Source organism: Clinocottus analis, unplaced genomic scaffold (assembly GCF_023055335.1).
Source record: "Clinocottus analis isolate CAN_PGR_092001 unplaced genomic scaffold, fCliAna1.0.p SCAF_5, whole genome shotgun sequence".
NCBI lineage: Eukaryota > Metazoa > Chordata > Actinopteri > Perciformes > Cottidae > Clinocottus > Clinocottus analis.
In genome coordinates, this window is record NW_027176207.1 from 14,032,751 (window position 1) to 14,142,750 (window position 110,000).

The following is a 110,000-nucleotide window of genomic DNA, read 5'->3' on the forward strand; positions in this document are numbered from 1 at the left end:
ATGCGGTCACGTGTGGTTTGAGATGATAGAACTTGAGTATGTTTTTACTCTTTGAAAGAAAGTTGCTTTTAAGTTTTACTTGTTGCTGTCCCTGTATACATAAGCACTAGGGGGCATGCTACACAAGTAGATGTCTGTCTGCCTATGCCTTGTGTTGTTATTGTTTTGTTAACAATCCTCCCCTGTGTCACTGGAGCTGAGTGTTTTGTGCTGTTTGATTGTAGTTTCACAGCATCAGCAATAACACATGAACTACTGCCATATTCACATGTGGGCAGAGCAGTGGTCGAACAGAGGGCAGCCCTGAAAGTACAGCCGGACAGACAGCATTGTGCTGCTTACTGTGTCTAAAACAAACAGATTCATTCGTATTTCACCTATACTTATAACTTTTGGAGGGCTTGTTCTTTTGAAGGAGTCCTTTGTGGCACAGCCATAAGTGTGTATGTAAGTACAATTCAAAAGAACTTACCCTTTTTCATTGAGATTTCTGTGTTTGTGTTCTGGTGAACAGTACAGATAGTTCAGAGTATTTTTAAATCCCAGAGCAGGTTGAATGATAAAGTATTGTTTTATCACACTTGGCAAACAAAATAACATGAATTTGTAAAATGCCTAAAAGTGATCTTAAATTCTCAAGAAGCTGCAGCTGTTGACTGAGCTGAGTAAGCTGATAGTCCTGACCTACAGACCTCAGACTGCCATCATTCAGCGATACTTTGTTATTGTGATTTGGACAGCGCACGACCGACTCCTCCCCCGTGGTTCAAATGCTGTATAAATGCAGCATCAGCCTGTCAACAACAGTGTCTGAAAGCTTATTGGTACCCAAACATGAAGGGACTGAGCTTGGTTCTCCTTGTGCTTCTCCTGATGCTCGCAGTCGGGGAGGGTAAGCAATGTGGATATACTCATTTTCCTACTGTGTGAGAGCAAATCAAGCAACTCATGATGTGGCAAATGCGCAGACTACACTGGGGTTGTTGTTTTTGCATAGCTATGAGGAGAAGAAAAATGTTATTATGACATCACAACTTAAGAGTTTTCCTACCCATTTTGTCATTTAAATGGTAGTAACTTTGAGATTAATGGAGTTGTTGTGATCACAGTTCATGAAAAGTTAAATTATTGAACATGTTTTTGATTCTTTCATAATTATTTACAGGCAATGATCCAGAAATGCAGTACTGGACCTGTGGGTATAGAGGACTCTGCAGACGGTTCTGCTATGCTCAGGAGTACATCGTTGGTCATCACGGTTGCCCTCGAAGATACCGGTAACACTGCTAAGATCAGAGCCGTGCATAAGATTGGATTATTTGTACTTTTAGCGCGCATACAAAAATATTGAAATTATTACTGAGCGTAAGTTAAGTTGTACTGCGCTCACTTTCAGGTGCTGTGCTGTGCGGTCTTAGCACCTGCACCAACATGGGGCCTGACATCTTCAGCAGAAAATGGAAATGCTGGTAGACGACAGCATTCTTCTGGATAAACGGCGTTGACAACTTTACTCTGAATGACCCCCTCTTGGACGTCAAACATGCAGTGGAATGAGTGCTTCTGAAGTGGACTTTATTTAGTTGGATCTAGTTAGATTAGGTCTGCAGCTGCAATCTGGCAGCACATAGACCCGTCATTGTTGCCTACAACTGAGTGCGTCTGATCCTGTATCTCACGTTTATTAACATCAAAGCTGTTCTACTCTCTGAAATGCAGTGTTGCCAATAAATGCATGAAAATAAATTGACTGATGTTTTGGTTTGTTGCTGTTAAGTTAGGAAATTAATCACCATCAGCTTGAAATATACCATACCAATTACAATTTAAAGTAATTATTTCAATTTACATGTAAAAATAAACAGAAAAAAACAAAAATATAGTGTTAACATTAACTCTGCAGCCCTTTACCCTCTTGACTTGACCTCAGGTGAAAGGAAAGCATGATTTTGCTCCGTGCTGCACAGACACAGTAACGGTCAAGTGACTGACCCAAAAAGCTGTGATAGAATAGAGATGTTGTAAATTAAGTGCTATGGTTCTTGTCTGGGTTAATGTCATCTCTCTGGGCAACACGTCTGGAACAGACAGACGTCACTATCCACCAATCAACAATTCACGATTGAAAAGCAAATTTATTGTCGTATTGCCCGATATCTCCGATTGGAAGGTCAAATGTCTTTGTTGGTGACCTTTGGCTTTGTTTTTATTTAATTTTATTAGGAAGTGACATGCCAGCTGAAAACAAATACATACACCTTGGTTTGAGGAAGTACATGAAATACAAACATTTAGCAACCAACTAACTATATCTTTCAAATATGTTATCATCAGTCAACAAAGCCCGGATCTGAAGATGGTTGATGGCTGGCCCGGACCAGTAGGTGTTAAAGGCATGGATGCTATTTGTAAACACGAGCCGCTGAATTGTGCCCTGCATTGTCATCCGAGTGGAATCTTTGTGCTATTCAGACAGCGCAGCGTGACCCAACTACAAAAGGTGGTAACCCGCCACGAACCTGTTTACATGAGGCTGTCTGTCTTCACAAAGCCGACGGCTTAAATGAGAAAGTTATGACGGGATGGATGTATTTTTAAACTGCATCAGTGCAGAACGGCATTGCTTCAGAGAAACAAGGGTTTAAAGATGCTGTGGGTGCTTTTGAAGTCAGGGAGAAATCACACAGACATATTCTACTGCAGTAAGTCCTGCTGAGGGGTGCAGGTCCTCAAGTCCTTTCAAAATTAAATGGTAATTTTAAGGAGAAATCACAGATCTGACACTTGACCATAACAATTGTATTTTGACTGCAACAGTTGACATACCTGATCTAATGTGGGTTAACTAATAGTATTATTGTTTTGTTGTATTGCCATTGTGATATTGTTCTGCGGTTATGTGAAGCACTTAGGGCCGCATCTCTGGCAGCAATGTGCGGTACAAATTAAGTCAATATTGTTTTTGGCAAACTGAATGTTATTCTCATATACGATAACACCATAGATGGATGTAATCAGAAATCATGCAACACATGCCATCATCAAAAAATGTGTAAAAGCATCAATGATGATCTTTTTCTTATACATATATACATTTTAGTATTCAGTATACGAATACCAATTATTTATATCGATCTATCATTGTATAAGTGTATCTTCTGCTTTGGCGACGAGTCAGAGATAAAAAAAAAAAAAAGTCTATATAAGTCAACTAAATAAAAGGATTCCACCTCACCAGCCTGACCAGACAGTTATTCAATTATTTAAGACAAAAATCTCACAAATCCAGACGTGTCCTGAAGCCACTCTGCTGTGTGATTCTGGTCACTGTTTAGATAAATGGTGATTCTTTGCCCAAGTCAGTGCACTCCAGAGAATAGTTTCTAAAAGGACCTTTGACCTTTGAGTTGCATTTGAAAACCAGAGAATGATTTCCTCATGCTCTAGGATCCAGTAAGTGCCCTTATACAAGCTCGGGGTAGGACTTCTTGAACTTTGACAACCATAAAGGCCTGATTCATGGACAGTTGTCATAACAAGTTCACTTGTAAAAGATCTCTGAAGCTCTGTTAGAGTTCAACTGCATGTCTTCTGTCACCTCAACTTATAGCAAATGTTACTCCACCGTTCCTCAAGTCTGTTTCTCACTGCAATTGTCTGAGTTTGTTTGTTTCCCTTCGACTTCATTTGTTGAGTTTTTTGCTCTGAAATTTGTAGGAAATGGATTAATTCGTAGCATCACAGTATAGGATGGGAATTCATGACCACATGTTATGTCTGTAAATGGATAACAACTGTGTCCGGAGGCTCTCGGGACAATAATACATTTTAAATTGAGTTCTCACAACCACAGGAAATAAATGAAGACAAATGAATGCTTACTGATGACATTGTACCACACAACAGAATAACCCGTTTAGTACTTTGCAATCTACAACAATAGCCCTGCAACAAACACATACATTGAGATGTGGTTGTAATATAAAGTATAGACTTTGTTATTTGCATTCTAATCAAACTTTGGACTGTAGGTCTTTGTTTGATCATCATATAGATGTATTTATACGGAAACGTTAACTGCATGATATATCAATTCCCTTTAGCCAGAACACACAGTAACGGACGCAAAATCTGTTTCTAACCTTTTTATAGATGTTGTGATGGCCGCCTCAATAAAACCACAGCCACTGTTCACTACTTGTTGCTCATCAATGCAGCTTTTGAAGACCAAACATGCGAAAGGTCCCAAAATGCTGCATCCCAGAACATAGTAGATCTGTATCCATACATTTAAATAGCAGCTCATGACTCACAAGCTGTGTCTATTTCCACTTAACAATTACATTTCAGTTAAGTAACCTAATGAGCTGCTCTATAATCAAATACTGAACCACCAGATTTGGAACCACTTTTAATCATTAAAATGCAAAAACAGAGAAATAGTCAGATATAGCTGGTTGTTCAGCGGCATGACAGTTAAAAGCTCCCCTGGCAAAGTGGGGCTGGGGATCCTTATTTCAACAGTGTTTTTTCTCCAGAAAACGGATTCTAGGAAAGTTAGGGTACATGCAAAACATTAACTGCAAAAAAGTAGTAATGTAGTTTAATTTCCTCGAGTGATAGTGTAAATTCAACGGGAAGAGGTAAATTTCAGCACCAATAGAATTCATATACCCCTTCAGTTTAAGCATTTTCGCAGCTAAAGACATCCAGCTTTACTTTTTCACTTCAGTTGTAGAACCATTTGACATACTTTCAGTATAGAAAACTTCTTATAAATGACAAGCAGGTACGCAAATGTAAGTACGAATTCTGTTCTGTCACACCTTTATTGTGTTTGTGACAAAATATTTAATCAGTATTTTATTTATGATGCTGCTCAAATCATATAATCCGGTTGTATCAACATGTTTTAAAGATGAGATATCACGGAAAATGTCTGCTGTTAAAACATAAATCTGTGAATTTAGTGATTATTAGGATCAGTTCATCTTTAGTTTAAAAAAGAAAAGAAAAAAAGAAACATACACTTTTATTAATCCCCTTGGGAAAATTCTTCTCTGCATTTGACCCATCCTTGAGTAAGGAGCAGTGGGCTGCCCTGTGAAGCGCCCGGGGAGCAACGAGGGGTTAAGTGTCGTGCTTAGAGACAGTTCGACGTGTGAACTGTGGGGGGACTGGGGATCGAACCAGCGACCTTGTGGTAACGGGATGACCTCTCATCCCCCTGAGCTAATAAAAGCTGAAGCTGAGTTTATAGTCTCCCGAAATCCACAGGTCTGTAGCCCAAAGCAGGATTACTAAATGATCTGCATATGATTGTTTAATATAATCCAGAAAAGAGATTTCTCAGCAAAAAAAAACAGATAACCTTTCTTGGAATGGGTCGCCAGTCCTCAAGTTGCAAATACAAAACATGTAAACACATAACGAAAAAAAAATACAAAAGAATGTGCTTTCAATGTAATTTATATCTTATGTACTTTTGGTTTTCTTTGCAACATGAAAACTGGGACCCAAAGTTTTCGGATTCAAAACAGCTTACCTTAATTTTAATCCTGCACTATTAAATAGATTCTACTGATATGGAATTGCTTTTTACTGGCTTTAAGGGCGAAGATACTAAAAGAGCAAATATTGCACAAAATTGTGTTGTGCACTGTAACAACTTTGGAATAGTAATATTTATCACATGCATGTCAAAATAAGGGTTTTATATTTGAATGTCTTTAACAATCAGGGATGGGATTTGGTGCTGTGTGTCTGATGTGCAGTCTGAGGTTAAAGCCAATTCGCTTTCCCAAGATGTGACCCGACGCTTCATTTTAAAGGTTAAAGTGTTCCACAATTTAAGAAAGAAAAAGTTTGATGGAAACAGTAAAACAATCTTTTCTATTCTGATAATGTTTAAAACCTCTACAAGATGTCAAGCAAAGTGAAATAAGAGTGCATTGACAACAACACTCCTTTCAAACTGTTTATAAAAAAATAAAGAGCCAATCTAACAATCCATGTGCCTGTCAGGACAGAACAAAGCAAACATATCAGAACTTTGCAATGTACATTTCCATTTGTTGTTACAGAGCTGGATTAGCGGTCCGTTTTAAAACAAAAACTCAGACTCACTCACAAATTGGCAGCGAACATAAAAAAAAAATCCACTGGAAAATAACAAAAGCAGTTATGAACGTAATATTGACAACAGTAAAACAAATCTTTGCAAACATATTTACATTGATCACGTACTAAAATAGAAACATATCATCCATCTTTTCCATCATCTCTGACACTCGTATGCCAAACACTGTAATGGAACCAGTCACAATAAAAAGGAAGATTTTCAGTTCCGGCTACTTGAATGAGAAGATGAGCAGTGCTCAGTGCACACCAGTAAAGACACAATCACTGGAACTCATAACTGTCCTCAATAGGCCAAAGACTAAAATGGCATATTTTGTCAAATTCAGGAACTAGAAAGTGATTCTGATGCTGTTTGAATGTCTGTCCGGTAGCGATGACCTCGTGATTTACACAGCATTAAAGACGCTGGAGCAGTTCCTTAATGACAGTCTTCTGCTTATGTAATTATGCTCCCAGTTATTGTTGACATTGTGAATGACATATGAAGGTAGGGCTATGGCTTTCTTGTCATTACAAAAATAAAATCACTGCATGCTACAGATTTACCTTGCAAAAGAGTATGTGGTCTCTGTGCTGAATTATCTTGAGCTGAGCCGACAGCTGGGTGTAGGCACAGCTCATATATGCCCCCTATCATTAGGATGGAGCATCGAAAAGGCTTCAAGAACCCAGGAAGTGATTTGTTGCTTTCTAAACAGTCCAACCTCTCAAGTTTACACTCAAAACAGCCAAAACCTTTATGCAAAACATAGAAATGTGATTTTGAAGTTGCACTTAACATTTAGCTGATATCAGGTTTCAGATACAAAACAAAGTATATTTCCCAGTGTTAGTAGGCCTGCTAAAACTATATTTTACCATGTTATTATAACCATACCATGTTATAATAAGATAATTTACTATTTGATGACTCATCATGGGATTGAACTGTTCCTAAACAAACAAGACAAACAAACCTCGGCTGCACATTTAGATAAGAATTCACTATTTCACAAGATATTTGTTGTTTTGGCTGTTTTAAGTGCACTCTCTTATAATGCATCATCGTCTTCATCACTTAGATGAGACGCCGTTCACTCCATAGTGTCTTAATTTTGTGCAATTTAGGATTTTTTTCATATTGTCCTTTTCACAGCTCTGAGACTGCTTTCAGTTAATTCAGCTCTCAGGCCTATTTTGCAGAAATAATGACAAAACAAACTATTTATCAGGGTTGGAAGATGGGACAAATACTTCAACTACTAGCAACAGACTGAATCTTTGCCCAATTGAATTTGTTTGACTGTTTAAAATTTACAAGAATGTGTGCAATTATATGCTGTTGCAACGAAATTTAAGGCTTCAAACCCAATACAGATACTTAACCACTAAGAGTACATTTATATGGTTTCTACAGTCATTGTGATGGAGTCTGCAGAGTGTCCTACTTTGCATGAAAAACATAACCCACACTCTAGTGTGTTTTTTTCAAGAGACATCATGTCAGTCTGTTTAATGGCTTTGTAATTCAGTTGTATACTGCAGTTTGTCAAAGGCAACACACAGTTGGAGCTAACATAGTGAATACATCATCAATCACCAGATAAAGTGGTGATGGTGGACAATTGGAAACCGTCTGCCCTATCGCCCAACCCTAATATGTTTAATATATGGTGATGTGGTGGCACAGAACAAAGTTATGAAAGTAATGATATATGGCCAAGGATTTGCAAACGCATGTAATGGCCGTGCATCAAAATGGAGCATCATTAGCACTAAGCTAGTCCAAAGAAATGATTGGATGAGCACCTCTTCCAGTCAAGCCAAGCAATAATGTTTGGCTCCAGGTTACACTTTGTGGAGTCCTCTCTGAGTTCCCTCCATACGGTTTAAGAATTTGAAGTCACAGTCGATTCTGATACGTGCCTCTTCTCGGCAGACCTCATCTTTACAAAATTAGTTCCACTTTTGGTCCCATTCTCCTATCTGAATTTCATCAGCAGTGTCTGAAAAGCTGGAGCTACTGTGAAGGACCCAGATGACTCCTTGCAGTCCAGGGCAGCTGGCTGGCTTGTATGTATGTTTGTGGCTTCGGCTACTCACATTCAATGATCTTCAAGGCAGGAGCGGTCATTTGTGAAACAAGTAGATCGGCCTCTGAAAACCTGTTGTGATGGGGGGATAAAAGAAGTTAAAAATGACATCAAGCTAATGTGATGAATGACATGTAATGCATACATTTGCTCTAAAATGAGTGAATTACCTCTAATTGAACACTTGGGGGCCCCAAGGTACTCAAAGCTGGTGAAGCCCACCTCTGTTGTAAGGTACGATGAAAACTGGTCAGGTTTGAGGCGGATGCTGTGAAAATTCCTGCTAATATCATCCTGTTGAATGAGGGAAAACAAATATGTCTTATCTTTTAACCAATCAAACCAGGCTTTATAATCACTAATATACCTGGTAAATATCAAGTATATTTGCTTTGTTACAAAAGTCATGGTTTGCATCATCAGCCGTGTCATGTTAGTTTCTTACAGTAAGCTTCTTCCTCCTCACATAGGAGTCCCAGGGCTGTGGCTCCAGGATGAACATGCCTCCAGGACGGAGATGTCTGTAGACTCTCTTGAAGAGGCGCTTGAGGCCACTGTCTCCCCAATTCAGGTGAACCCATTTGGTAACGCTCAGGCACATGATCACGTCGTACTCTGGCCGCTGAGTCACAAGAAGATTATCGTTCTCTAGGACATAATTGGCCTAAAACGGAGAAAAAGTGGTGTGGTGAGGAAAACACTGATTTGAATGGACAAACAGTTTTATACTCAGTATTATGACTGTAATAAAGTAAATACCTTTTCTGAAACATAAACCCATTAGTGGTACGGGCTGCAAATCTGTTATATAAAAAGGGCACTTTATTTTATTAGTAATTTATGTAAATGTCTTATAATTAGCACATTCATTCTCAAGTCATAAAACATGTTTGTGAGATCAGAGTGATCTTGACCTTTGACCAACAAAACCTGAATCTGTTTGAAAATAGTTTCTACCGAGAGACATTTCAGGCTAGCAGTTAGCGTGGCTGGTTGGGCAACATCCTCCGTTGGTCAGCATGGCTTTCTGCTACTCTATCTCACAACTCCGCCGACTACATCCCGCAACTACTCCTGGACTCAACATCCCCATTATCAACGAGCTTGGTCTTCTACGCCACCCTCGTTACATTCACAGAGGTTCCGGTCGTATATTAATATTCCACAACCAGCTGGGCTGCTCTGCTAAAAACATCCCGTCTCTATGGTCGAGATCCCGGCGCACTGGGTTGGACAAAAATCATGGAGGGGATTCCAGTCTACGTGGAGCGGATTTTAGTGTTCTGCGACCTATACAGAGACTCATCCCACATTCATTGGTCAAAATCGAACTATTCAATGCTCAATCTATTAGCAATAAATCCACCCTGATTGAAGAACACATCAGGGAAAAAGGACTGGACTTAATGTGCGTTACTGACACCCGGCATCAGCCAGAGGTTACAGTTACCTGGAGGCAGCACAAAGCACTGGCCGTGGTGGTGGCCTAGCAGTCATCCACTGACAGGAACTGGAGCTGTCCCCATCCCGCTGCTCACAACAACATCTTGCGAGTGCCTTGCATTAAAATGTAAGCCCCCCTTTCCCATGACTGTTCTCCTCATCTACCGTCCCCTAAACCGAACTCCACTTTTATCCCGGAATTGTCTGATCTCCTCACAACGCTGTGCACTACATCTGCAAATACCATAGTCCTGGGAGATCTAAACATTCATGTCGACACCCCTTCATGTCACTCCGCTGCCGAGCTCCTTCAGCTACTAGACTCCCTCAACCTACAACAACATGTTAATGTCCTCACACACTCAAAGGGACACACACTTGACCTGGTCATCACAAACTCTGCCCCCATCACAAACCTACAGGTTTATGATCTTGGTGTGTCTGACCACAAAATAATATCACTGCAATTGCCTTTTCCTTCTCCTCACACCAAACCCACGCGGCAGATCCATTTCAGAAATCTGAAAAACATGAACATGGATGCCCTGGCTCTGGACCTTCAACTTCTCTCCTCTGGCTCTACCGACTTGGCGCTGACTTTGTGGATTTCTACAACCAGTCCCTGAGCAGTCTTCTGGACATTCATGCCCCCATAAAATCAAGGTCAGTCTCCTTCTCACGCTCAGCACCCTGGTACACCCGCGAGCTGCATAAGATGACGACTGCTGGGCGTGTCATTGAGCGGCGGCTCAAGGCTTCTGGACTGACTGTTCACAAACAGGTTATATAGAGAACACAGGAAGGCCTATGCAGAAGCTCTGAGAGATGCACAGTCCAAGTTTTGTTCCACCATTATCAACAACAGCCCAGTAACTCTACACAACTTTTCTGTACTGTAAATCATCTTCTCAAACCGAGTTCACTTGTCCATCCTGAGGCCACTGAGGATAGGTGCAATATGCACATCACTTTTTTCCGTCAAAAAGTTGAAAACATCCGCTTACACCTCTTCGCCACTGCTGTCCTGCCTCTCACAAGCACCGACCCACCATCTGAGTTTGTCCAGCCTCTTTGCTTCTTTTCCAATGTCACACAGGAAGAAGTGGAGGATATCATCAAAAACACAAAGCCGACCACCTGTGCTCTGGACCCTTTCCCACCAGCTCTGCTCAAGACAAACACCTCTGCTATCTCTCCACTAATCACCAAGATTATAAACCACTTCCTCCTGGCCGGCCATATTCCATCTGCGTTAAAAACTGCTGTCATCAGACCATTACTAAAAGAAAACACCTTGGATCCATAAGTTTTTTCCAACTACAGGCCCATTTCAAATCTCCCATTTCTTTCCAAAATTCTGGAAGACAGTTGCAGCACAACTTCACAATCACCTTAAAGACAATTACCTTTTTGAGAAGTTTCAGCCTGGTTTCCGCCCTGGCCACAGCACTGAAACAGCCTTGGTCAGGGTCACCAATGACTTCCTGATGGCAGCAGATACCGGTTCCCCATCTCTACTCATCCTCCTGGACATAACAGCTGCTTTTGATACAGTTTACCACAACATCCTTCTTCACCGGTTGAAATACACTCTCGGATTCTCTGATAAAATACATAACTGGTTCACCGCATATCTGTCCGACAGAACAGAATACGTTACCCTGGGCAAAGCAACATCATACACCCACAACGTCACCTGCGGTGTCCCTCAGGGCTCAGTGCTGCACCCCACTCTCTTCACCCTCTATCTGCTTCCCCTGGGAAATATAATCAGCAGGCATGGGGTACCCTATCACTGCTATGCTGATGACACACAGCTCTATATGAGGACAACCCCCACTTCTTCTGCTTCCCACTCTATATCCACACTCACCACCTGCCTGGAGGACATAGAGACGTGGATGAAACTCAACCTTCTTCAACTAAACAGTTCAAAAACAGAAGCCATCCTAGTTGGCACACCACATCAGTTCCGCTCTTCCACCGTCACCTGTATCACCTTCTCTGGTCAAAACGTCCCTCTCTCCTCATTTGTCACCAACCTTGGTGTTAAAATGGACCCCAAACTTACTTTTGACACCCACATTAAACACCTCCGCAAAACAGCTTTCTATCACCTCAGGAACATCGCCAAACTCCGTCCAACACTCACCCTGACAGATGCAGAGAAAGTTGTACACGCCTTTGTCTCGTCCAGACTGGATTACTGCAATGCTCTCCTTGTCGGAAACTCTACCTGGAACATCCAGAGACTGTAACGTATCCAAAACAGCGCTGCCAGGATACTGTTAAGAGTCCGCAAATACAATCACATCACCCCTGTTCTGAAATCATTACACTGGCTCCACATCACGCATAGAATTCAGTATAAGCTCCCCCTCCTCACTCAGTGCATTCACGGACATGCCCCCCAATACCTAAAAGAACTGCTCAACCTCCAGACCTCCTCATTCACCCTCCGTTCTGCAACCAAAAACACCCTCCAAGTCCCCAGAACCAAGCGCCGCAATATGGGCGATTGGGCCTTTTCCTCTGCAGCTCCGAGGCTGTGGAATACCCTCCCTGACCATCTGAGGGCCCCACAGACTGCAGAGGCTTTTAAGCGTGACCTGAAAACTCACCTTTTTAAGAAAGCGTACTGCTAAAATATCTTTTATAGGCTCTGCTTTAAAATATATCTTAAAATTGTTCTTGTTTTATTCTGCTCTGTAGCACTTTGAGATTGTATTGCACTTTATATTTTAACAAATAAAATGTATTATTATTATTAAATAAGAGAAGCTCCACTCAGATGCTAACTCAGAATCAATTTTCTTTCTCTGCATCGACGGTGATTGTTAATTAGCCAGAGAGCAATTAGTCCTGATCGGCAAGTCCATACATTCAAGGTTACATTTACGCATATCATTGTGATCGGGCCTAATTCAAATATTCTTAACCACTCGGCCATGTCCTCAAAGGGCCATTTAGATGACCGCAGAGGTGCTGCCAAAAGGTTAGCTTGATACCAGGGTAGATTTGTCAAAGAAATATTAGGCAGCATGACATTCCTCCCTTAAATCCATTATATTGTGCAGGGTGAGATGGTCACAGGCAGTCGTCGTAGGCTTTTCACTCATTTAAAGATAAGCTCCATGCTGCACTTCCATTATCTCTCAAGCTGGTAGAAGGGAGGAGGCAGTTATCGATTTCATTCCGAAACATCACGTTGTCTGCATCTCACCAATTCATGTAGCTGCCTACACAAAGCCTCTTAGGCACAAGACTAGTGGAGTGAACAAACTGAAATTGAAATTCGAACAATAAAAACCTATTTTTGAGAAACCCATTTATTTTTAAGAGAAAAGCTGTCATAACATTTGTCAAATATTCAGCCATGGGTGATACTGACAAGCTGATGGCATTATAAATGCTTCCAGCCACATTGGAACATTAACCTGGTGAAAAGGACAGCTTCCTCTTTACTGCTTCTATCTTTCAGTTATTAAATTACTGGCAGGTTAAGGGAATAGTTAGCGTCTGGTTAGAAACACACACTACAATAGATACAAAAACATAAAAATGGACAAACTAATGGGGATTCCCTCCACACTTACAGCTTCAGCAGGTGAAGATAAACTCAGTCGATTCAGAGAATGAAACTGATAAATTATTGCTTTATCCATTTGTATTAACTTATAAAAGGGGAGAGACCCGTGTCCCTTTGAATGGGTGCAGAGCATCTTTCGGTTGACAAGAAAACAATTGTATTTTATTGTAATGAATATTTTCAAGTTCATATTGATTACAAATTAAAAACAAGGAGCTACTGAACATGTTTTATCTATTCACCTTTGTAAACTAACATTTTAAAATGGACTAAAACGACATGTAGAATGCTAACTTGCATGCAATTCAAAAATGGTAATCTAATAACATGTTTCTTCCAGATAAGCTACACAGTGCAACCTGTATGCTATATTTGAACGGACCGTACTGTGACAATAATAATCTATGCTATAGTATACGATAGCTAATCTAGAGGCAAGACGATTATCACCATAATACAATATTTCATCTATGTCAAATCCTCTTGGGAAGTCAGTCAGACCTCAGAGTGTTTCCCCAAGCATACTGCTTCGCTCTGTGCCTTTGGGTACATTTTATGTTTCCCAATGAAGCTGGTTTCTTCAGACCATGCTGCTGCTACCTTAGGCACATACTGCATTATGTCTGCATCATATACATATTCATAGAGACTAACTGTGAACTAATGTTTTTCGCATTTTTACCTTAATCCAGGCCCCCACTTAGATGTATAAACACAGGAACCTCATTCATGTCACCACCAAACATTCACACAGAGAATATCATCTTACCTTGATGAAGGACACATTTGAGGGGAACTCTCCAGGCCGTGTGGTCGATGTTTCCGTTAGTGGAGGTGCAGCGATGGGACCCCTGGAGATCCGTAGGGACACGGGAAAAGAGCAGCTCACAGAGTGATCAGCGGGAGGTGAATCATAGTCTTCCTGCTCTATTTCCTCTGTTTTGCCAACCTGCCCCTGGGTCCCTACCTCATCTGTGTGGCAGGAGCCATTGTCATTTCCAGCTTCTGCAGGACCACTTTCTCTCACTGGTTTCTTGTTTTCCTCCCTGCTCTTGATTTCATTGTGCTTCTCGTCTGTGTGACTCTCACCTCCATTCCTCTCCACCTGCTTGGTACTCTTTTTCACCTGCAATGCATGTCTGGCCTCCTGGGTCTGTAGTTCGGACAGATAGTGTCTGATGTTCTTACGAGCTGCATGTACCAGACCACTGTCAATATCCAAGCCCAATATGCGGGCAGGTCTTAGCATTTTGGCAATATAGAGTGTTAGGTGGCCCGAATTGCACCCCAAATCCAGAACATCTTTACCTTTAAACCATTCTGGACGAAACACACGAACCCGTGCGTCTTCACTGGCGCCTGGGTTGCGGTAGCCATAATACTTGTTGTAGTTTCCGTACTGAAACTTCTTCTTATGTTTCTCCTTCGCTTGGTTGTGGGGCTGCTGGCGACCTCCTGGGACGGTTTTGTGACCACTCCTTGGCGTGTGGAAGGACTGAGGATATCTTGATCCCCCTGTCCCAAAACTCCTTTCTCCGCATGCTGACTTTCCAATGGGCGTAGAATGGGTCGCAGGAGTCTCCATTTTACCAGAGTTGCGCCTTCGCTTACGTCTACCAGTGTGTTGGTTTCCTGCCCCTGATATGGAAGAAGTGGAATCCTCTACAGATACAGATGTCATCTCTTCCTTGCAGCTGGCTGAGATGTCAGCTGAGTGCTCATGGGAATCCTCTGTAACACTGGAGAAACTGTTGGACTCTTTGGAGACATCTAGTGCAGAACACGAGGCTAAAATACCTGGAAGCGGTGTGGAGGTGCTGGCTTTAACCTCACTTTTTCCTGATTCCGAGAGGTTTACTTGTACAGTTGAGATCCCACTTCCACCAGCACTCCCTCCTCCTCCATGATGTCTGTTACGGTGTCTCTTCCTACCACCACTCTTGAAGGGGGACACCATGAAGCTACCGTCTGCTAGCCCGCTGTTCAGGTTTAGTGGATCTGTGATGTCTCTGGGGATGAGGATCTCCACAGGGTCTCGACTCTTTGCTGGCAGTGGGGAGGATTTGGGCGTCTCTGCATTAAGTGCCCTGTTGACCTCCTCATCCAGCAGGCTGTTGAGATTCAGTGGGTCGAAAATGTTCCCCCCAAGGAGAAAGTTAGTAGGTAGAACGGAGTCACTTTCAGAGTTGGCCCTTCGTCTTCTCTTGCCAGACATCGGATGCTTGAAACTAGGGTTTGCTGTGTTGCGGCGCTTTGTCAGCTTTGTTTGATGTGGTTGTTTGGAATGATGAAAGCTGTTCTTGGGATTGATGTTATTCTCGTTCCCTCTGGCTCCCTGTCCAGCATCATCCGAGTTGGTAAGAACGCCAGTCGTGCTGGTGTGTTTTGGCGAGGCTTCGGTGCCCAAGACTGGACAAGCGGCTGCAAAATCTGGGGTGGCCGCCGTGCCCTCCACCATCATAGATATATTACTGTAACCTCCAGTGCATTCTGAGAGCTGCAGGGATGAAGTGGAGCTGGCGTGTGGACTGCCAGTTTTTACAGTATCTTCATCAACAGACATCGCTTTTGGTTTTCAGGGTTGATGCAGACATGGAATGAATTTTCTTTTTTCTGGATCTGAAAGTCGCAGAAAAAGATCAGTCAAACGAAGAAAAAAGGAGTACAGATCCTTAAGTATAGTTTACAATGTTGATGTGCAGCAATCACAGTCAGGACTGCAATACCAAATGACATATACCAACAACAATTACTTGAATAGTTTTTTGAGGTTCCCAAATTTAAATCCAGAGATCCTGCACTTTAAAAGACTAGAGGGTCAGCAGCAGTGCACGTCGTGGTCAATTCCTTCGTATTGCATGAAAGGAGGCACCAGATAACCCACTACATTCTACTGTCACTTCCCCCCGAAAAACTACAAGAAGAATAACAAAAGTATCAGACAGAGTCTGTCGAACTAACGTCAACGTCACGCCATTATAAATTTGTTTAATTCAGACATCTAAGGCGTATCTACTCACTTCCTCGGGTATTCACGTAACTGACCTGAAAAGTTTAGTCCTCCCTCTCCTCCCCCCTTGCGTTGGACAGTTATCTAGCTAGCTCCTAGCTCCTAGCTCCTCTCTCGCGGGCCAGCACACTCAACGTCGCCTCAACGTTCGGCTCAGCTCCGGACAAAAACAGCCGTTAACAGACCAACCTTCAAGTACCCACCTCGCTACGCTGCTGCCAGACTCCCCCTTTAAAAGAGAGAAATACGCGAGTGACATCCACGAAAGTAATACTATCTACCAGATGGCCACCTATACGCAGTCAACAGTGTAGTCACCATCAAAGTAACAGTCTCACCTCTCGGTTCTCCCCGCCTCCGGCCGGACTGTCACTACCGCGCGCGCGCGTACACACTCACTCACTCCCTCTTTCGCTCTGAAGCTAACGTTAGCTTAGCACTCGAGTGGCTCTACATCAACACAACGGTCGGCGAGCGCGCGAGTGGTGACACGGCACGGTCCCGTCCGCGGTAAATCGGCTCCTCGGTCTCCCGAGCTATCTTGTCGAGACTTTCTTCGGCGAAACTCCTAGTTAGGCGCCCAGAGTCAGGCTGGTTGGTGAATACATTATTCCATTCGCTGATAGAGTCGGCATGGCGGCGCATCCGGGCTCCGAGCTGTAAGTCCAAGATGACTGGGGCGGAGATCTCTGACTGGGAGGAGAGCTCAGTCGATATTATAATGAGACTCGCTGATCCTCGTGCGTGGAAACGTTAAGGCTGCAGAGACCGAGTCTTCCCCCTATCGATTAATAAGTCAACTATTGTTCACATATGTTGTGGGAAACAGAGCAAAGCAGCACATTTCTGTGGAACTGGGAATGTTTTACATTTTCCTTAATAAATTACTTACATTATTGTCCCGGTCCTAACGGCACATTACATTGTGGTAATTGTTTAATGTACATTCAACACAAAATGCAACCACTCTGCACATCTATGAGTACGCCCTATAAACATATAGATTTCAGGGTAACATTACTGACAAGCAGGGACAAGTTATTTCTGAATATTCAAATTATTATTTGATTAGATTAAAAACTGTATTAGGGAAATTGTTGTGCAGCATTTGCAGTACAAATGAAGACATAGTGCAAACATAAAATAGCAATAAAGATGCATGTATACATATAGAAACAACTTTCCTGAGATATTCCACACCAACTGTCATATATAGGGTGTATTAATAAATATATTGTTCAGAAATGACTAAAGACTAGACTTTAATGTGTGAGGGTGACTTCTGACAGCCACAACAATGTAGAAAGATTGCAGCATCTTGCAGCAGTGAGATGGAATTGCCATCTTTTTTTACACTTTTGTCTGCTGTTGGAGTGGAGTTGGAGTGATGTGATGTACATAGATGTGTACAATGCTCATGATGCAGTTGCACATAAAATCATTGCCACATTTTGGATGTTGCTATATGCTATAGTTCTAAACTGAGAGACAACTCAGTCTGTTTACCACAGCGTCACAGCCATGGCAAAAAAAACAGGTTCAGGTGCTTGCGTTTTGATGACGCCTCACTTTTTTTTATGTCTTCTATATAACTTTACTTGCTACTGTGACAAACTAATTTCCCTTTGGGGATGAATAAAGTATAAATCTAGTTATCGATTGATCTAGACTGCAGGCCTCAATCTACAAACTCACCCTACTGCTACCCTGTCCAGTGTATAGCATAAGCCTAAAATTAGAGCTCTTGGTGTGAACTCAGAGGTCATTTTGCAGAGGTTGCAGGGTGGCTTCTTGTCCGTGACCTAATTTTGGTCGTTCACCACAACATTGCAGCAGTTGACAGGAGTTGCCAATGTTGAAGATCCAGATTGGTCCTGGTTGTCCACTGCTGCTGAAGCCAAACTGATTCTCTCGTCTACATAAGAGCTTTTATTTGACCAATCTGTCATCTGAATATTAACCACCTAGTGGAGAGAAACCTAGGTTTTACACTTTAGTGTTATAGATAATATAATTTGCGTTATGCAAAGTGACCACTTATTCCTCTATTTGTGTTCTTGTAAAATACCATTTGTTGTAATATAAAATTAGAGATAACAATAGATGGCTATTATTCAGCCATAAAGTACGACCGTGATTAATGCAAAAATAGTTTGGGGATTAAGGCATATTTACGATGGTAAGGAGTGGTGTGACAGTTTAAGTTTGATGAACTATGTCAGCAGTACACCTTTCCCTTAAATTCCTGACCTCTGAATTAACTGGAGATGCTAGCTGTCCTCCGAGCCACCACTGGGTGGAGACAAAATATGATCTTAAATATGCTGTACACCTTCAGAAATGTATCGTAGTAGCATTTCAATACTCTCTTTCACTCTAATTTAGTATGTTTTAAATCATTATACTGCACAGTTATAATTATTTCATAATTGCATTGCTGCAAATTAAAATGTTGTTAAAATGTATTTATTTTCGGAGTAATTTAGTGGCCATGAGGAATTCTCACATTGTGGTTAGTATGACAAATGAGTCAAAACAACTGAGCGGGCTCATTCCACCCAGAGAGAGTCTCCAGTGCTAACGTCTGCAGCTGCAGCAACAGGAGTGTTTATGTTTTTAGGTAAAATATGTCTCCAGTGGAAAGAAAAGAAAACACTACCAGCCAGTTTCTCTATTGATACTACAGGCTGGAACTTTTGGCTCACCAGCTTTCTCCATATCATCAAAGGTTTCATAATGTACTGAGAAATTTAAAAAAAAGAAGCTTAACCAGGACCAGAAGTTATCTGATAGCCGATTCAAATAATAATTGCTAAGTATTGTATAATACTCTCGCGTTAAAACCTTTTGGAAACTGCCCTATTTGTAGGCCCTTTCCTCGAAAATTGAATACCCAAACTAAAAAGAGTGCACCTCTGCAACCACCATTTGAATAATTTGGTTTTTATTATAACACCCAAATTATTCAAATAGCCTGAGTGGTTGCACTTGTTTTATATATATATATATATATAAAAAAAACTGCTGCGGTTTGGTACAAAGATTGCACATTTTGGAGTCCTTGCTGTAAGGTATAACTCTAACCCAAATCATAGCTATCATATGTGAACCTTCTCCCTGCAAAGGTTGACTTTGATAAAGTAAAGCAGAACAAAGTTAGAGAGGGTTTAGTACAGAGAAAAATCACGCGAGGACTCTAAACCGCAGCAGTTTTGGGGCTTTTTTTTCATAAAACAAGTTATGATTTACAGTTTTATATAGCAATCCCTTAGTCTTCCCACCCTAGGGACGGGGGATTGGATTTTAAAAGGTTATTAAATATATATCTATACATACACACAGAGAACATTCCAGCACTATTGCTTTACCCATAGCTTAAAGTTACCATAGCCAGCTGAAGCAACAGTCTCAACTAAAATCAGAGATTTGTGCAGATTTGTATTGATTCAACCACCTGCTGGCATTTAAACTTAAGGGTATAAATGAATTGAAAAAAAGACATCTTTTGATTTACTCACAAAATAATGACAGTCAACCAGATTATCACTTGTGTAGCCACACGCATAACACAATGTTTATAGTAGAAATCTCAAATATATTCTTTTCAACCACTGTTGTATTAAAAAGATAGCTTTGATTCACTTCAGTTTGGAAACTAATGCACATGCAAAATTAAATATGTGATTTTAAAAAAACTGTAAACAAATTTTTCAAAATTTGTTATTATCTGCTGTTGAGTTGACAGCTTGCGCCTAATTGGGTTCCACATCAGCACCACAGACTTGGTTAAATGTGTCACCCCCTCTCTAATCTCTATAAAAGATGGGGAAATAGGGAAAGGGTACCTGTTTCCCTCCCGCCTCTGTCCCTCTCTTTTCTCATGTTAATGGGGGTGCGGCACTCGATCCCGGGCACCATCTGCCCTTCCTCGGGGTCTGGGCCCCAAGCACTCCAGACGTGTCCTATTGTTTGCGTGTGTCCAAGCAGAAAGTGGTGAGTACACATGGTTCTTGTGGCCCAAAAGGCTCCTCCATCAAGAGCACGAGCCTGCTGTTCATTAGCCTACATGTGACGGATGGAGGGGGGTCTGCTCGCGTGCCTCGTGTGGAACATCAGCAGGATCCACCGTTTGTTCTACTTGCGTGTGATGTCATTGAAAGTAACCGTTGGATTGACCGGCCAACATGCTCTATAAAGTAGCACATTATATCAGAGCTAATGTGCTGTGAACATGAAGCATGATTCATTCAAATTGTGTAATGATGCAAACCTCCCAACACAACAATCTGCACACAATAAATACTTTTACATTGTACACTTAACTTGAATTTAAACACTCCATAAATGTAAAAGGTTTCCGTTGTCGAGTAAAAATGAAGTGTTGATACCCATTTAATGTGTTTTGGATTCACAGATCCAACAGTAAATCCTTCATATTGTGAACTGAAGGCAGGGCATATACCGTGCCCTCATTGAGCTAATGAATATAGCTTTGTTGACATGCATCATCCCCACTGAGCTCAGGCAAAATGAGTGTCTGACAGATGGATTAATGAACTTAAGTATAGAGACCAAACCATGGCTGCCCTTTCCCAATTTTATTACTATGGGGGAGACGATATAGACTGACAGATCAAAATGTCATTTGCAATCTTGGGAAGATTAATTGCAAACGTGCTGCGATAACCTTTTGATGTAACTTACTTGATTACAAACCAAAATATTCTGAGGAGACCCAATGCTAAATTAAATCAATGTGGTAAATATTCAAAGTTAAATCAAGCACAATAGGTTACTAATGTAATTACTGAGACCATTGGCAAGCTTTTGGATGGATACATTTTGACATCTAAAAAGAAAACGTATCTTTGGTGAAAAGGCTTTGTTAAAAAAAGAAAGAAGAAAAAAGGACACGAATACTCAAAAAAGAAAAACCTACAGCCTCATAGCAAAACAAATTTGAACTCATCAGTTTTTCCTTATTCGATTTGTGCAGCCAAGGTGTGTGCTCCCTCTCTGATCTGAATCCTCATGTGAACTGACAAGATAACCTCCCGGTTACCCGACACGCACACACGCACATGCACACACAAAACTTTCCATCGGGCCTGCCCTCCTCATTTTCAAAACTACATGCTGCTGGCAGCATTTAGATTAGTTATTGAACTGTCCAAGCAAAGGGAAACAAGGCCGCTTGAGAGGCACAGCACACAATAAACCAGCTGTCAATGGGAGGGGCTTGTTCAGACCACTGTTGTCATGGATCGGACTTTTGTGTTGCGTTGCTCTCTGAGACCAGATAGGTGCTCCTGTCATGTACCAATTCATATTGACACAAGGCTTGATTGAGGACAGAGTTTAAGCAGGGTGTTTGTGGATGGACTGTAAGTATGCGTGTATAAGTGTATGTGCATGATTGTTTGAGACATAAATACTGTGTGCCTATCATTTGTATAATACTTTTAATAAGTGATCTTTGATAGCTCTTGCTCTGACACCCAACGGCCGCTCATTTGACTGTTTTACATTCAAAGCTGTATCTCTGAGCCTCTTCTTAGTCACATCAGAGCTGCTGCTACACTGAATGATACACTGAAATAATATATAACACAGCTGTTTAGGTCTATAGTCTTAGAAAGTTTTTTTGGATACATCAGCAGTTCCTGGCCTGTCTGACAGTGTGCAACAGGAATAGATACATCATTTTGTAAGACATCTGATTGTGGCCTCCAGGCTCCGCACCTTTTCATGCTTTATTTTGTTATTAGTTTAATATTTTTTTCCGCCTCCCTAATCGTTAAACTCAGCTACGTGTTACACAGCATTTTAAATAAGGTAAGAGATACATATTTAACACTTGACCAGTTTGCTCATATTCATTTTTAATGAATATTGTCAACATACATCAACTTTGTCGCACAACATTATAACATTAATCAGCTTGAATATAAAGCCCAAGATAATTCAAGTGTAAGATGGATTTGAACATTTTAGATTTCACTGTCACTCGAATGTCGTAATAAAAATCCTTTAATCCATTTTAAGAATGGATTTACCAGATTGTGTTACCATCCAGATGTTGAACGGGAAAAGTTTATCAGCTGCATGTGAATGAACATCGTGTTAGAAGAATAAAAACTAAGGAGCAGTCTTGGAAACATAGCAGTGCAGCATCCACAGGTTTCATACACATTTCTACATTGTTGCAGTTTCAATTGAATCATTTCCCTGGACAGCTGTGTAGAAATATTTATATGACTGGGAAATGAATGAATTTCCTCCAGGAAGTGATGGTACCCTGAGTGCAAATAAAATACGTTTCATATCATCATATTTTATCAACTGAAATTGATTCTGCATTATAGGCGATCTTGTATTATATTCACAGCAACCATACTCACATTAAACACATCACTCCCAGCCATCAGACACAGCCGACTGCAAAACATGATGATACTATTACAACCACAGATTAACAGTGCGAGGAAGGAATTGTGTTTCATGGCATAAACTAGCAGTCATGATCCAAAACACAAAGCATGAGTTAGAAGAATTGCTCCCATTTGGTCTTGGCAGCTTCTTTGATGGAGTAAGGGAACAAGTTAAAACATATGTAACATAACTTACATTAAATATCTCGGCAAAACAACCAAGGTATGAAGTGCACACCATTAAACTGCGCCGTAATCTGTAATTACTGCAGTCAGCTTTCAGCGCTTACATCACCGTTGAGTATTTTTCACCATGAAAAATGACGAATAGACTTAATGAGCTCTTACAGTTGCGAGTCTATCAATAAGTTGACCATGATCAGCAGGATTGAGGCCTACTGACCTCAATTATATTCCTTTGGGGGTAATCTCTGCTGTGCCAGCGCACACAAAAAGTAGTGTTCCTGTTTGTGGATTTAGCTGTGGCATGGATGAGCGTGACCCATTATCTTTTACATGCCAAGTTACCAGTGGAGGGCTTATAGAAGTTAATCTGATGTGGTAAAATGACGAGCATTTAATACACTGTCCATACCAGCCATCTCTCTTCTGTTTGATCCACCGATAGAAGCACACTTAGAGCAACACGCTAAAATGCTGCATAAATGGTGTCTAAACAAAACACAACATTTTGATGGTGAAATGTAATGTAGATTAAATGTGCTTGATTTTGTGACTCAATAAATGTATGGATATTTGCTTTTTCATAACAAGTATCCATAGTTATTAAGCCATATAACCGCCTCATCATAGTAAACCGCAGGTTGATCAGGTCAAACAAGCGACAAGTGTTGCGTGGTCTTGAATTTAGCCAATGTAACCGCAGTATTTGCAGCAACAAAAATCAACTGAAAACAAACTCCACAGTGCGCTTTCCTAAATTGCACTACCCGATGTCAGCATTGACGAAAAGCAAATTGCACAGTTGTTATTTCAAGATATATTTTCAGACACAGGTAAGATATTTTATTGATCGCCATAGCAGAAAGCAAAGTTTAGTTCAGTGGGATCCACCCACACGCTTCATCTCCTCCTCATATATCATCATTTCCTGCGAGGCTTGCATGTCTCTCTGAAGCTTCCCTTTAGATCTGCTCCCAAGGCACAGTGTGCTATGCCGTAATATGATCATCTAAACCATAATTTGATATGGTTTATACAGTAGCGATTGACTAGTGCTGTGATTATTTCATTCTGGACCAAAGAACCTATCATCTCCAATTTCTTCCTTCCATTTTGCAGAATGATACATTCTTTTTGGTCTGAGTAGGGGGATAATCAGGAACAACAACAACACACACATGGACAGCGAACTGATGTCCTATTTATATTGCAAACAAAAAGTATATGATTATCTCTTCATGGAATTGATAGCTGGCCTTGCTGAGTTGGTAAACCAAAGTTATCTTGCAGAGGAAATAGAGTTAACTGGACTGCCATAAAATGAGAAAATGTGTTGATCACAAGCATACACCCTTTACATTTTATACAAATAACCAAGAGTAGCTGCAAAAATGCATTTCACTGATCAACATTAGTTACTGTGTATAGGCAGTGGTGTTTTTGTTACATGCCAACACCAGCATCGTATTATGTTCACACAACGACAATGCTAATATACTGATAGAACACAGAACCCTGACATTAGAGCATTGAACCCTGAGGTCACAGCATAGAACCCTGAGGTCACAGCATAGAACTCTGAGGTCAGAGCATAGAACCCTGAGGTCACAGCATAGAACCCTGAGGTCACAGCATAGAACCCTGAGGTCACAGCATAGAACCTTGAGGTCAGAGCATAGAACCCTGAGGTCAGAGCATAGAACCCTGAGGTCACAGCATAGAACCCTGAGGTCACAGCATAGAACCCTGAGGTCACAGCATAGAACCCTGAGGTCAGAGCATAGAACCCTGAGGTCACAGCATAGAACCCTGAGGTCACAGCATAGAACCTTGAGGTCAGAGCATAGAACCCTGAGGTCAGAGCATAGAACCTTGAGGTCAGAGCATAGAACCCTGAGGTCAGAGCATCCATATTTCTCCACTTGCTGGCTGATGACAGGCTTGTTCTGGTCCTGTCTGCTGACGGGTGCTCGTCTTTAATTTTGGAACTAGCTGATGCTCAATCTCATCCTCTTCTTCAAAGTCACTGTCAGACTCAGAGTGATCCTCACATTCTGAAACCTCTTCCTCTACATCATCCAATGCTTCTCTATCTTCCAAAAGCAATTGCAAAGCCCTGTTAGCAAAGAATTTTTTGGCCATCTTGATCAGTTGTGATAAAGAACCACACGGACAGAGTCAGAGCTATATTTATTGTGTAAACGCCCCCAATTCGCAGCTGGGACGGAGAATAAAGATTGGTTCTAGCAAGATAGAGGCTAAGATAAGCAACCTTTTGCGGGAACGGCAAAGGCATAAAAATAACTAGCACACACGCACTCATGCACGCACGCACAGTGTAGGGGTAAAAAAATAAAGAATTGAAAAATAAAGAATCGTATAATTTTTCTTTTGATAAAAAAAATGTAAATAGTTCCCACAGACCCGAACACACAAGGGTTAACCTATAGTTGGTCAATTCAGACCAAAGTGGTGGACAGACACCTCGATTAGTATATTTTTGTGATTAGTTCATTAGTCAGGATATATGTATAGTTCATACACATGTAGGTGACAGATATTTCATTTTGACAGCAATTAAGACTCTGCCCCCACAAAACTAAATTCCAGACGGGGCTTATTACAAAATGTCCCCACAGAGATGTGCTTTGCCTCCCAGGATATTTATAGGATGCATTATATAAACCTGATCGCGCAGTAGCCTATGGATTCTAGTAAGTCATGCTCACTGCATCCTCACTGCAGCTGCAGGTTGTTCTGTCATCTCCTGATCTGAGCTTTCAGCGCCAAGCTTTATGAAATTAAGTTTGTGAGTCACATTTAGCAGAATGGAGAATGGAGAAAAAATGCATCCATGTTTATGCAGCTGATGCTATATACAATACGTAATATGTTGAAACTATGAAGATTTACGAGGCCGCAGTTAGGGGTTCTCAAGAGGACAAGACAACACATGGCTGTGAAAGGACTACAATAAAGTCTGTGACCTTTTCTAGTCATTGTTGCATCTCAGGTTGTTTTTTTCAGAATACAAAACACCTGTTCATCTCCTGGAGCGGACGCCGCACGTTAACCCAGGTGAAACACATAATCCTTTGCTCACGTCACCTGTTGAATCTACTTGAATTTGATAAATGAACGCAGAATGAAAGGGCAGAAAGGGACTTCAGCATCATTTGGGTGACTTGCATTCAAGGAGGTGGTTGCATGTGTGCGTGTGTAGCGCTGACCCTGTTGATTGGCTGAGGGAGGCTGACGTGAAGTTCGCACAGCAACAGATTAGTTACAATTCATGAAATAACAGCCCTTTATAAGATACCTTGAAATTTACTAGGTAGTTGATGGCATGAACACAGTTCGCAAACAAAACACTTGGATATTTGAGAACACAAAAGACATAAATTGATCACTGACCCTTCTTCCTCTTCTTACTGTATTCTGCATGTTTCATCCAACGACCTGTGAATTACATTGATAGTGACCCTGAAATGGTCATATGTTTGGGGGTGTTTGTGTGTTGAACCTGTCCACGGTATTTGCCTGCTGGGTTAGCCACCGTGTCTCTGACTAATCATAATTAAAGTCTGTACAGAAGTCATAAGCATGCAAAAATTAATGAATTAGTTGCTGCTCTCTTAAACTCATAAGAGGATTTGATTGGAAAATAAAAGAGAGCTGTATAGAATTGAGCTGAAGGGCCAACATCTTAATAGTTTTGTCACACATGACTTTGTCATAGTTGTGTTGTCTCAGATTTAGGGGCATTTTGGACACTTTTTGTATCATCGGTGCCTCACTGCCTCTATGTAAGTGCATGGTGGATCCTTGTGTCTGCTGTCAGGAGTCAGAGCAAAACCTCTCTGCGTTGAACTGAAGACACATTTGCATCTCTCGTGTGTTTCTATGCTGGAAGGGTCCAATCAGGTCTCGATACTGCAGCACCTGTGTGCCTGCAAAGCTGGAGTACACTTGTACTGGCACAAAGTAGATTTTCCTTTAGAGTTTAGAAAGTCTCATGATTGTTACCAAACAATACTGCATGTTTTTATAGTATTCTGCAATCTCAATAATTTCAGAGCTCCATTTTTTCTTCTGTTTTTTTTTTTTTTTTTTTAGAAAATATCACCTGATTTTGAACATTGCCTTCTCGTTAGATTCAGGTTCTCCATTTGAGCCAACACCGTCACCGAACAGCCATATTACTCTCTGACAAGGAGTCGACATTACAGGGGTTGTCAGGACAACCAGCCATGATTCACAGAGCCTCAGATAGGCCTCCACCTTGGGCTTGAAGCACTTTCCATGAGACTGAGCAGATGCTGTGCCCGTCAGCCAATCACAGGTGAGACAGAGGAAAAAGATGACATCATAGGCAAATTAGGGCAAATGCAGCGAGGATTTCGTTTGTCGTCTCCGCCTGCTTATGAACCCGGTCACTTTTATACTCTGAATAAAGAAATCCATAGAGGCAATTAGGGGGGAAATCGTGTTAAAATCTTCATCATTTCCAAGTGTCCAAACCGGCCTTGAAAAAAATAATAATAATAATAATAAATACTGCCGGTAGCTAAAGAGTGGATACGAAACTGTCAGTAAAGCATTTTAACAGACACAACAAATATGTAGTGATATAGTACAAGTGAAAATCATTACAGTTAATTAACAACATCACATCAACATGATTCTGCCAGAAATGCCCACTGCTGTACAGATGAACTAACATGATGTGTCATGGATAACCTTTTATCAACAGTTGATCTTCTTTGTATAACATTTCAGTGATGAATATGTTTACAGGAAACGATGTTATGTCATAAACTACCGTCAGTCGTTTGTGAAACATCGCACGGAGTAGATGGCTCTACAGGGAGTTACCAGCAGCATCTACCTGTAAAAAAGAAAACTACACTTTTTTGGTTGGCTAGAATTAACTGTTTATCATCTCCATTTATTAAAATGAAAGAATCCCCCTTCCGACACAACATAAAAGTGTTTGTACCATACCATTTACTGCGGATATACTGTACATTTAATGTTGGGAGGTGCGATACAATTCAGAAAAATAAAAAAAAGCTGTTGTGCACTGCTTATTGAACTGAGCACTTTTTTTCTTCTTCTTTTTTTTTTTTTTTTTTAGCAAAATATAACATTTTATTGTATATAAAACATAAATAAAAAAGTATTCTTTCAGGTATTATATGTATACTTTGTGAACTATGACTAAGTGGAACCAGTGCATCTAAAACAGCCTTCAGTTACAATTGCGCATATAAAAAACACCTTTTGCAAAGCCTGTTCTTGTTAATTTTGCAGTTGATGCATCACGTTTTACCAGCCTCTCTGTAGTATTTAATAACACAGACCACTGTCTTACAAAAATGAATATATAATCCCTCCCTCCTGGTCTTCTCACTGAGCAAATTTGTCGGTGAAACAGAGAACCAACTCGGTCTGCCCGTCGGCTGCCTCCTCCCACAGAACCGCTTCCTGCATTAATATTCGGCCTCGCAGCCAATGAGCGGAGCAGGGCGGATGACATCATGGGCTAGGGAACAGCGAGCAGCCAGTGAAGCATCCAGCCTGCCGAACAAGCTTGCTTTTTTAGGGTCAGGAACTGGTCTGACAAGAGAATGGCAATCCTGCCTTTAAACTGTCATTAGGACTGCACGGTTGACGATGAATCTACCAGAGCTCCGGGCTCAACGGCGAAACACTGAGCAAGAGAATGTGAAGACATATTTCAGGTAATTCCCTCTCTGTGTATGGCAATAGGAGATGTGGAAGGGGGGAGAAAGAGGAGGGAGGAGAGGAGAGGAGGAGGAGGGGGAGGCTGTGTATGTCGGGGTGCTTTGTAGCCCTTTCTTTTTCTCCCCTCCGTCCACTCTTCATTCTGCAATGCTAAGAAGGCAGCTGTTTCATCCGTGAGAGGGGCGAGATGGAAATGGTTGCATGCATCAGATGGGCTGGAGACGTTTTTGTGTGATCATATACCCCTCCTCTGCATCACCTCATCTCTGTATGCACTCCCCTGTGCCTCGCAAATAGCATCTCTATTGATGGGGAGGTGTTAGAATCAATGGTGGTGCTTGTGCGGGCCTTGTGGTGCGTGCGTGCGCGTGCGTGCATGTGTGTGCGTGTGTCAGTCCTGGAGAAACGCAGCAGCTGCAGTGGCAACACTGGAACAAAAAAGAAACGATGCTATTTTGGGTCTGTAGACCAGAGGCTAACGGATGGATCAGAGATGTTTGTATTGCGCTGTGGAATGAGGGGGGTGATGGTTAACATGCGCATAGGTGCTCTTTTGTTATCTCTGCACTGCCTCACCTATGGCTTTTCTAGGGAGGGTTTCATGAAGACATGTCTTTTATTTCCATTAAATTAATCCAGTGATCTCACACACACAAGTAGAGCTGTGCTGCTGTCTGCTGGCTTTAACATGGACGTGTGTGTGTGTGTGTGTGTGTGTGTGTGTGTGTGTGTGTGTGTGTGTGTGTGTGTGTGTGTGTGTGGCAGTTTCATGGCGGCTGTAGTGACAGGGAGATATACAACATCTGGTCACCTGACTTCATCGGGGAGCGGAGTGGGGGCTGGGGCCGGTCCTATGAAAGCCAAGCTATTCTGCCTCGGATTCTTCCACAGCCATCGGTGGAGGTGGAGGAAGGAAGGGAGGAAGGGTCGGCAACGGTAGTGAACGTGTGTCTCCCCATCGCTTCTGCTCATTTCGATGGGGGGCAGGGGAGGATTAATCTCCAAGGGGGCGCAGTCATCGTCCGGTTTGTGAGAAGCAGGGCCTGATGGGAGACCTGTTGTCAGGCTGTTGTGTGAAGGAGGGATGTAAGAGAGTCATGTCAGTGATCGAGGGAGGCTGAGATGAGAGGGGAATTGGGGGATGGGATGCCGAAGGTGCTACTCTATTTGAACGTTGGCCTGCTGTATTGATATGGATGTGATAGTTGCCCTTGCATTCATCACTAATCTATCCGTCCCGACACCATGACTACACTCATTTCACTGCGTTCCCTCAGGAGTTTGTATTGTGTCCACAGCTCTTTCTCTCTTTTGGGGTGGACATATCAAGCGTCCCTAACCCCACATGATGGTCGTTTTTTTCTTCTTCTTCTTTCAGTTTAATAACATAATTTGAGGATTCAAACTGTTGTTTCTTTGGAGTATAATTGTGAATTTTGTCAGTGCATCAACTATTTTGTGCCAACACAACACTGGGGTTGGCAGTAGACACCCCGGCCCTCAGCAGTAATCTATTGCAGCGCCAGGGACGATCAGACAGGTGCTGCGATACACTATGAGTGTTTTTATACATCCTTCTGTTCAAGTGATCTGTGAAATAGTTGCTGGGTATTTGGCCGCCGCTCTGGGTCTCAGACACTGCGCTACACATGCCCCAAGCATTTTATGTGCATCACACCTTTATTTACACAAGTCTGTAACGGACAAATGGGCTGGTAATAGCTCTGTTTTGTGTACGTGAGTCTGGGTAGAGCTGCCTACCATCAGTTCAAAGTATTCACAGAGGCCTTTGTCTCTGTGTAGGTTACAGGCACCTCATGAAAATTTTATATCTGTGAAGAAAGCACACGGACATAATCTGCATGTGCGCTCTGTAATACTAAAAATGAAAGTGAAGCTGCTCCCTAAAGCAGACGGTTTATAGTGTAAACAGGGATTGTCAAAGCTTATAGGGGCTTCGCTTTTTATGCAAATGTTTTCACAGCTGCCTCTTGTGATCAACTAGCACAATCAAAACTACTTTTTTTGAATTAAAGATACTGATCAGATATAAGACCAATACTGAATCAAACAGATGGATTAGGTATCGATGACAATGGGCCAATCTGGTATTAGACAAAATGATTTTCATACCAATTCACTACATTTATATCTATGTTACATTTACTTTTCCAAAGATAAGAAAAGAACGTGTAAGTCAAGCATGATGTTTCCTCACACAGGATTCCAGTCTCTTCCACACAGTGAGGCAAACAGCTTATTGATAAAAACACTGGTATCGCATCGGCCAATACCCAAAACCCAGGCTTTGAAAAAGTCTATTCGGTGCATCCCTAAATATGACTTTTATAATTATATTTGTGAATCACCTAAAATTAGGCATACCTTACAGGACTGAGAGTATTAACTAAATCCACACATGATCTTTATTTAATGTATTTTGTGTTTGTATTTTTGTATGCCAGTGTAATCAATGATGGTCTGTCTTTTGCACCTCGACAAAAGGAATGTGAGATTTTGCTTGAATAATGGATTCTTCTATTCTATCTTCATTTTGTCAGGCAGGTATTTTGTGCAATGCTACCTTCCAGGACCTCATTACCTTTTTGCCTATTTGGATACATGTACTAGATGTTTAATTCTCTTTCGTTTTTAACATTATCTGCCCAGACCTGTGTGAACACAATTAAATGTCTAATCTGCCACCACATATAAGCATGATAAAAAAAATCCTGCGCCTTATTTATCACGATCATAAACGGCTTATCAGAACTTTATTGGTGAACCATATCTTTTTTCAGTCCGTCTCCCTGCATGTCTCTATGGCTATTAGCGTCGCGCTGTTCTGGGCTTCCCCTAGTTTTCCACTGGCCAGTGTAACCCAACACACACAGCTTCTCTTACCTCCCCTCGGCTAACAAAAGCAGTAGACACAGAACCTCATCTTGGCTCGTAGCCGGCTAACTGGGCTGCCTGTAATACGATAGTCGGACGCACAACACATACAAGTGGGCCTCCATCTGTTGAGGACTTATAGTCTGGATGAGTTATGCTGCTATTGTTTAGTGCCGTTACCAGTTCGGACTCTTGTTGACAGTTTATAAATGTGCAGCGGCCCCGTGCGGGGTGTTTGTGTGTGTTTTAAGGGCATAGCGGTCTCAAGCGGAGCTGTAGTCTTGGGGTAGGTGTGTCAGAGCTGCAGCCTGTGTTGTGGATTAGCATGTAGGATTGGAAGCCATCTGGCCATTTTGTCTTGGAAAGGGGAGGGGGGGAGGGGGGTGTAAGTGAGAGAGATGGATGGAGAGAGACAGGGAGAGAGAGAGAGAGAGAGAGACAGAGGAAACACTCACACACTGACACATTGACACAGCTCCTTTCGTAATCTCCCTACTTGATGTCTGTTGCTACTTTGTGTGTGTGTGTGTGTGTGTGTGTGTGTGTGTGTGTGTGTGTGTGTGTGTGTGTGTGTGTGTGTGTGTGTGTGTGTGTGTGTGTACGTACACTTTGTGACAAAGACAGTCCTGTTTCTGACATATTAAACACAAATTGCAAATGTGGCCTTGAAGAAGTCAGGGCCATGTCTGGAAGGGAGAGGTGTTCAAGCCTTAACAGTAAGATGATGCAATAGGGGGAAGACATTCCAGATGGAAAGAGACTGGAGAGAAGGATGAAATGTTGCAGAGGAGGAAACAGGTTCAGGGGGTTTAAGAGATTAAGAAGTTTCACTGGGTCAAGTTTGCAGAGGGGTCTGAGAGAGGGAATGAAAAGACAGCTGATGACTTAGATGTGATTAGAAAATGGACTATTTCTTTTATTCCATACGACAAATTGCTTTGATTGTATCACTTTGGCCCGCATTCTGTTTTGTATACTCTGTATCTCTTGAGATGAGGCCTTCACACACGCTATAAAATATAGATATAAGATGTCAGGGAGGATTTAACTTCAACCGAAGTATAAATGTGTCCAGTCTGTTGATTATGATTTGTCAATGACATTAAACAGGTTTGCTCACAAAATTAAGCTAAATTACTAAATACAAAAATCCAGGCAGACTTTTGGTGCACAATGATAGCAAAGCAGTTGCCATGACCACAGGATCCAAGATTTGTACCTCCAGGTAGAAGGGAACTACTCATCCGTCTCAAACAAATAACACAATAAGAGCAGCGCTGTCACACTGTTACTTTGCTTACAACAACACTGAGTGGAATTCAGTTTATTTTTTTCTCAGATGCACCGATGTGCAACTACTGTGTGTGTAGAAAGGTGTGTCGGTTGTAGAACATGAAACACACAGAAGGATAATAGATTTACTCTCAAGACAATACGCTTATTGACATTGCACACACTATACATTGCTTGGTTTCCTCCTTCCATGTTTTCTTACAATGTGCTTTACACTTTCAACAGAACTCCGAGCAGCTGCACAGCTGGCCTTGCAGGAGGGAATCCACTCCCTTTTCTGCCTCCAGCTGGCACTCAAACATGTCCACCCAGGTCACACTAACGCAAAAAAACAACAACAACAACACACCTTTGTCCCCTAAAGTGGGAAATACGAGCCATACCTGTGTTTGGTGCCCATATCTTTGTCAGGCATAAACTTAATAAGGCTGACGTTGTCTCTTTTGGGGGAAGAAGCCAAACTAAAGTTTGATTCAAGACGGACTAGTTACAGTAGCAAAGACAAGTTTTTGATCATATGAAACCAATAGTGAGCTTGTCTTGACTGCTTTTTCAAGTTCAAGGAGAGAGTTATGAAATTAAACCTTGGTATATTTGAAATTCATAGACGCCGACAGCGACGGTTGGCCGAGAAAGTGGAAGTTTGAAGGACGATCGAGTCACATACAGGGAACCCTTGTTGTCTCTTACTTGACATCTTGAACACTGATATATTGTGTCGTTCATTACTGTCAGAGTATTCCATTCAATTCAAGTGTTCATGGTTGCAGCCATCAACATGGGGCATCAATATGAAGGTTAGTTGTAAATGGTATGAGCTATTCAAGGCTTAGGCCATTCCCTGAGGCCTTAGGGGTCCAAGACACATGATTTATACCTGCAGTGTCTTCAGTTTGATCATCCTGCTGTCACCTGTAAGTCTCCACCAACTGTCAAATAAAGACAACATGCCATCAAACGATGTTCAAGCTGTTATAAAGCATCCATCTTGTGTCTTTATTGTGGACCAGAATTATAATGTCTGAAGAGTAAAGGTAAAACATGAATGCAAAAATACTTCATTTTCAATCATCAAAAGATATGAAGGGTTCTGTCAAGTGAGGAAGCTTTCGTTCTGTCAGGGAGTATAGAAAAGCCATCATAAGGTACTAATATGATAAATTGGCTCTGCCAGGCAGGAAATGCCTATCAGAATAAACAGTTTTAAATATGCTTTGAATAAAATGTGGCCTTTCTAACAACCAGGAACGTAAATAAGGTATTTTAGTTTTCATTAGCTTTTTGTCTTGACAGAATGAGCCACCATATTGTAAAGCACATTTAGATTTGTATTCAACCTTTATTTAGCTAGGATAATCCTCAGTTCTGGCCAAGATGACTAAAAGACTACTGGCAGTCCATTTTCATAGAGGTTTGCCACCTGACAAAATAAACTGCCTCACTTTGAAGCACTTTTCTTCTATCGCTAACTCATCCAGGCGGCTCCAACTGTCACAACACGATGCACAGCGGTTTTGTCAGCTGCACTGTTCAATTTTATTTCACGCTTTTAATATAACGTTTATATAAAAGGAAGTGTGCACACAGTGAATTAAATTAGCCCAGAAAACCGACTAAAGTGAGTATTTTGAGATGTTGATACAAAAATCTAATGAAAATAAGAAAACCAGCATGACAGGTATCTAACTGGGTGCGTCTATGCACACATGCGCGTGGGGCCCTAAGAGAACAGCACAAGGGCGGTTTCACCCAAACTAAATATTAAATGACAACAAGCTCAAAAGCCTCTCTGGCAGAGGAGTTATGGAGAGGAAGAAGCCTAGAATGAGAGTCATGGTGCTGAAGGCTGTGGTGAATAAATGGATTTCCTGTTTTTTTCTGACTTGTTTAGAATATAAGTAATGTTTAGTAAGTCAGATATTGCGTGGTAATATTTTGAATCAGTGAGAGGAATTTGTATGAGTTTTTTTTATCGTCATAGTTGCTCCATCTTATTACTGTTGCAGTTTATGTAGAATGAAGTGAAACAAGTTCAGACCGACATTAGGCTAGTGGCTAATATCAATGTTTACCGAAAAGAGATGTTCATGCACTGCTAGTTTTATTAAAACTAATCTTGAAAGGGCTATGTGTAGAGTTTTTCAGATCTCCGAGGATGTAATATGGGAGGTCAGCGTGAATAAACACAGATTAACTATCTCATCCATTTAGGTTTACTTTTAATATTGTGTAATCATGCTCTAGCATAATTTGAACGGTATAAGCTTTTTATACCAACATGATTAAAAGATATTCACGTTCAACATTTCCATGGCTTTCTCCCAATGTACATCAGCTACAAATAGAAGTTAGAAGAAAGGTTTGATTTCAACTTTTTTGTTCCGTAATGAAAGACATCACTCTACTTCTGCGACGTAACAGACAAACAACCAAAGAAACAATTCACACTTGATGAAAGGTGACAACTGAATCAATCAGTACCCATGAATATGTAATGAAGCCTTAATCAAGCCTCACTAAATATGTGATTGTGTTTACATTTGTTTCTACCGTGTATAAAAAGATGTTTGCCGCCACTTTAAAGTTGTTGCAAAAATCTTTCCACAATCAAACTTTCCCCAAGACGACAACTGAAAGTGTACCAACCAGAGTCATGCTCAGCTTTCGAAGTGAGAATAAACTCACACACTCCTATCTCACCTGGCACCTGTTTTAAGCAAATGGATGAGATGGCTGTGACGTGTCGCCTTGTTGAACCAAACATTGGCAGCTGTATGCAAAGCAGAGTGTTGCAGGAGGGGGACCAAACCAAAGAGGTGGAGCCTCAGACAAAAGATGTCAAACTATTTCATATCACAGAAACCAAGTCCGTCAGTGTGTTCAACAGTAGACAGCTGTATCTTTATGTTTTCGAGAGATTCTAGCTTCAATGTTTGTTGCGTGTGTTATGCTTTTATGTCACTAATCTACGGAGTCTGACAAACTAGATATGTGTTAATTGGGGAGCTTAAGAGGTGCCGGCAGGCACATTCAGGTAGCTTTAGAGCCAAGCTAGCGGTTCCTGGTCTTTATGCTGAGCTAAAATTAACTGTAAGAGTTGTATCAATCTTCTCATCTAATTATGTGCAAGACAGCAAATAGGTGTTTCTCTAGGATATCAATCAAACTATACAAGCGACTGCTCACAGCAAGGTCTGTGGATTATCTTCAAGTAATTGCGTCATGATGTCTCGAAGGAGACTTTGCTGTTAAGTTTTTCAAATGCTTGTTTTTGGCACTTTGAGCATCACAAGCTGAGTACCATCTAATTCCATTATATTTGAGGAAAGCCAGGCATCTCTTTGGTCGATAGCTCCAAAACTAGGCCGCTCACACCTAAACAATCTAGATTATTAGCACTACAAGTGAGAGAGGAAAAATATATATTTGAGTCGTCCCTTTAACGCCCAAATTCTGTCGCCATACAAGATTATTAACAAAGCTTGGAATACGTTCATCAATTCCAGATCTGTTACTGGATGCAAACTCTGGTACACACTCATGCGAGACTAGACTCAAAATCCTGTAGAAGTAATGAATCTTCAGAAAAAGGGTGTATTTAATGACATCATAGCCATGAGGCTCAGTCACCCAACAGTGTTTTGAAGTAAAAAGCATTTCTTTGCATTTTACGTTTTTTTTCTAGTGTGAGATTAGATTCGATGATTAGATTTGATGATTTCCTCATTTGACCATTTGTGATTTTGATCTTGTAGCTGTAGTTCCGTTCTTTTTTTTGTTTTACAGAATTGAACAGTGACGCTAAAATCCTCCCCCCTCAACCGCTCCTCTAAATTAAAAGGGGGAGTTGGCATCTGCACTGGGACGTTATGCGTTAAATTCTGACCTTGAGAGGCCAACCATGTGAGAGAGGAGCATTTTTGTATGTTGACATCCGTGTGTCGTCGGCCTCTCGTGTCTGTGGGAAAGGTTTGTGTTATATGAAGATTGTCGAGTGAACTGCCCTCGTCATTTTTTGCTCCAACTTTTCAGACCAGAGTACCAAGTACCATCAGCACCAAGATGAAGGAGATAACAATGGTAAACTGCAGCTCTGGTATCCTCTCTGCCTCCTCATCCTTTGAATGTCCTCTAGCTGTCTGTCCCATCCAAGTAATCAGCATCCTTCAAAGAGGCACAGCCAAAGCTAAAGCCAAGTCAAACAGAGAGTGTGTCCTAATCAGAGGCACGAAGAGCTGAGCTTATGGAGCCCTCCCCCACTGCGGGGCCATTACTGGGCAGCCATGGGCTCAAGATTAGAGCCTCTCCCTGTGTTAGCCATTCAAATTCTGCATTAATGTTTGAAAGAGCAGAGAAAATGTCTGCTCTTCATGGATAGATTAATATTTTATGGAAGAGAAATGTGAAAACATTCTCAGCAATATCTTGAGTTGAGCCGGTGTGTCTGGTAGTTCTGTGTGTGTGTTAATTCAGACACTTGCGCATTCGTGCGGTATATTCTGTCTCAAAATGTCACTTCTTACCAAAGCTAGCCAAGCAGCATGAGGCCTGGTTGTAATTTTTGATACATTTGCATATTTTGGATCAGTGTGACAGCTGCATTTACGACAGAGATTGGTCTCTTTGCTTCCTTGTCTGCTGAAATGCTAGTTTGGTCTCAGTTGATTTATAATGTTGGGAGACAAGCCTATGTGTGTCTCAGAAACAAGGAGCTGCTCGTTTCAGGGACAGTGCACTCACTGACTGCTTGCCTGTCAGTCTGAACAGTAAATAGGTCAGTGTTTTATGTGAGGGAAGAATCAAGTCATGTCTGGGCCTCCATGAATCTGCCATCTTTAGCAGAGCTGCTGCAGGTGATTAGCCAAACAGCGACATAGCAGTGATGACCGGAGTGCGTGCAACATAGAAGATCATTTGATTGGCTGTGGTTTCCTGCTGCAGCTGCCTTATCTAGAAGTGGCCACAGTCAGACACTGAAGAGTTTCTTTCACTACATAATTCATCAACGCTGCTCTCCAGTGGCAGTTGTGTCTGAAATGATCATATTGATGAGCATTCGCTTCACCTTCACTTTTTCTTTTTTAATGGAAGTGGATTCTCCAGAAGGATTCCCCCAATAAACCTCAAGCAATTAAATGGTTCAGAACCTCGTCATTATTTGATGCGGCAGCAGCTGTTTGTTTTTTTTTGCTGACCAGATAGTGACCTGCTTGAGTAGATCCTAGTTGCTGTTTTTAGGTTTTGCTATGAGCACGTTATTGAATGCACATCTGTGCATGGCTATATAACACTGTATGACATACTATAGTTAGCAAGAATGTGTTCAAAAGACTGTTAATGGATTAAAACGGGGGCATCAGTGAAAGCTGCATAGTCAGAACAGGCAAACACATTTGTATGCGTCTTTGTAATGAAGCATACTGTAGCAAATAGTCCCTACAGTACTTTTAATTTCATATTTGTCATGTGTCTATCAGACTTCCTCATGTCTTCTTTATTGCCTTAGTAACCTCTTGTAGCTTTTTTTGTTTTGTTCCGATAGCCATGTTGTCAGCAGCTCCCCGTTGCACACCGTCAACATTGAGACATTTCTTTGTAAACAGCAGAGTTTCACTGGGTTTTGTTGTTAGTGACACGCCTAACCTCCAACCTAAGAGAACCTGTTTGCTGCTGTTGTCTGGACTCTCTCCTGGAAGTCACCCAACATGGTAGAAACTGGCAGCAGAGTCACCGCCACTACCGGCATCTCGCACATGACTCTGGAAAAATGCAAATCGAAAAGCACATTAAGATCATAGTGTTTTTATAAGTAGTGTGCCCCCCCCACCAATCCATACCCCACAGCTAGGAGGAATCAACATGTCACTTTAATTAATGTTGTTAACCAATCTGTCGGGAGTGAGTCACCTTCTCATGAACCCATCTTGGGTCATATATACTACTGATGCAATCATTTGTTCAGTGTGTAACATCAGTGTCCACCATTTGTCGAACGACAATTAATCTACAGCATGTGTTGACAGAAAAGTATGGGCTGCTATGTGCCTTGTGATTTACTGCAGAGTTCAAAAGCGTTTGTCCAGTTGAAAATGATCTCAATGCAGTTTCATTGTTAGATTCTCTTGCCAAGTGAAACTAAATTGTTATTCTCATCACGCCACCAGCAGAGTGGAACAAAAAACTCTGTCCAGTTTATTAGAAAGCATAAAGATAGTCGGTAGTCTTTTATGTCAGACCAATGTTTGATTTCCACTTAGGTATTGGCAGATATGTAGTCTAGTCTTTATGAACAAAACAATCAGTTTAATTACACATTAATTGTTAATGTTATGAGGGGAAATAACTGATTGGATGAGAATCTGTTGTGCTCTTGTGGAGATAAAATGTATTTACATAAACTTGTAGTTATGCAGTCGCTAATAAGTAAATGAAGGGATCTAGGTTAAATGTCCGGACATGTTATCAGTTCAACATTCATCAAGTTAGAGGACGTACATTTGATTCCTAACAAATAGTAATATAAATTCTGATTGTCCCGTCCAAACAGGAAGTGACACATTTCTTACGAATGCCTTATGTAATAATGTTGTTACTGTAGACTGAATAATGAATCATGGCTTCTTATAAATCAATATTACATTTTTTCCCACTCATCTCAACGCTTCATTCATGCGTTTGGAAAGTCAGGGTGTAATCATCCAGATGTTGTCCCGTGCAGAAAGATGGTTACATAAAATGGTAAAGGCCACCGTGAAGACACATGTGTAGTTTGTCAAAGGCAGTGAGCCCTGTGTAAGAGCCGGGGAGGGGCCTTTGTTTGGCGTATGTAGGTCTCCACTAAGGGGGGCGGCCGGGATGGCCGGCTTTCTGGAACGGTCGCAGTGCACATCACATGATGGGCTTGGCCTCGGGGTGAGGCAGTGAAGGGAGTTTAAGATGGTAGTAGGCTGGGTAGATGGAAGAGGAGCGGGGTGAGTGATGGGAGCGTTTACTCTTGCCGGTTTCTCTTAGAATCAACTCCTCGTTACTGTTTTCACAGCTGAAGAGACTCACTGGACATCAGACCCTAAAACAGCCTCCATTCAAACAGCAAATGTAAATAAGATTTAAATCTGCTGTAAAGTATCAGTTATGTTGGTAGAGAATCTTTCAGACCTGTAGCCGTGTTACCGTATCAGGATTCCTCATGTTACAATGCTAAGTAGGCCAAAGCTCTAAAAATACAATAAATCGAAACTGTAACTAGGAGTCTTCTAAGCGTTTGATCTGCCTGAAAGCAGCTAACACGTCTTAAAATGGCTTCGTCACATTCACATTACCCCAGTTCTGCTGCTTCAGGAACCAGACACAAAATTCTGCAACTTCTACTGTATTACTTCCCCAACTGGCCCACATTTTAATAGCATATTCAGGTACAAAACAAATTAAATCAAAGTCAGATGTCCGTGACGTAGAAAACTTTTGATTCACATGTAAACAAAAAATAAAACTTGTGTTATTATGCTGGAAGAATTAATTGATGAAACAAAATCCTAACTTTTCAAAAGATGTCAAGAAAATCCACTGGTCTCAGCTTTTCGAATATGAATGTAGCTGCTTTTCTTTCCAGCATTTTAGATTTTGTATACTTTGGTTGATTATGGTTGGTAAGATAGAAAAAAGGAAGTAAACCCAGATGCAGACAGTAAGAGGAGGCAGCAGAAGGATTTCAGTGATGAATTAAGAAAAAGCCTACAGTAAGCAGTCGGTCCAGCAGGCAGGTAACATGAAAATCCCCAAAATTGATACTAGGGGTAATAAAAAGCTGGAAGGCTACACACGGATGTACTTAGACAAACAAAGATCAAAGGAACTGGGTGGTACGTGTAGCTAATGATTGGTGAAGTTGGAGCAGGCGAACAGAATTAATGAGAGACAGGTGAAACTAATCAGGGCGAGGCAGACAATCAATACTGGCGGGAAAACAAGGCAGGAAGTGAAACGAGATGATGGTAACAAAATATAAGCATGAACGATATGAGGAAGTGGAACATAAAAACTGTAGCAGGGCCACATTTTATAGAATATGCATCTAACCAAAGAAATACAATACTGTGTGTTCTCCTTTACCATAAAGTATAAAGACTCAATGACACTCCGAAAAAGTGTTTGTTGAAATGCAGTATGTATCATTAATATATACCAATCGTAATGTTGTGTTAGTGTTGTGTTCATATTCATATGAATATTATGTGTACATTTTTATTTTGATGCTTTGGCAACATGGTTTTTCTGGAACGTTCATGCCAATACAGCCGCATTGAATTATATGAATTGATATTGACAAAAAAAAACATTTAGTCACTCAATATGGTTTTCCTTTAAACTCAAGTAAAAAAAATCAAGGTTTGTCATGACTCATGTTTGGTACATCCAGAGTGATTTCATAATCTTCAAGATTCCCCATCAATGCACAGCTTTTTTAAAATACTGAACTCCTCCATTTCTCTCCTCCTCTCTCCCACAGGACATTGTGAGTGCTGCTAAAGATGTCTGATAGTGTTGATATTGAAGAGAAACCACCAGCCCCCCCCCTGAGAATGAACAGTAGTTCCCGAGACTCTACATTACTGAATCACGCCTCTAAACCACTTCCAATGGCTCCCGACGAGAAAAACAAGAAGGTCCGCCTGCGCTCCATCTTTCCTGGGGGAGACAAGAGTGAGTATCCTCCCCTGCACATTACTCACCACCGCCCCACCCACACCATGCCCCACATTGGTTCATGTAGTTTACCTGTGTCTAGAAATACTAGAAATCCGCCTGTGATAAAATTGTCCGTCTCCTGTAGCAAACAAGAAGAAGGAGAAGGAACGTCCTGAGATATCCCTACCGTCAGATTTTGAACACACCATTCATGTCGGCTTTGATGCGATAACAGGAGAATTCACAGTGAGTATCTACTTCACCTGGTAATCAGGCATATAAACACAGACTGCTGTGCTTCTCAAATCATCCTCCCATCTGAAAGCAGAGTCCCAGGCAAGCGTTCATATAATCACAATTCTCTATGGAGACAGAGTCAACTAAATGATATCTTTTCCTTCACATGATGTTGGTAATACAAGTGACTTGAATAACAATCACGAACCCTCCCCTATCAGGGGAAACCTGCCCTGGAATCCTGCAGTGCTTCTTTTAGCTGCAGTTTCTCTTGGCAGGAGACATTTAATTCTTACACAAGCCAAGACATATAATATCATCCGTATTTTCTCTTTCTTTTCTTTTCTCAGTTTATTGCATTTTACAGTTACAATATTTATATAAAAGGTCTGAAATAGTAACTTTTTTTAGTGATTCCCAAAGTGAGGTGCACAGCTCATTGGGTCCTTGGATGAAAAACAATTGAGAACTTCTACTTTCGAACCAACACCAATAATTGTAGATATATTAATAATATATTTGGAATATTACACTGAGACACTCAATCCATTTATTTGACATGTTCTAGTGATGTTCATTGCAATAGCTCAAAAATAAAGCTATTAAGGTTCAGTTTCTTTATCCATGGAGATGTGTATTCAGCTCACGTGGTCTAGTATTATGTATATTCTCCTATGGTTCCCTAAATTTTGTTCATCCTACAGTCCAGAGGGGAAGTTGTTGTAATGTATTACATTTATATTGTAAAAGTGTTCATGATATTGTTTGTCTTCTTTATGGTAATCATTTATCCTTGAGGTGATCTTCTGTTTTGGGAAAAATATTGACATCCAGCTCTAAATAACACATACCAAAACTGACATTACCGTTAATGTACTCAAGCCTAGTTTATGCTTCTGCGTCACGTCGACGCCGTACCTACGCCGTAGAAGCATAAACTAGGCTTTACTGTTAATTCTTTTAATTTTCCAATTGAAAACATGCATGTTAGCATTATAATGGAACCGTAACATGTAAAACGTGAATCTGAAATGGTTTCACATGTTTTGTTGACAAGAACTATTTTGAGATAATATAACTGATGCGCAATCTACAACTTAAAAGCCCTTTTACTCTCAGGAAGACTGCACGTGTTCCGGTCTGTTTGACTTCCTAATGTCCAGCACTCAGACCATGACATTAGTAACAAGCAGCTCATTGTTCATTGGTTAAGCTGTGAGCTTATGACAGGCACACAGACCCTCATTAAGTTTTAAACCAAATCACTTTGAGTTCCTCTCTGTCATGGTTTTTTGGGAAAGGATTCTGTTAGTTTGGTCCTTGAACAACCTTCCGAGATTAATCTTTTTCTGCTTTCATAGAACAGTAGACTATGTCTTTCAACAGTTGCTTTTAGTGTAAAAATATCCACAAGATATAATGAATGAAACCAATTCCTAACCCAGCATCAGCCCCTGTAAAAGTTGAACTGTTTACCATTAAAAATGCAAAACAAAGGCTAAAAAGTGCCTTTGTTTTACATTTTGGGAAATTATTTAGAGTTAGATGAGAAGCTATGTACTACTCTCAGATACATATGTCCATTAAATATGAAGCTACAGTTAGCAGCCAGTTAGGTTAGCTTACCATTGAAACTAGTAGCAGTGAGAAACAACTAGTTTGGCTCTAACTAGTAAATTTATTATGTAAAAAAAAATCTACCTTCCAGTATCCTTCAAGCTCATTAATTAACATGTTGATTTATCTTGTTTGTTTAACCTGAAATGTGAAAACGGCATGTAATGGTTAGGCTAGCTAGAAGCTAAAGAAGAAAGCGAAGTGGCTTATTTCTGAAAATGTCAAACCATTCCTTTATAGATTGATCTAGCACAGGTTTTCAGAGAGTAACTCCAAGGAAACTGGGAATTATAATAAAAGTTTGAAGAAGTATTAACAACAAACACGCTTTCCTAAAGACAAAACTTGAACATTAGACCTCTCTATTTGTGCAGGGTATCCCGGAGCAATGGGCACGGCTCCTCCAGACCTCGAACATCACCAAGTTGGAGCAGAAGAAGAACCCGCAGGCCGTCTTGGACGTCTTGAAGTTCTACGACTCCAAAGAGACCGTCAACAACCAGAAATACATGAGCTTCACCTCGGGAGGTAAACAGCACCAGAGCATTGATAGAATAAAAAGACATCCACCAATTTAACAAAAACATTGAATATGTTTTCTTATGTATAATACCAAATATTATAAGAATGTTCCCTTCTGTTTCAGACAAGTCGGCACATGGGTACATAGCAGCAAACACTCTGGTGAGTTCTTTTAATATCTAAACATACTTTGGCTCGTGTTGGTTAAACCTTCTTTAATAACATTGAAAGCACCATACAGTTAACACAACCTACTATTTAATGCTGGATTATAAATACATTATGATAATAAAACATTCCTCTTTTTGTTGGAGGTCGCTCCTCTGGCCATTTTATGAAGGGTTTTTATTGCTGCAATGCAGATATTGACCTCACCAGACTGTCTGGTTATTAAAAGAATACAAATCAACCCAATCTCTGGTTTTCAGCTACAATCTATGACACATTTTATTGGAAAATCTCACGCCTCAAATATTTATTTCATCATGATTTATATGCATTTAACAATGTAATAAAATACAAAAATCAGGTAAGTTTGGCTTTATTTCATCGCCTTAAACCTCAGTGCAATTATGCTTCTCCAACTACCCGGTGAATCTTTCTCACTTTACTCTCACAAACTCTATCTGGGAATTTCTGTGATAGACTGTGTTACTCTGCAGCGCGTTCATTTCGCACTCACTTTTGCCTCTAATGGGTGAAACGTGTGCGTGCTCCCCTCTAGAGGGCTACTGTCCTCACTATGCGACCTAATGCCCTGGATTTTTTGTACATGCCAATCAGTCGGCAGCTCCTGCGTGGAAACGCTGACGGCTGTGAGAGCCACTGCTGCTCATTGTTTATTTTTCCAATCTACTCAACCAGATTTTGAAATACCGATAGACAAGCTTCACTGCAGGCTCAACCGCATCTAGAAGGACTCCCGCTGTGGTGACCTCATTCCAGGCTTTGACCAGAGTAATCTATGCTTTGAATGCCTTGGCCTGCACACGCTCAGCCGGGTGAAGAAGTGGAAAACCAAGTCTGTTCAGTGGGACTCGCTGCCCCGGGCAAACAACAAAAGCATCACTTAATGCAGGGCTGTTGCTTGAGAGAGCGCTTTGCCAGTGAAGGGCAAGGGGGTGTGGCAGTGAGACTTAAAGGTTGTGTGAGCCCAGCAAAGGTGTTTGAGAGCATCTCTTGAGTGTCACTGAGGTCCTCGACCTGCAGAGGTGACTCAGCTGTTGGCAAAGGTGCCACAGACTTCCTCCACAGACTTCCTCTTCACTGTCTCAGGCAAGCAGAACTGCAGGAGAGGAGCCAATATTTGATATGTGAAACCGACTTTCTCCTTTTAAGAGAGGAACAGAAACCCAACGCGAGCTGCCTGATGCTCCCTGTCAGATTATTTTGAAGAGCAACAACTTCTACCGACCTGCAATGCAGGTGAATGTTTGAGAGCTGGTGTGTTTTCCTCGAGCAACTTGCTTCTTTTCTTATCCCCTGCTGCAGTCCATGTCTACCCTGCAGTTTTCTAGTCTTGTCATTAGGGATTAAAGAGGACTTCTTTTAGTCAGATGGAAAAAAATATACTCATATTCTTTATTGAGCGTCTGTTTGAACCAGTCGTTGATGTTGTAGGTCGATCAGCCTCACCCTGACTTTAGCTCAGCGTGTATTTATAACGGTGGATGATGCAGCGAGAGGGAGCACTGTGTGGCATTATAATTCAAGCTTTAGGCAGACCAAGTTGTTTGTAAGTTTCAGGTTCTAGGATCTCACTAAGACTTCACTTCCTGTTCCTGACGGGCTGAATACAACATCGACTGGTTCAAATATTGTTGATATAGTCCACCTGCACCAGACAATAGATTCAACCAGGAAATTGTCTTGTCTAAAACAAACCCTTTTATAATGCATAAACCTAAGAGACATTGGCTGTGTTTCAGGATCAATTTGATTACCTCTTTGTTGCCGCTGTCAGTTTAGTCATATATTTCATGTCATATTTGTTTTGCTACAAACCAGGAAGTCTTGAGTGTCAAACCACAGGACTCAGCATTGGCCGTTTGTTTATCAGAGTGTGTTAGCTTCACATTGTACTTGGCATTTCATCTCTTGTGTATTGTCGACATTACTGTTCAACTTCACAAAAACCCTTAGGTTTGTTTTGTTGGTACATGGAGGCCACAATTTTCCTCTTATAATTCCTTCAAGTCCCCTTATAGTTCAGTCGTGTTCACACAATACATGGCATCCTGTCTGTGTAAGCAGCTGGAGAGTAATATTTATCTGTAACAACGTATTAATGGAATTATCAAGTGTTTACTTACTGCAGAGGCTCAGCGTTATTTGTCAGATCAACTGTTGTCAGTTCAGTGAGGTCGAACAGCCGCACGACTTTGTCATTGTTCGTCCTCAGACAGTAATTTTCTTTTATCAGTTTAATTCCCACATAGATAGTTAATCGGAAACTAATGTGCAGAAGTCAATAACAATTGCAGGAACATGATGCAATATTTCTTCATTACATAGTCACAATCATGATGCTCATAAATGTTTCATAGTGTAATAGAAAACAGCATTCGTCCAGTCAGATTATGAGGAGCAGCGTTACAGAGCCAGGTCTCTTTTTATTGACGGTGGAACAATAAACTTCCAGTATTTAAAAGAATTCTGCAGTAAAAAAACTTTTTACTTCTTCACCTTGTTGTCAAAGTGAATACCAGAACACTAGTTTCCATAACAATTATTCACTGCAAGCTCATGCAAGGTGACATTGACAACTGAAAGGTAGTCAAAAAGCTTTAGAATAAAATAAGTGCCGAAAAGTTTTTTAAACAATTAAAGCGGAAAAATGACTTAATCCTGAATTGTAACACCTCTGTCTGTATTTGGGGTGTTCAGGATTTGGTGTGAGATTGAATTTTTAATGTTAGCAGGAATGGGTCAGCATGAACAGAAGTAGAAGAAGAAACATTTTGTACAAGAAACCAGAAAATATGTTTTTGGCTGGAAGCTCAGCTCCTTGGGTGGCATTATTTGTCTCCTCATGCTGGGGACAAGGAGGACAATTTACGGACCTAATGTCCACCCCTCCTGCACTCTTCCACCCCCCACCACCCTCCTCCCCTTGCCCTCTCAAACGTTGTGTGGGTTTGTTTTGAGTAAATCCATTTTCAACCTTCACATTCAGAACCGACTGCTGTCATCTGGGCCTCCTGTCAGCCTTAGAACCTGCAGCGCATTATTTGACAAGGTAACTCCTCCTTATTACTTTCCACATAATGTATCCCTGCATTGGCTTTGAAGCTAAATTTGAACTCCTAATTCTGATTATTCAAACTGCAAAACGCACATCAATATTTGATTTCAGATGCATCATCACTCTCTCTGTGTTGAAATTTCATGGGGATATATATAGACAGATTGATAGCTATATAGATATATCACATTTTGATGTTACTGATGTGTTTGTTATCTTCCACAAGAGCACCCCTTATCTTTTTTCAAATAGACCGTCTCTGAAATGGCAGGGCAGGGACGCATGCCACAGAGGGTTGTGATGGATGTCCAACTGCATGTATGAGCTCACACTCTTTACAATCGGCCATAATATGCCTTCATCACCATTGTAGACATTACCGCATGGCTCTGTGAAAAAATAAACAGAAGAAATAACACACATGGCACTGCTTACAGATAGACAGTCATTGCTGCACTGCAGTCTTGGCCCAGCTCTCCTTGGAGCGGGTCAGAGGCCCGTATGTCTGAATGAAGGACTGGGACTTTCCTTCAGCCAAACCCTTTCCCTTTAATCACCAGAACTAAGCTGCACTGCTTCATTTATGCATGACGAGACTGGAAATGGATGAAATGTTTCCACTCTATAAGAGGAAGATGATCCAAGGCTAGCAGAGTTTTCTTTTGGGATGGTGGGAATAAAGGCTGAGCATTAGGCATAATAAATATGCCTGAGGCTTATTAATCCGACTTGTTAAAAGGTATCAAGAGGATGTCTCCAGTTCATCACCATATTGCACATTACTGCAATGTGGCAGCCTGTTTTCTCCTCGAGCACAGTTAAATACAGCAGTTTGGTGGTTTGATATTCATTCTCATCTTTGCTTATGGAACAACTGACCTGACCTGTTATTAACGTAAAACCTTGAGATAAACTGCACTGGGTGGCACCTCACTCCTTTAATGCTTGTCTCTCACTGGGCTTATAACACTTCCTTCACTATTAACACAATTGCTCCCAACAATTTAACCCCATTCATATTTATTTACACAAGCTGTCAAATGTATCCCAACAGATTAACTGTATTTTGTTTATGTTGTTATTTTCATGCAATTTATGTCACCACTTTTGAATAAATTGTTGATATGCTATGAATCTGTTATATTGGTTGATACAATCAATCATCGAGTCAGCACAGCTTGTTCTTTTGAAACTCAACCAGCCAAAAATCAAACTCTGTCCGTGGTTGGTTTGGGGTTTGCAGGATGTTTACTGTGGTAAACTGTTTCCGTTCGTGTATAATACATAAATAAGAAGATCTGCCCATACTCTTTTCATTCCATGCTCCTTCGTGGAACAGGCATCCAGACTTACCCCCATCTCTACCCTCCAGGGTGCCAAAACATCATCGTCGGAGCCCCCGATCGCTCCACCTGTGTCAGAAGAGGAGGACGAGGAAGAAGAAGAGGAGGAGGAGGAGGAGGAAGAAGAGGACGATGATGACGAGCTGCCCCCGGTTATCGCACCTCGGCCCGAGCACACCAAATCTGTGAGTTTGCAATACTCATGCAAAATGCAAAAAATCCCGCTCTGCATTTCTTTGACCCTCTCTCTCTCCTCGCAGATCTATACGCGCTCTGTCCTGGAGCCAAAGCCTCCCACCCCTGTGAAAGAAGTGTTGACTCCACCGGAGTCGCAGGTCCAGCCGGACAACACGTCCGATACCATGTATCGCCACACTGACCGCCAGAGGAAGAAGTCCAAAATGACAGATGAGGAAATTCTGGAGAGACTCAGTACGTGCCTCAGACAAAAACACTGTTAATTCAGACGTGAAATGTTTTGTCGGTGATGTGTATCTCCGCGAATGATTGTAAAAGCCTTTGTCACACACTCTTTTTTTTCATCTTAATTTGCCTACAAACAATTAAATATAAAGACGTGAAGTTTTAAAATAAGAAAAATAGTAAAATTATTCCTTAATATAAATCTACACGTTTTCAAAAGCAATACAGAGGTCACGACTTTAGTGTCGAATAATTCCCTGTGTAGTGATTCAGAAGACAGGCTGGATATTTGGATTCTTGCTAAAAATATTTCAAGTGAACAAATTTTGTATATGAAGAAATGGGGAAAAAACACTGTAATCAAATTTAGACAAAGAAGTACTTTTTGTCATTGACTATGGTCTACTCTAGACCGCTGCTCTCTCTGTAATATAACTTTTGCCCAAACTCCCAGCATGCACCGTGAAGTAGAGATGTATGTACTGCGCTACAAGGCATGGTATGTCTGAAATAGAAGAGTCGGAAACCTTCTACGCTGATGTTTTCCATGTATTTGTGTGAAAGCCTTCATGAATTTGTGCGCCCACATGAGCTCGACCATTAAATATCTGCTTTCTCTCTGACTCAGGGAGTATTGTGAGCGTGGGGGATCCCAAAAAGAAGTACACACGCTTTGAGAAAATAGGACAAGGGTAAGTTTATCCAAGATCATAGACTAAGTCGGCACGGTTAGTGAAACAGAGCAATTTCAGGAGCAGTCAGTCTCGCCGGGAGAGATGGAGCTGGATTGACCACTTTAGTGAGGCAGAGGCAGTGGGAGGGTTGGGCCGAAGGACTGGGGGAGAAATAAGTAGAGAGGAAATGAGAACTGTATCCTGAAATGGCCAAGGGCCAGATTAGCTCGTCTCACTCTCCCGTTGTCTTTCTGCGCTGTGCACATCTGCAGGCAGTAACGGCGTGGTTGTTATCTGCTCTGACACGCTCACTATTTCCATATTTGATCAAGAAGTTCCTATCTGAAACAGTAGATAGCTGTCTATTTACTCTGTGCCGGGCTATCTTTAACTTTTTAATACCAGGAATTGTGCATTGTTATTCATAAATTAGCGTCTGACAGTGCACAGGTGTAGCTGACGGCAAGAGAAAGTGGAAAGACCAGAAGACTAAACTCACAGTGGAAGGTTATTAGTATTGTGAAGTACACTTCCAAATAAGGGCAGAATGGCTGCGTAGCATTCCTATTGGAAACCATATACTTCTTTTGCGGAGCTTCGTGCTCATCACTGTTACATACAGTTTATTAATGTAGAGCCACTCTGGAATCAAGTGTAGACTGGTTTACACTGTGGTAGTTGATTATTATATTACATCAGTACAACTTAAATTTAGCTAGTGACGTTTTAATATCACAGGAATAAAGCTGTTGCTGTGTCAACATGGTAACTTGTCCTTTCTATTTAACTGAGCAGTTGATTTTTATTGTTCGTAACTGTTAATATGTGAAACCGCTCACATGAAAGTCTCTAGATTATATTGAGTCATGATTTCTGAAGAGAGACATTGCAGTTTAGTTTTTCAGATATTTTCTTTTGCCATTAGCCATAGGCAGACATCTCTACTGCTGATACCTGCAAAACTAGACGGCTTAAACAAAAACAATCTAGTGATAAATAGCACTACTGGTGAGAGTATTTTGGATTTTGTGTTGAACTCTCCTTTTACGTTTCATTAAGTTATAGTGGACCAGCAGTCTGTGGTCTGACCACAGTAACACAGTAACACCTAGAATTGGTCTTTGTTAAAGTAAATGTTAGAAATCTCTTGAGTATTTTCAATAAATCACAAACTTTTCAAAGCTACCTGATGCTGTATTAAATAGACAGTAATCATATGATAACAACATTTCCTTCTGGTTAAAAACAGATTTGTACATTTTGAATCTATTGGACTATAAATATGTTTTCTATGATTGTCATTTATTATCATTTGTTATTCTAATAATTCATTTGTATCTTGTGTTTCATTAGAGCGTCCGGCACTGTGTACACTGCCATTGACATAGCAACTGGCCAAGAGGTAAGTCGGGTTCTGATGTTGATATATATATATATATATATATATATATATATATATATATATATATATATATATTGTTTTACTTGCGAAGCCTTTGAGGTTTTCTCCTGAGCTGAGCCACAAATTCCTCGTCTGTTTTCTCAGGTGGCCATAAAGCAAATGAACCTGCAGCAGCAGCCCAAAAAAGAACTGATCATCAATGAGATCCTGGTGATGAGGGAAAACAAAAACTCCAATATAGTCAACTACCTGGACAGGTGGGCTTTCACACACAAGGTCATATATCACACGGTGGATACATGCCTGAGGTCACGGCCTATTTGGGGTTATTTACTGTTATATAATATATGTGAGAGAACTCCAGCAAATCATACAAACCCATATCAACTTCATAACACTTGAAAAAGACATGAGGAGGTATAATGCAGTGATAGGTTAAAGGTATTTGATGTGCATTTGCCAATAGCAACTGCTCTGGGGTCAGAACTGAAGGTCTGTGCATCTTGTTATCATTGATGACATTGAGGGATCCTCTGAGCCTTCTTCCGAGAGCCCCTTTCTTCTTCTTCCTCATTTTTCTTTTTAATGGTGGTCAGCATTCTCCATTTGGTACATGACTGCCACCTACTGTTTTTAAAAGAACTTGACCAGACAATCACAAATGTTCTATCACATTTTGAGCATCTGCTCCACTGAGCTAAGATTTCATTAGATTGGTCTTTCTGCTGTTGTGAACACCTGGCAGTAACATGCTTGAGCACCTACTGTGTGTTGTAATTGACTCTGCATCATGATTGAAAGTTGTAGAGGTGCTGCTTTATTCTCTTCATGAAGTTTGTTCTCATGTCCTCCTTGTGTGCAAAGTGTCAACCCACTCGCCTAGATTATTGAATTGAACGACTGAATTTCATACCCCGATATGAAATGCATGTCAAGCTAAAACGTTTTTTTTTTCATTCTGGCTTGTTTTAGTTACTTGGTCGGAGATGAGCTGTGGGTGGTGATGGAGTATTTGGCCGGTGGCTCGCTGACAGATGTAGTGACTGAGACCTGCATGGACGAGGGCCAGATCGCTGCAGTCTGCAGAGAGGTAAGCCGCCAAGTTTAGACATCCGCAATACCCCCGAATTCTGCTGTGGGCACGAAGAGCTGACCCTGAGAACACATGCAGACACTTTAACAAAAACACTTCACCCAGCCAAGAAAAAAGACGATCCAAATGTTTGTAGCACATTTTGAGGCTTTTTTCTTTCTCTTTCTATTCAGTGTCTTCAAGCCCTGGACTTCCTCCACTCCAACCAGGTTATCCATAGAGATATAAAAAGTGACAACATCCTCTTGGGCATGGACGGATCCGTCAAGCTCAGTAAGTCTTTAAATTGCTGTTAAAGCATACAGTGTATTTGTCCTTGGCCTTAGTCTGGTCAAAATTAAAATAAAAAGCACAACTTCTGAGGGTTTGAGATGTATGTTTTAAGAGAGATGACACTGTAAGAAATGAAAGACTACTTCGATAAAAAAACCTGTATATTTCATGTGATGAAGCAAAATGCACTCACCACTGCATCTCCCCCCCTCTGCAGCCGACTTCGGCTTCTGTGCCCAGATCACTCCAGAGCAGAACAAGCGTAGCACGATGGTGGGAACACCCTACTGGATGGCACCCGAGGTGGTGACTCGCAAGGCTTATGGCCCAAAAGTGGATATCTGGTCTCTGGGGATCATGGCAATAGAGATGGTGGAGGGAGAACCGCCCTACCTGAATGAGAATCCACTGAGGGTAAGACACATAATTGGCTCCCTCGTGGTCATACAGGATGGAGCTTAAATATTCAAAGGGTTACCCTGATGTGATGATCTGTTTGACCTCTTGCATCTCTCCAGGCACTGTACCTGATCGCTACCAACGGGACTCCAGAGCTGCAGAACCCTGAGAGGCTGTCATCTGTCTTCAGAGACTTCCTCAACCGCTGTCTGGAGATGGATGTGGACCGCAGAGGCTCTGCCAAGGAGCTGCTGCAGGTGAAACCAAGACTCGAACCTCCATGAACGTACAAGCATAAACATACTCGTTCACGTCCTGCAGATGTCAGCAAATTGCACTAAAAGTCTACTAATTTCTGATAAGAAATGTGCATGCGACGCTCTTTAGCGACATTCTGTTTGATCACCTCTTTCCTCTTGCAGCATTCTTTCCTCAAGCTGGCGAAGCCTCTATCCAGCCTGACGCCTCTGATTGTAGCTGCGAAGGAAGCCATAAAGAACAGCAGTCGCTAGGCTGTGCCCTCTGTCCCCACCCGAGGCTGGAGCCCTGCCTGTGATGTGTGCGTTCATGGGGGCAGGGGCTTGGGTGTTTGGCTGGTGGGTGACGTGACAGTGGCAGCACAAGGGTGAGGGTGGTGGGGGGGGGGCGGGGTAGGGGGTTGTGTGACTTACCGTGACAGCACAAGGACAAAAGACCCCCAGGCCTCATACGTAGGATGGACATCTGGCCTTGCAGCCTCTCGGCCCAATGCTGCTGAAAAGACCTTGCCTCCTTGTTTACTTCTCCAGCACTCTGTACATGTAGAGCAGTCCATCACAAGTGTGTTTGTGCGTGTGTGTGTGTGTGTGTGTGTGTGTGTGTGTGTGTGTGTGCGTGCGCGCGTGCGTGAACCAACTGTGCACATCTCTTTGTGTCATACGTCTTTGTTAGGCAGCAGTCGCTCCCTCAAAGCAAGAAAACATTTTCAAGAGGAAACGTCAGTAGAGAAGAGGAGCAACTGTCAAAACTAAAGAGTCTGAGATTCCTTCCCTGCCCTGCTTCAGGCTTGGTTTTCTTTCCTCTGGCTCCTCCGTGGAGCACAACTAGGCCACAGCTGCACCTGCAGTGGCTGATATAAGAGAATGACTCTGGACCCAACCTTTGCCTGCATGACTATGGCTTCTGTGGAGAAACATCGCTACTCCTCTGCAGATTGTCACATCTCAAGGTGGCATATTTATGTGTATGTGTGCGATTGTGTGTAGGGGTGCAGCTACAGGGGAATACGTCAGGAATAATTTCAGCTTTAAACATCCTTCATCAAGCCACCTCACACTGGTGAAGAGAGACAATTCCCGCAATTCATTCGAGCCAACAACTTTCAGACAGTCTCTGTCGTAGAGTCACTGGAGTTCACGTTATCCTCAATTCATTTGCTTATTTTCTCTCTAAAACTGGTTGCATATTATTAGATCATTCAAAAAATATATAAACACTGTTGGTGCACAATTTGTCTCCACAAAGGATTAAATTAACCAGAACATAGGACTCAATTGTAGATTACTCGTGCAAATATTTCATTCTAAATACATAATGCACACACCTTCATATCCATTTCAAGGGGGAAGTGTTGTGGTTGTGGTTAAAGACACTTGATTGCATTAGCATAGAGATGATCTGTCGCACATTTAAATACCACATTGTGTACTAAACACTCTTCTTATTTCATGTGGTAGAAATGATCAGAGGGACTATAAAACTATGTCCGCTTCTTTACAAATGCAAGAAATGTACCTGCAACTTCATCAGATAATTCTGACATGTTTGCACATGTTTGTACATAAACTGTAGCATTAATTGTGTACAAGCATCTCAAATAGGGTTATGCATAGATATTCGGTATGTGTGGCTTTCTATACATGGCTCAAACAACATCTTAACTAATTCTTGTGAATACATCTGACAATTAGATATAAAATCCAAAAGAAGACAAATATAAGGTCAGACACTCAACAGAGAGATACATGTTTTCACTTAGTTGTTTATATTTAATGGTGGATCGTCCTTTTCAAGAGCTTGCACACAGTGGACCAACATCTCAGCCTTTTAAATACTTAGTTTTTCTAATACAGTGGCAAACAGAAGGTCATGTTTATTTACCTGCAGTGACTTCATGGTTTAGTTTCACACAGTCCCCACGCATCCCTGCGACCTTCAACTTGAAGCAGGAAAGATGCTTATTACCAGAAAAAATATACAAAACATGAAATCTGCTCTATATATATATATATATATATATATATATATATATATATATATATATATATATATATATATATATATATATATATATATATATATATATATACAACCCATTTTAGTCAGTCAAAACAACGAACTGCAACAAGATGTGGAGGGAGAAAGATCTTTTCTTCATCTTGTAATGTATTATTTATTTAATCAGTTATTTGTAGTGAAAACAACTTTAAAGTATAAACAGAAATGTAAAAAGCAGATAACAGAAGTAATCTCTTTTCTCCAGAAGCACAAGCCTTGTGGTCTTACCATCTTACATTGCAGAATACATTATGTGACTGTGATTTTACGCGTTTGGATCGAATACCAACAAACAAAAATGCCGGAAACCGACTGTCCCACTTCTCCTTTTGTATTTAAGCTGCTGCTCATTCATGCTTCAGTGTCCTTTTGTCCTTCAATGGTGCTTTATGTGTCTTCTGTCATATGATCTGTACGTTTTGCCGTGAGTCTTTGGAACGAGTGGCAGATTAGAGAGGGGGAATGTTATCCACTGAGTGAAGTAGTGGAGTGGCTGCCATTTTATGATTGTACCTTGTCCTCATGAGCACCGCAGACAGAAAACGGTAGTGGAGGTCATATTGTTTGCTCACATTCCTTTTACACCTGGTTAGCGTTTAAACTGATTCCTGTACAGAGGTTATCGACTTTGTGTTGGTATTTGGTAGCTTCTTCAGGCATTTCCCGTGTAGCGTCCCTCACTGTGTGCAAGTGTGTGTGTGTGTGTGTGTTGGTGTGTGGTAGGGAGGCTACCTCAATCTGCACTAGAAGACGCCACACTCGTGTTGTCCACCTTGACTTTGAGGTGCAGGGTAGCTGCTTAGTCATATTGTACCTCCATTGTACAGCAACTGTACAGAAGATGACGGCGTGATGTTAGACAGGAGGATGCAACAGAATTCATGCATGTAAAACAAACTATACACTGTATCTCATCTTCAAATAGGTTAAGATTGTTAGGCTATGTATGTATGTATGTAAATATGATGGGAACCCCCCTCCTCCCTACCTTTTTTTTTTTTCAGAATTATGTAACTCAAAATGACAATATTCAGGTTGCTCTATGGTATGTATCAATAAATGTTTTGCACCCTGAAAAATCAAAAAAAAGAGAAAATTGAACATGTGCGCGCCGTCTCTGCACTCCTGGATCCGGCTCTCCTGCCTGGACTTAATCGGACACTCCTTCATCTGGACAGAGAGCCGATGAATGCAGCACTCTGTGTGCGGGCCCACACAGTCTGGCCTGAGTGCCACTGCTGAGTGTTAGTACATGTGTGTGTGTGTGTGTGTGTGTGTATGTGTGTGCGTGTGTATGTGTGTGTGTGTGGTAGGTGCGGGTGGCCTGGCGGGGAGCTTTGCCGGCCTCTGGGACGTCGGGCCCCCCATGTACAGGTCTGAACTATGAGCACAAAGGTGGATTTTGGGACAAGAGACACTGCTGACGTGCCCCTTTTCTGTGGTTGCTCCTGTACATTCCTTTCTTCTGAATGTGTAAACCTGTACATGTGGTGTGAAAATTCCTCTATTAATGTGTATCAAGAGAATGGAACAAAGACAAAAAATGTTACTTTTAAATTATTATCATTATTATTATTACTACTCTTATTATTGTCTAGCTTTGTAAAACTGCTGATCCATCTGGCATACCTCAGCAGGCCTTTCCCCATCTTTGAAAAAGGACAAATGAGATAAGGGGAAATGAGGTTTTGGATAAAATATTTTTAATTGTGGTTGAAGCAATAGACTTTTTGAACTTTGAATTGTGCATGGCTGTGTCTTGAGTGTAAAAAACTAAATATTGCAGTTTGGGAACTGGACTGAAATAAAAAGAGGAAGAAAACCACAGCTGTGTTATTTAAATTCATTTTGCCCTTTGGTGCATTTTTATTTATTTTTATTATGAGAATAAAATGTATTGACACAAACTGAGGGAAGAGAAGAGCAGAAGGTGCACTACAGAAATAAAGGACACATTATTATGTCTGGTAAAAGTTATTCTGCATAAAGATGAACAGATGACAAAACAACTAAATGTTAAGACTTGAATTACAAATTAATGTCATAACACTCACAGTATCAATTGTGTAAAATAAAAAAGGAATGATATCTTTACACACAACTTACAAAACTTCAATATGACAATACTGTATAAGTTACACAATGATATGAAAAGTAAACAAATTCAAAAGAATAAACATTTGGATAAAAATGACAGGAATGGACATCCCAAACTGCCCTGCTCACACGTCAACTTTGCAAACAATTCACAAACATTCAAATGATGATGTATAACAAGGCACAAACATGGACGGCAAGCGGTAGAAAGCGAGTTTGAACCACAATTGTTTTTCAGTGTGTCAACCATGGCACAGGCCAAGTAAGTTTCACAAGATGGTTACCACATAGTTCAGCACTGAAGACGATTAAGGCCTCGCTACGGTCAGCGATGACATCACATAGCGGTCAGCTGAGTAGAAGTGATAATCCTCAAACTGATGTTGCCGGGCATCTCGTCAGCCATCTGCCGGCCTCGCTTCCTCAGCTGGAGCCTCTGAGGCTCGTCGGTGTCCTTCACCGACCCGGACAACACCACTTGGCCCATGAACTCGTCCTTCACGCCGTTGCTGTTCCACACCTGACGAAGATCATGTCACGTATTAAATGTACGGTTTACTTCCACATTTCACACAGACAGATCCTCTGCAGGGCTTTGACGGAGTGGTTGGTGACTTTGATTTGATTATGTTGAGCCATAACGTCATCGGGCCAAGATGATGTCCTGTGCTTTCAATTACTGCAAATTATAAGCTGCCATTGTATGTCAGTTGACCACTGTCAGCTTTTCTTGATCAGGGACTCAGTCTGTTTATTTTCTCTTTGTTATTAGTTATTGTGAGCACTGAATAGACATTTGAAAATAAAATAAATGAGGAAAAATGCATTAAAAATGTAACAATAAGAACTGTGAGAAACTGTGGTTTTCTTATTAGTCTAGAATATATTACATTTTAAAAGAATTGCCACACCATTGAAACAATACTATTCAGCTAATAATAGCCACTATAACAATAACACTAGTTTTATTAAAAGAGAGGTTTGTTTGTTTACTTTGCAGTTTATAAATGAACCAGCAAGACCTGCAAAAGCATCCATGCATCTTATTTTGCAATATGAAAACACAACGATCTGATTTTGGTGGTAATATATCGCAAACCTTTACAATTTTGGATTTCTTATATACATTTAAAGATCATGTTTCTCAATAGGTTGAAAAATATTCTCCAACTCTCTGCTTCCAAAACCATTTCAAAACATTAGATCATTGAATAATGCCTGGTCTTTGAGCCAAAAGTCTGAAAGTTGACATTATCGAGATACATTTCCACAGGACCGTGACCCACAATGCCTTTCCACCGCCTTGTCACTGAGATTAATTACAGTCATCAGGATGAGAAGGATGCCATCTTACCTCCACAGTGATGTGCTTTCTGGGCTTCTTCCTGTAGAAAATGCCGCTGGTTTTAAACTCCGGTTGCAGGGTGTCTTTCTTGACGGTGGATCGTACTGATCGGCCCTCACAGGATATAATGACATAGGGGTCTGCACCTGCATGAAAACATTAAAATATCCATCTCAGCAAACCATGTTGGTTGGCTATAGGCTGATCACACTGACTAGTAGATTTGGGTAAAGTCCTCTAACCTCCTGTACTGTCCTGGTTCTGCAGCCCCTCAGCTCCGTGGACGTAGACGTGAGTCACAGCTTGTGGGTATCCAACAAAGGAACTCCAGCATTTTACTTTGGGCTTGTCGTCCGTCAGCTTCCTGCAATAGTAGAAGAGAATTTAGGGACCAGAAAAGGAGGAGAGGGCCGATTTTTCGGTACTCTCACATAGATCTTGCCATCATCAAATTGGACACTTTTTCAGTTTTCGATAGCCATACATGGATTTTCAGCCGATACCAAGTACCATTCAGATGCCAGTGTTTAATTAATACGTTACATGCCTCTCTCTGTTGAAAGGACGAGCATTCATTTATGTGTCAGGCAACGTCAGACTTGACTTAAACACTGCCATGTAAAACAAAATGAATTGGCCTTCAAAATGAACAGAAATTCCCTATCAACAACAAAATAGTTAAAACTAAAACGGGAATTCAAACTCCCGTACCTTATGCAGTATAAAACTGAATTGAACACCAATAACGAATCCAGCTGTTTGAGTCAGTCTCGGCCAAATATCGGCACATCCCTCTAGAGTTAATATGATTTGGTGTTAAAGTCTGCCAACAAGAACATCAGCAAAGACATCTAACAAAACAAAAGGCCAAGAAAAGCAGAACCATAGGAATGTTACTTTATAAGTGATCAAATGTGAACATAATTATATATTCTCCAAAACAATCTTTTTGAGTGCTTTCCTTGGATAAAATCCATCCATTAGTCTCTGAATTGAACTGCTCTGTTCAGACCCGGTCATTGTAAGTGGATGTTACATTTCTGTCTAACAACATAAAACACAACCATGCTGCTGATGTACAACTATACTGCTTCAACGTCATATCTCTACCACAGTTCTACCTGCAGCTCGAGTCCACATCGGTGAAAACTCGGATCATGTAGTCCCCCAGCGTGTAAGGCTCGAAGGTGGTGGGGATGATGACGTAACGGCCCTGCTGGAGCGTGCATCTCATGAACACGGCCCGAGCGTTGATGTAGGTGGACGTCTCCACACACTGCTGGGTCAGGATGTCGTGCATCCGATACTTCCTGTTCAGTTCCACCTGGAAAAGGAAAAACATTTAAAAATCACTGAATGGCTTCCTTTAGTTACTTAAAGTGAGTTAAGGCACTTGAAGCGTTGTATTCAGGTTTTTGAAAATGTTTTGGCACAGATGTTGAGAACTCAAAACACAACTGATGATCAGAAAGTTTGATTTGTTTGAATGATGAATCGTCACCAGCGAGCCTAAATCGGATAAGCGGTTTGGATGTAATCATTGAAACAGTGTTTGAAGGAGTCATACTATAATGCTTGCTGCCTACACATATTCTTCTGCCTCCTGGTGGTAGAAAAAAATATATAACTTGATTTTGACAACAGTGTGTCTTCTCTATAATTATTCCTCTCCCAAGATAAATGGTGTGCCAATTTGGCAAAAATTAAAACGGCTTATTCTGCCGATTCGCTCTTTTTTTTTTTTAGAAACATAGTTTAACATAATACTCAAGAGTCCTCCTCCACACTTTTCTTGAAATGCCCTTAGATGTCCATTAATACTTTGTTTATGTATATTGGTTTATAACTGTCAATCCGATCAAAAATCTTCAGCCATTGACATTTTTCTTAAACAGGAAAACACAAAGTGTTGTGGGTGACAGTATTAAAAAAAAGCAGAGAATGTGGAAACAGTGTCTGGACTCCGTCAGATGAAAGAGGAAGAGGAGGAGGAGGAGGAGGACGAGGAGGAGCAGGAGGAGCAGGAGGACACATCACTGATATGATGACCATAGATGTTGAGGGTCAGATGCGGGTTCAGGCTCAAAACAGTGCAACAGGCCGTATACACACAGCTTGCTTTCTTAGTCACATGCTCCTTGTGGCACCAGCACCAGAACTGCCCCTTTGGCAGCACTTCAGTCAGAGTGATAAGAGTGTGTAGTGTATGTGTGTGTATTTGTGCGTGTGTGTGTGTGTGTGTGTGTGTGTGTATTACGGGAAATGTGATGTCAGTTTCGCTGCATACGGTTACATTACCTCATTTGAATGTGACAATCTTATCCCAGTCGGTTAGGATACAATCTTGGCTCGTTTTACATTTGCATGAGAGGGCAGCATCGACTTTGCAGTTGAACACTCTACTGAAACACATTACTAAGTTTTATTTGTCTCTATAAAGGTTAATGGCATAATTACCTCTAGAATTCTGCATATAAAGTAAAAGTTTTGGTTTCACATATTCACATATATTGTAATGCACTAACCACTAATTATTCCCAGAATGCATGAGGTTTGGGCGACTGAACTCTTTGCAGCTTAGTGGGAGTTCAGAAGAAACTGTCACTAACTGTGTTTGGTTACACTCTGTTTTTCAGATTGAAACAATCAACTAAAATATGTGCATTTGTTGTGTTTAATCATGTGTGATTTAGGATCTTGTTGAAATGGTCTGTTTTGGTTCTGATAACCTATCAAGTCATGTCTGTCTGTCATTAAAACCCCAGAACAACTGTTCACTGTTTGCTCAACAAATGAGTACAAAAGTCAAATGATGCCAAATTCTTTGACCAAAACAAAAGCCAAAATCTGATGAAATTACCCTGTTTTCCCTTTGACTAAAACAGATGCTTCCATCTTGCCCTTGCTGCGGGACCTTCCACACCCAGCGGAGACCTTGATCAACAACGAACCACCCGTCAATGTCGGTATTCAGGGTTAGCCCCTCTCTTAAAGTCTTGATTGTCTCGTGGGGGGATATGATGTTGCTTACCCTATTATCAAATCCGGGACTCCCGTGTGACAGCCGCGTACCCTAACCGCTGCGTAGGTTTGTGTGTTGTGACCCGAAAGCTATCCGTAGTTGGCGGTGGATTTAATTTGGTGTCAGACATCCATGAGACGCACCTCAACAGAATGGCATGGCACGAATATGCATGTTTTATTTCAGAACACTGAATGAATGGCATGTCTTGTGGTGATATCACCACTGCGTTAAGTACCCAGTTTGGGACGATACAGAACTAATACGCATCTTCAATTACGTTGACGAGAAACATATTTTCTCCCTGATTACGTCGGTGTTTGACGTATTAGAAATACGTTGATTATATATCAGCCCTCTGCTGACATGAATGTGACTGTCAAGCTCATTAATGTGAGCTTGACAGTCACATTCATGGCAGTCACATGACACTCACATGAATGTGACTGTCATGTGACTGTCAAGTACCGAGCAACTTCCGGGTCACAACACAAAAACCTACAAGAAATTGAGAAATAAGATTTCCACGCAGTAATTTAATTCTCAATGTTTCTTTTGTTTTTTTTGTTTTCCTATTTCTAAACGGAAATCGGGAAACGAGCTGTTTCCTAATTTTGGTTTTCTCATTTCAAAACGAAAATCCGTTGGCTGCAAAATACACAGACCCTAACGTCTGCACAAACACCCTTTTCTGCGTAATGAACTCATCACGGGTCACAACTCTTATTATTCACTCGTGATTTACAATGAAACCAGCAGTTATAGACCAGTTATCAACTATTCATGAATAGATTAATAAAGTATGGTGGAAGTATTACCTTGAAGACACCGAAGCCAATGCTTATATTTTCGCCCCGACCAAATTTTCTGTGGCTCCTGATGTCTTTCTGTTGCAGAGAAATTAGAACCTCATCAGCCTCCTTTGTAACATCGAACAAGAACTGCAAAAGAAGAAGAGGTTGAAAATCAGTGAACATAAATATATACATGTGCACGACCAGAGGTGATTTGAAAAATCCTTTCGGAGGCTGCAGTACCTGCGGGTTCTGCAGGAACGTCAACTTGTGGTTAGCACAGCCACCGCAGCGGTTTAAAAGCGGCTCTGCGTTTTTGGTCCAGCTCCCAAAGTGCACAACCTCGTGCCATGTCTTATGTAGACTGATCAAAGAGGTGTTGATGAGACGGCAAACGTCTGCCTCTGTAAAGAACTTGCACCAGTCTGTGAATGCCATCCTGTCAAAGTGATCAGAAAATGTGTTATTTCACTTTGAAAGAGGGGATAAACTGATCGACCGGTGTGATTATAGGAACTTAATCGCTCACCAGAACTCCCCATCGTCCTCCACTGTGATGCCGAGATTGGCCCTCTCCATATCACCAACCTTTGACCATTCCTCAGAGCTGCCAAACAGCAAATGAAGATGAGGGTGAATTACTACATGTTTTGGATCCACCTTTTAAGTCATAAAATAGGGCATTTGGTTTTTTACAAAGAATTGGTCCTCAAGTCGGGTTACAAAGTTTACATCAGATTTCCAATACACAACATCTCACGAGAGAAGTGAAGCTCTCCCACTCCTGCAGCATTATTGACTTCTCTGCTGTCCCGCCATACGTGTTATCTGTATGAGCTCGGGAGTAGGAGCGTTTGGTTTGCACAGCTCTCGCTTCCTTCTCTTTCTGGTTAGAACTCCAACAGTGGAGAAGAAATGGAGTCAAAGCACTTCTCACCTGTCACTCCAGGCTCCTTTCCACTCCGTCTTGCCCCAGGGGTTCCTCATGCGGATCAGAGGAATGGTTTCATTCTTGAAGTAGGCCAGCAGTCCATGACCCACACGCACTTTCTTCACTGCAGTTATAGAGTATGCGTGGCCCTTCACCAGCCCGTTTGCCATCCTGGCTTCAATCTCATTAGGCAGTGCCTGATGAAATTGTAAAGACAACTGGTCAGTTTCTCTGAAGCATATAGAGACAAAGAAGCACACATGCAGGAAGAGCACAGACCTTAATTGAGCAGCTTATGATTCCATCACGGTCGTAGACCTTTAGCAGATCCTCGAACAGCTGGTCTTGTTTTTTCTGGTCCTTGTAGTAAGCGCCTGTCTCCAGGTTGATGGATTCAGCCACAGCGCCACTGAAATCCACCACAGCGTCTCCGGTGTTTCCCCCCTCCAAAGACTCGTAGCAGCCAGAGAGCCTGAACATGAAAGGGAACTCAAAGTTTAGTAAGAAGTTTGACGTGTAATAAAACTATGAAAATATATGCAGTTTAACACAGGGTCAGTTGCATAAAATGCATTGAAGACTAATTTTGGACTTAACTGGTCTGAGATTGTCAGGTTAGAAAAGTTTAATTGATGAAATATGACCTTGCTGTTGCATAAATAATGAGACCGACTATATTTGAGAAAGGACAGTAAGCCACCTTTCACCCTCGCTAATACTGAAGTGATATGTGTCGGCCAGTTGGTGTTAGTTAACTATTTGTGGCAGCTGTAGATCCAACGGGTAACGTTAGAGCGGCTTGTCATTTAACAACAAGGTTGCCGGTTCAGTATTTACAGTTATCGACCCCGGCCGGCTCGTACTGTGTCCGTGTCTTAAAGTGTCCTTGAATAGGGCACTGAACCCCAAGTTGTTCCCCAGGGGCGTGACAGCAACGAAATGACGAGGAAGAGTTAAATGCAGAGGACAAATTTCTTGTAACATTAGCTTATGTACCTGTATGTAACATTTTATAACAACAGTTATTACAAAAGGTTCTTTCTAGTGTAAAGTTAGCCATTACTTTTAGCTAACTAATTTAAAGTTAACTGTTTAACAAGTACTTTTAGCTTAATATTAGCTTACCTTTAGTCATAGTTACAGTTAAATATTTTGACTGTTAGCTAACCGATTACTTTTAACTAATTTTTAGCAATCAATTTAAATAATGTATCCCTTACGTTGAGCTAATTTTAGCTAACATTAGATAACTTATGTTAACGTCACTTTTAGAAAACGTTTTGCTGACTACTTCTACTGTCTGTCCAACTTTTTGGGATTATTGTAACAATTGTTTATGAACATCTTCAACAGTTCTAACGACATTCATTTATGCATTTTACGTTTTCTTTCTTTATGTTCATTCGTTCTTTTCGGTCTAATTTGAACCATGATGCACAGCGGTTTGGCTGTCATCATTTGATAGTCTTGGATGTCGTCCATCCAGTCTATCATCTCTGACAATAAGTCATAGGGAAGCTTATGCTCCAGGTCGATGAGTTTATGCAACATGTACATTAAAGTGTGTATACCAGGTCTGACTAAAAGTCTTATTTAAAACTAAGGCTCGGTCTATTGTCATGCAACTGGCCCCCGGCGGGTTTAAATTTACTGACTTGGCGTAGGCCTTCTCCAGCAGAGCACTCCAGAATTCGTTGTTGTCTTTTGAGTGACAGTAGATGAGTTCACCGTTGATTGTCGGCAGCCGATCGTCCACCACCACATCCAGCCACTCTCCAAACACCCAGAACTGGAAGTGGAATATTCCAGCATATTTCTCCGGGTGTTTGTGATCCCACTCCTGCGTCGTGTGGTCCGGAATGACCTGGAAACAAACACAACGCAACACATACCAACGTGACTAATGAGTCACTTCCAATGATTTTTGCAGCTAAGTTAAGTGCCACCTGGTCCCTAATGTAATGTAATCAACATAATAAAATTATTAAAGAGCAAAACTATTTCATTATATCTTTGCACCTTAATCACTACAAACTATTAAGTGTATGTTTAGTAAATAAACTCAATATATGAATCCTAATGTGTTTACCAACATTTAATTCGCTAGCCCTTTTCACATATTCTCAACCAATCAACTCACCTTCTTCCAGAGGTTTGGCTTCAAAGCCAGGCAGGAGCAGGCTGCAACAAACCAACAGTTTCCCACAACTCCCTGGTTTAGGTCATGGGAGCTGATGCCCTTCACAAACAGTTGGGGCTCATTGCCGATTTCCTATAACAGGAAAGTGAATGTGATGGATGTTACACACATTGTCAGTATTCTGTGCAACACTGGATTTGAAAAACCCAGTAATTTAACTGTAAAATATGACAATATTAATTTGTAGCCATAATCCCATTGTCTGATGTGCCACTATCACTAGTGCCACTCACCCCTGGTCGTTTCCATGTCACAATACCAGGAGGGGGTCTCCTGAAGTACAGCGATGTATTGGTGGCTGGGAACTCTGGATCCTCAAATAGTGTCTTGTCGTTGATACAGTTGGTCTTCAGTTCAGAGTAGTGCTGGTTTTTGAACGGGACAGCAGAGGAGAACATGGTCCGGATGCTGAAGCTTCACAGCTGCAGAATGATGACAGACAGCAGCCCATTGTCAGACTTTATACGGAGTTTAGCTGCAAACGTTGACTAATTTAGAGCAAGCTTATGTGCAGCCAATACAAATCGCTCCCACTTCATTATTCTCAGATCAACATAAGGCTGCTCTGTGAACCAGAGTCTCTCCAGAGAGACTAGATGAGCAAACAATGCCTGTTTAAGAAATGACATGTTATTGAAAGCATGTTAGAAACAATCAAATGAAATGTCTATCTTCAATAAAAAAAGAGGAATTAATAGCCCAGATGGAAAGCAATATTTTCAACAGGTATCTCAATAAAGTTCTTTAAACAATTGTAAATGTATTGCAATAGCTTGGTGTAATGCAATTGTGATGGACAAAAGGAAATAAATTGTACTTCCTTTGTCCATCAATACAGGAGAGTAAAAATGAGTTCACGTCCTTCACACAACAACAACAAGCAACAAAGAATGCCACATTATGTGTGATTGGCAACTTGTGCAGGAGTGTAAATAATAACAAGGAATGTGTTTAAGCTTAAGGATTTTGCCTCAAAAAAAATATCTGGAAGCTATTTATGACACACAACACATCTGTGTTCTCTAGAGGATTATGATATTTTAACTTGTGTTTTTTTTGGATCGTCACACTGACCCCTCAGGGCTACATTTGGACAATACGTGCCAATATAATAATTTTAGTCTAAATCTTGATATGTTGTGTTTGCCAAGAATAACAAATAAAAGCATAAAGAATTTAAGTTACTGGAAGCAGCAAGACAATTAGGTTTTGAACCCAAAACAACATGTACATATATTTAGAAGTCAAACAATTACCAGATCTAACAGGCAGAGAGAAATTAAATGTCTGGAACTGAAACAGCACAACATCTAGGTGATAATGCCTTGAAAACAATATGAAGAAATAGCCACTGTACAATTTAATCAGCAGTCTTGATCCTTCCTACTCCACACTAAATAAGTTTCAGAGGCTTTACCTGCCTGTATCGCCCTCCCACGCACAAGCTGCTTGTGCATGACTTGCCCATTGTTAGAGCCACACCTAGACTGTTTGTTCACTTCATTATTGGGTTTTATTACCGGCCGGTGTTATTGTTTAACGTGACATTTGGAGGAAGGAGTGAGATAGATCAAAGCTACTATATAGTTTGACGAAGAAAATATGTTCTGTGGCTCCGGGTGTTGATGTGGACGAGGTTGTGAGTGTGTGTTATCTGTTTGCGAGTTCCTGGTTGATGTGGTCAGGCAGGTTATTTTTGGTTGGTTATTTGCTCTTCTTTAGTGGATTGTAAGTGTAACAAAGGTCTGTGAAATGTTTCCTTCATTACATCGACAACATTCTTTGACAGTATTTGGTCTTGTATTCTGTGTTTGATCATAGTCAAGTGTGGAAAGGTGACAGGTCGCATTCCTTTCGGTGCCACTTTGTGGTGATATTTGAGGTATTGTTTAAAGTCTTTAAGTCTTTGTCAGTGCTGTCACAGCAAGAAAATGAACACATCAGATCAGACAACAGATAAGATCTGGCAGCAGCCACGTTTAAGGATTTCACATTTTAAAGAGGAGTTTGTACTGACTTGTGAGAAAACCATTCATCAACACAACATAAAGGCAACACTCACCTGTGGTGAACTGTCTTTTCCTTGCAGTGATGAGCTCAAACACATTCAACGTGGTCTTGTTAGATGTGTTCTGATCGACCCAGTATTTCTCTTACATAAAACAACCGCCTTTTCTTAGAACCAAATCCAGTTTCTTCAATTTCACCTTCTGGCGACGAGGACTTCCCCAAACATGTTCAGCCGCACACCAACACAGCCGAAAAACTGGTCTGACAAGCACCTCTCTGCAGCAGGAGGTGTTATGCTGATTGGAAGGAGGCAGGGAGGAAAGGGGAGACTGAAACTGAACACCTTCACTCCCACCACTCAACAACTCATAGGTGAAACAAGCTTAAACTTGTCAATTTCAGCATTTGTTCTTCTACTAGCAGATGAAAACTCCCATTGAATGACTCACTGATTGCTTTTGTCCTATCTATCGTTCTGAAATAATTTGTTACTTTGCCTCACCCATACAGCAAAGAAATTTTGCTCTTTGCTGGTGGAGGTCAAACTGAGCAAACACAACTAATAAGCCATAAACTTTGAGTGAACTGTGGTAACAGGATGAACTGCCAGGCTGACTGCGGTTTGGACTTAAAGAGCTGTATTTCACATTCTGCATTTTATTATAGCAGCAAACAACTATTTACTACTGGATAGAACTAGTGGAGTACTCAGGTAATGAATATAAGCCCTCAGTTCTTTCACTGTAACTTGCACAGTTAGCGCCGTTAGCTCGTAATCTGGTATCTTGCACCTTTATCGAGCACAAGAGGCACTTTGACTCCTTCAGGCAGACAAATCTCATCCGGATAATTCCAGCTTTGAAACTCAGATCTGAAGAAGAATGTTAGTGGGGAGCCAACAGTAATAAGGTTGATCCATGCAAGACGTAAGTCGACAGGAAGAAGAAACCGAAGAAAATCATGAGATTAAAGTTAATCATTTGGATTTATTGTGATGTGAGAGCGGACCACTGGGAAGTTTCCGATGTGATCACAACTTCATGAGAAAAGACTTGTGAGAGAGGGAAAGGAAAATAGATACGCAGTTTATGAACCTATTTAAAAAGAAGATGATCAGTAGGGCCTTTTAAAGTGCACATTACACTGGGTACATGACTGGAGTAGAAGTGGGGGCTGATAGGGGCACAAGGTCAAGGGTCAAGAGGTTTCTTTCTTGTGGCACTATATATATTTACTGAAAATGTCACGTCAATGAAAAAAAAGCTAAACCCCTTGTTGGGAAAATTATGTACATTATTGTCATTATTCTAAATATTTTATAACGTCTTTTACTATTTGAATGGTCAATTCAGTATTTTAATTACATCCCTCAAGTCAAGTCAGTTGTATTTACAGCACAATATCACAAACCAAACCACAAATCTGCTTTCCACTTCCATCATATTAATGGAGCACCGCAGATTGTATTTCATAATACCATTATTCCCAGTGACAATTGTAATCTATGTCATTTTTTATTAAATTTGTGGCTGTTGTTAAACTTCTTTGCTTAAGACAGGCAGAGGGCCTGTGACACTGTTAATACTGGAAAAAATACATGTGTATGTTTAATTGTTTCATAATATACCGCTGTAGATATAGTTTTACACAATTGCTTTATGTGGTTATTCATTTCATAATGTTGTATTCATTTATTTGACACTGCACATAGTTGGTCATTAAGACTTCCCACTCAGCGGAGTCTGAGGATGATGATGTCGGTCACTTGGTCTGTTCTGCCAAACTATTTGTTCCAGACAAAAATATTTCATCATCTACTCGCCAAATGTTCATGAAATAAATCAAATGCAATGTTCATGCTCCTTTGAGGATTTGCTTTTTGGACACTCCATGAGCTTTCTTTCAACCAAAAATTAGACTTACAATATGTCATAAACTGATAAGAAAACTAAAATATAACTTTCCATAAATACTTTAACCCCATGTGTTGTCCTCTAGCGCCACCCCGAGGAAAAAACGGTACACTTTAAGCCCACCGCTACAGCTCTGCAAATTGCACAATTATTGTATCCCTATGTCGTACACTCTGTCCAATGCTTAATTACTGTGGGATGTAAGGACCATCACAGCCACTTGGGTCTGTCAGAAGAGATTTACACATTTCATGTTCCCGTTGGAAAAGCAGCAGCTGACAGCTTTCTGCCTGTTCTCCAGCACAGATCTGTCCCGCAGCATAGTTACACTATGCCTTTGTCATCTTTCTAAAAACTCATCATCACCCTAGAGACAAACCTCTGGGATGTATAATGAATAGTGAGAGACAATTGTGAACTTTAACCCTAAATGTCGCTATGATGTGAAATCTGAAACTGATCTAGATAATGTAAGGGCGGGTTGGTCTCTGGCACAAAATAAATAGTCTACAATGTCAACTGAGCTGCTCGGGGTTTTATATCAGTGTCATCAAAGATTAGAGTTTAGTTCACTAAATAATACCTCAGGAAATACAAATATAAATTCTTGCTTTAAGTATTTTTTTTACAAAGTACTGGAAATGTTCCTTATACTGTCGCATTTACCACTCAAAGACCAAATGGCCACATGTTTCATAAAAAACATTTTGGCAGAATGGCTAATAAACTGCATGTTGTATTATATTCATTTTAATTGAAATTAATCAGTTTTCTATGTTTGACACCAGATAATGAAGGAACCAAATGACCGTCTCAAAATTAAGAAGTATGTTTAATCTGAGTTGATAACAACCCAGAAAACAGCCACTGTGACTGTCATGCGGCCTTATTTATGTGGACACTTTAATGTGCAGTAACAGAAAAAATAGTTTTAGCTGCTGATGTTTTTCAGAGTTTACGGCCTCTGAACACCCACTCAGGTGTTTAAATCTGGCTGATTAGCGCTCTTTTCAGGGCTGTGTAGAAGTGTAAAGACTAATTGATTGACGTCTAAGTATCTCGTTAGCTTTCTTTCACCTGTTAGGGCGGGACAAACTGCGCCCAATTAATTCCAAACTAAACTTTAGTCACATTCAACCTGACCCTGTAATCAGCCAATAACTGAAAACACCTGTGTGGGTGTAGCGAGGCATTAAGCTCTGAAGAAACACACGTTTGACCTTGCATGACCTTGAATGGTTGGCAACAAAGACAGACATTCAATTATCAGTGCCTGTGGTGAACATTTACAACCCACATTTTCATTCCTGTTTCTTTATTTTTTGTCAAAAAGCTGATCCATACATTATTTTTCACCTCAATTGAGAGAGAAGTTACAGCATGCACACATGATAGCCAGCAGACGGCAGGACATTCCCTGAGATAAATGACGTCTGCCTCCTACAGTAGGCGTTACGTCTGTCCGTACTTGAGCTCTGCAGCAGAGGCCGCCAGATCCAGTGTTGTGTAACAAACCAGTGAGTAGAAACAAAACACAACCGTCATAAAAAAAAAGGTGCAGTTATGGTTCATAACATGCTCTATAAATCTAAAACAAGGTGTTGCATATGTATTTTATCATCTGGGCTTCAGTTTTGCAGATTAAATGTGTGAAAATGTGATCATTATAGATTATATAATATAGAACATTACTCTTATATTCACATATTGAGATCTTTTATAGGTTATTGGAAGGCTATAAAAGCATTCTGTCATACGTTTGTGTTAATATTTTACATTTGGATATATACTGGAGCAGTCGTTAATATACATTTTTACTGATCCATATTTGATCAATTAATAAAAACTGGATGAAACCCACAAGAATTTGAAAGTAGAGATTTTAATTTGCTAGCTAAATTAGTTTCCTAATTTATAATTTATATGTTGTTCTTTTTAAAACTTAACTGTTTTGCACTTATCACAATTCACTTTGCTAAACAGGAGAGAAATGTAGAAAATGTACTTTCAGTCTTCTGTATGTTTGCACAAATGGAATTAAAGCTGACTGACTTTTCTTTGAAACTTTGCACATATTTCAACCCCCATCATTAAGTATTAGCTTTTGATTATTAATAAATACAGTTTAGCCATTTGTTGTTTGACACGTCTGGCTGCCGTTGGAAATGTGAGAGACATAGTTCCTGTTCCCATGGTGATTAAGATGGTTATGTCATGATCTTCACATGAACACAATACTATTTTTAACTCAATCTTTTATCTATTTTTATGTCTCTCAGAAGCATTGGCTGAACACATTCAATATGCAAACACACACTATATACTGCTTTGATAACATACTGAATTATGGATGTATATCAATATTGTTGCAGTGATTTGAGAAACAATGAACACTAAAATGTGCGTAAATCTGAGCAAAAGTGTCCGGCATTGTAAAAAAAAAAAAAACTCAAGACGAGAGATGTGAAATACAACCGTTTTAATTGCAAAAGGATACCGGTTAATACATTGAATGAACCACGGAAACAAGCCACTGTGACATTGCAAAATACCACTAAAAAGGACATTGTTAATTTGGAAGAAAAACAAAAGTCATTCATCCGATCAGAAAGGCATACATATGAAAGAGAACAGGAAAAGAGCGTATTTACACCATGATAAAGTGTCCTGTAGCTCTACAAAACAAAGTGTGTTGGGAGGCCTCATCATTCACGGCGTTTCAAAATGTTTTACAAACAGCTGTTAACAAAGATCAAGCCTTCGATGTCCAGTTTAATTATTTTTATCAAAAGACAGTAATCCTAAAAAAAAAGGCACCACTATAGGTGATGAATTCACACCAGTCTTACATGGTGGAGGCAGGTTAACACAAGACAACCAACATTTGCTGTTAACGTTTTATATGCTGTAGCACAAATAAGCTGTAGGAAAAAGAAAAAAAAAATCAAGGAAACAAACAAAAAATAGCATGTAAGTTTACTGTGTGACAACAATTAGGGGTTTGTACAAAATGGTGGGAAAAGTGAGGCGTCCCTGCTGGTGGATTAGCAGATATTATTAGCTATTGTGTGGGGTGAAAGCACTTCCTGCAGGAGAAAGATACTTTTCTGCACCGGATCGTTTGGTGAGCATTAAGTGATGGAAACAGCTGTTTAAAACTAATCCAGAGGACAGGCACCAGATCACTCTTCACAACCAATTATCTGAATGGACATTTTAATTTATTTCTCATTACGCTATTGGGTATAAAAAAGGTAATTCCTACCGAAAAGAAAGTTTTAACTATTCTTGAATCCAAATGCATAGATGTTAATTTAAAAAGGATGCTACATGTGCAGCATTTTTTTATTTGAATACAAAATTAATTGTCACGCATTTAAATGCTGGCAAGTAGACCGTAAAGTGTCTGTTGCTGTGATAACTGAGTATCTCCCTGCTTTGTGCTTCAGCATCATCCAATTTAGCAATTCTCAGGCTCGATTCCCTGCAAAAATCTGAGAAAACGCTTCTCAGTGGATTTGTAAGACACACGACGCAAGTCGTGACGACAGAAAAGGAAGTATGGCCATAGAAAGTTGCACACAGAGGCTTGAAAAAAGTACTAGTATTAAGAGCTCGTGTGAGCAACTAGAAAGAAATCCTAGAGTACCTTTAATATAAATTAATACAACTTTATAAAAATGTAAAACCCACACAGATTTAGACAACCATTAAGTTTTTTGTATCGGAGAATTATGCTGAGCCATGCAAAATAGGAGAAACCCAACTACTGTTTAGCGCCCTGATAGAACTCTGATTTCCCCAGATGAGCATGATTTATGATTTAATCTCAACGTTATTTTGATGTGTTAAAAGTAACATGCATAAACCTCCAGGGGTGCTTCCTCCAGCATATTTACTAACTAATAAAATCACATATTTTCCCTTTTCTATAATTATTGGTCTAAAAATCATCATCATACTTAACACATCATACTTTGGCTTTGACACCTTCATTTAATTATCTTTTAATTTGACATATGTACTATAAACGTCTCTACCTGGCCTAAAGGGAATGATTCAGACGGTATACTAAATGTGTGAGCTTTCTTCTATTTGTATTGTGTTTTAAAAAAAGAGCCTAATATTTTTTCCTTTGGTTGTTTTTATGCACCATTAGGTCCTTCAAATCAGCTTAGTCTTGAGTTTCATAATCATTCATCAATATCATGCACTGCAGTTTGTGAAAATCTAAAACACAGATGGCATTCACCATCTATAACCTACTGTCTATGTAGAGGGTCAAAATAGAGGAAACACCAACACAAAGACTTCACTGAGGGCGACGTGGGATGCTTTTTCTTGAGTTATTTCCTTGTCCCTAACTAGACAAGATGAATGCCAATTATTGCTAAAATAAGGCATTTGAGCCCTCTATTGTGATATAAAGGTGTCATTTTAGAGATGGTTTCATAATCCTCTTTATATATATTTTCAGGAACATGAATTGAGGAGGCTTTGTCTTCTGATAATCCTCCCCAGTCGGGAGCTGCATCCCACTCATTCTCACCCTCTGTGGTGGGACTTGGTTTTGTTGGCGCTTCTTTTACTTTGAGCATACCCTGTATTATGTTGAGCAAATGTTAGACGGACATTGAAGTGATGTTATGGAAGCAGAGCAATGGGCAGCGACGTTATGATGGATAGCTTTACACGTTATTTACAGCGGGTAAGAAAGACTTTAATCAGGCTTAGCAGATGTCTTCCGACAAGGAACCATTACCTTTCACACCTTTGACTGTAGGACAGGAGGACACGGAGAAACGTTACGAATACAAGTGATAAAAAAGTTAAGTCAGCTCTGACTCACACCCCTAGAAATGGCCATTTGCTGCTTGGAATTCTGTGACCTAAATATAAAAGTAAGAGTGCATTCTTTAACAAAATATTTGGGAGCAAAGTGACATTTTTCCACCGTGTGATCTGCTGGTCAGTGACTGGTGTGCCCTTTTTTAAGAAATAGCGGCCAACTTGCACATGGAATCATACGTCGAAACATTGGTGAGCCGAGTCTTACGAATGTGGTCGAAACGGATTAAAAAAGAAAAACTGGTTTGTGTTATTCTCAAGCAGCAAATGGTGTCATAGCCCTGGTGGCTAAGGCCTTAAAAAGAGACAGAATGGTTCTCCTAGACAACAGATAGCACTGTGAGTGAAGGTGGAAAGCAGCAGAGGTATAAAAACTTCTGTGTTTCAGGCCGAGAAGGACGTTGGCTGCAGGAGGAGAGTCTACATCGATTCGCCGAGAGAGTCGTCATCATCCAGAGATAAGGGCAAGTAGAGATCCTGAAAAACACATGACGGCAAAAATCACACTTGTAAATTCACTGTTAAGAGTGTGACAACAAAAAAAAGAACATGGATTTGGAGACAAAAGGGGTACAAAGATGACAGGGTGAGGAGAGGGAGAGAAGAGGTACCTTCTGCTTGTTGTTGAGGCCTGGACTGTTGGGGGTGGAGAGCTGGCTGCTGGAGCCCGTCCCGTTGGCTGAGAGAGCCCACAAAGAGGACAGGGAAAGAGGGAGGGATGAGGGAGCGAAAAAAAAAGAAAAGGAGGTAAACAGTAGTGTAGATGAAGAGAGGCCTGAACTTTTTTTTTTCTCTTGGCCCAGGAGGAAAGTGATTCCTGAATCGTGGCCTCATTTGGCTTCAGTGTGCTGCATGCAGGCGGTCCAGGTCTAGGTGGCTGATGAGCTCGGTGTTTGTGAGATGACATTTTATTCACTCACTCTGCGTCGTGCCACGTTGCTAGGAGTCCCTCTGTGTGGAACATTGTGTTTATACATCTATGAGCAGAGCGACGGGACGTAGTTGTGTGTGCTAAGTGCTTTAAAAGAGGCTTTTTTCCTTTTTTTAAGAGGTGAAAAGCATTCTGAAGACTATGAGCCAGATGGCCAGTGTAAATTTGAGCCAATGAGTGTTGAAAACACAACGTTTCATTGTTAACCAACTTGATGCCACTGGCCTCATTTAACCACTCACAGATTTACAATCTTGGACTTTACAAGTAGTTTAAAAACACTTTAAAAAGACAAACCTAAAATTACAAGTCCTATTATCTTGGAATCTTAAAATATGTTTATCTAAACATGGGCAGCTCTCCAACACGGTCCTGAGCAGAGAGTGCAGCTGTTTCATTTAGAAACCAAACATTCAGCTGCAGCAATGGGAGAGTAGCCTTTTCTCTATAAACAGCCAAGCTGCTCACATTGTTAAGGTTTTGGCTCCACATTTCTACATCTAGATTGATTCTTTCTCTGTAGAAAACTCAGTCCAGTGAGGGAATGTTTAATAGAAGATGACTTTGTTTCATTGACAGCTTCCATCACAGGGCCGTGACGCCACCCTGATGTAAGAAGTGTATTTATGTCAGAAGCTGAAGAAAATACAGGTAAGGAGGCCAACTGTTCTGTAAATGAGACATATTTACATTTTAGATATCAAGGCACATGCACATACATTGTTGAGCTGTTCACGAATCACCGACAGGAGAAGCATTCAGAGACGGTTGGAAGCAAACGCTACGCGATAGTTTTTTTAAGAGGTGAAGAGGTGTTCGATTATGATTTCATTGTGCTTTAGCCAGATCCACGCTGCTAGTCTGGATATCAGTATTTCAATAGTAATCCCAATATTAAAAAGGTCTTAAAGAGCTTACAATATATATCGTAAATCATTGGAAAATAAATAAGATCCTAAAAGATTTATTTCAACCTCATGAAGAGCATAAAAAAATATATGACGTGCATACTAAAAAGTAATCCACACGCCATAAAAGAAATCCTCTTTTTTAATGTCTCATGAGTAGTAATCCAGGTTGAAATATGCAAGTCACATAGGTTTCATCCGTCACAATCCCACTCTCGCCCTGCTGACCTCTCAGGTATCACAGAGGTGATTGATGCTCAACAGTTTACTGCCTCCCCAGCATGTTGGCCAACCAGCTGCTGTTTTAGAGGCCGTCAGCCCCGTCAGTAATCAATAAAATATTCAAGAGCGCTGAAGGACCGAGGAGCCCCGCAGTGCTGGAGACGCCAAACCCCCCCCCCCCACCTATCGGGTAAAGTGCTTCCACCTCTGAACAACTCTCTGCATTTATCCTCGCGGGGATGTAATAACTCACCTGTTTGAGAGTCATACTTTCACAGATGTTCAAAATAAAACATGTGGGTGAATCTACGTGGGTGTGTCATCATGGGGTCATGGTCCTCACTAGTGGGATAACTAATGCAATGTTTGAATTATTTATTTTTATCTACCAGATGCATCATTTTAACCGGTTATATGATATGAACCTGGTGTAAACAAAAAGACATATCTTTGAGAGTTTTCTTTTCTTCAGTGTATATAGTTTACGTGAAAGCTGTCGAAGAAAGCTGCTTTTTTTTTTCTCCCCTCATGTTTGAGTTCGATCCGATTTCATGGCGACAACCAGCTAATGGGGCAGCGACATAAACTCATTGTAACAAAGAGGTCAAGCACTTTTTCCAGAGTTAAAAGCTGTTGTTCCCATAAAAGATTCAAGCTCGAGCCGGCACCAGTGTCTCCATTATGTTCTCCTGCCTCCTGGATATTATTAAAAGTTAAAATGGCTGATTGTCGAACAAACAGCTGAAAGCTGTTTACACTGCCTTTGTTTACTTTTCATGTTTAATTCATGTTTTTGTTAAAAATCTGCAAAAGCAACATTATTTTAAATCTAACCGGATTAGCCTCAGTCAATAAAGGATGGGTTTGTACGGTCCCAATGCTCCAGTATGACAGAGTTTTAGGTGGTGTTGGGAGATTTAGGAGTTGATGTTGTTTGCCCCCCAGTAAAAACAGTCAGACTACAGAAAACACAGCAACCACGATTTTAACTCCTTCTCTGCCCACATTTTAAGATTATAGGCGAACAAAATACTAAATAAAATGTAAATAGAAAACAGCATCTTTAGCATCTTTGCAATTTGCTCTTTGGAAGCAAGCTTGAGTGGTATTTGTTCGCAATCTATCGTACACTATCCTAAAGGAGAACACCATGTATGACTGTGTGTTAGTTTTTTGTTTTGTTTTTTTTGCATAGCTTTCAGGATATTGTAAAAATGATATGTGAGTAATATGAAAAGTCCTATATAAATTAAATGCATAATCATTATTATGTCTAAATGTATGAACAGAAAAGATGTAGTTGTATATCCCAATGTTTAAAATGTGTAAAACAGGAGGCATCACAGTGTGGGTAACAACCGGCTCACTTGATTCAGTAGGAGACTTGATGCGCCTGATGGGACCAGGACTCCTCATGGAACCACGTTGGGCTTTGGCTCCGGGGGTCTTCATCACCCTGCATTCTGTGGAAAGAAGCGCAAAGAAAAGTTAGAGAACGTCACATCTCCCCTTATTGAAAGTGTGTACTGCATGTGTTCATGTTTGGTGGTGAATTGAAATTCTGTCAAAAATACGAGTTCAAGCTCTACCGAGATACCAACATGAGCCCAGCACAAGCGTGATAAGAAGGAAATAAGTGCAGAAGCAGAAAACACAACAAACACAAAGGCTTTTAAAATGGTCAATAAGGGGCAACAATAAATTAACGCGCTTTAAAAAAACCCAAAAAATATATCCATGATTAATATGCTGAAGCCAGACAATTAGCAGCAGCCTGGTTGGGCTCTGGACTTTAATCGTTATAAATCAAACCTCAACTGCAACCAAGATGTGTCCATGTTGACCTCGAGCAACAAAAAGTACAGAAAAGTGGTATTTTAGTTTACTTATTCTTTATGTAAGATGTAACATTATTCAAAATCATAACAATAACAAACTGTTTTTTATTAGGTTTTATTTAGATAAAGTCAAAAGTTTGACTGCTTGTGTTTAGACAACATTTAATATTTAACAAATGTTGCTTCCATTGTTAAATGGGACAGGCGCATTATACTTAAATTATTTTGGCATCAGTATGGAAATAATTATATTATTGGAAGTGATATTCCCCAGCCCTTACTCTGAATAGTTTGATTGCCATCTTGTTTGTTTTTTTGCCATCATTCAAGCGCATCACTTATGAATTCATGCACATAACAGTGAGTGCTTATAGAAATGATATAGAAATGTATGCAGTGTATTCTGGGTCACCGTAGAAAATCAGGGAAGACAGACTCCAGACATTGCTACTCCTCCCTCTGCATCCCCCCGTCCTGTTTGTACTGTCAGACTCCCTTTCTTCCCCCCTTCCGGCTCTCTTCCACTTTTGATGCTAATTATACTCTCCGTCCTCCCTCCGTCTCCTGGGATCGCACCACGTCTGTCTCCTCTCCCTTAACCTTCACGCACTGGCGGATACAGACGTACATTTATATGTGCCGTTGTTTGCGAGGTGTGCCACCGAGCCGTTGACAATGCTTCAGACTGGCAGCTTGTCTCGTCTACTCAGCGGCCTCTAAATATCCCAGAGTCTACCTGCGCAGGTTCCCTCTCAGCCTCCACTGATGTTGTCGCTGCATAAACAGAGCTGCAGGTACACACGTCCTCCTCTCCGTCTGCACGTCCATCACAGTCTTGAATTTAACATACCAAGTGTGGAAAAAAAATAACCACAAGGGATTTAAATCTATTTAGGTAATTCTGCCAAACCAATCTTAAAAGCTGTGTCAATAGAAGAAAGGAGAAAATAAATACATTTTACGTTCATGTCGAGCCCAAACAAAAGTATAGAGGGAACATTTCTTGGCATGTGCGTCTTGGGTTTTTGCATAAATTGAATATTATCTCCTTGAAAATGCATTACAAAGGAACCTTATCGTTTATCGTTGTGGGGAGAATCTCCTTCCAAAACATCAGGATTGGACCTTAAATCCTCATCCAGAGTGGTCTGAGTGTCCTAATGTAATGTACCACTGACAGGGCTCGCTCCTCTACTTCACCAAGGACTACTCCGGGATATCTGAATGCTCAACTTCATTATTATTTTTGCCTCAAGGCTATTATAGACTGAATGAAACGATACAGCTTTGGTTTCATTGGGGGAAAAGAAGGGACCTAGATCATTATAACTGTACTGACATCTCCACCCTACCAAGACAAGAAACTTGGGGGAAGAGACAAGAATGAAGGGAGCGTAATGACAAATGAGCTTGATTTCAGCGCTGTTAGGATTGAAGACATTTAGAAGATACTGAACGACTCGAAGAGGGGACATTAGGTGGAAGTGGGTTGTTAAAAATAGGATTTTCAGGTCTGAGGGGAGCAGAGAGACTCAGAGAGAGGATTGGCTTTTACATTTTCTCTCGCGACTTCCTCAGCTGTATCAGCACCTAAAGATCAGCTGGCCTAAACCCGTCACCGGACAGATTAATGTCCCTTCTTCTGCTTCTTCTCTACCTTTTTTCCAAACACTTCTGCTGGCTGCAGATAACAGACTGCTCTCTTTCTCAGCCTCCCTCTCACATAAATAATTTTTCTTCTCACTTTAAAGAAGCAGACATCTTTGTATGTGAAAGGACATCTTTTACAGAACAAAAATCCATTATGATAAGTCAAAAGAGCCCCTGATACATATTGAGCTCTCACTATGTGGACATTTTCATTTCACACCGTGCATGTTCAGGGCTCAAATGCATGATTGGATTTGCCAGTAAATCTTCTCACAGCTATGTTTTCACAGTTTTCCTGTCTTTCAGTTGATATTGTTGCATGATTACTCTAAAGCTCATATGGTTTTTTCAATAAAATTGCACAAAGCTGATTCACCAGCATATCTATGGCGTAAAATACAGACTAATGCCGTCAAGCTCACCGTTCTCGTCCAGAGAGAAGTCGTCCTGGGCGTAGCGGAATTTCTCTGGTCCACAAGCAATGAAGACATCGTCCTCTCCAAAGAAATCTTGGAGGCAGGTGACCTGTAAAGCCAGAAGACAGAACACTTGAGACCCCCAATCATCTGGCATCACCATCATTTAGTGTACTTACAGCAGTGCTTTGAGCTAAGTGCGACGTTGATGCTTAGCAAGTTTAATGTTCACCATATTCACCATCTTAGTTCTGCAAGATAATATTGGCAAATTAGCAATAAACACAAAGTACAGTTGAAGCATAATTTGCTTTAATGATGACAAAATAATGGACAATTACACAATTTTGACCTGAACTGCAGCTGGATGAAAGTTATGGGATCATAAACGTTATGACAATTCATACCAAGGGGAACATGAACGTGTGTCTGCCAAACTTCACGGCAAGCAATCCAATGGATTTTGAGATATTTCAGCGTGGACTAAAGTGGTGAACTGACTGACTGGGAGCTTAACGTTTTCATCCCTCGAGCCGTGCCGCTAGCATGGCTAAAAATATCAGTTTGAAATGCTGATCAATGCCTTTAGGGCACTTTCTGAATGAGTTACATTAGACTTTAGGCAACAGAGAATAGTCTGCTCATATTCATCTGTAGATCTGCCCTACTTGTTAAATACCAATAACCTTCATTCCATCCATCCATCCATCCATCAATCAGTCGAACCGCTTATCCTGTTTAGGGTCGCAGAGCGCTGAAGCCGATCCCAGCTGCCAAGGGGCAAAGGCAGGGTACACCTTGGACAAGTCGCTAGTCCATCACAGGGCAGACAAAGACAGACAACCATTCACGCTCACATTACAAGCAATTTAGAGTCCAATTCACCTAACCTGCATGTCTTTGGACTGTGGGAGGAAGCCGGTCAACCCGGAGAGAACCCACGCTGACACGGGGAGAACATGCAAACTCCACACAGAAGGACCTGCCAGACCAGAATCCAAACCCCGGCCAGACCGGGATCCGAACCCTGACGCCTCTTGCTGTGAGTCAGTGCTGCTCACTACACCACCGTGCAGTCCGCCAATAACATTCAACATTTATTTTGTTTCCATGAACTGAATGTAATTTATTGCCAATAACATTCAATTAATAAAAACAAAAAACACAAAAAAGATGAACTCTGCAAACACACAGGCTTTATGCGGATTAATTCAGCGAGCAAAAGACTTCTGTGTCTGCCAGCCGAAGGGTTTAGTCAGCTAACCCACCGTTGTGTTTACTTGTCATGTTAACATGCCTTTAGCGACAGTAGCTGCATGGAGCAAAACACACACAAAAAAAACAATGGAGAGTATAATGTTACACCTTTGCTGTAATGTTCAAAAGAGTCAACTTCATTCCCCAGGGTCTTTTTCCACTCTAGCAGCTGTTGACACTATATGGCCTGAGAGGACAGATGTCTTTGGGCCACACCTTCTCCTCTCCATTATAACCAGCTCAGGCACGCCTATTAAAGTCATTCAAGCTCAAAAGCTGCGTTTCCCCTTGCCTGTTTTTTTTCCTGTTGCAGATGAGATTTGTTACAAAGCACCTCCATCTCATTTCCAGTTTGCCTGTCAACACCAGTTGCCATTTCTCGCTGTAATTATTGGATCAAGACAAATTAACTAATTTAATTTGACGACATGACTCAGTGTCTATATCGACAGGGAAGATTTTGGGGCTCATTTTCTCTCACTCTCACTGACTTGAGACTCTCTTGCCGGTTTCTCTGATGGGGTCCATGACCAGAGAGACTAAAAAGGACCCCATGTTGGGCCGGTCGGCAGGATAGTCAAGATGCATCATGGTTTCCTTTGTGATACACATGCAAAGTATGAGCTGCAGATAAATTGGGAACACCCCACCCCAGCAGCTGCCATGTTGATTCTCCGTCCTGCTCGACGAGCTAAAAGTGTGTGCTGGTGACTCGCTGGCGAGGCATCCAACAGCTGTACCTCTCTGTGGCCCACAACATTCCCTGGATACAGGCCTGAAAGATCCCTGCTGGAGTACAGAGATGGTGCTTTGACTCCAGGGATCACAATCTAATTGCTTTTCAGGTCTAATTTAAAAAAGCTGCAAATGTGAGTTTTCTTCCGTGCTCATTATCAAGAGATTAGATACACGTTACTTTCATTAGGTTAAACGGTTTTGTGGCACGAGTGGCCCCGACAGTGAATCATAGGCATTAAGGAAGTGCTCTTTCCCCCCCACAAGGCCAGAGGGTGGAGGAGAGGAGATGGAATGGAGTGGGATGGGAGAAGCTTGTCTATGTTTTAATAGCTTTAAGAACAGAGCTGATTAAAGGGATAAAGTGTTTATCCAACAGACTGCTACCTTAATCTCCTTTAACAGAATTTGAAACGAGGACTGTCTGCTCTGGTGGTTTCTGACTGGCAGCACCAGCCGAGGGGCGATTCAATAGAAACACCTGAAAACAAAAACGCTGCAAAATAACTTAAAAAACATTGAGAAGAAAGGTGACCATGGTGCAAACATAGCATGCTCTAAGATAATATGGGTTTAAGCATTAAGACTCCTTATCAAAAACATTGAATCCTTTTAAGCAATCCCACTAATCCTATTCCATACAATGATCACTTAAAATCCAGATTATCTGTACAGTTACCGTCCAGATTGGTGCTCGTTGAATCATGCAGCCCACAAATAATTAATGTACAGTGTGTATCCGATGTCCCTCGGACCAACAATCACTGTCTCCTCTCACATGGGATGCCCATCACGGGGTTAATTGTACTTGCGAATTCTGGCCCGACAGATCAGCCTCCAGTCGATAGAAATGTGGTGGGGAAAACAGCTCTGCTTTGCATGTGATCAGATCAAATGTAAAATGTCAGAGTCCCTTTGAAACATGGCTGCAGTGAGGAAAGGGCAGGCCATCTCGGGAACATTTGGATATAGGTTAAGAAGCATCTGCTCTCAATTTGAAAAGGTCAGTCAAGTGCGTCAGAGACCCACCTGGCAGCTGAACGCAGGAAAAGGACAATGTGAGAAGAAATGCCATCGGACTCTACCATATCATAGTCATATTGCATATGCAATACACACAGAGTTACTGTGTGTATATTGTGTGTTTGTTTATTGGAGTAAGGCGGGTGGGGGTTTCTGTAAAAAAAAAACTAAAAAAAAAACTGGGTCCTTCCAGACTGCAGGTGCCCCTCACCCGCAGTCCCACCAAGCCCATCCCTAATCTGCCTCACCAGCTGTCAAGACCACATGACCCCCGAAAACCACCAACACCACCAGCAGCTACGCAGGGATCCACAAACTACAACAACTGAATTATTCAGAGTTCTTTTGGCCCGATCACCCACACGCCGCAGACATGTCATGAGGTCACGGCCATCGTGATCTGTATTTGTTTTCTAATGGACAGTTTTTCTAATTCAGTATTTGTTCTACAAAACAGAACTCATCTGGGAATTAACTCAGATGTGAGAAGTTTCACCTTAGTTTTTTTATCAAACCACGAGGTTTGACCACAACAGCATCACCAATAAAAGCTAATTTAACATTAACCAAACTATACTAATTGTATTCAGCATCATTAAACATTAATGCACGTTTAAACAATCTCATAATTTGGCCTGAGCAGAGTCAAATATATGGCATGATGTATATTTTCTGTTCAGGCCAGCATTCCACATGCAACTCAAACTAAACCTGAATCAATGCCAGACTGCTAGAGTTTAACAGTTTGGTCTGCACTACAATTAAAATATCAAAAATCAAACAGCACTTTATTGCTTTAACTTGTGTGTGTGTGTGAAGCCGCAGGAAATGTCCTCAAACAAAGCTCATGCACCCTTTGTCTTATACAAGCAGATGCTCGTCTTTGACTTCATTCATTACGGCTCCGACTGTGCTGTTTAAAAGGATGAACTGAACGAAAGATCTTTGCCAGATACTGGACCAGGGGAGTCCTCAGACTCCACACTGTCATGGCAATTTGTCTCTGTGCATAAGAAATGCTATTCTATGTTGCATGATGCCCTTTTGACTCTAATCAGCACATAAAGGCTTACCACCGGCGCCAAGGAGTCAGCAAATGGTCAGTCAGTAAAATCAAACACTGAAAACTGATTATACTAATCTGCTGCGCTGTGACGGACGCCATAGGAGTCATCTTAGATCAGTTGAAGAGGGTTTCCCCTCTGTCTGCATAATACGTCTTGAAATTAGCAGTTAGAGAATATGACGGTGAGGATGGCTTCAGGTTGAGGGTGTGTGCGTAGCTCAAAGCTTAAGGTTGAGGATGTGGCTAAAGACAACAAAAAAAAAGCCAAAAATACAAATCTCACCAGGAGCAAATGAGCCAAGTGTAAAAAAAAAAAAGAAAAGAAAAAGACAAAGGCTGAAAAGAACCAGTAAGACCTTGCTTTGCAGACCCATGGGTAAACTCCCACACCAATTCCTTCACTGTAGGCACACAGACCTGATCAATATCAGCGCCTCTGCACCAAGCAGAATATTCTTTCAAAATAAACCCAGCGCCTCCATTTTGTCCATTTCAGTTGCAGGTTTCACAGGTTGTCTGCTTTTGTAGCAACAGCTTAGTTGATGGATATAATTAAGAGGGCTAGGGGTGGGGGGGATATGAAAGAAAGCCACTATTTGAGCAGCGATTTGTCCCCCTCTAACGATGATCGTTACCGCTGGCTGCCTTTCTGACCCGTCAGTGACCTTGGTGCACTGGCACGGTGTCCGTGTGCTACTGTAGGTGCTCCGGATGCATTTGGAGCACAGATGAGGCAGTTAGGCCGTGGTATCTGCACAGTCACGGGGAGCAGCTGGTGCATGATGTCGTTTTAACCCCCACCACTCCCCAACCCCCGAGGAAGCAGGCTTTCCATTCGGCTGACTGATGTGGCCTCAGCATTATTAAATTGTGCTTCCTTTTCTTCCCCGCAGGTCATGCTCACTTGTTGATGTGGTCCTTGTACAGAACGTGTAGGGGGTGTGAGAGGGGGGGGGGGGCTCAGGCACAGAGGATGCATAGAGGCTACCAAGCCAGCTCGGCACGCTTCATCATGGGGACCACGCCCCTCTGTCAGCCTGATTGTCTGCCTGTGTGCAACACCATGTGAGAGTGTCCACACACACACACACACACACACACACACACACACGCACACACACACACACACGAGTGAGCGATATGTGACTGCAGTGAGCTGTGGTGACGGGTAAGCGAGTAAGACCCGATGTAAAGCGCACACTCAGCGTATTACAGCCATTGTCACAAACTGAATCCATCACGGCAGAGCTTATTGCCATGACAACTGCTTCTGCAGCATGGCAAAGAGCAGGCAGACTGCAGGAGCACTGATAACCGAGGAAAAGAAGGCTTTTCTTCCCCATTACTGGATTTATTTCAGATATTAAGAAGCCCTAAACCCATTCCGGAGTACATATTATATAGTCAGTGAATAATTTCCTACCGTGAGTTCTTAACTTTTAAAAGAAAATTGGAATCTTTTGTTCTCCGACAATAACGCTGTGACCTTGTGCTTGAAGTGAGCCCGAAGCATCCTTTTGTTTTCCTGTGCGGCTCTTTGTTGACAAATTGATCAAAATAAAAAGAAAGACTGAAATAGAAAGCTCATTGCTCAGCCGGATCAGAATAACGAGTCTTCTGCAACAGGGCGCGTTTCACAGAGGACGTTTGGATTTGGCATCTATTAAATGCCAAAGTGCAATTCAGATGAACGATCAGTGAATCTTAAATGCAAATCAGAACTCTTCTCTTACGCGGACCCCTCGATCAAAAAGAAATGAATACAAAATGGCTGCCAGCAATTAAATAAACCCTCTGGTTTAATGTCGCCGGGAAGAAGCAGTGAGGGCAAATCAAGACATGTACTTCTTCTTTTTAGGCACAGGAAATTTGTATTAGCCATCAGTGAAAATAAAATGATCCTAATTTGCTCCGAGCAGGGAAAAAGACTCCTGAATCCAATGGCCCCACCCTTCCTGATTACAGTGAAAAGCAGCAGCTTTTGAGGGGAAAATGGGAGTCATTTTGTTCACAACTCTGACAAAAGAGAGGAGGGCAGACTGTCTGTGGGGTAAGATCAAGAGGGAAACGCAGGCATTTTAAAAGACATTTCATCTCAGCCACAAACCAATTCTTCAAAACTCCTCATGCAAACACGATGAAGTCCATCGTATACCCCCGATGGAACGCATGCAGGTTTGCTTTTATTTTTTATTTTTTCCAAAAGCATGACATGTGAGGCTTGCATTGATAGTAAACTCTCACACCCACTCCAGGATGTGGTATCTGACGGACCAGTCCACACCAGCTGGGCTCTCTTTGTGCCTGGGATGTGGTCTCCTAGCAACCGGTTCCAGCAGCCATCGCAATGGAATGGGAAGAGGAGGATCGGCGCAGAGCCGGGGAGGGGCGGGGCGGGCACTGCATCAATATTGCCTCTACCATATCACCTCCACCACAGAGCCGCTGCAGTGTGCCTCTGCACACAAAGACTGCCGCAATAATGCGCGCAGCGTTTCTCACATGTCGGTGCATTGCACTGGAACGGGTCCAAGAGCAGTGGACACTCATCACAAAATAATTCATCTTCAGCTCCAGTGAAGATACATTGATCAATACACTGATTGAAACCGCTACCATGTGGTGGCTATTAATTGTATTTGGAGGGAACATATTAAAAATGCATGGAGAAAAATGCATAGCCAGAGCCAGATTATAAAGAGAAAAAAAACACTGAAATATAAGAATAAAGGTAATATTCCATTAGGTGGTTACAACAGACAAACATCTGAGCAAGTGTCTCTGCAGGAGAATTGGTAGGAGACCTCGGGGCAGCCAGACTGCACCCCGAGGAGAGGGCATTAAAAATCAAATTCCCCCATCTATCATTTTAGCGCACCTCCCCTCCTCCAAGACACGTGTGATTCCAGCCTTATTAATCCAGAGGACAAAAAGACGAAGAAGTACAACACCTACAGGAGCTCAGCAGGGCCCGATCCCCAGTCCATCTGTAATGAATAATACAGGAAAAGGTTCCCACAGGAGAATTAGAGAACATTTAACCATATCAAAGAGAGGACTGAGGAACAGATGTCGGTGTTCGTATCCGCACACACGCTTTACCGCTTGCTCCACATCCCCGCCTCCGTTAATTAACTGCAATTCACGATAGTCTGGAAAGCAAAAGGTATTTGATCTGTGCCGCCAGTAACAGGTGCTAGTGAAGTAATTATCAAGAGAAAAGATAGATCCGTCCCTGCATCCGCAAGACACATTTTATCATCAAGTTGAATATTTTTAGTCAAAAAAAAGGCCACTCATTTATGCACAGAAAGATATTTACGAACAAATTTTGATGCTGCGCCCCCAATTGTTGGACACAACCGCTCGCGCACATTTTATTTTGTACTTTATAAAGTAGCACACATGTTGATATCAGGCAAACATTAGCCGGTCCATCTCACAGACCTTTCCTCGGCCTTCCAGGTGGCTGACCCTGCTGCTCCAATAAAGCACAAGCATGAATAAAACATGGCGTCTTTTTTGCTTCAGCAGTGTGTTGAGAAAACAATAGTCCTCCCCTGGGAGGGACTTTTAGGTAAAGTTGTGTGCCTCAATAGATGAGCTTTTGTTTCAGCTGTGTCCCATTGCATGTTAAGTTCTCTGCTCATCTTTGTGTCAAACCTTTATTAGAGATACTAGCCTACAAATAAAATAAAAAGTGTGCACTTTGTTATAACAGCAGCACCAAAGTGAAGTGCAGTATAAATGGGACTGTTGCCATGGCATCTATCTTAATTCTCTCACAATATGCTCTTGAAAACATGTGGAAACATTTAGCTGCAGCTTAACTGGTGCTTTATACCTTTTTCTGGACAGAAGACAAAAGAGATATTGCTGTTGAATTTAACAGGTAAGCAAATCAGATAGCTTTAGCAATTTTAACTAGCTGCACAGGGATTCAGTTAGCAATAAACCAAATAGATATTGCATTTACGTTTCAATGTTTCCCGTGAAATAAAGAATGATTGTCTGATGTGCATTTTTCCCAGTGTGTTGACAAGGTTGTCAAATTGGCTGGTGATAAAATTAAGCATTTATTCCAGATTGTATTAATTCTGCAGACCGCTTTAATCTCATTCTTTTGCGTATTGAATATACAGGTCTGATGGAGGCTGATCATTTTCTTTCAAAACGTTTTTGCCCCAAATTTGGATGAGTCTCAGCAACCAAACCCCCCCCAAAAAAGAGCTATACATTCCACCCGATAGACAAATGTTTCCGAACTGAATAGAAGTAATTCAGGGTTTCGAGTTGCCCGAGAAGGATATCTTTAAAATATGGAGCATCCTGGTTGACATGAGTTACTTTCTCACCCTTTTACTAAAATATCAGTATGTACCATCCCAAAGGCGGCAACAATGGTGGCAAAATGATCAAACACAGCAATGCAGGGTTTGCTCTTCCCAGGTCCGTTCAATGATAGATGGACTTATGGCCTAAAAACTCTACAATAAAGGCTCGCCAACAGCTTATGGAGGAGAATATGTCGCATCAGACGAAAGTCAGAATAAAGACCGCAGACAATGAAGGTCATTGTGTTAAACAGGTGGTTCTCATGAACACTGGAGGTTCTCATGGACCTTCCGTGTCACTGTTGACTGAAGGTAGGGGCGGACATTTTGTTCTCTACCTTCCATGTCCATTTTGAATATAGATGACTTTACATAAATTCAGTGAAGATGCAATTCAATGGATGTTTTTGTTTGTTTCGTTTTTCGTATAACCAAATGCTTTTGTTTCCCCGCTTCCCTTTGATCCTGATACCTGGCTGGGTGTGTGGGTGGACTCATGAATGATCTACTATTCTCATCCCGACCACAGACCTGGTAGCTGATAACTTTGCTTACATACCAAAGCACCTTTGTTCCAGTATTTTCCCCAACAGAGGAACCTATTCCATTTTTCAAATGTAGACAAAAAAAAGCTTTTGTGGCTTGGTACATTTGGATTTTAGAAGCTTAGTTTTTCAAACTTTGGTTTACAGCAGCACATTGGATCTGTTGCCTTTCACCTGAAAGCCGGGCAACGGCAAAACGGTCAGACATACCTGCTTCCCATCAAGTGTGTAGATCCTCTTGACCACGCCACTTTCAAGTTTAATGGCCTCTGTGATGTCGGTGAGGACCTGCTCGAAGGAGTGTGCCGTCTTCTTATTGAGCAGAATGCGCACAGCCTTGCGTGGTTTCACACCGCTGCGCATCACCGTCACTAGCTTGGGTCGAACAAAGTCCTTGCCCTCTCTGGAATCGGCGGCGGCCTTGGCAGCGAAGGCTTGCATGTTCTTCTGACTCGCCGAGGCCTTTACATTCACGGACCAGTTGGGGTTGACGTTCTTTGTGTAGTCGACCTTCTTGTAGATGTTCTCTGATGCACAAACATAGCTTTCCCCTGTGAAAGCAGAAGAAAAATTGGGTTAGTGTGTTGTAACACACATGACTATTTAACTCCGACACCGGAGACTCCCAGAGGCGTTCGCTCAGAAACATCTGAACCGGCCGGAACTCAGTTTATCAGACATCAAGACCAGTGGGGGAATCTCCAGGCTTTCTGAGAACGATCTAATGTGAGGATAGAAATAATTTCAACATAAGAAAATCTAACATTCTGAAGATGGTGTCACTAAAAACTGTTCGCTTTGAGGATTTGAGTAACCAGATTGGTTCTGCAGAGACATGTTTCTATTGAGCGTTCAAAATGTTATTTCTTGATCCTTAGAGCTCCCCAAACTAAATGCTAATCATCCTCATCGTATTAAGTGAACAGCATAAGTCTTTGGATTGGATGTCCAAACACAGAAACTATAGTATCTGGTTGGCTAAATTCAATCATGTGAGAAACGGTTTGCTTCAGCGAATTGAAGTTTAAAGTCAAGTTAAACATTCTTTTGAGAAGGAAAACAAACAGATTTTCTCTTCTTTGTTGGTCATTATGCAGTAGAAAAGGTCCAAGAATTCTTTGAAAATTACCATTTTAGAAGAAAATGTAAATCTGTCAAGGAGCTCAAATTGTCTACAGCCTCATCACAAATGTCTTTTTTCCTGAATTGGCCTATCATCATCATCCAATTCTCGAAACAATCTTCCACTTTCGTCGCCATTTAGCGACCTCCAGCCTTTACAGGAGATTGTGCCGTTTTTGCTGAGACAGAGAGAGGAGTTAACGTAGAGGCAAAATGGTAGGGAGGCGGAGGGAAAGAGAAATTTGGACAAAAGCGGAATCCAGAAGGCAATAATTACGACAAATGTGGCAAAATTACGGCAAAGACAAAACAAAACAAAAAAAAAAGGCACAGAACTGGATTATACAGTGCAGAGAAGATTGAGCAATTAATTATATCCCACAAGCGGAAGCACAATGAAATGCCCCACCACCACCCACAGTGACACACACACACACACACACACACACACACGAGATGTTGATCTCATGTTGAACAAATTATGCTGCAGTTTATCTTCAAAGTCCACGTCCACTTTGTCCACCTCGCCCCACTTGCACAGAACGATCCCATAAATTAGACCAGGACTTAAGCTGGTTTTATGACTTCATCTTGAGAAACATCCGATTGAAGGTTGTTGATCTAAAAAAATATAAGTAATGTAATCTAAACAGAGCTTTCACTAAAATATGACTTTCCTCCGCCAGGCAGACGCATGGATCATCTTGTCTGGTGCCAAGCAAAGACAATATTCCACCAGCAAAAAGGATTTCACATCATCTTTGCTGACAAATCTGTACGCACGTAAATCACTTCTGATGACAAATACCGTACAACAGACAACCACCCACTCCTTCATGCCATCTCATCTATCAGACAGAGAAAAAGAAGGAAAAAAGGCTTCTTTATTTTCACTTGAATGAAAATACAAAAAAAAAAAAAGTGTAATTTTAATTGGGATTTCCAACCATTGTTCCTAAGGAGACGCTTGACAGTAAAACCACCCAAATTGTAACTGGAGGTTTCTTTAATCAATTTGATGCGAATGTTGTTTATTAATGAGCCATTTGTCCCACGCTGAGATGTAGAGAGCTGGCTTTACAGCTCAGTACGAGTCCAGTGAAGGCCAAGATAGAAGACTTTAACCGTAGGTCTTTAAAGATAGACTCAGGAAATACAATCTCATGTGGAGTAAAAGGTTGTGTTGTTTTGCAAATGTGGCTGTTTAGTTTAAACAAGGTATGCATTTCAGTTCCTTAAGAAATCCTCGTATACGTTTCCTCTCATTGGCCAAACAAAATATACAATGTGCAGTTGAAAGGAGGTGGACCAAGTCCCTCGACTGGCCCAAAGTAACCCCTCAGATTAGAAGTCGATACATCATATGAAGAGATTACAGGAGTCTAGACCGAAAAAGATAAGACTTCTAATCTCCGAAGTGGAAATGTTAGGCTTCAAATCTTCTCAGCACAGTAACTAGAAAGAAAGCAAGAAAACCACAATCTAAAAGGATCCCTCATCTATATTAAGTGCTCGATGCGTCTGACCAGACACGCTTACCTTCCTCCAGCTCATCCATTGTGTCGATCTTACGCATGCCATCAATGGTGAAGATGAAGCGGACACCTTGTGGCAAGTTGATGTGGTCAGAAAGAGAGCGCGTGAGGTCGGCCAGGAGCGCGTCAAAGGTGCGGAATCGGTCGTTGGCCACAGCGTACACGATGCCCTTGAAGTAGCGGTCCCCGTTGCGGTAGAAGCGCACCTTTTTGGCCTTCTTCTCATTGGTGAGGGCCTGCAGAGTGCGCGTGCGGTAGAAGCTGCAGTGGGCACTGTGGGTCGGGCTGGGAAGTCCATTCAGGCGCCCACCGCGCGGGTTACGGGTGGCCTTGTCTCGCTCGTCAAAATGTCCAAAGTCTAGCTCCATGATGACTTACGTTGAGATGGTTATGACAGATGTGTGGTGGTGGTGACCAGCTCCGGAGAGTCTGAGGGAAGAAGAAAAACAATGCATGTTAAGTCACAAAGTAAAGTGCTGCAACAGCAATACAAGACTGGGATTTACAATATTGGCTTGGTCCAACAACATGACCCAAACAAGTTACCAATGAATCCCACTAAATCTGATTAGTCATATTAGTGTAATATCCTCCAGTAAATTAGGATAATTTCAGTCACCCAGGAAGCATTCCTTTTTCTCTTCATCTCGTCCTGGATGACTTCACCAGAACACAATGTGGTGCTCTACATCTACTGTTATTATTCATTATGAGTTAGGTCTGTCTTCAACCAAAGACATTCTGAGTGGACTCGCCTTCAAGCGATTTTGTCGACACAGCGGAAAAATTCAGATTCTCCACACAGACTCATATAAAAAGCACTAGTTTAAAATCTGGTGTTGACCAAACACTTTCTTCGGAAGAAGTCCGGCAGCCGGAAAAAAAAACCATGACTGATAAGAGACTCAATCAAGACCCCCATTTACTCAACCTCTTGGCTAAAAGCCCTACTAGAAGTTTCTAGTACAAACCCGGAGACGTGCATTTTAATTTAACTTTAAACATGGAATTATATAAACCTACAACGATGGAAATGATTTCATCTGATGCATACAGGTATACAATGAACTAAACCTCTAATCTTTTTAAGTGAGCCTAAAGAACTGCTTTTGAATGCTGGTCTTTAGTCTCCAGACAATTGTGTTTGTATTGCAAGTAGTGAGTGATGGCGCATCCTGACCGCTTCAAAAGCACAATGTGGATGTGGCTTTATTATTTCGCTTGTGAAACCTTGTCAAAAAAAGTAGAAGGAAAATCACTACTAATACAAAGTTTGAGTCAATGAACTACGGTGCTGAATATTATGACACCTCCGTCCCTCACATATTCAAGTTTACATTTACTGAGGCACCAGCGATTCTGATAGTAAATCAGTTTTCACTCGACATGGGATTTGAATAATGTATCAGGTAGGAAAATAGGATTATACAGATGGAAATTAAGATAGTTGACCAACCAGATGGCACACGTTGGTTAGGTTTCCCACAAATTGAGGTAAAGATCTATTAAACCTAAAATAAATTGTATGTGAACGGTGGATTTACTGCTCTGATGTCAGATAACAATCCCACATGAGCTTCGGCTGAACTGTTTTGTGAGGCATGTAACACACTTCTCCTATGGATTGACGCGCCCACATACACCTGTGAGCGCTTGTCTTACTTGATCAGATGAATCAGTAACTGGCACATGGCTTATTAATAAAGCTCAAGGGTACAGGTCTTAAATAAGTCTCTCATTTGGGAACTGGTGGACAAAATCTCCAGGATCCCACGGATAACCATAAACAATATTCTCTCGTTTCAGTGAGTTGATCTGCTCTAATCACACATGGCAGGGTGTATTTTTGTCACATAACTGAAGGAATATGTACATTTCTTTGCTGCTGTCCAGCTGATAATATTCTGCCAATGTATTCAATGGAATGAAAATATTTAGTGAAGCATGTCTAGCAGTAGCAAAACCACGTTTACAATGTAACAAATCAAAAAGTCTTGTTGTACTTCAGTATAAATAATGGATTCTCAGAGCAGTGTTTAATATTGGAGTGGTTTGGTGTCACAGTAAGTCAGTGCGTTACTCGTGGATTTAGATGCAAATTCACCACATAAGACTGAAATCAAAGGGTTCTTCCTTTGAAGGAAAATGTTAACCGGCATTTGGCCCAAAATAGTGTCCATTTGAATTTTACAGGAGATCCAGCTCTTCCCGTTTCCAAGAAATTATGCAAAAGATGCATCTGTTCGGCCAACAAACAATAAACCACTTATGCTATGAGACGGAAGGCTGGAGCAGCTTCTCTATTTGAAAGACTGGTCTCTTCCTGCTGACCTCCCACCTGCACCTCATGACCACAACTCAGTCCTCAAAGGCCACAGAAACCCATTGAACCATACTTTTCATAGTGAACACTCGTACACACCCATTACACACTCACAGCCACCCACATGAAACAGAAGATTATCTATGCACAGTTTAAAGCTCAGGTCTATCGACATGATCACATTGTCAATATTCTCTTTATCAAATAAAGCCCTCAGGAGTGGTGTCTTCTTTATCTTTTATGCATCTCCAACTGTTTAGTTTGCAGGCATATTATTTTAAACCAGTGTTGTTCAGTGCAGACGACAAAGACTTTGACAACTGGGATCTCCGCAAAAATGCCAGCATAAGGCAACAGTGACATACATGTCACTCGTTTCTCCTCCAGGTGGTAATCAGTTTACAAGACTCCATTGACCAAGAGGTCACTGGTCTTTGAACTCATGTCATCTCCGAGTGACTTGTTAACAACACACATACTGCAAGTCTTTTAGGATGCGTTAAGTCACATTTTCCTCCTCGATGTTCAAGACTTGACCTTACAATTTGGCTTCTTCGGTCATGGAAAGAAATGTTGGACCATTTACAAGCAATTTTACACCAAAATTGTAAATCATCGTTTATCTGCGTTGACTGAAATTGTATTGTAATAATATGAATTGGCGGTCTTGTGTGGCAGTTTTACAAACTTATGAAACTAAAGATTTTTTTACTTCTCCTTTCACATGTCTGAAATGTTTTCACGGGCACATACCAGAAAACCATCATTTGTTTCTTTGAATAGAATTGAAATGATTGGCAGATAAATAAATTGGCAAATTGACAACTATGATCAATCGTTTCAGTAATTTTTCCAGCAAAAATGGCAACCGTTGTCAGATTTAAGGTTGAGGATTTGTTGCTTTTCATCAATGTAAACTTGAATTTCTTTAGGTTTACAAGACAAGATTTTACCTTGGACACTTTTCTGCTAATTTATACTATTGAGAATATCTTCAGATTAAGTAAGGAAATTAGCTGGTTGCAGCCTCAGCTTCGAACAACACTCTTAGACACAAAGCTAATGAACAGCCTAAACACATTTTCACCCTATTCATTGCAACCATCTAAACCAATGAAGGAAACAATATCTAATCATGCCCATTTGTTCCATTTCTAATCCTTCATTGTCCTCCATGCTTTAATGCCCTGCATGCGGTTGACAAACAGCGGCCATTAAAATAGAATGGAAGGAAACATGCTGCCGCCACCCATCCATGTGGCGGGCCCCTCCAGCCCCCTGCTAACTCCTGGCTGTGGTGCTGACTGGGGTTTTATGACAGGCATGCTGACAGGGGTGGGACTTCTGGAGGGGCTCCTCAGCTGACAAAGGCCAGGTTTCAAGCCCATCTGCTGCGCTAATGGGCTGAGCCAACAGTGACCCTTCCCAGTGGAGCATCAACTAGGACAGTCCATTGTCTCAAACAGGGTGCCTTGCCTTCAGAGTGACATCACCATCACTGGAGCAGCAAGCTCATTTTCCAGCAGGAGTCCAAAAAGTGCATCGTGGAAGCAGTAATAGTTCCCTACTATCACAGCTTTTCAGGGTTAAAGTAGATGCCATCTAGCTTTACATCATCTTTCTTTGTGGTTGATTGATTTCCATCAATAGCGGAATAGAAATTACCACCACAGCTTAATGAAAGCCCCCCCCTTCAAAAAAGAAAGAAGCTAAAGGCCGGTGTGAGCATTAAACAGCATTGCAGCAACATTGGGTGGAATCACTGATATTTCTGGCTGGTTGTGTGATCCTGGCTGAGCCACCCACACAACACCCCGGTGACTGCACACTCCTGACTAACCAGCAACCACATTAGGACTCTCCAGTCCTCTTCATCCAGAGCTAATCTACATGCAGTGATCAAATCCAGAAACGCCATGCCACGCACAGCCACTTGACAAATCACAGTCGCCAAAAAGGAAGGAAAAAAAAAAGTTTCTTGATGCCACACTTCTCATTTATGATGTGGCCACATGGCAGAGAGCAGCGGCAGAAAATGCAAGTTTTTCTTCAGGAAAAAAAGGAGGGCGGGGGGGGTTGAGGAGGCGCACACCTACTCACAATCCACCTGCTCACATCTGAAAACCTAAAACCATTCATACCACACACGAAAACCTGCAAAGTCATCTCTCAACTCACCCACTTCAGATGAAAACCCAATTATGTGCCAATTTCAATGTATCCTTCAATAAGTAAAAGTCTGCGGATAATCCCATCACCCGGGAGCGGACTCACCTGCGTCGCTGCTTGCGGAGAGAAGGGAGTGTGTGCAAGGGAGGGAGGGGAAGGGGGGGCGCACGAGAGAGAGAGTGTGTGTGAGTGAATGCGTGAGTCGATGCTGCAGGATAGCGGCACGCCGTCTCTCCCTTCGCCTTTGTCTGCTTCAGTCTGAGAGGCGAGCCGCCTCGCTGGAGGAGCCACTGGGTCCTAAAGCCAACGAGCTCTAGACCCGCCCACCGTGGAAATGCTGGAGGTACCAGTCAGAGTGGGCTGGGGTGGAGCTCAAGTCAACCTCCCCAAAAGGTGCATGGACATGGAGTGAATGGAAAATGTATTTTTAAAAAAAGTAAAAGAAAGTATGACTGAAATATGAAATATCATGTTGATAAGAGAACTCCTGATAGTTGACTAAGGGGCAGTTCTGCTTTCTGTCGAAAAATTCTTGATTTAAGCTCCTGATTACAAGGAGGTTGCTTTCTGTGTGTGTCCAGTTCAATCTGCATGAGTCACTTTGACAAAAAACACAGTTTTTGTCAAACACAGTTGACGCTTTCGGTCTGGTGGAGCTCTTTGTTGGTGGGAGATAAAAGCGTTGATGCCTAGCAGTGCTTTACTTCCCTTTCCGACTATTTTATTATCAGCCATGGAACTGTGTTTTAACTCCTTCTAGAGCTCCACATGCTGAACATAATATACCAGCAAACACATATTTGCTTTGTAAAGATCGTGGAGTCATTTCTAAATTATCAGAGAATGAAGAACTGAAGTTGTTTACCAAGCTTTCCGTACTCTGTTTACAGAGCTTTTGGTGCATTTGAGCGACGCCCCACTGGTTAGCTCACGGCCTAAACCTTGCTACTGCTGGTGCTTTCCAGACCGACACCGTTGTCGTAAAAGCTTATAACTCTCGGCACTTTCTGATAGCATATGATGATCAATCCCACTGCTTTTATTGGTAAGACCCCCCTTGTGTGGCATTCAAGTGTTAGAATTATCCAGGTGTCAATGCTCGCTGAGGTACCAGCAACCAGATTTGTCCTTGCACTGACCAAAATGCCTGGGATATCCTGACCCTAACTACACAAGGTCGATCTAAATGCTCCCAATCTTGGCTTTTGCACCTTTGAGGGGAGAAACCAGCTGAATAGGATAACAAAAATATTTAATAGATATCACCATGACACCTCTACAGTTGATAATTCATATTAGGGCTTTCAAAATATATATTTCAAGATTTCTTAAATTAAATGTGTAGATATGAAAATTAGGTATTCTCTTTTCCAAATTTGTGTTGTACGTTCCCATAACTCTCCACAAATCTGAACATTCGATACAGCCAGGGTCACATTCTTGTTTCATTTGGTTGACAAATTAGAATCAAAGGTTATAAAACAGAGTGAGCTTTCAAAACCCCTCTGCAAAAACTTTCAAAATATAGATTAAATTGAAACTGGAAAGTGGAAGACAAGTTACAGAGAACAATGTTTTTGTCTGGGTGTCTCACCTTATACGATTGCTTACTTTCTGTGTGACACATTCATCCTACTTCCTTATGTTTGACAGAGCACCTGCACTGTTGTCTGAAAATATGTCACACAGCTTCAAAAGAAAAGTGCATCAAAGAAAAAAAAAAGGAATTGTATTATACTTTTCAAGAAATAATGATGTTTGCACTCAATATTCACAGTAATAATAAAATATCTGATGATTGGAATGACAGCTGATCCCTGAGGGCCAATAGAGCAAATGTGTGTGGTTGATTTTGCACAGTTATTATGTCTTATCAAATTATAAGTTTGGGATGTAAACGAGTTGAATAAAAAGCCTTTGTGCGAGAGTAGAGCAGTATCGACTTCCCCATCAGGACAGTGTCGACTCCATGGGCAATAACATCCACAGAAGGTGACCTGTAAAACTTCGGAGGCATCATATTATATTCCCAACAGGTTCATATGTGAAAAAAACAACCCACAATCGTTACATCCCTATACAAATGACATCCATTGTTATTTAACAGTACTTCTGGGACTCAAAACTAGGCCACAATACACACATATCAAGTTCCATAAAGTTTCTTTGGTCTAATGTGTGCACACTGACTTTAGGGCAAACAGATGAAAGTGATCCATGTGATTCACACTGACGTGTAAAGTAAATGAGTCACGACAAGCTGTACAGGAAAAGGTTTTTTAAATTCTCTGTAAAATAAAAAGATGAATGAAGATAATGGCAATAAGCAAGTGTTCAACAGCTCAAACTATTCATTCTTTTTAATGATATATTAATGCACACAAGGACAGTTTTACAGCTAGTTTTCTTTACTTGACGGTTCCCTTCTTTACACCATTTTTGTTATGTTCCTGTACTCTCTCAAATCTGGAGTTATACTCATCATAATCCAGATACATCTAGTGGATTCAGAACTACAATTAAACCTGTTTAACTATTGTACTCCTGTTTTACTCACAGTGGATCCTATCAGAGACTAAATTAGTTTTACAAAACTTTAATTAGATATTCCCTTTATTTTGTACAATACATTTGAAATGTGGCTTGATGGTTTGGCCACAATATAACAACACAAATACATAAGAAGACATTTTCTATCCATTATTTAGTTGCACATGATAATTCACCCGCTGACGGTATGAGGATATTAAAAAGGCTGGGATTAAGGCTAGCAAAGGTGATTTATCTATGTTCATTAATTGCTCTGCTTTGATGCTAAAGACATCACCGGCCCACTGGATGACAATGGATAACAGGTCTCTGTTTTTAGAAAGCCAACAAAAGGAATTGACTCCTTTCACAGGCCGCGCTCTCTTTGTCGTCTATTCCACTCCCCTCAGGCAGAAAAGCTTCACTTTTAAAACTCAGCTGTTGTCACATTCTGGAGCCTCTCCTTTGCATGTCACGCATAACTCTAATTCACTCTGATCACTGGCTGCCCCACACCTCCCTCAGTGAGCTCCTATAGGGCTGCCGTCCACTGCCTGCTTTCAGACGGAGGGGAGAGAGCCAGGAAAGTGTCAATTTATCAGATTAGAGGCATATGGAAGAGTTGATATGGACATTAAGTGTTTTGTCACTCTATATTTCATGCCACAAGTGAACATGTATTCAGACACTTTCCTAATCTGGTGTTATAATTCCTTGTTTGGCTATAAAATTCTTCATTGAACGCGTAAGACACATTTCTCTGAATGTTTGACATTCCCTATGTCTCCTTAATATGTGTCACACAGTTTCAGTGTCCCTTACCGAGAAAAGTAAATGTGACGTGCAATGTTAACATTTAAAGCTTTTGTTCAATAGTTCCTGGATGTTTTGTCTGTATTTGAGTAAATATCCAAATATCATAATAAACATGATACAGTTTAAATCAGTACAACAGTGCTAACATGCCATCCATATAAGGTTAACCAATCCTGGGATTTCAGACGCATGGTACACATACTGTATACACATGTTACATATTCATATACATATACCTAATCGGAAAAGAAAAAAACGTTCCTTCTGGCACTTTATGCCAATGAATACAAGTTCTGAAGTTCTGAAATTATTCAAGACAATAAAAATGAAAATGACCTCAATCTGCTTTCATGCATCATTCCTGTGAAATAAAGAGCACCAAAATAAGAGACAATTATTTCAATTCTGCCTCGTAAATGTTACGATGTGAAGCATTAAGATGGAGAAGCTTGTCCTTCCTGTGATGACTAATGGCCAACTCTTTAGATCGAATGGACTGAATCTCACAACAGACTCATAGCCTGCAGCTCAGGTCAACCAGAGTTCCCAGCGCAACAGGCACACGATAAATAATGTGCGAGAAGTTAGCTACACGCACCATTGCACAGTTACAAGTACAAGGATCACGTGTGTCATAGGTCTGGTGGCCATTTCCTGTCATTTAGTAAGAATATACAATGGATGTATTCATCCACCTACCTAATTTGCTTCTTTTTTGTTTTATAAGGCCAGCGTCAGTGTGCCTAACGATAACCCGAACCACATTTGAATAAGGTGTTTGTGTGTCAGAACAAACAGCAAAGCACAGAACGAGGGCTGTGCTGGCCGCCGATATGACAAGGCTGAATGATAAACATAAGTGGTTCACAGCTGGTGTCTGGGGGAAACACCAGAGAGGGGCGGAGGAGGGCGGAGGAGGCCGGACGGCGGCGGGAGGCGAAGGGAAGGGGGGGGGGTCTGGTGGGCGATGGTGGGGGCGGTTGCAGCCATGACGACTGATGGAGGAGGAAGTAAACAGATGTCCGCAAGCTGGCAGACAGGCCCAGAGTGGTCCAACCACTGAGAGACAGGTGGACGTCCAGGAACAGTGTGACGGCCAAGAGACTGTGAAGCCGAGCAGAGCTTTGCATTTACAACACGAGCACTGGAGTCATAAATAAATCTGTCATTGTATGATTTCCTGAACTTGGGGAAAAAATAATTCGCTAATAGATATCACCATGAAATATCTATTAGAGAATAGATCTTGATTAATTACATTTAGACAATTATTTTTCTATTACAAGTTTTCTGAATAAGACTTTTTATATGAATTAAACACAACATTAAATAGGTGCTAATTTGCATAGTATCTAGTAAAACTGCAGTGGCCCCTGCAAAATGCTTTTGTTTTTTGTTGTTCTTACACACATCTATTGTTGTCCACAATATTAAAGTATTGACATGGTCTCACTTAAAAACAATGTAAGCCAACTGATGAAGAGACAAAATATAGTCAAAACTGAATCGTAATTATATTCATGAGCCTGATTGCTGTCTCTTCCAATTTGTTGTAAATTGAAATTTCAAAATGGTGAGACAATGATGATGCCACGAGAAAGCCTTCATCTCAGAAGTCCAAATGAATCTATCGCGTCACCTTCGTACAACCCGCCTCAGCATTTTGCAGAGTCACTGCACCAGCAGTAGTCTTGGGGATACAGAGTGAACACTGGAAAGCTATCAGTTTAAATCCCCTGGAAAGCTGCTAAATCAGAGTGCAGGAAATGAGGGAGACACACTGTCGTCTCCTGCAACACCATCAGTCAACATGACCTTGAGCCAGGCACTTCAAACCCAGCTGCTCTGAGATGCACTTGTATGCTGGACTGGCTTGAAACACTCACCAAAGGGGCTAAAATAGAGCTGTCATGACGAAACATTGAACAGGTGAAGGTTTGGCGGTGACTTTGAGAAAAACCCTGATGTGCTGGTGACTGTGATGCTCAGGAGACACAGATGCATGTGAAATGTGTCATTAGTGATGAGCCATCCAGTTAAACAGCGTCTCTTATTGACCCACAAGAGGGAAAGAAAAAGTACAGTCACTGGTTACTATAGATTTTTGTGTAAAGCATGTTCTTAGAAAGTGACGACAAGAGGTCTGTCTGACAAAGCGTCGTGGCGGGTTGGAATGAGAGAATGCTGCTGTTGACAAACAACCATTTTTTTTAAATTTTAAAGACACGTTTGTTCACAGTCTGACCACAGCATGACTCGTGATGGCGTGACGTTCTTGTTACGGTAAAGAGAGTGAAAGGTGAGCAGGACAGACCTCTGGAGTAATGACAGCAACAAAGCCTCATCGGTTACCATGGAAGCTCACTCACAGCCGGAAAAGCTCCGAGAGGCTTAATCGGAGACTAATCAGCTTCAGCCACTCCAGGAAGTCCACGGTGAGCAATAGAGGATGATGTCATCTGATGAGTCGTTGGTGAAGAAGTTTTTTTTTTCTTTCTCAGAGACCCAATATCGCCTTCATTGCCTCCATAATGAAGTACGCTGATTCACTGATGTGTGTCGTTTGTGACTTTTGTGTATATTTCGTCTGCCATCTCATCCTCCTCATCTCCTTGTGACTTTTCTTTTTCGCTCTTTATCAGAGAGAAAAACGTGAGTCCCTGTGTTGGCATGTCTGAAAAACATCCCCTGAATATTTAAAACATGGTGGATGAAACTAGCCAGAAGGTTTGTGGGTAGATAAATCTGAATTAGGGAGAGTAAAAAGTAAACCATGACCTGGATTCCCTTTACGCTCTTTCAAATCACCACGTGGGGAGTCACCATTGTGCCGTCTCAAGTAGCTTTGTCTGCTCTGCAGATTTTCTAATGAGGGGCTTTTGGAGGAGGATGACAGAGCGCTCTGCTTGTTCTGTCGGGAGGAGGGGCAGTTAAAGGAAATGAGCAATGCTCTGTCCGTACATACGCCTAATACTAGATACTCAGATGGCCTGCTGGCAGCTTGGCAGCACCATTAGGACTGAGAAGGGTGGCATTAGTCTGAAACTCTCATTATGTCAGACACACTAAAAACCTCTAATCTACAAGAGGGGTAGAATTAAAATAAACGGAGCAAGAAGGCAGCAGAGGTGCAATTCAAAGCAATTCAAATGCTTTGTTTGTACTTTACACTTGATAACTTTATTTGGAGAGCAAATGCTCAGAACCAAATAGCTTTAAGTAATAATCCATTATGTTTCATATGAATTAGATACTGAATTAACTTCTGAGTGCTATTTACAACACAAATATAGGAATGTTCCTAATGTGACCGCAGACAGAGGTTATGTAGAAACATCAATTGTGTGTTGTTTTTATTTGTCATATGTATTTCCTAAGCTAGAAAAATGAAGAAGAAAGGGAAAAAAAGGTATCTACAGAAACAGGAAACTAAAAATGAACAGGCCACAGGTAAATAAGCTCATTGGTAAAAAATAAAAATAAAAAAAAGAATATGCCACCAAAATAATAATAAGACACTTGCAACAATCAATATATATATACATGGGTTATCATCGTGAGACAGACACATGACAGCTGGTCAATAAATCACTCAACCAAAAAAGTGTGAAGAAGGTCAGACCAGCACATCTTACAAGAGATGCTGTGTGTCTCTACTGCTGGTAAATGCTCCTTCAATCTTGATTTATGTTACTGGAAGTTCTATCATCAGAGGATTAGTCACTGACTAGAATCACACTCATAAATTGATGAGCTCCCCATGTTAGGCAGTCAGCAGTGAAACTAGTATAGGTTATCTTCTTTTTCTGAGATTACTAGTTGCATGTGAGTAACAATTCCACTAAAAATTGTCCTCCATTGTTGTTGTCTTCTATCCTGAGAGTTCATAACCTGCAGTTATTTAGTTCACCAGAAGATGGAAATATTTCACAAAACACCCAAAATGAAGATTAGACAACATTGGAGACAAATCTAGTCTAATAACATACTTGTCGTTTCATTTTGGGGATTTATTAGGTGTTTATAAATGATGTGGCTGTTCGTGGGAGATATTAAACTCATCATGCGTTTGAGCTTGCATGAAAGGGTTATTTACCAACTGAAGTAAATAAAAATATCAGTGGGCTCGGCCCACACACTGGCTGTGTGAAGAAGCCAAAACAGGATTAAAAGAAAAATCCAGCAAGCTAACAGACAGCTCCATTCTTATTATGTTACCACAATTTACAGCAAGCACTGGATTATTCATGTCTTTTGTTGTCAATACGTCCATATAAATGCTGCAGCTGCTGCTGCCCATAAAATGTCATCTGTTACTAATACTTATAGAAGGTGTGGTGCATTAGTGGTGAGTAGAAGTAACAGCAGTAATAATGTGGGTTTTAGCATCCAGAATGTCACATGTCTGCCATCTGCTGGATCATAACCACAGCACAACGTTGACTCTAACTGTCAGTTTTTAGACAATGACACTAAAGAGATACAGTAGTCCAGTTGTTCTGACACCATACGACTTATTCTTTGTCCAAAGAAGACTGAGCTAACGTCTTGACCACCAGTGAGCTTTCAATATTCTCTCAACGAACATGTACTGGCCCTTTAATCTCATACTCCAAATTGAGACAGATGGAAATTAATCTTCACATAATAAATCTTTTTTTTTTTTTATACTTCTAATCAATTTGGATTGTATACTTGTTTTGGCTGCACGAATGAGCATCACTCATGGCAATAATGGCAATAATTGTAAAAACTGCACAAAGGTGTTTGGTACCTTTGAGTGTGTGTGTGTGTGTGTGTGTGTGTGTGTGTGTGTGTGTGTGTGTGTGTGTGTGTGTGTGTGTGTGTGTGTGTTGGGGGGGCGAGGGGGGGGGGGGGGCGCATGCATTCATATAATCAATTATAGGGCATTTAATCTCCTTATCTTTATATTGTTGCTGCTGCGTTGTTTGTGTTTACTAATGTATTTCCTCTCTTCATTTATTTTAATGTTTTATTTAATTTAAATCACCTCACTTTCTTCCAAACCCGCATGGATCTCTGTAAGCATGTATTTTATTAAATTCATATTCTTGAAAGCACTTTCTTTTGACTGCCTTAAACTTCCTGGAAAAATGATGCTGCCTCCAAAGGGCAAAAATAAGTCTAGTTTCCGAACTTGGTTTTCAAAATAAAAGCACAGCAATGAAGCGTGCTAGAGCAGAAATGCTATTTCTTTACACGTATATTCAGTTATATGAATTGAACTTGTATGTGCTCATGTGTCTTTCTTCCCTCTAAATTTGGGACCTCTGCTATTCAGCAAATGGCCTCTTTTAGTAACACTGAAATCATTAACAACAAATTAATTTCCATTTGGGGTTGAGTTGAAAAAATTCCTAATTTGTGTAGGCTGTTCTTTGTGTTAAGTTGCTCTATTTTTTTTGAAGCCAACACATTTTCTAATAATACGAAGGGGTGAATTAGTAAATTACCCATGTTTTTGTGTTCTTTTGGATCTTTTTAATAAAATAAAATAAAAAATAAATTTAAAAAAGGGGTTGTCAGTCAGATAAAACAACACAGGCTTGCGTTGGGATGATTTGAGAACAAAGAGTAATAGACTAACATCAGAAATAATCACAATAATTAAATACAATTCATTGGTTCAAAACTGGGACTTAAAATACTATTATGGAATTATTTTGAAAACCCAACCCAACCGGATGTCGCACGTTAAACTTTTCCAGCTGGGCATACGCGCGCGCACACACACACACACACACGCACACACAAAGCAGTGAAGGCTATGGTGGGTGAAGACGCACGCGGACCTCCAGCGAGCTCGTTTCCAGTGTGACCGACCTGCGGCGGTGCGTCGTTGTTGTGGGAAGATGTCTGTGAACGAGGTGTTCGTGTTCCGGCCCTTCAAGCTGATCGCGCTGCTGTGCGTCTTTCTGGCGCTGTGTCTGGACGTGGTGGCTCTGCTGAGCCCATCCTGGGTCACCGCGGACCACTTCTCCCAGTCTCTGTGGGAGTCCTGCTCCCAGTCCGAGGCAAGGACTCCGACGGAGGAGGCTCAGTGGAGCTGCTTCTCCACCCTCACATCTGGTAGGAGTCGCGCGTTTGTGTTGCACACCTTTTTTTTTGTGGAGTTTATTTAGGTTGGAGTTTGTCCTTGGAGAGAGGATAACCAGACATTGTGTGTTTGTGGTGCTGGTGGAGGAGGGAGGGGGGGGGGGGGAGGGGGGATCACAAGGTTGTTGTACTTTGCTAACTTTTTTTTCCGGGAAAACTGAGATTTGTGATTTTAAATGGTAACTCTGGATGGTTTTAGTTATTTGTATTATCAGTGGGCTTTTTTTTTCTGGGTCTGTAATCAGGGCTAGACAAAGACTGCACATCCTATGCGTGACAAAAACAAAGAGGAATGTTGAACTGGCAGCCACCATCTCTCAGGAATAGTTTGTTGGCTTGTTGTTCTCTGAGCAGCAGCTGATCGGGGTTTCTAGTGCTGCTGTGTTTCCTCTGTTCATACCAGAGCAGTGACTTGGTGTCAAGCACACAGTGATGCTTGGCCCCTGCAGCAAGGTTTGACTCATTCACGAGCCAGAATGGGTTTGAATTAAAACAACAACAAAAAAACATGCTGATGATTCAACTGTGTGTTCAGAGTATTTATGAATGACGTGAACAATGGGCTGGTGATTCAGTGTCACATTCATAAGTGGATTCCACACGAGTCATGTTGATGCTTTATTACTAGCTCTAAGTCCATTCAATGCCAGTTTACCAGAAAGCAGATCACATGCGATGTCGAAGGGTAATCTCTTAGAGAGTTAACCCACTCAGACCACCAGAAGGCAACGAGTGGGTTTTGAAGAGACACATGCAGCATCTTCGCCATCATCTACCTCACCAGGCCTGGACCTGCTGGGTTGCCTTTTGTCAAGCAGAGAAGCCACATGACAGAAGTACTTATGCCGCCGACCCAATTCCATTCCCCACCAGGGGAGAAAATCCTCATTAACTGCACCAGATGTATAGTCCGCTGGAGCTTCATCTCTGTGAGACATACAGCAGTGGACTGATGTGGTAGAAAAAAAAATACTGAATTAAATGTTCAACTAAACTATATCAAATTCCTACAAATTTCAATAACATGTTTGTAACAATTCCAGTGCCAATTCTAGATGTTAACTGTTGATTAATTTGAAGAGGCCTGAATGACTATCGGTGCTTTTTTAACACCAGCAATCGTGCACAGCGAGGAGGGAAGCTTTGGGGTGGCTGACCGCTCTCTGATATTGTGGAATGTGTTGGGGTGAATGGGAGGCGGGTCCGTTGCTTTGAGGGTCTGCAGAGCTCATTAAAGCAACAGTGCAGGGCCGTGTTGAGGTTAAAGGGGCAGTTCACCAAAAGGGAAAGCTGATTTATTATGCACACATTCTCATACCTATCCCAAGATTCTTGAATTTCAGTCTATCTTCGGAGTAATCGTAATCCTTTTTTTCTTCTTTAAGAAAACCAGAATCAGGAAATATATTAGGAAAAAAAAAATGCTTTTCCTGAGGTTGAATCAAATCAACCTCTCAGGAAAAAGTGTTCTCCATCCTGACAAAAATAAAAGCAGGCGGTGTGAGAACGAGGATTCTTCATTCATCGAATGTAAATTCTCCTTTTGAGTCGAGTGTTACCTTCTTCGAGACATGAAAGAGGGAGTACACAATGCAGGCAGGAATGGAAAAGCATGTCTGAATACATTTATGGTTTCAGGCTTTGCTGAGTAGAAGCTCAGTTCAGATAGGCTTTTAATATGTGCCGTTTGAACAACTTAGTGTTGTGGAGGTCTTTCCGAGGATTAATAGTTTGCCTTGAAGGGAGTGATAGGTTTAACGTTTCCACTAGGCAAGACCGGAGTTTGCTTGGAACAAACAGAAGAAAAACATTTGCTGTTAAAAAGCCTCCGCGGCTGACTTGACATGGAAAAGGCCGGCAGCCACAAGCTGATTCTCCCAGAAGATGTCACAGTATTGACCACGCAGATGAAATAAATCTTTCTAACTTTATTTTCATGTGGAAATCAGTAGAATTACCATAAACCTTTAATAGGGTGTTTGACAATTGGCTGCAAATTACTGTGAGAGAGTAACTGCAAGGGCAACTTGCCCTGGAGAGCAGCAATAAGTAAAGATTTACTTTTGGACTACTTTGACCTCAAATTCCTGTCCATGAAATATGATATTATAGAGCATATTCCAAAGGATGCAGCTGTGGGTTCAGCATCTTCATCTACAAGTTATGAACTGTTGAAATGCAACCTCTAAACATGCATCTTTTACTTTTTACTTGCGTTCACTTGCACATTCAGTTTGTTTTTTTTCCCATTCGTGTGCCACTCATCAGGTTCCCATCCCTCTTGCAGGCCTGAGTTCATTCTGCTTCACTCAGTGGGATCAGCTCTTGTTTTGTGTTTGTCAACACAGCGGTTCAATTCAACAGTCCCGTCCCGTGAATCGGTTCTTTTGTCGCTGCACTCTAACCTGCGTGTGTCTCGTCCCGCAGACTGGCAGATTGCCACCCTGGTGCTGCTGGTGGCCGGTGCTGTGGCAACGCTCCTGGCCTTTCTGGTGGCCCTGATCTCGCTCTGCAGGGGGACACAGAGGCGCCACTACCGCACCGTGGCCGTGTTGCTCTTCACTGCAGGTACGTCTTTGTTTTCCTTTCTGTTTACTTTCCTCCTCAAAAGGTTCTGAAATCATTCGCATGCGTCTTCCACCCGTATGAACGTACGTTCATCCAATGTTCCCACACGTCACGCACATTTTGGAAAGGGAAAGATGGCGCGTCTATACGTTCACCACAACCACAACAATTTCTATATAGACAGGGGTTTATTGTTCCAGTGCTCGCATTGAATAGCAGGGGCGAAGAAGGAAAGAAGCAGCTGAACCAGGCTTGTTAGTTGAGCTCATTCTTTCTGTGGTGTGGAGTCTGGGGAGCTGCCGGATCATGAGCCAAAAAAAAGCTGCCGCAGAATTTGCAGACTTACCGAAGAAGTGAAGTCACTGAGGGGGAAAAAAAAAAGAAGCCGCCACAGACTCCTCACCCGGCTCTGCCTCATGTTTGAACTGCACTTCTCCTGCATGCTTTGTGAGAAGGTCCTTTGACACTGCAGAGGGAGGATCTATTTATGAAACGTCTAATTAAAACCAAAGCAGTCAAGACACATTGTTCCATATACTATGAAGGCGTTGTAATAACTGACTCATAGCCTTACTTTACTTTAACAGCAGTAATGGAACAAGAACCACTCGCCGCTACTCGTCTCATGCCCAGTTCCAGACTTGAAAAATGAAATTAGACGATAAAAGAAAGAGATATTCTGTCATGCATCATACGCAGAGTCCGTCCTGCTACATGTTTACTTTGTGCTCGGGGAATAAACCTCAAGGAAATAGTTTGACATTTTGGAAATTCCCCACTTCATCGCTTTCTTGGTAAGAATTTCTGCGAATGAAAAGATTGATACCACTCTCCCATCTGTCCATTTGACATGAAGCCACAGCCAGCTGCTGGTTAGCTTAGCTCAGCTGAGCTTAGCATGAAGACCCGAGCACACGGAAAGAGCTAGTTTTGCTTTTGTGTATTGATGGAAACAAAGTACAACTTGTTTATTGGTGTGCTTTAGAGGTACCGGGAGGTGAAGTATGTTACCTTTGGACAGAGCCACGCTAGCTGTGACTTTATATGAAGCTAAGCTAACCCGCTGCTGTCTTTAGCTTCCTACACGCGCTGGAGAGCACGATTCATCTCCTCATTGTACTCTCAGCAAGTGAATATCCCACGTTTTGTTTCAGACCCATGGTGTGTGAAAAGGTATGTTTGTTTTCAAATCCACATAAGATCCAAAGGCGTTAGCTTCAACCAAATAATATAAATAACTGCAAAAATACGTCTCGTATTTTCCATTTCAGGGGACTTATTTCATAGATTATCAGTGCTGCTCCCTCTTAGTAGATTAGCAGACTAATTGGTTGTTTTGTTCTTAGTCAACACCAGATGTAATGCGGCGGCTTTTGTGTGATTCCTTGTTTCTGTCAATTAGTTGACAAAATCCTTTAAGTGCTTGTCAGCAAAGAATGTCTTCAGTCAAGAACAGCACTATAGATTAGACATGAATGTCTGGAGGAAGCGGATCAGATAGATAATACAATATAATGTCCTCAAACGCTGTAGAGAAATACTTTGGGGGGGGAAATACAAGGAATTCTTTTCTCCTTCTGCATCTGAAACCACAAAGGGCCAGTGTGTGCTCAGCGGCTGTGCCTCCGACTGTTAGCCATTTACTGCAAAGCGTGGGAAGGCAGTGTTATCCTTTCCTGTATGTAATTGCCTTAGGAGCCATT

General features: G+C 41.3%; 6 protein-coding genes across 13 annotated transcripts in view; 3 read left to right on the forward strand and 3 right to left on the reverse strand.

Moving 5' to 3' along the window:
- The first annotated feature begins 834 nt into the window (after positions 1 to 834).
- defbl2 (defensin, beta-like 2) lies at positions 835 to 1,418 on the forward strand. Its single transcript, XM_068601043.1, has 3 exons — positions 835 to 892; positions 1,166 to 1,277; positions 1,397 to 1,418. The coding sequence occupies exons 1-3, from the start codon at positions 835 to 837 to the stop codon at positions 1,416 to 1,418; spliced, it is 192 nt and encodes a 63-aa protein (XP_068457144.1).
- A 4,546-nt stretch (positions 1,419 to 5,964) lies between these two features.
- Positions 5,965 to 16,939, reverse strand: mepcea (methylphosphate capping enzyme a). 3 transcript variants are annotated; one of them, XM_068600317.1, is made up of 6 exons: positions 16,594 to 16,939; positions 16,459 to 16,484; positions 14,015 to 15,864; positions 8,659 to 8,877; positions 8,384 to 8,507; positions 5,965 to 8,285 (listed from the first exon to the last, which is right to left on the reverse strand). In XM_068600317.1, the coding sequence occupies exons 3-6, from the start codon at positions 15,806 to 15,808 to the stop codon at positions 8,251 to 8,253; spliced, it is 2,172 nt and encodes a 723-aa protein (XP_068456418.1). In that variant the 5' UTR covers positions 15,809 to 15,864; positions 16,459 to 16,484; positions 16,594 to 16,939; the 3' UTR covers positions 5,965 to 8,250. The 3 variants fall into 3 exon arrangements, with proteins under 3 accessions (XP_068456418.1, XP_068456417.1, XP_068456419.1); XM_068600316.1 differs by having other exon boundaries at positions 16,291 to 16,484; XM_068600318.1 differs by lacking the exon at positions 16,459 to 16,484.
- Positions 16,940 to 28,423: 11,484 nt separating this feature from the next.
- LOC137802238 (serine/threonine-protein kinase PAK 3) lies at positions 28,424 to 53,321 on the forward strand. 5 transcript variants are annotated; one of them, XM_068599971.1, is made up of 17 exons: positions 28,424 to 28,613; positions 41,312 to 41,505; positions 41,636 to 41,736; positions 43,719 to 43,872; positions 43,991 to 44,028; positions 47,042 to 47,104; positions 47,363 to 47,428; positions 48,483 to 48,638; positions 48,714 to 48,885; positions 49,505 to 49,568; positions 50,904 to 50,952; positions 51,097 to 51,209; positions 51,925 to 52,042; positions 52,219 to 52,318; positions 52,536 to 52,732; positions 52,837 to 52,974; positions 53,140 to 53,321. In XM_068599971.1, exons 2-17 carry the CDS (start codon positions 41,334 to 41,336, stop codon positions 53,227 to 53,229), a joined length of 1,791 nt encoding a protein of 596 aa, XP_068456072.1. In that variant the 5' UTR covers positions 28,424 to 28,613; positions 41,312 to 41,333; the 3' UTR covers positions 53,230 to 53,321. The 5 variants fall into 5 exon arrangements, with proteins under 5 accessions (XP_068456072.1, XP_068456068.1, XP_068456069.1 ...); XM_068599967.1 differs by lacking the exon at positions 47,363 to 47,428 and having other exon boundaries at positions 48,450 to 48,638; XM_068599968.1 differs by lacking the exon at positions 47,363 to 47,428.
- A 3,813-nt stretch (positions 53,322 to 57,134) lies between these two features.
- Positions 57,135 to 67,659, reverse strand: LOC137802704 (calpain-5-like). The gene is made up of 13 exons (XM_068600773.1): positions 67,485 to 67,659; positions 65,656 to 65,844; positions 65,363 to 65,494; positions 64,878 to 65,086; positions 63,502 to 63,694; positions 63,229 to 63,419; positions 62,821 to 62,898; positions 62,535 to 62,730; positions 62,316 to 62,438; positions 59,597 to 59,799; positions 58,718 to 58,839; positions 58,485 to 58,621; positions 57,135 to 57,650 (listed from the first exon to the last, which is right to left on the reverse strand). Exons 2-13 carry the CDS (start codon positions 65,818 to 65,820, stop codon positions 57,468 to 57,470), a joined length of 1,932 nt encoding a protein of 643 aa, XP_068456874.1. The 5' UTR covers positions 65,821 to 65,844; positions 67,485 to 67,659; the 3' UTR covers positions 57,135 to 57,467.
- A 4,150-nt stretch (positions 67,660 to 71,809) lies between these two features.
- On the reverse strand, positions 71,810 to 96,529 carry LOC137802895 (neuronal migration protein doublecortin-like). Of its 2 annotated transcripts, none has more exons than XM_068601080.1 (7): positions 96,373 to 96,529; positions 91,780 to 92,204; positions 89,329 to 89,669; positions 80,165 to 80,267; positions 77,622 to 77,717; positions 74,805 to 74,872; positions 71,810 to 74,670 (listed from the first exon to the last, which is right to left on the reverse strand). In XM_068601080.1, exons 2-7 carry the CDS (start codon positions 92,141 to 92,143, stop codon positions 74,614 to 74,616), a joined length of 1,029 nt encoding a protein of 342 aa, XP_068457181.1. In that variant the 5' UTR covers positions 92,144 to 92,204; positions 96,373 to 96,529; the 3' UTR covers positions 71,810 to 74,613. The 2 variants fall into 2 exon arrangements, with proteins under 2 accessions (XP_068457181.1, XP_068457182.1); XM_068601081.1 differs by lacking the exon at positions 96,373 to 96,529 and adding an exon at positions 96,277 to 96,351.
- An 8,858-nt stretch (positions 96,530 to 105,387) lies between these two features.
- Positions 105,388 to 110,000, forward strand: part of LOC137802634 (transmembrane protein 47-like) — a 7,974-nt gene continuing 3,361 nt past the window's right edge. Inside the window, exons 1-2 of the mRNA XM_068600655.1 lie at positions 105,388 to 105,702; positions 108,157 to 108,297. Coding sequence (XP_068456756.1) covers positions 105,486 to 105,702; positions 108,157 to 108,297 — 358 coding nt within the window. The 5' untranslated portion in view covers positions 105,388 to 105,485. The remainder of the gene's footprint in view (positions 105,703 to 108,156; positions 108,298 to 110,000) is intronic.

Coding starts and splice junctions, on each gene's coding strand:
- defbl2 (XM_068601043.1), top strand. CDS start 835: ATGAAGGGACTGAGCTTGGTTCTCCTTGTGCTTCTCCTGATGCTCGCA. Junction 893..1,165: donor GATGCTCGCAGTCGGGGAGG/GTAAGCAATGTG, acceptor AATTATTTACAG/GCAATGATCCAGAAATGCAG. Junction 1,278..1,396: donor GGTTGCCCTCGAAGATACCG/GTAACACTGCTA, acceptor GCTCACTTTCAG/GTGCTGTGCTGTGCGGTCTT.
- mepcea (XM_068600318.1), bottom strand. CDS start 15,808: ATGTCTGTTGATGAAGATACTGTAAAAACTGGCAGTCCACACGCCAGC. Junction 8,878..14,014: donor CAAATGTGTCCTTCATCAAG/GTAAGATGATAT, acceptor TCTCCGTTTTAG/GCCAATTATGTCCTAGAGAA. Junction 8,286..8,383: donor CCCCAAGTGTTCAATTAGAG/GTAATTCACTCA, acceptor CCATCACAACAG/GTTTTCAGAGGCCGATCTAC.
- LOC137802238 (XM_068599971.1), top strand. CDS start 41,334: ATGTCTGATAGTGTTGATATTGAAGAGAAACCACCAGCCCCCCCCCTG. Junction 41,737..43,718: donor CGATAACAGGAGAATTCACA/GTGAGTATCTAC, acceptor CTATTTGTGCAG/GGTATCCCGGAGCAATGGGC. Junction 44,029..47,041: donor ACATAGCAGCAAACACTCTG/GTGAGTTCTTTT, acceptor CTTCACATTCAG/AACCGACTGCTGTCATCTGG.
- LOC137802704 (XM_068600773.1), bottom strand. CDS start 65,820: ATGTTCTCCTCTGCTGTCCCGTTCAAAAACCAGCACTACTCTGAACTG. Junction 65,495..65,655: donor TGACATGGAAACGACCAGGG/GTGAGTGGCACT, acceptor TTCCTGTTATAG/GAAATCGGCAATGAGCCCCA. Junction 62,731..62,820: donor GAGGACGATGGGGAGTTCTG/GTGAGCGATTAA, acceptor TCACTTTGACAG/GATGGCATTCACAGACTGGT.
- LOC137802895 (XM_068601080.1), bottom strand. CDS start 92,143: ATGGAGCTAGACTTTGGACATTTTGACGAGCGAGACAAGGCCACCCGT. Junction 77,718..80,164: donor CTTCTCTCTGGACGAGAACG/GTGAGCTTGACG, acceptor TTCTTTCCACAG/AATGCAGGGTGATGAAGACC. Junction 74,873..77,621: donor CAAGTCTCCTACTGAATCAA/GTGAGCCGGTTG, acceptor GGGCTCTCTCAG/CCAACGGGACGGGCTCCAGC.